The 133,930-nt window shown below is 47.5% G+C and overlaps 33 protein-coding genes and 1 non-coding gene across 34 annotated transcripts; 23 read left to right on the top strand and 11 right to left on the bottom strand.

The window, feature by feature from the left end:
• Positions 1-25,427: 25,427 nt before the first annotated feature.
• C8R40DRAFT_1038860 (general substrate transporter) lies at positions 25,428-27,698 on the top strand (the record flags this gene model as incomplete). The annotated part of the gene is made up of 12 exons (XM_046223783.1): positions 25,428-25,498; positions 25,554-25,705; positions 25,759-25,900; positions 25,958-26,055; positions 26,112-26,266; positions 26,329-26,624; positions 26,676-26,775; positions 26,831-26,932; positions 27,007-27,153; positions 27,221-27,336; positions 27,390-27,460; positions 27,514-27,698. The coding sequence occupies 12 exons, from the start codon at positions 25,428-25,430 to the stop codon at positions 27,696-27,698; spliced, it is 1,635 nt and encodes a 544-aa protein (XP_046089463.1).
• A 434-nt stretch (positions 27,699-28,132) lies between these two features.
• Positions 28,133-30,576, bottom strand: C8R40DRAFT_1167788 (long-chain-fatty-acid-CoA-ligase; the record flags this gene model as incomplete). The annotated part of the gene is made up of 6 exons (XM_046231090.1): positions 28,133-28,410; positions 28,519-28,669; positions 28,719-28,752; positions 28,806-29,112; positions 29,189-30,096; positions 30,152-30,576. The coding sequence occupies 6 exons, from the start codon at positions 30,574-30,576 to the stop codon at positions 28,133-28,135; spliced, it is 2,103 nt and encodes a 700-aa protein (XP_046089462.1).
• A 263-nt stretch (positions 30,577-30,839) lies between these two features.
• Positions 30,840-31,643, bottom strand: C8R40DRAFT_836137 (uncharacterized protein). Its single transcript, XM_046236383.1, has 2 exons — positions 31,608-31,643; positions 30,840-31,362 (listed from the first exon to the last, which is right to left on the bottom strand). Exon 2 carries the CDS (start codon positions 31,298-31,300, stop codon positions 30,938-30,940), a length of 363 nt encoding a protein of 120 aa, XP_046089461.1. The 5' UTR covers positions 31,301-31,362; positions 31,608-31,643; the 3' UTR covers positions 30,840-30,937.
• A 2,568-nt stretch (positions 31,644-34,211) lies between these two features.
• On the bottom strand, positions 34,212-35,061 carry C8R40DRAFT_1038399 (uncharacterized protein; the record flags this gene model as incomplete). Its single annotated transcript, XM_046223752.1, has 4 exons — positions 34,212-34,395; positions 34,450-34,525; positions 34,749-34,827; positions 34,969-35,061. Coding segments are annotated over 4 exons (432 nt in total), but the record flags the coding sequence as incomplete, so codon positions are not given.
• Positions 35,062-39,902: 4,841 nt separating this feature from the next.
• Positions 39,903-40,635, top strand: C8R40DRAFT_1092138 (uncharacterized protein). The gene is made up of 4 exons (XM_046227539.1): positions 39,903-39,934; positions 39,992-40,359; positions 40,413-40,550; positions 40,601-40,635. The coding sequence occupies exons 2-3, from the start codon at positions 40,091-40,093 to the stop codon at positions 40,450-40,452; spliced, it is 309 nt and encodes a 102-aa protein (XP_046089459.1). The 5' UTR covers positions 39,903-39,934; positions 39,992-40,090; the 3' UTR covers positions 40,453-40,550; positions 40,601-40,635.
• C8R40DRAFT_1092133 (uncharacterized protein) lies at positions 40,413-41,074 on the top strand. Its single transcript, XM_046227538.1, has 4 exons — positions 40,413-40,550; positions 40,601-40,641; positions 40,751-40,830; positions 40,951-41,074. The coding sequence occupies exons 1-4, from the start codon at positions 40,449-40,451 to the stop codon at positions 41,067-41,069; spliced, it is 342 nt and encodes a 113-aa protein (XP_046089458.1). The 5' UTR covers positions 40,413-40,448; the 3' UTR covers positions 41,070-41,074.
• Positions 41,075-43,144: 2,070 nt separating this feature from the next.
• C8R40DRAFT_1092124 (uncharacterized protein) lies at positions 43,145-43,537 on the top strand. The gene is made up of 3 exons (XM_046227537.1): positions 43,145-43,278; positions 43,335-43,386; positions 43,450-43,537. The coding sequence occupies exons 1-3, from the start codon at positions 43,183-43,185 to the stop codon at positions 43,515-43,517; spliced, it is 216 nt and encodes a 71-aa protein (XP_046089457.1). The 5' UTR covers positions 43,145-43,182; the 3' UTR covers positions 43,518-43,537.
• Position 43,538: 1 nt separating this feature from the next.
• On the top strand, positions 43,539-44,188 carry C8R40DRAFT_1092123 (uncharacterized protein). Its single transcript, XM_046227536.1, has 2 exons — positions 43,539-43,610; positions 43,679-44,188. The coding sequence occupies exon 2, from the start codon at positions 43,738-43,740 to the stop codon at positions 43,963-43,965; it is 228 nt and encodes a 75-aa protein (XP_046089456.1). The 5' UTR covers positions 43,539-43,610; positions 43,679-43,737; the 3' UTR covers positions 43,966-44,188.
• A 6,457-nt stretch (positions 44,189-50,645) lies between these two features.
• On the top strand, positions 50,646-51,029 carry C8R40DRAFT_999680 (uncharacterized protein; the record flags this gene model as incomplete). The annotated part of the gene is made up of 1 exon (XM_046236811.1): positions 50,646-51,029. A coding segment is annotated over one exon (384 nt), but the record flags the coding sequence as incomplete, so codon positions are not given.
• An 88-nt stretch (positions 51,030-51,117) lies between these two features.
• Positions 51,118-51,603, top strand: C8R40DRAFT_1038479 (uncharacterized protein; the record flags this gene model as incomplete). Its single annotated transcript, XM_046223760.1, has 1 exon — positions 51,118-51,603. The coding sequence occupies one exon, from the start codon at positions 51,118-51,120 to the stop codon at positions 51,601-51,603; it is 486 nt and encodes a 161-aa protein (XP_046089454.1).
• Positions 51,604-53,250: 1,647 nt separating this feature from the next.
• Positions 53,251-53,749, bottom strand: C8R40DRAFT_1038436 (uncharacterized protein; the record flags this gene model as incomplete). Its single annotated transcript, XM_046223757.1, has 2 exons — positions 53,251-53,317; positions 53,385-53,749. Coding segments are annotated over 2 exons (432 nt in total), but the record flags the coding sequence as incomplete, so codon positions are not given.
• A 2,015-nt stretch (positions 53,750-55,764) lies between these two features.
• Positions 55,765-57,335, bottom strand: C8R40DRAFT_1038418 (WD40-repeat-containing domain protein; the record flags this gene model as incomplete). Its single annotated transcript, XM_046223754.1, has 6 exons — positions 55,765-56,157; positions 56,203-56,482; positions 56,538-56,600; positions 56,651-56,925; positions 56,977-57,176; positions 57,230-57,335. 6 exons carry the CDS (start codon positions 57,333-57,335, stop codon positions 55,765-55,767), a joined length of 1,317 nt encoding a protein of 438 aa, XP_046089452.1.
• Positions 57,336-57,900: 565 nt separating this feature from the next.
• Positions 57,901-58,640, top strand: C8R40DRAFT_1067372 (uncharacterized protein; the record flags this gene model as incomplete). The annotated part of the gene is made up of 3 exons (XM_046225912.1): positions 57,901-57,939; positions 58,002-58,262; positions 58,317-58,640. 3 exons carry the CDS (start codon positions 57,901-57,903, stop codon positions 58,638-58,640), a joined length of 624 nt encoding a protein of 207 aa, XP_046089451.1.
• Positions 58,641-58,938: 298 nt separating this feature from the next.
• Positions 58,939-59,430, bottom strand: C8R40DRAFT_1038619 (uncharacterized protein; the record flags this gene model as incomplete). The annotated part of the gene is made up of 1 exon (XM_046223768.1): positions 58,939-59,430. The coding sequence occupies one exon, from the start codon at positions 59,428-59,430 to the stop codon at positions 58,939-58,941; it is 492 nt and encodes a 163-aa protein (XP_046089450.1).
• Positions 59,431-60,883: 1,453 nt separating this feature from the next.
• C8R40DRAFT_1167781 (uncharacterized protein) lies at positions 60,884-65,085 on the top strand (the record flags this gene model as incomplete). Its single annotated transcript, XM_046231089.1, has 6 exons — positions 60,884-60,988; positions 61,036-61,453; positions 61,515-63,316; positions 63,369-63,758; positions 63,815-64,352; positions 64,412-65,085. The coding sequence occupies 6 exons, from the start codon at positions 60,884-60,886 to the stop codon at positions 65,083-65,085; spliced, it is 3,927 nt and encodes a 1,308-aa protein (XP_046089449.1).
• Positions 65,086-65,678: 593 nt separating this feature from the next.
• Positions 65,679-66,811, top strand: C8R40DRAFT_1167780 (uncharacterized protein; the record flags this gene model as incomplete). The annotated part of the gene is made up of 5 exons (XM_046231088.1): positions 65,679-66,020; positions 66,081-66,137; positions 66,195-66,281; positions 66,341-66,432; positions 66,487-66,811. The coding sequence occupies 5 exons, from the start codon at positions 65,679-65,681 to the stop codon at positions 66,809-66,811; spliced, it is 903 nt and encodes a 300-aa protein (XP_046089448.1).
• A 676-nt stretch (positions 66,812-67,487) lies between these two features.
• Positions 67,488-68,729, top strand: C8R40DRAFT_1167779 (uncharacterized protein; the record flags this gene model as incomplete). Its single annotated transcript, XM_046231087.1, has 1 exon — positions 67,488-68,729. One exon carries the CDS (start codon positions 67,488-67,490, stop codon positions 68,727-68,729), a length of 1,242 nt encoding a protein of 413 aa, XP_046089447.1.
• Positions 68,730-87,681: 18,952 nt separating this feature from the next.
• C8R40DRAFT_1092120 (uncharacterized protein) lies at positions 87,682-88,685 on the top strand. Its single transcript, XM_046227535.1, has 3 exons — positions 87,682-87,791; positions 87,874-88,113; positions 88,189-88,685. The coding sequence occupies exons 2-3, from the start codon at positions 88,036-88,038 to the stop codon at positions 88,576-88,578; spliced, it is 468 nt and encodes a 155-aa protein (XP_046089446.1). The 5' UTR covers positions 87,682-87,791; positions 87,874-88,035; the 3' UTR covers positions 88,579-88,685.
• A 754-nt stretch (positions 88,686-89,439) lies between these two features.
• On the top strand, positions 89,440-91,792 carry C8R40DRAFT_1092113 (MFS general substrate transporter). The gene is made up of 11 exons (XM_046227534.1): positions 89,440-89,615; positions 89,672-89,912; positions 89,969-90,049; positions 90,109-90,117; positions 90,173-90,416; positions 90,474-90,605; positions 90,657-90,766; positions 90,837-90,989; positions 91,060-91,126; positions 91,193-91,270; positions 91,343-91,792. Exons 2-11 carry the CDS (start codon positions 89,750-89,752, stop codon positions 91,644-91,646), a joined length of 1,341 nt encoding a protein of 446 aa, XP_046089445.1. The 5' UTR covers positions 89,440-89,615; positions 89,672-89,749; the 3' UTR covers positions 91,647-91,792.
• A 1,582-nt stretch (positions 91,793-93,374) lies between these two features.
• Positions 93,375-94,233, top strand: C8R40DRAFT_835872 (velvet factor-domain-containing protein). The gene is made up of 2 exons (XM_046236382.1): positions 93,375-93,620; positions 93,682-94,233. Exons 1-2 carry the CDS (start codon positions 93,500-93,502, stop codon positions 94,140-94,142), a joined length of 582 nt encoding a protein of 193 aa, XP_046089444.1. The 5' UTR covers positions 93,375-93,499; the 3' UTR covers positions 94,143-94,233.
• A 47-nt stretch (positions 94,234-94,280) lies between these two features.
• C8R40DRAFT_835825 (uncharacterized protein) lies at positions 94,281-97,792 on the top strand. The gene is made up of 3 exons (XM_046236381.1): positions 94,281-94,481; positions 94,557-96,638; positions 96,699-97,792. Exons 1-3 carry the CDS (start codon positions 94,475-94,477, stop codon positions 97,568-97,570), a joined length of 2,961 nt encoding a protein of 986 aa, XP_046089443.1. The 5' UTR covers positions 94,281-94,474; the 3' UTR covers positions 97,571-97,792.
• Positions 97,793-97,810: 18 nt separating this feature from the next.
• On the top strand, positions 97,811-99,271 carry C8R40DRAFT_1235377 (uncharacterized protein). The gene is made up of 6 exons (XM_046233384.1): positions 97,811-98,116; positions 98,175-98,432; positions 98,486-98,669; positions 98,779-98,903; positions 98,964-99,086; positions 99,149-99,271. The coding sequence occupies exons 1-6, from the start codon at positions 97,949-97,951 to the stop codon at positions 99,212-99,214; spliced, it is 924 nt and encodes a 307-aa protein (XP_046089442.1). The 5' UTR covers positions 97,811-97,948; the 3' UTR covers positions 99,215-99,271.
• Positions 99,272-103,086: 3,815 nt separating this feature from the next.
• C8R40DRAFT_1020606 (uncharacterized protein) lies at positions 103,087-103,367 on the bottom strand (the record flags this gene model as incomplete). The annotated part of the gene is made up of 2 exons (XM_046222996.1): positions 103,087-103,203; positions 103,266-103,367. Coding segments are annotated over 2 exons (219 nt in total), but the record flags the coding sequence as incomplete, so codon positions are not given.
• Positions 103,111-105,678, bottom strand: C8R40DRAFT_835740 (salt tolerance down-regulator-domain-containing protein). The gene is made up of 3 exons (XM_046236380.1): positions 105,008-105,678; positions 104,217-104,941; positions 103,111-103,881 (listed from the first exon to the last, which is right to left on the bottom strand). The coding sequence occupies exons 1-3, from the start codon at positions 105,511-105,513 to the stop codon at positions 103,361-103,363; spliced, it is 1,752 nt and encodes a 583-aa protein (XP_046089440.1). The 5' UTR covers positions 105,514-105,678; the 3' UTR covers positions 103,111-103,360.
• A 129-nt stretch (positions 105,679-105,807) lies between these two features.
• Positions 105,808-105,897, top strand: C8R40DRAFT_t67. Its single transcript has one exon. It is a non-coding gene; the product is annotated as a tRNA-Ser (tRNA).
• A 97-nt stretch (positions 105,898-105,994) lies between these two features.
• On the bottom strand, positions 105,995-108,215 carry C8R40DRAFT_1038369 (MFS general substrate transporter; the record flags this gene model as incomplete). Its single annotated transcript, XM_046223751.1, has 10 exons — positions 105,995-106,298; positions 106,329-106,433; positions 106,482-106,548; positions 106,694-106,846; positions 106,897-107,006; positions 107,067-107,198; positions 107,242-107,491; positions 107,558-107,566; positions 107,627-107,707; positions 107,765-108,215. 10 exons carry the CDS (start codon positions 108,213-108,215, stop codon positions 105,995-105,997), a joined length of 1,662 nt encoding a protein of 553 aa, XP_046089439.1.
• A 1,050-nt stretch (positions 108,216-109,265) lies between these two features.
• C8R40DRAFT_1067365 (uncharacterized protein) lies at positions 109,266-110,816 on the top strand (the record flags this gene model as incomplete). The annotated part of the gene is made up of 4 exons (XM_046225911.1): positions 109,266-109,378; positions 109,447-109,534; positions 109,600-109,885; positions 109,936-110,816. The coding sequence occupies 4 exons, from the start codon at positions 109,266-109,268 to the stop codon at positions 110,814-110,816; spliced, it is 1,368 nt and encodes a 455-aa protein (XP_046089438.1).
• Positions 110,817-111,934: 1,118 nt separating this feature from the next.
• C8R40DRAFT_1067364 (uncharacterized protein) lies at positions 111,935-115,014 on the top strand (the record flags this gene model as incomplete). Its single annotated transcript, XM_046225910.1, has 20 exons — positions 111,935-112,002; positions 112,063-112,133; positions 112,223-112,322; positions 112,417-112,482; positions 112,543-112,613; positions 112,636-112,642; positions 112,737-112,802; positions 112,863-112,962; positions 113,057-113,121; positions 113,216-113,280; positions 113,331-113,439; positions 113,500-113,570; positions 113,660-113,759; positions 113,820-113,871; positions 113,980-114,079; positions 114,174-114,239; positions 114,334-114,399; positions 114,460-114,559; positions 114,708-114,875; positions 114,915-115,014. 20 exons carry the CDS (start codon positions 111,935-111,937, stop codon positions 115,012-115,014), a joined length of 1,611 nt encoding a protein of 536 aa, XP_046089437.1.
• A 257-nt stretch (positions 115,015-115,271) lies between these two features.
• C8R40DRAFT_835566 (uncharacterized protein) lies at positions 115,272-116,133 on the top strand. The gene is made up of 3 exons (XM_046236379.1): positions 115,272-115,490; positions 115,548-115,683; positions 115,741-116,133. The coding sequence occupies exons 2-3, from the start codon at positions 115,589-115,591 to the stop codon at positions 116,018-116,020; spliced, it is 375 nt and encodes a 124-aa protein (XP_046089436.1). The 5' UTR covers positions 115,272-115,490; positions 115,548-115,588; the 3' UTR covers positions 116,021-116,133.
• Positions 116,134-117,860: 1,727 nt separating this feature from the next.
• On the top strand, positions 117,861-120,390 carry C8R40DRAFT_1167766 (uncharacterized protein; the record flags this gene model as incomplete). The annotated part of the gene is made up of 6 exons (XM_046231086.1): positions 117,861-118,312; positions 118,365-118,868; positions 118,919-119,012; positions 119,063-119,735; positions 119,788-120,002; positions 120,037-120,390. The coding sequence occupies 6 exons, from the start codon at positions 117,861-117,863 to the stop codon at positions 120,388-120,390; spliced, it is 2,292 nt and encodes a 763-aa protein (XP_046089435.1).
• Positions 120,391-120,876: 486 nt separating this feature from the next.
• On the top strand, positions 120,877-121,358 carry C8R40DRAFT_1020129 (uncharacterized protein; the record flags this gene model as incomplete). The annotated part of the gene is made up of 2 exons (XM_046222990.1): positions 120,877-121,005; positions 121,131-121,358. Coding segments are annotated over 2 exons (357 nt in total), but the record flags the coding sequence as incomplete, so codon positions are not given.
• Positions 121,359-124,117: 2,759 nt separating this feature from the next.
• On the bottom strand, positions 124,118-125,238 carry C8R40DRAFT_1067361 (uncharacterized protein; the record flags this gene model as incomplete). The annotated part of the gene is made up of 4 exons (XM_046225909.1): positions 124,118-124,161; positions 124,202-124,246; positions 124,438-124,825; positions 124,879-125,238. The coding sequence occupies 4 exons, from the start codon at positions 125,236-125,238 to the stop codon at positions 124,118-124,120; spliced, it is 837 nt and encodes a 278-aa protein (XP_046089433.1).
• Positions 125,239-130,996: 5,758 nt separating this feature from the next.
• C8R40DRAFT_1067359 (uncharacterized protein) lies at positions 130,997-131,650 on the bottom strand (the record flags this gene model as incomplete). Its single annotated transcript, XM_046225908.1, has 2 exons — positions 130,997-131,231; positions 131,412-131,650. 2 exons carry the CDS (start codon positions 131,648-131,650, stop codon positions 130,997-130,999), a joined length of 474 nt encoding a protein of 157 aa, XP_046089432.1.
• Positions 131,651-132,262: 612 nt separating this feature from the next.
• Positions 132,263-133,500, top strand: C8R40DRAFT_1067358 (uncharacterized protein; the record flags this gene model as incomplete). The annotated part of the gene is made up of 7 exons (XM_046225907.1): positions 132,263-132,392; positions 132,546-132,621; positions 132,675-132,844; positions 132,907-133,103; positions 133,222-133,333; positions 133,357-133,373; positions 133,438-133,500. 7 exons carry the CDS (start codon positions 132,263-132,265, stop codon positions 133,498-133,500), a joined length of 765 nt encoding a protein of 254 aa, XP_046089431.1.
• Between the last annotated feature and the right edge of the window lie 430 nt (positions 133,501-133,930).

Raw genomic sequence — 133,930 nt, 5'->3', positions numbered from 1 at the left:
CAACTCCTACTATGCAATATCTTACGGTCCCGCACTCGTCCTGCACCTCCCTACGCATTAGGGACCTCCCTGGACCTCCTAGGAACCACTCAAGGGTCACCATCTCGTCGTTCCAACCACTACTAGGTCATTCCCGTCCTCGGTCGCGGTTCTCGTAGCTCCCTTCGAGCTCCAGCCTGCTCCTAGCACGCTACAACATAAACCTCCACATACCAAAACCTACCCTAAGACCCATTTTGACCCAGTTCTTACAGTAGCCAGCTGTTTGTTAATAAAGTCTTTAAGGGCGACTAGCTCCTTTTCAGACAAAGGATAAGTTCGACCAAGAGGCAGTGAAGCGCCTTCTTCCAAGTCAATCTTCAGATCATAAGGTCGGTGTTCAGATAAGGAATCTGCAGCAATCTTGTCGAAGACGTCTGCAAACTCAGCATACTCTTCTGGAATAGAATGATGAAGTGGAGGGACAGTAGGAGTGGTGAAGGAGCAGTTGGCGGCGCGGCCGCGACTTCTGAGTGGATAGCACGAAGAAGGATAGGCTCCATACCAGTGTCCTTGCAAGCCCTGTTAAAGACTGCAGCACTGATGAGTGCAATGTCGATCTCGGGAGTTTCCAGTTGAGCAGCGAATTGAGAGACCATAGGTTTAGACGAGAGGGGCTTGGCCTGTCACATCCGAGAGCGAGAGCGAGGTGAATCCCCAGGAGGGGTTTCCAGAATTGTCAGTGAGACCTTTGCATCAACGGTGTTGATGACAGAAGGCACAGACATCTGTGGAGAATCAGAATGTGAAGTGTTACGGATGTTTGGAGATGCCCAGTGATTCAATGGATTGTAGCGGGATAAGAAACTGTCACCTAATACTGCTTTACAAGATGGATCTAAATGTGTAACATAAAAGGGCAATAGAAGCAGCTCACCAGAAGGGAACTGAACAGTGATGTCCGCCATATTGGTAATGAGTTTAGAAGATAATGAACCATCAAAGAGACAAAGATTAACAGGAGAGATTTTGGTTGTAGGAATAGAATTTTGAGAAATATAACAAGTATTGATGAAAGAGTCAGTAGACCAGAATCAACAAGAGTAGGAAATTTGAGAAGAGCGGAAATAGGTTCAGCCGGTGCGGCCAAATCGGATAACGGAAATTCAGTAGTTAATGATATTACAAGAGATCATCCAATAGAAGAAAGAGCGGACACGTTGAGATATAACTCCCCAGGTGATGTAAGACCTGGGTCAGAATAGGTCTTAAGGTAGGGTTTGGTATACGGGGGTTTATGTTGTAGCATGCTAGGAGCAGGCTGGAGCTCGAAGGGAGCTACGGGAACCGCGACTGAGGACAGGAATGACCTAGTAGTGGCTGGGACGAAGAGGTGGTAACCCTTGAGGGGGTTCCTAGGAGATCCAGGGAGGTCCCTAAGGCGTAGGGAGGTTAGGTAGAAGTACGGAAGGTCCCGAAGCTTATGGAGTAGCTAGGGAGCTCAAGGAGGTTTGGGGAAGGGTGGCTCACCGCGTTGGGGAGCTTGAAGACTCACTCGGATGGCTTAGACTGGAAGTAAAAGCGTATATTCGATCGTATAGACGATCAGAGAGACAATAGACAGTAGTAGAGAGAAACAGAGGTAGAGAAACAGAGAGTAGAGAGAATTCCGTATAGGTAGCAGGTACAAAGGGACAGGGACTGGACCTATGTAAAGGGTGTGTGTTCAAAATATACCAAGCTGGGGCTTCGGGACGTGTCAGAGCTACTTAAATAGGTACGGGAAGTGGACAAGGGAACATCAGGGGATCTAGTGAACATGAGGCGGTAATCGAGATTGATACTTAATGGGGTTGCTATAGGGGGTCCTGTATGCGCGCCGGGGAATGTACGTGTGTCGGTGAAGAACGTTTGGGTAGGTATATGGTGGTACTTGTGTGGGAAGGTGCAGGATGGAGGTGCATGATGGTACTTGGGGAGGTGACTTGGGAGGTGTAGGGGAAGTGTAGGAGGTGTATAGAGTGTGTGACAACGTGTGGCGGGTACTGGGGCTGGTCTGGTTTTAGGCAGGGCATGACATTACCCCCCCTTGTAACTCCTTCGCGCCCTCGCGATGGGTAGGCGCGTTTCCTGGAAAGTCACCTGACATTCACGTGGTACCCGAAAATTTTCGTGAAGTCCGTCAGACACCTGTTTCTTCCATCGTCTACCACCTCAGTTCACGAGTCAAACTCCGTACTGTGATGCCTGTTAATCGTCGTTCCACCTCTCGTTCGTCTTCTCCTCTCTTGCCCGCTGTCACTTCCTTAGGGGAGGTAGTTTCTCCTGTTCCTCAGTCAGATGGGGAGGTCGAGCAGGATCAGCTCGCCTTCACTATCGAAGCTCCATCTCGTCCTCAGTTGCAACTTTTCGAGACTATATTCAACACTGGGAAGTCGTTGTCTGCCTATTGTGAGGACGATCCCTTATGGTCACTCCTGGCGGCAGTTGCTTCTCCTTGCACCAATTGTCTGAAAAGCCTGAGTAAATGCCAGGTTCCAGCGAACTCTCCTCGTTGTACGAACTGCTCCTCGAAGAAGACTTGCAGCCTCGGTAAGATCCTTCGGTACCGCTACTTCGCTCGTCGGTGTAGTCAGGACCTAGCATATAGCCGCAGGTTTCTGGAACTTCACGGTACTCCTGCACAGCGTGTTACTTGGGGTATCCCTTTGGACGTTTGGCGTCGGTACGATGCGGTCCTCCATGACCGCACTTCATCTACTTCGACTCTTCTAGAGTTGAACATGCTTGACGAGCAGGACGAGGTCACCGCTGATCAGCAAGAGCTCCAGAAGTTTCTTGCACTGCAACAAGACGAGGCCTCCGTCGCAGCTAAACGAAAGCGCGTCCGCTCTCCCTTGCCTGTGGCAGGTCCTTCTACCAAGAAGGTTCGTTTGGAGGTTTCCAAGAAGCGTTCCCGTCGCAGGGCTCCTGGGATAGAAGTAGACACAGAGCCTCCTCGTCGTGTCCTTCTTGTCGTTCCTCCCAGCCGCTTGTCGGTTACCTCAACCATTGCTCCTGTTCCTCCTCCTGCCCTTTCCTCCCCAATGGAGGTATCCATCAGGGACGTTCCTGTGCAGGGTTCGAGCGGTTTGGTTCAGTTGGCAACCATTGCCGAGGCGCATTCTGGTTTGGCTTGTCGACCTGCTTCCCCCCCGGTTCCTCAAGTGCCTATAAAGGGAGGTGAATCAGATCTTTTATCTTCCAACATGCCTCCCCTTCCTCGTTCTACGTTGGTCCCTCGCGTCCTCACTGCTCATCCTTACCGCGCTGAGAACCAGCGTCTCGCTGCCCAGGTTCGACTGCTTGAGTCCCAGCTTGCCGACTCAAGGAGAGAAAATTCCTCCCTTACCACCGCCCTTCGTGATACCTCACATGCCCTTGAGGCTAGGCAACGGGAGGTGGAGCAGCTGCGGAGCTCCAGTCAGGAGTTCGTTCGGAACAAGGCGGAGTATCGCCATATCATTGACCAGTTCCTTGCTTTGGACAGGGCCCTCCACGGTTCCCCTGATCAAGTGAGTTGCCGTGTAACGTTCCCCTTGCTCCCTCTTGTCTGACCTCCTTGTTTCAGAGTCTTCTAGATCGCTTCAAAATGGTGGAAGAAGAACTTAGAATTGCTAAGAAAGACCGGGATGCTGCTGCGGAGCAGTTATCCACCTCCTCCCGCAAGATTGCAGAGTTGACTACTACTTTGCTGTATCAACAGGGTATTGTGGACGAGTCTAATGCCCTGGCCACTCGTCAACGCGTTCGTCTGGAGGAGCTTCAGGAGGAGGTTCACCGTTCTCGTGGTCGCGCCGCCTTTGTGGAGCAGATGATCCAGGAGTATCCTGACGAGGGTTTTTACGAGGTGGTCCTCCCTCCCCTTTCCGAGCTCGAAGGGGAGCTTGTTAATATTCGAGCGGACCTTCGTCGTGTTGCCACTCTCGCCCATCGTCTTTATCGTTCCGACCCTGCTACCGTGCTTCATCACCACGATCGTTACATTGGTGCGATTATTGAAGCTGTAGTAGCTTTCCTTCGTCGTGGCCTAGACTCCGACGACCCCGATGTGGCAGCGCATAACTTCCGGCTGGCCTTGGACTACATGCAATCAGTGCGAGGTATTCATGGAGACCTCTATATGCGATCCATCAGCAGCATCCAGTGGTTCTTCCATAATGCTGTCGACCAGGACGAGGGCCTCTACCGTTTGGTGTTAGAAAATTCTCGGTTTGACAATGATGGCTCTTTTCTAACGGCTTCTCAACACGCCGGTTTCGTTGCTCCTCCTCCCGACTCATTGGAGCCTCCTCTTCACCGCCGCATGCTAGCTTTGTCGACCGCCCTTCCTCATCGTGAAGGTGCTGGGCGGTGGGACGATATCGTTCCCGCAATCCCTAGTGACGACCAGTTGACGATTGACTGGGAGCAGTTGATGTTGAGGTACATTCACCATATCACTGATACTCCACTGCCTGCCCCAGCCGTCCCCGTCCCCATGGTGGTTGAACCCGAGGTCAATTCATCGGACGCGGTTGTTGAACGACCTCTCGAGGAAACTGGGCCTCTCTCCTCTGTTGGCTCCTCCCTTCAAGTTCCGTTGTTCCTGCCTGAGCAGGAATCCCCTACCTCTCCCTCTCCTCCCCCCCCTTCTCCGAGTCTACCTCCCCTTTTTGGTTCCGTCGCCTCCTTATCCATAGATCTTACTGGCGACGACGACGAGTTGTATGAGACGGGGGTGGCTCCTATGGGTCCTGAGGCGAGGGAGGTGGAGGCTTCTGCCAGTGAGGGTCTTGTTAAGGAAGAACAATTGTAGACTGTTCGTATTCGAGTAGGTTGTAGTATGTCGTGTAATTTTGTACTTCTGCTTCCTGTTTTTCTTGTTTGTCGAAGAATAAATATCTTTTATTGTTTTTCTTATTGCTCTTTTTAGTGTGTGACTGTCGAATTTGCGAGACTATAGTGTATTGCGGGTGCGTTGTTGTTAACTTGTTGTTAGTATCATGGGGTTGTTGGCCCCGTCGTGCTTTTGCTTCCTTCCCCTTTTAGCCCTGTACCCCCTTCCTTCCTCTAACGTGTCTTCCTCATCCTCCTGTGCTTCCCGTTCCAGAAGGTCCCAGTGTGTCTGTAGTGGCCGTCGTTTCCTTGAGTGCGTCTTATGCCAGCTCCGCAGTAGATCTGTCGAACCTGCCATACCTTCCCATTCTACCCAGGAGTTGAATTCGTCACCGTACCCCTCCCATTTGACCAGGTACTCTATCTCTTCCGGTCGTCCCTGTATTGGTTTTGAATCTAGGATGCTTTCAACGAAGTGTTCCGTCTTCCCTTTTATGAATACTGGGGGAGGCGGGGAGGTCTGTCGTTTGAACTTGTCGTGGAAGTGAGGTTTCAGTCTGTCTACATGGAACACATTGTGAATTTTGTGGAGGTTCCCGGGGAGGTCCAATCGGTAAGCATGACTCCCTACTTTCGACAAGATTGTATAGGGGCCCGTCCACTTGTGGTCTAGCTTCTTCATAGGTCGTCTAGTCCTGACATTTTCCATATTCAGCCAGACTTGATCACCCTCCTTCCAGTCCGGGGCCTCCTGGCGTTTTTGGTTCGCGTACTTCGCATAGACCTCGTTGGCTACCCTGATTCGTTCCTGGAGGTACGCATGTAGCCCCTTGAGGTTGGACGCGTACTCGTTGACCTCCGCTCCTTGCACCTGCTCCAGCGTAATGGACAACCTTGGATGATAACCCTTGTTGGCGAAGAATGGCGAGACACCTGTCGTCGTGTTTGGGGTATTGTTGTATACAAATTCGGCCATTGGTAGGAGGAGGTCCCAGTCGTCTTGGTCATAGGAGCAATAGATTCGAAGGTACGCTTCCACGGATTGGTTTACTCGTTCCGTTTGTCCATCTGTTTGTGGGTGATACGCAGTTGATAGTCGGGACTCGATTCCTAATGCTCTACAGAGCTCCCTCCAGAATTGGGACACAAAGAGGGAGCCCCGGTCTGAAGTTATGTCGGAGGGCATCCCATGCTTTGAGAAGACGTATGTGATGAATAGATTGGCAAAGTCCTCCGCATTATCTGTCATATGACAAGGAACATATATGGCCTGTTTGGTGAGTCGGCAGACTACTACGAGGATGGCGTCGTATTTCTCTGGGCCCGCCGTGGCTGGGAGCTGGGTGATGTGATCTAGGGAGATTGAGGACCAAGGTCATTGACCAATTGGTAATGGATGGAGGTTCCCGTAAGGTTTGGAGCGACTGGCTTTGGCTCTCAGACACGAGTGGCAGCTCCGCACGTAGTAGTTCACGTCTTTGGACAGTCCTTTCCAGAAAAACAGCTGGTTTACGAGCTTCTTGGTGCGTTTCTCCCCCGGATGTCCCCTTAGTTTATGGTCGTGGTACGACTGTAGGACCTCCCTTTGTAGGGTCCCAACGTCTGGGACGTATATACGACCTCCCCTCTTTATCAGCCCATCCTCCCAAACGAAAGATTCCTCCTCGTTGCGTGCGCAATCCTTTTTAGTGCTTCAATTATAGTCGTGTCCTTTGGAGCTTCCCTTACTCGATTCACTAGGAGGTCCTCGTTCATAAGGATGGTAGCGTTCAGTCGTTCTGGAGGTATGAGTACCCGTTCCCTCCCTGCTAAGACCTGGTCCCTTGAAGCTCCCCTCTTCGGGTACACGTCTGATCTGCGGGTGAGCGCGTCCGGCTTGGCTCCCAACCTCCCTGGACGATAGTTGATGACAAAATCGTATCCTGAAAGGAGCTCTGCCCACCGGCTTGTCGTGCTGTTAACTGCTTCGTAGTGGTGAAGTACTGAAGATTGTTATGGTCTGAGTATACTTGGATCTGATGTCGGGATCCTTTGCAGTACGCCCTCCATTGTTTGAAGCAGTCCACGATAGCTAGGAGCTCCTTATCGTATATGTCGTAGTTTAGTTCTGCAGAGATCATTGATCGTGCATGGAAGGCGATAGGATGTATCTCCCCCGTTTCAGGATCCAGCTGTGATAGGATCCCTGCTATAGCCAAGTCGGAGGCATCGCATTCGAGGACTACCGGTAGGTCCGGATTGTAATGTCCCAGAACCGGGGCTTCGGAGAATGCTGACTTCAGAAGTTCGAAGGCACTACTACACTGTGGGGTCCAGTTCCACACTGAATCTTTTCGGAGGAGCTTTGTGAACACCTTGGTGATTCCCGAGTAGTTGTCTATGAACCTCCTATAGAAGTTTGCGAATCCGAGGAACGCCTGGAGTTCCTTCACCGTCCTTGGTTTTGGCCAGTCCATTACTGCCTTCACTTTCTCTGGGTCCATGGACACTCCCAATGGTGATATGATCACCCCCAAGTACTCGACAGTGTCGACGTGGAACGCGCATTTTTCCGGCTTTGCATGGAGGTGGTTCGCCCGTAGTTGTTCAAGGACCTTCCTGACGTGTCCGACATGGGATGCTTCATCGTCTGAGTAGATCAGAATGTCGTCCAAGTAAATTACCACGCAAACGTCCACCATGTCGTGAAAGATCTCGTTCATGAAGAATTGAAACGCGGAGGGAGCATTCGTTAGCCCAAAGGGCATTACCAAGTATTCGAAGGACCCATACCGAGTTCGGAATGCAGTCTTCCACTCGTGTCCCTGGGCTACCCTGACGTTGTTGTATCCTGCGCGGAGGTCAATCTCTGTGAAGATCTTCGCCTTCCGTAGTTGATCCACTAAGGTTCCTATCAGCGGTAGAGGGTACCTATTCTTCTTCGTAATCTTGTTCAGAGCTCGATAGTCCACGCAGAGTCGCAGGGTACCATCCTTTTTCTTGGCAAACAAGACAGGAGCTCCCGCAGGGGAGCTGGAGGATTGTATGAAACCCTTGCCTAACATCTCATCGATGTACTCCTTGAGGGATTTCAGCTCCTTCTCGGACATGTTGTAGAGCTTCCCTATGGGAGGTATCGCATCCCCTTCTGTCTCGATTTTGATATCGTAGGGTCGGTGAGGAGGTAGCGTTCTTGCTTCTCCAGGTGAGAACACGTCCAGGTAGTCCTGGTATTCTGCTATCACTTGCCCGGAGCATTTCTTCAGTAGGGGACTCCTCCTTCGTCGGCGATATATGAAGGAAGTACGCTGGGGTTCCCTCCCTCAGTAGACGATCCATCCCAGCAGCTCCTATTAAGCTGATGGGTTTCCCTTGTATAGTTGGGTCCGATTTTCGTTCCACCACATGGGTACCCGCTATGAGCTGCTTTCTCCGGAAGTTGTTGCGCCGTATTGAACCCTTGGGAGTCAGACCAGACCTTGAAGGAATCTTGGGTATGTTCAGGCTTTCGATGTCTAAGGTGGGGAGGTCGGGATAAGGTCCATGTTCCCTCCTTTTCTTCCTCCACCGGACTTTTTGCTTAGCTCCCGGCCAGGAGGAGGATCGTTCCGTGTCCCTACTCTTCCACTTTTGATAGGCCTCCTCTGAGTCCTTTGCTGGATTCGGGGTTACGTTCTCCATGGTGGATCGTCCAGTCTCGAGGATCTCCTCCACCTCTTCTTCCGTGCTTTCGTCCGCGAAAGCTAACCATTCGTTGATTCCCATAAGGATTGGGTCGTCTGGCCCTAGATCTTTGTCCGAGCGGAATAACTTGTGTGAACCTGGTTGACTCGCTTCGTACTCTTCGTCCTTTACTTCCTCTAGTTTCACCCTCGTCTTTGGAGCTCTAAGGGGAGCTTCCGGAGTTTGTTGAGGAACTTCTGGAGGTGGTTGTGGAGCTTCAGGAGGTTGTTGAGGAGCTTCAGGAGGTGATTGGAGAGTTCCTGCGTGTATTTCGTCGCCGTTTACCCCCCTCCCTAGCTCCTCAGTACCTCCCTCGGCGCCTGGTTGGACAATTTCCGACGCAAGGGCTGCTGAGATTCGAACGTTTCGGTCCTGGAATGTCAGGCAAAGTTCCTTCCAGTCAATGACTGGGTTGTGCATGCGTAGCCACGGCAGTCCTAGCACAATTGGAGCCGTGGGGTGTAATCGAGTTACTAGGAACTCCACCTTGTGAATTGTTCCATCCGCAAAACTGATCTGGTCAGTGTAGGTCTGAGTTATCAATCCTGCGGAGGTAGGTTTCCCGTCGAACAGCTCCAAAGGGATACTGTTTGTGAGGTCAACCAAATTTTCTGGGTGTCGCATAGCGACGGTTTTGTCTATGAAGCATCTAGTTGCTCCACTATCCACTAGTGTGGCGTATTCTTTGTCTTCATCGAGGTCGGAGAACGGAAAGCGTGTAAGGATGATGAAGGAGTTGTAGGATCGGGAGGTGAGACGAGCTGGCTGACTCCCCGCGAGTGCCGCTCTTATTGTGGTAGGCGAAGGTGTTGCGAGGCTTCGCAGTTCGCCCTGATCTACCTCGAAGCCCCCTGCCCATTTCCCACTTCGTCCAACAGTTGTTGCTCACCTTCCTTTGGTGAGTCTAAGATGTGAACGTTCCAGAGATCGTCCATTCCTTCCCGTTCTTCCACCACGATCCCGGCGCGAATCCGTTCTAAAGGACGAGTTGAATCGTCCTTACGACCTCCCCCTTGGTTGGCCGTCCCTCTTCCTCGAGTTGAATCGGCCTTGGAAGCTCTCTCTGAGCTCCCTTGATCCTCCGCTGGGCAGTTCTAACGATTCTGGGTTAGGGCAGTCCTTTGCCCAGTGCTCCTTTTGTCCACAACGCATGCAGAGTTCCTGCCTTCGTCTTCTCCACTTCTCCGCTCTTTCCTCAGGAGTCCATTTTCTCCCGGTATCGGTAACTCCTGCTCGGAGGACCGCTTCAGTCCATTCTCCTCCATCCTTGCAGTGACAGCAGTCTTCGTCCTCCTCTCGGCTTTCGCTATCGTAACTTTCTCCTTCCCCCCAAGCTGCGGACGCCCTCTGTCGTCCCTCTTTCCAGTTGGGCCTGCTTTGGAACCTTCCCGTCACAACTGGTTTCGGATTGGAGGTCCAGACATCAGCTGGATCTCGTTCCCGACGCAAGGGGGACTTGTAAGGAGCTTCAGGTGCTAACTCTAACCCGGGGAAGCGACTCAACCATCCTTGCAGCACTTTTTCACCGTGGAGATTCCTCAAACTCTCCGCTTGCGCACGTACGGCTCCGTCCAACTTCGTGAACACTCGGGTCCACTCGTCGTAGGATCGAGGTTCCTCCCTTCCTGTAACAACCTGTAGAGGCAACCAGGGAGCTACCCCTTTCTTGAGGTATGTTACCAGAGCCTCGTCGTTAAACCCGGTCAGAGGAGCGTATTCGTTGAAGCGAATGAAGAAGTTGGCGAAGCTTTCCTCCGGCATCTGCTTCATCCAGGCTAACCTCCTCCTTGCCTCGTCCGCCTTGTCGATGGGTCCGAATTTGGAGCCGAACTCTCGTTTGAATTCTGTCCAGTCTTCGAGACAAGTGTACTCCCCCCTCAGTCGTTGCCGATTCAACGTGTCGAAGTGGGAGAGTGCTGCACCAGTGAGATGACTAGCTGCGGAAGCGCACTTGTCCTTTTCCCGAGCATAGATGGTAGGTCGTACTCCAAACATCCTTTCCAAACTGAGGACCCACGTCTTCCATGCAGACCGGTCGTCACCTGCGAAGCTTTCGATCTTACCGACGTCGAGCTTCGACTCAATGGTAATCCGATTTTTTTCTTCGTTGCTCTCCCACGTACTTCGTCCCTCGTTGGGAGGTCTAGGAGCTGCCTTACGGTGCCAACCTTGTCTTGGATCGTAGTACCAGGGTTGGTCCGGGTCATAGCGTGTTGGAGGTACGTCAGGAGCTCCAGTGGGGAGCTCTCCTCTGTCCTCCTCTCTCCTTCCACCATTCCTACTCGATTGGTTCTGTTCCCCCTCGTCGGAACCTTCCGAATTACTATCACCCGGTCCCCCGGAAGGTGGTGGAGGAGGAGGAGGCGGAGGTGGTGCCCCTCCCCCGCTCCTTCCTCCCTGTTCTCTTTGACCCTGTCCCCCTTGACTCAGAGGTCGTTCTCGATCTCTCGATTGACTAGAAAAATGTGGGGGAGGTACTCTAGGAGGGGGGTTAAAACCGCCTTTGCCTCCTCCCTCGTTTTCCAACGCGTACGCTCCTCCTTCTGGTCTCCCATACTCCCCTAGTTCAGCTCTTTGCACTCGGGCTCCCCACTCGTGAATACGTCGTCGGTCCACACTCGGAGTATCCGGGATCTGTCCTGCTTGTTCTACCTGGGGGTTTCCGTCCTTAGCTCCTGTAGGAGTGTTTCGGTTAAAGGATATTGGTTCCGTAGCTTGCCAGCTCCTTGGCTGGGGAACTACAGGAGAAGGACCCCCCCTCGTATATTCTCTCATTACCCTAGGTGCTCGCCCGGATAATCCCGCCGTGTTTCCTGTTTTGGAAAGGGGTCCTCCAGTCGGTACTTCCCCCGCTGTGAATCCTTTCTTTACCTCACGGAGTTGTTCCTGGAGCGTCTCAATGACCCGAGCCTGTTGTTGGATCATTGCTACCGATTCCTGAGAATGTGCCGAGTCGACAGCCATGCCAGGTCGGTTCGTCTGAGCTCCAGTTACAAAGGGAGTCCCTAAAGGGCTCCCTGCGGGGGTACCGCCTCCTCGTGAACTACCAACGTCCTTCGTTGGTTCGGATCCCTTTGACTCTCCGCTCCCACCGCGTGGGATTGCATCGATACCGACCCTTGATAGGGTATGACTGATGGATTGCTCAGTCTTGGAGGAACGTGTACAGGGTTGGGAACCAGCCGAGCTGTCAGATCTTGTCCGTAGATCCGTGATGAATGTTGCGCACCATCCATCCTTACCTCCCCAAACTGGTACCGCTGTGTCGAGACTGGCGTTACCGGTTTCGTTTGCAGGTTAACTCTGGGGGGAGGAGTCGAATTTTGAGCCAAGGCATGTACCGTGGGGGAGGTCCCAGAGCGTAACTGGGGGCTCCTCGTGGCCGTGTTACCGGGGTTAAAGAATTCAGGAACCTCGGTACTCCTGGGCGATGAATGTTTCGGTGCCAGGAAACGACCATCAGATCCATGGAGCTGCCTTTTCTGGTCAAATTGCTCCGGAGGGAACTCCCCTACGCTCTCGGGTTCGCATTGAACCATATACGAGGTTCCCCGATTATCCGCGACCAGTCTGCGACGGAATTCCAAAGCTCTTTCTAGATTCGATCCAGAAAGTTCCTCCGACAGCATCAGAGTGTCTGATTCCGCTAGTAGCGTCCGGTGTCGGGTCTCCTGCGAACACAACATCGCTTCAGACTCCTCACTCCTGACCAGAAGCTGGTGCATATGCCTCATGGGCGTGTACGTGTATACCGTCTGCCCGTTATGGACCCGGACGGGACTATCCTGATCAGGCATTGACTCCACTGGGGCCAGGAGGTGAGCCGTGGTGTATCTCCTGCGTCTACGATTTTTTGCAGCGATTGCGTTAGCATCCTCGTTACTTTCCTCATCGATTTTAGCTGCTGCTTCTGCTAGGTTTGCGTTCCGAAGTATTTGGATCGCCTGGTAGTTCGGTATGTTAACCCTCGAAGGGGGAGGTTCAAACCGTACGGCTCCTGATCTGTAGTTAGAGGCTCGGTACAATATACGTAGCCCTGCTTCGCCACAGAATTCCTTCTCCCTTCCATGGGTATGAGGGAGGAGGGGAAGTATTCCCCTCGAGTTTCGGAACGATCGCCCGTAACGTGCCTCTGCCTCTAACAGTTCCAACATCCTCTCTGGGTCCAATAGGACGTTGTACAGCCAGAGAAAATCTGATCGGTTCGCGGGGGTCATCAGCCACTGCTGGGCCTTCTCTGGGAGGTCTATCTCCAGTTGAGTTCCCACTGTTAGGAACTGTACTCGTAGGTCTGAGAATTCGAGACCGTCTCCCAATATTTCGATCCCCATTGACTCCAATACCTCCCTTAGGACCATAGCTACATCCTCCGGGATACACTCCTGAATTCGAATGACGTCTTCCAGACGCAATGTCATTTCGGACAAGGGTTGTACTGGGAAGTTGGTCCTGCTATGGTGTATTGCGTGTGTACGCTCCCAGTTGGGCGTATTCATAGCTGGGCTTTTCAGGAGACTGGAGAGTGAACTTCCTCGTCTCGGGGGAGGAAGGTTAAGGGACTGTACTGGAGGTGTTGGTAACCTCCGGGATGACGTCCGAGATTGTTCGGATACGGCAGGGGATACCCTCCTCTCTGGAAGTTTCTCCTGTTGTCGTACTGTGAGAGGGTCAGTACTCCCCCCTTGTATCCTTTCGATAGCGGCTACTTGACCGCTGACTCTTCCACCCGCGTTCGAAGCTGACTCCATGTCTAGCTGCGGTATCGGTCCAGGGGGAGGTCCTCTCGTTCCCCAGGTAGGGGAGTATGCGAAACCTCCCATGGGACTACTGGCAGGTTGGGCGTAACCCATGGAGGTAAACCTCCGTTGTGGTGGTCCCATCCCAGGTTCCACTGGAGGGGGCCCCTGAACCTCCGGTTGACGTCCCTCTGGGGTCCGGATGTTACTGGTGGTTTCATCCCCGAACGACTGTTCTGGGATGGACATCAGGCGTTGACCAGCTGCCACCGTGATGACAGTGGAGCTAGCAGCCTGGTTCGATTTTTGAGCTTGTGTCGTGTTTCCACGAGATAAGGCGCTCTTTTGTTTCTTTGATTCGGTTTTGGAACTAGAAGGTCGTTCCGTTGACGTCGCCGACATTTCGTCGCGACGAGTCCGTTCGGTGACGGGAGAGCTTGGTATAATGTAAGACCTGGGTCAAAATGGGTCTTAGGGTAGGTTTTGGTATGCGGAGGTTTATGTTGTAGCGTGCTAGGAGCAGGCTGGAGCTCGAAGGGAGCTACGAGAACCGCGACCGAGGACGGGAATGACCTAGTAGTGGTTGGAACGACGAGATGGTGACCCTTGTGGGGTTCCTAGGAGGTCCAGGGAGGTCCCTAATGCGTAGGGAGGTTCAGGAAGAGTGCGGGACCGTACGATATTGCGTAGTAGGAGTTGTACTCGCTAGAACGTCAATATAGGATCGAGTAGGTAGTTTATGCAACTGGGGCTCGAGGGTGTAAGCTCCCGAGAAGGGATACGCCAGGGAGGGTAGGTCCCTGGGGGCTGGGGGTTGAGGATGGTCGTCCTCGAGTGTGGGAGGTGGTAACGGAGAAGCAATACGTAGTTCGACGTGAGGGGTAGCTTCGACGTTACCTAGACTGAGGTCCCGAAGCTTACGAAGTAGCTAGGGAGCTCTGGGAGGTTTGGGGAAGGGTAGCTCACCAAGCGGGTAGGCGTTGGGGAGCTTTAGTAATGTTCGAGGGAGCTCGGAGACTCACTCGGAAGGCTTAGACTTGAAGTAAAAGCGTATATTCGATCGTATAGACGATCAGAGAGACGATAGACAGTAGTAGAGAGAAACAGAAGTAGAGAGACAGAGAGTAGAGAGAATTCCGTATAGGTAGCAGGTACAAAGGGACAGGGACTGGACCTATGTAAAGGGTGTGTGTTCAAAATATACCAAGCTGGGGATCCTTAGGATGTACGAGTACTTATATAGACAGGAGGAAAGGATCAGGGGAACATTGTGTGAAGTGGACATCTAAAGGGGATGATCTAAGATATATGAGAATAGGCTGATGGGTGCGTGGACGAGTTCCCGGGTCTGTCAAGCGGTGGCGGTTGTGTAGGTATCGGGTTCTTGGATACGGTTTGAGGAGGTTTCGAGATGGCGTCTAGGGAGGGAGGGGAGGTTTCCATGAGGCAAAAGGGAGGTTCGGGGTGTTACTGGGGATACGAAGGGAGGAGTACTGCGTTGTGGCTTGGAGCCAGCGCATGACATCCCCTCGGAGCTCCCCAGCGTGTTATTGTCAAATCTTACCTGGAAACTCTTCCTACCTGGCTTGGTCCCTTTAGTACAGTCTACTAGTACTTGCTAACAGGGCCTGACACGTCTCAACAGTCATATATTTCCTCATTATCTGTTTCCTTTATCTCTGTCTCACCTCAACTCTGTTTCTCCTCTCTGTTTCCTATCTCTGGCCTCTTTCTGTCAATCCTCGTATTGTCTACGCCTCTACTTCGACTCACCATCTACGTCGAGGCTCTACAATTCGTCCTTCATCCTTTGGAACCTCCCATTAGGTTCCCAATTCCGCTTCATTGCTCCCTAAGCTCCCCACAGCTTCCCACTCGTATCGGCTACACCTCCCCTCCACATCGAGGCGGTGGTTACGCGTTACGTTCTACACCTCCAGGACCCTCTATTAGGTCCACCCAAGCTCCACAACCACCACTGGTCAGGCTCCCTACACCAGTAGCGGCACTTATCCCACCTCCCCTTGTACGGCCTAGGCAGCTGTCCTGCTTGCTTAGGCCCAGTCCAGATAGGACGAGAGCAGGCCTTTTGTGCCAGGCCTCACATAATAACACGCTCAAAGGGAGCTCTTTCTAGTGGTGCTAGAGGTTTCTGGAAGGTGATAGAGGAGTGAAAGGAAAGAAGGAGTTGTAGCTTGGCCAGGGGGTCATTTTGCCTGGTGAGGTATTTACCTCCATTGGATTGATCTCTCCATTCCAGAAACAAATCCTACCATTCGAGAGCCTCAATTCCAGGCTCCAGAACGCATCCTTGACTGTCCCATTCCGACTTGGGGTTCCAGAGATATGCTCCCCTCCATCTCACTTACCTCTCCTCGGAGGTGGGACTATCATATCTCCTCCAATTCTGTTCGCATTTCGGACGTGTTTGGACCAGTTTCAAGCTCTATTTCACAGCTTTCGAATGCTCCCCTGACCGCCCTATGGAGCTCCTCCGTTCCAGAGCAATGTTCCCCTCACTGTCAGCCAGTACTACGAGGAGAGGAGGTATCATAACTTCTTCGATTCTCCTTGCATTTGGGACGTGTTCAGGGCGTTTGGAAGCTCTACATCATAGCTTCCTAACGTTGCCTTGAACGCTTCATGGAGATCCCCTGTCCCAGAGGAATGTTACCCTCACTGTCAGCCAGTACTATGAGGAGAGGAGGTATCATAACTTCTTTGATTCTCCTCGCATTTGGGACGTGTTCAGGGCGTTTGGAAGCTCTACATCATAGCTTCCTAACGTTGCCTTGAACGCTTCATGGAGATCCCCTGTCCCAGAGGAATGTTCCCCTCACTGTCAGCCAGTACTACGAGGAGAGGAGGTATCATAACTTCTTCGATTCTCCTCGCATTTGGGACGTGTTCAGGGCGTTTGGAAGCTCTATTTCATAGCTTCCTAACGTTGCCTTGAACGCTTCATGGAGATCCCCTGTCCCAGAGGAATGTTCCCCTCACTGTCAGCCAGTACTACAAGGAGAGGAGGTATCATAACTTCTTCGATTCTCCTCGCATTTGGGACGTGTTCAGGGCGTTTGGAAGCTCTATTTTATAGCTTCCTAACGTTGCCTTGAACGCTCTATGGAGATCCCCTGTCCCAGAGGAATGTTCCCCTCACTGTCAGCCAGTACTACGAGGAGAGGAGGTCTCATAACTTCTTCGATTCTCCTCGCATTTGGGACGTGTTCAGGGCGTTTGGAAGCTCTATTTCATAGCTTCCTAACGTTGCCTTGATCGCTCTATGGAGATCCCCTGTCCCAGAGGAATGTCCCCCTCACTGTCAGCCAGTACTATGAGGAGAGGAGGTATGATAACTCCTTCAGCTCTGCTCGCATATGGGACGTTCTTGGACCGTCTGGAAGCTCTGCTCTCTACCTTTTCAATGCCTCTTTGACCGTCCCATGGAGCTCCTTTGTTCCGGAGTGGTGTCCTCCTCATTGTCAGCCAGTACTGTGAGAAGGGCAGGTACCACCACTCCTTTACTTCTGCTTTCATTTGGGACATTCTGGGAGCGTCAGGAAGTGCTTCTGGACCTCTTTCCAATGCCCTATCTGGTGCTCAGGTCAATTCCTGCATTCTGAGCTATGCTCCTGTCACTGTCACCGAAACCTGTTCTATGGGACCTTCTACCATTATGGGGGAGTTTTCTGTAACTGTTATTTCTATGTGGACCTTGAGGAAGCCTATGACTGCTATGTGGGGATTTCTGCTGATAGGACCTCCCTGCTATAGCTCCGGTATGGTGACCCTTGCTAATGTTGAGTTTCTGTTCAACAAGTATGCTGGGCACTCCTCCAGCTTCTCACTATAGCTCCGGTTGGCAACCCTTGCTGAACGTCACAAATTTTGTTTGACAACTATGCTGGGCAAGTATATATCTGTTACATGGAACTCAACTGTGCATGATTACTCCTGGAACCTTCGAGGGCTCAGGTGTTAAAGAGGGGGGTAATGTCATGCCTTGCCTGATTTTGCTTCCTTACCTATCATATTCCTCCTTACTACCTCCCTATATCTCCCCACTGTATACCCAGAGCTCCCCTTGTCCGCTTTTACCATTATGTAATATGCCACATGGCTGTCACATGTATAGTATTTAGGCTGGGGACTCCCCTCGGAGCTCCCCAGCGTGTTATTGTCAAATCTTACCTGGAAACTCTTCCTACCTGGCTTGGTCCCTTTAGTACAGTCTACTAGTACTTGCTAACAGGGCCTGACACGTCTCAACAGTCATATATTTCCTCATTATCTGTTTCCTTTATCTCTGTCTCACCTCAACTCTGTTTCTCCTCTCTGTTTCCTATCTCTGGCCTCTTTCTGTCAATCCTCGTATTGTCTACGCCTCTACTTCGACTCACCATCTACGTCGAGGCTCTACAATTCGTCCTTCATCCTTTGGAACCTCCCATTAGGTTCCCAATTCCGCTTCATTGCTCCCTAAGCTCCCCACAGCTTCCCACTCGTATCGGCTACACCTCCCCTCCACATCGAGGCGGTGGTTACGCGTTACGTTCTACACCTCCAGGACCCTCTATTAGGTCCACCCAAGCTCCACAACCACCACTGGTCAGGCTCCCTACACCAGTAGCGGCACTTATCCCACCTCCCCTTGTACGGCCTAGGCAGCTGTCCTGCTTGCTTAGGCCCAGTCCAGATAGGACGAGAGCAGGCCTTTTGTGCCAGGCCTCACAATAAGTTGAGAGGACACCCGGGGGAGAAATGCACCAGGAAGCTCGTAAGCCAACTGTTCTTCTGGAAAGGGTTGTCCAAGGACGTGAACTACTATGTGCGGAGCTGCCACTCATGTCTGAGAGCAAAAGCCAGTCGATCCAAGCCATACGGGAACCTCCGCCCACTGCCAATCGGTCAACGACCTTGGTCGTCAATCTCCCTTGATCATATCACCCAGCTCCCAGTCACAGCAGGTCCGGAAAAGTACGATGCTATCCTGGTAGTAGTGTGCCGACTGACCAAACAGGCCATATACGTCCCTTGTCATACTACGGATAAGGCGGAAGACTTCGCTAATCTCTTCATAACACATGTCTTCTCAAAGCACGGGATGCCCTCCGATATAGTTTCAGATCGAGGTTCCCTATTCGTGTCCCAATTTTGGAGGGAGCTCTGTAGAGCACTAGGGATCGAATCCCGCCTATCTACTGCGTATCATCCCCAGACAGACGGACAAACGGAACGAGTAAACCAATCAGTGGAGGCTTACCTTCGGATCTATTGCTCTTACAACCAGGACGACTGGGACCTTCTCCTACCAATGGCGGAATTCGTATACAACAACACCCCAAATACAACGACGGGCGTCTCACCGTTCTTTGCCAATAAAGGGTACCACCCAAAGCTGTCCATTACATTGGAGCAGGTACAAGGAGCGGAGGTCAACGAATACGCATCCAACCTCCAGGAGTTACATGCTTACCTGCAGGAGCGAATTCGAGTAGCCAACGAGGTCTATGCGCAGTACGCGAATCAAAAACGCCAGGAGGCCCCAGACTGGAAGGAGGGTGATCACGTCTGGTTGAATATGGAAAACGTCAGGACGAGAAGACCTATGAAGAAGTTAGACCACAAGTGGACGGGTCCCTACTCAATCTTGGCAAAAATAGGGAGCCATGCGTACCGATTGGACCTCCCTGGGGACCTCCACAAAATTCACAACGTGTTCCATGTAGACAGGCTGAAACCTCACTTCCACGACAAATTCAAACGCCAGACCTCCCCGCCTCCCCCAATCTTCATAAAAGGGGAGACGGAGCATTTTGTCGAGGATATCCTTGACTCCAAACCCAAGAAGGGACAACCGGAGGAAGTGGAATATCTGGTAAAATGGGAAGGTTATAGTGAAGAATTCAACTCTTGGGTAGGATGGGAAGGTATGGCAGGATCCCTGGAGCTCCTGCGGAGCTGGCACGAGAAACATCCAAGGAAGCGACAGCCATCGCAGAGACATTGGGCTCGCCTCGTAAAGGATGCACAGGAAGATGAGGAGGACGAAAGGGAGGATAGGAGATAGGGCCGGAGCTGACAATGACACAAAGGGACGATGGGAACGATATCCGCATGACATCCACGACGAACTAACGACTATGTGCATCGGAGGGTTCAAGCAACCTGAAGGCACCATGATTTCAGTCCTATCGATTTTCACACTCATATAAATTATAAAAGGGATTTTTCGCATAAAACAAAGGTACAAAAAGAGAGGACAGGACGACAAGAAGACTATGCAAGAAAGGAACACTACAACGACTCGTCCTTAACGACATCCTGACCGGCCGCCAAATCAATAACTTCCCTCACCATAGAAAAGCGACCAGCACTAACCTCCTCCGTCTCATACAGCTCGTCGTCATCACCCGTAAGGTCGATGACTAGATTGGCAACGGACCCGAACAGAGGGGGCAGAGTGGGGGAAGGGGAGGTTAATGACTCCTGCTCGGGCAGGAATAGAGGGACCAGGGGGTGGGGACCGACAGAGGAGGTAGATTCCAGGGCAGCCGGAGCTTCAGGAGACTGCTGAACAAGTACTTCGGGCAACGACTCAGTAGCAGACTCCACCGACGACATGGGACCTTGGGGATCTGTACCAGGCAAAGGAGTATCAGTGATGTGATGAATGTATTGTAACATCATCTGCTCCCAGTCAGCAGTCAGCTGGTCGATACTGGGGAGGGCAGGAACGATGTCTTCCCACCTCCCAACGCCTTCGCTATGAGGAAGAGCGGTAGACAGCGCTAACATCCGCCGATGAAGAGGAGGCTCCACAGAATCATCAGGAGGAGGAACAAAACCGGCATGGTGAGCAGCCGTCAAGAAGGGACTATCACTGTCGAATCGAGAGTGTTCCAAAATCATACGATAAAGACCCTCATCCTCGTCGACAGTGTTGTTAAAAAACCACTAGATACTGCTTATGGATCGCATATACATGTCTCCATGGACGCCTCGAGCTGCCTGTACATAATCCAATGCCAATTGGAAGTTGTGAACGATAACGTCGAGATCATCAGAATCAAGACCACGACGAAGGAAAGCAACCACGGCCTCAATAATCGCCCCAAAGTAACGATGGTGATGATGAAGGACGGTGGCGGGATCACAACGATAAAGGCGATGAGCGAAGGTAGCTACACGGCGGAGGTCCTCACGAGCCTGGTTAAGGTCCCCTTCAAGTTGCGAAAGAGGAGGCAAAACGACCTCGTAGTAACCCTCGTCAGGGTACTCCTTGAGCATTTGCTCGACGAAGACGGCACGACCGCGGACCCGATGGACCTCCTCCTGCAACTCCTCCACAAAACGACGTTGACGTGTTGCCAAAGCATTCGATTCATCCACAAGACCTTGTTGGTACAGTAGGGTGGTCGTCAACCGTGAATTCTTGCGAGTAGAGGCGATTAGTTTCTCCACAGCGACTCTCCGCTCCCTGGTGGCATTTTGAAGGTCTTCCTGCACCTTCCGGAAACTTTCCGAGAGGCTCTGAAAGGAAGGACTAAACAGGGGAGGAAAACGGGGGAAAACCAAAGTACTCACTTGATCCAGAGCCCCTGATAGGGCCTCATCCAAGGCAGGGAACTGATCCAAAACTCGGCGGTCCTCCATTTCACGCTCTACTACTTCATGACCAGAGGACCGGAGCTGCTCCACCTCCCGTTGTCGAGATTCGAGAGCAAGCGAGGTATTCCGAAGGGCGGAGGTAAGGGAGGAATTCTCCCGCTGCGAGGTAGCGAGCTGAGACTCCAACAAACGAATCCGAGCAACGAGGCGCTGATTTTCAGCACGATAAGGGTGATCATTGAAAGTGCAAGGTACCAAGGGGGGACGGGGAGAGGGAGGCATAGTGAAGGAAAGGAGGGCCTGCCCGGCACCCTTTTATAGAAGGGGAAGAAACGACTGGTGAACCAAACCAAAGTGTGCTCCCGCAACAGTTTCCAAGACCCTGCATCGACAAACCACCCTTGTCAGGTACCTCCATTTGGGAAAGGGAGGCACGAGGGGGTACAATTCTACTTAGTTGCGCCACTTTTCCTCATACCCGACAGTTCCCCAAGACCTCAGACCTAAACGGAAGTAACGAAATCAACAATCTTACATTGGGTGTACATACATACAACAATCGAGGGGGTCTACACTACTTCAGACTCGGTATTCTCCTGCTTAACTGTCACTGCCCCACCGGTCCTCGCCAGGAACTCCTCCTGCGACTCGTACAAATCCTCGGCGTCATCCAGCTTCTGTTCCTTGTCGACTTGTTCTCGAAGCTCCGAAAGCTCCTGCTTCTGCCTTATGGCCACTTCCCTATAGGAATCTACTTGCGCAACCGCAAGATGAAACTGTGTAAGCGTGTCCTGGGGTCAAGAGTTACCAGTCAGTAGAAAATAAGAGAGAAGAAGGGGAACAACTTCTACCTCCAAGGGAGCTTCCGGCAGTTCAGCTTCAATGGCCCTAAACTGAGCCAGAACACGGGAGTACTCCAGACGATCCGCTGCGACATGGTGCAGGGCACGACGACTCGCCTCTAGGTCCTTGTTACGATCGTCCAAAGAAGTTGTAGTGTCCCGAAGGAGGGAGGTGAGCGTCGAGGTCTCAGCCCGGGAAGTCTCCAGAAGCTTGCGGAGGTCGGCTACCTCGGCTCGTAAAGTTTCATTTTCAGCCCTTAAAGCAGCAGTGGCTCGAGCTCGGGGAAATGGGTGGAGAACATCGGGGGAACGCTGGGGTACAGGCATAAGACATAAGTTACGAGAGTAGAAAGGAAGAAAACTCACTTGAGAAGGAGGGGGAGTTTGTTTGGTCACCACTGGCCGACGTTCCGACAGCACCGGGGGAATAAACTGGTTAGACGAACCAGGCGAATTGGCTCTTTGACAAACAGGAAGACCGGAAGAGCGATCCTGAGATAATGAAGGAGGAACCCCTGTACTCCCTGTTTTCCCCAAAGGAGGAGAAGAGGGCACGTCCTCCTCGGCATGACCACCAGACAAAGGGGCCGAACCAGAGGTATCGACAAGGGGGGGGCGAAGAACCAGCACCACCCTACGGTAGTCTGGGACCTCAGCATCCCGACTCTCCCCAGCAGAACGCTTACGTTTGCGGTCGTGAACCTCGGGAGATACCTCAGAACCCGGAGCTGCTCCAACGGCACGCTTGTGAGAGGAAGGACCTCCCTCCTCCTGCCGGACAGACCTTTTTCTCTTTTTCGCCAATGTGCGTGGAGACGGCACAACGGAAGGAAGTGGAGAAGGCAAGGAGCTGGTGGTTAAAGGTCGGGGAAGCTGAGGCTGCTGGCGACGGAACTCTCCGAGCTCTAAACGGTCCAGCTCCCGCTGATCTTGCTCGTCCAAGGCATTTAGCTCCATCAAGGCGACAGTGGAGTTGGTACTGGCCTCGACCTTCGCCGCAATGTCCCTCCACTGCTCGGAAGGGAGAGCGAAACGGGTTCGCTGACCCGGGTCCCCATGCACCTCCAAAAACCTTCGAGCAAACGCTAAATCGCGAGAACACTTACGCGAAAAGTAACGGAAACGGGCAAGCCTACCCAGAACGCAAGGTTTCTTATCGTCGCAGTTACTGCAACGAGCAAGGTGGGGAACTACAGAACAGTTGGCCTCCTTCTTGCCTCTAACACAGAAGGAGCAAGGGAGACCGGCAGCCGCTAGCAATGGCCAAAGGGGATCGTCGACGATATACCTTGCCAATGACACACCTACGCCGAAAACGGACTTAAACAGGGCCAGCTGACCTAGAGGAGGCTCCTCAAGGGTACTAGCCAGTTCATCGATAGCGGCATCTATGACTCTTTCCGCGAGATCGGGGTGGGGCGGAGAAGATACTGGTGGCAAGACAGGGTTGGGAGCTCCAGTAATGGCGTTGGAAGAAGAAGAGCTCATAGTAATCGAGTTCAACCTGGAGAACGATGAAGAAATGCGGAAAGGGATAAGGAACAACGGGAAACGAACTTATAAACAGAAAAAGTCGAGTCACGTGGAAAGCACATGACGGCAACAGGAACCTCCTCGGAGGCTCGGAGGAGTAGAGGGGGGGGTAATGTCATGCCTCACCCCGAATTCCTTAGCCCATAAGCTCTCTAGCATAGCTCCCGATCTCCTCAGACCCCTTCCATGAATCCCTGAGAACACTTCAAACGTCCCACAGACCTCCTTACCGCTAGAACCACCTCCGCGACCCTTAGCTCCCCTCCATTCAACCGAATCATTCCACGACAGGGTCCTGGAACCCCGTACATGCGTCCATCATTCCATCCTCATGTACTTAGAATCCCCATTAAGTGCTCGCTTCATACCATGTCTCCTTGTTAACTTCCCCATACGTATTTAATCAGTCCAGGAGCGTTCAGAAGCCCAGCTTGGTATATTTTGAACACACACCCTTTTGCATAGGTCCAGTCCCTGTCCCTTTGTACCTGCTAACCATACGGATTTCTCTTTACTCTCTGTTTCTCTACCTCTGTTTCTCTCTACTTCTGTCTATTGTCTCTCTGATCATCTATACGATCGAATATACGCTTTCACTTCAAGTCTAAGCCTTCCGAGTGAGTCCCCGAGCTCCCTCGAACATTACTAAAGCTCCCCAACGCCTACCCGCCTTGGTGAGCTACCCTTCCCCAAACCTCCCAGAGCTCCCTAGCTACTTCGTAAGCTTCAGGACCTCGATCCAGGTAACGTCGAAGCTACCCCTCACATCGGACTACGTATTGCTTCTCCGTTACCACCTCCCACACTCGAGGACAACCATCCTCAAGCTCAGCCCCCAGGGACCTACCCTCCCTGACATATCCCTTCTCGGGAGCTTACACTCTCGAGACCCAGTTGCATATACGACCTACTCGATCCTATATTGACGTTCTAGCGAGTACAACTCCTACTACGCAATACTGTACGGTCCCGCACTCTTCCTTAACCTCCCTACGCCTTAGGGACCTCCCTGGACCTCCTAGGAACCCCCTCAAGGGTCATCATCTCGTCGTTCCAGGCACTACTAGGTCATTCCCGTCCTCGGTCGCGGTTCTCGTAGCTCCCTTCGAGCTCCAGCCTGCTCCTAGCACGCTACAACATAAAACTTCATATACCAAACCTACCCTAAGACCCATTTTGACCCAGGTCTTACACCAACTGGTTGTTGAGCCTGCCATCACATGCGACATCACCATACAGGTTTACAATTGACATGTTATTCCATTTTCCTTTGTTTCTTTCAATCATTTTCACTTCTTATTTCTGCTACCTTTAGCTAGTGGGTGTTGTAGCACTTTGATTCAGGAACTAGGATTTCTTGCACAATCATCCATTATGAACCACATAAGGAGATTATTATATAATACCACATGTTAACGTTCATCTGCAGTCACACATAGTGCACTTTCTCTTCCTCATGTTTCTTACAATTGCAGACTAACCTTGCCTCACAAACAAAGACAATACCGTCCAGTTATTCCGCACAGACATTGTTTGAAAGGGTATCTTCAGTCAAAAAGTAATGTCTAGAGTGGAAAAGTCTGCCTAAAAATCCTGTGAGTATTCTTAATGGGTCTTTTTAGGTCTTTTTAAAATCTTACATTCACTCAAAATGAACTTTAAACTGCATTTCATTAGCAACAGTGCTTTTGTTTGGTCATGGGTTTTTGGTTCAATGTCCAGACATTTCTATAGTTAATGTTGGACAATACACATGGATTTTTTCGATGCTTGGAAAATGGCATGAATCATGATTTGATAGTTTGCGCAGTTGATTGTATATTTGAGTTGAGATATGTTTGTATTATATTCTGTTTTATTCTTAAGTCTTGTAGAAGTGATTGTAGAAAATGACGACTTACATTTCATCTTGACAGCAGCTGGCAATGCCGCTTGCCGCCGCTACCTCGGTTATTGTTCTCTAGGTCAGGACTCAAAGCGGCCCGAATCCTCAAAAAAGATCTTCGGGCCGTTCCCGCATTTCGTTCTTCAGTGCTTTCTACTGAGTCGAGCTCTCATGACCACCGCGTAGCCGAGAATCTGTATAAAGGGAAGCTTATCGATGCCTTAAAAACCCCACCAAAAACTTCTTTCGACGCTCATAGCTGAAGTCCGCGAAGATTCAGTCATGTCCAACTTCCTTTCTGGAAGGAGACTGTATCGATGGATAAACTTTTCCGCTGGCCTTGCTATATTCTTGTCAGGGTCATCTTTCTACTAAACTACAACTGTGGTCAATTTAACTTGCTCACAGCTTCGGTTATGATCAAGGGATGATGGGAGGAGTGAACACCTCTCCAGACTATGTTCGTGTCATGGGTTTGGGAACTTCTTCGTACGAAGGACCTTCTGAAGGATATGTTGTTAACATTACTGAACCCACCAAGCAAGGTGGAATCGTTAGCAGTATGCTTTTCTTCTTAGACCTGTCTCACTTTCTTTGATCATTGTTTTCTCAGTCTACTACTTTGGTACCCTCATCGGATGTGTTCTAGCGGGCAGTCTAGGTGATAGGATGGGGCGCATCAAAACAATGTACATTGGTTGCCTTTGGATCATGTTTGGCGCTGCGCTTCAGTGTTCTGCGCAGAATATAGCATGGTAAGTTCTTGTGGCATTCTCACACAGGACAGGGTAAATTTTGACCAATATTATCAGGATGCTCTGTGCACGAGTGATAAACGGTATCGGAACAGGATTTCTCAATGCTATCGTTCCCGTCTGGAGTGCGGAGGTGGCCACTCACACATCAAGAGGTCCGTGCCATATCATCATTGACATGCTGAGCTTCCCTCATTTTCTACATCCACAGGCGCCTTCATATCCTTAGAATTTACCCTCAATATTTTGGGTGTCGTTGTGGCTTACTGGTTAGAGTTCGGCCTTGGCTTTGTCGGCGACGGTCGTTCGCAGGTCAGATGGAGATTTCCTATCGCCTTTCAGATCATACCTGTGATAATGTTTATGGTACGTCTCCACACCATGTTTGCCGCATTTACAAGCAGTGCTGAATAAGCTTTTACTGATAGGTCTCTTTGCTCTGGATGCCTGAGTCCCCGAGATATCTCGCCAAAATCGGTCGTGTTGAAGATGCTAGAAAAATATTGCACCGCTTACGATCAACAGACGATCACGACAATTCGTCAGATGAGAAGCTTCACCACGTCGCGGATCAGGAGCTGAACGATATCCTGCAAGTTATCTCGCTCGAGAAGAAACACGCGAAGATGAACAATTATTGGAATATGTTCTGGGGTATTGGTTCAGGGGATTTACATATCGCTAGGAGAGTTCAGCTATCGATCTGGTTGCAAATTGTTCAGGAGTACGTGTTCAGAAGCGTTTACTCGCAAGTTACCACTGATACATGTATTAGATGGGTAGGTATAGCTGCTATCACTGTATATGCACCTACTATCTTTGCCGAAGCTGGATATGGTGCTAGGAAAGCACAGTGGTTATCCGGGTTGAATGACGTATGCAGTCTCAGCTCACCTCCTACCGCTCTTCAAGCTTATCCATCCCTAACAGGTCACCTACATGATTGCTACATTATGGAATGTTCTCCTTATTGATAAGTGGGGCCGTCGAGTTGGATTATGGTGGGGAGCCATTGGGCAAGGTATAGCCTTGGTACGTGGAATTTTTCATCCTCTGTGACCCTTCCTCTGTGACCTGTATTATGCTGAAAAAGTCTCTACTCGCAGATCCTTGCCGGAGCCTTCGCTCGTCTGTTAAAAGATAATCCTGAAAAAGCGGCGCAGTATGGTGGCGCGGCCGCCTTCTTTGTCTTTCTGTATACAGCAATATTTGGCGCTACCTGGCTTGCTATTCCCTGGGTATATCCTACCGAGGTACGTAGTTCTCACTTCATTGATCATTCGCAACTCCCCCACGGCTTAACCTGCTACGTTCCTCCAGATTTATCCACTTGAAGTGCGTGCTAAAGGCAATGCTTGGGGCGTCGTTGGTTGGAGCATCGGAAACGGCTGGCTCACGCTCCTGAACCCCATCATGTTCAACAAGATCGGGGAAAAGTGTGTTTCTATTGGTTCAGTGACCTGTGTTCCCTAGGCTCAGTTTACAATAGCACTCTACATATATTTGGAGCCGTTAACTTCTTGACAATTCCTATGGTATGGGCACTGTACCCAGAAACTGGTATGTCAATTTCTGTATGTCGATAGGACAGTCTGTTGACAATTCCCCTCTAGCTAATCGAACACTGGAAGAGATGGACTTATTATTTGCCAGCAAAAGTCCCTTTGTTTGGGCCGAGGAAAAGAACTTTCGCAGGCTCAAAGCTGAGATGGAGGCAAGTGGAAAAGGAATCGAAGAAGTTGTCGAGGGTGCAGAAGTTACTGAAGTTTTGAATGAGGATTTAGATGCGAAAGCCTAAACTTAGGTGTCATCAATAGAAGAGGGATGTTAAGTCACGATAATACAGTGATAGTAGTGGTCGGGCCATTCCGCGGTCAGTCATTTCAACCTTCGCTCCCAGGATCGAGTGCATCGACAATGGGCAGGTGCACTAACCTGCACATCCGGCCAGTGATACACTCACAAGTTATATTCCTCATGGCTATATCATTGTGGGTGGAAAAGAGACGCACCCGTTGCAAAGGTTTATATATTATACAAGTGATACAGGTATGACAATAATAAAGGTTTAAGCCATACCCTCATTGAGATAGTTGAGAAGAAGGTCCAACGTTGAAAAATCGGAAACCAAGGGAGTTGACCTGATATAAGCACGTCTAGAATATCACCAAACCTTGAATCACTACTCCTTGTAAACTTGCTGTATAACCACGAAACGTAGGAGGGAATCAGTTAGCCTGGAAGTGGGAGGTAAGGAGGAAAGATAGGAGCCAAACACACCTCGATCTCCTGAGCAAACTCTTTCGCGATCTTGTTCCTCTGAATCTTCTGCGCAGCCGTCACCAATCCGTTCTCCGGTGTCCATTCTTCTGGCGTGAGAATGACAGCCTGAAGAATTTCCATAGGCTTAAATCCATTCTTCTTCCCAATAGCATTACACTCTTTCAGTACAAGCTCAGCCACTTTGGGATCGTGACAAAGCTCAGGGAGTGATCGTGAAGAGTCGACACCTAGAATGGTGAGGAAACAGAGAAGACAAGGACAAAGAAAACGTGAGGGAAGAAACCAAGAGGAGTTAATTAAAGCCCAATTGTCGTAGCAAGAAATAAAGGACGTACCAGATATGTTCTGTAGTGCGTGTCGCAGGTGTACTTCGTGCGGGATGATGATAGCGATAGGTTGCTTGGCATCAGGAGTCGCGTGTACACAAATGTTGCCGACGTAATTGCATGCTTTATACGTCGATTCTAGTCGTTCGAGGGCAATATACTGGATCACAGTGAGAATGAGCGAAACAATATCAGATTGCGGAACGCACCTCGCCACCTTGAAGCTTGATTAGGTTCTTCACCCTGTAAAGATCATGAGGCCCTCGTTACCAAGGTGAAATTCAAACAGAACTCACCGGTCAATCAAGCTCAACGTTCCATCTTCATTCCACTGACCAACATCACCTGTCCTTAACCAGCCGTCTTTCGTGAAAATTGTCTCGTCATTATTCAGATCCGGTCGCTTATAATATCCCTTGGTAACCGAAGGACCCCGAATGCAAACTTCACCCTGGGGAGGTTTGTTTGTTGATAAATATCCAGCCTCCTTGACGTCCAGTAACTTGATCTCTATCGAAGGAACCGGAAGACCGACACTGCTGTAACGCATCATTTCCGGAGGTAGGATCGCACACATTCCACAGGATTCAGTCATCCCGTACCCTTTTTGGGACAGAAACAAACGAACGCCAATGAGTGAAAGAGTGCGGACGAAGAGAAAGAGTTACATGAGCATTACCTTGTAAGATCATTACCAATGCAGTATCTAGGAACTTCTGCGTCTCGTGGCTGAGAGCAGCACCACCAGATAAAGTGATTCGTAGTCTGCCTCCTGTCGCCGCCCGCACATTTTTGAGCACAACACTGTCCGCCACTTGTGACAATACAGGAACACCGTTCTTCTTCAATGACATCGCACCATTGAAGACGCTTTTTCTGACCGTTCCTCCAGCATTAACTTTGGCGACAATTCCCTTCCGGATCGTCTCCCAGACAGCAGGGACACCGACCATGATACTCGGCTGGAATGCGGCCAGGTCTCCTTTACACTGGCGCACAGAGGCGTCGGTAAGGGTCTTGACGCGACCGTAGCCAGAGGTCATGCCAACAAAGAGCATGATGAGCTCTACGATGTACTCGAGAACATGAGCGAGAGGGAGATAAGCGAGATACGTGTCGTCGTAGGTGAGGTGGTGGCCAAGGAGCTTATATACAGCACCGATAGATGCCACCAGGTTGGCATGAGTGATACAAACACCCTTCGGTGGTCCAGTAGAGCCACTAGTGTACATTATACAAGCCATCGTCTCTGGTTTTGGAAGGCGAGCTCTAAGAGGTTCCGTGGGTTTTGATTTGCCCAGTTCTCGAATTTCGTCGATGGAAAAGACCTGGATGGATTCGCGAACCGCGTTGATGTCTCCAACGAGGTTTTCGGAGGGTTCGCCGTCGTAAACGACGAATTTGATTGACGGTGTATTGGCGAGAACTTTGTAGAGCGTCGGGAGAAGTTCTGCGTTGGTAAAGAGACCTACACACTCTGGTTCATTTAATGAATGCGTCAACCCAGATTCACCAAGGGTATCGTAGGCTGTAGCTATGGTCGTTGAGATTGAACCACAAGCATTAGCCATTAGTTGCCAGTTGACACTGTAAAAGATTGATTGATGGAAGGCACAGCGCATAGAACGTTTGCTCGACCGACCTCGTTTGGGAGAATATGTTGAATACATCATCTGAAGTAACGCCAATTTCAACTAAACCCCTCGCGATTTCTGAAACAGCATCCTTGAGCTCGATAAAGTTGATATACTTGTAGTCGCTGAGCTGAAAGTATTTCCACTTCTTCTTCTCTGTGACTTCTTTTCCACCTACAACTTTCTTGACTTCCTTCTCCTCTTCATGAATATCCACAATATCACGCCAGCCAAGAGCTCTCCGTGTTCCATGTGTACGGGCAGCATATTCGAGGACGTCGTATACAGTCTTGATACCTTCAAACGGCTGTGTTATAAGGCTTTCTGAAGATATTGCTATACGTCGAATTGGACCTTCCCCGGGTCCCGCTGCTGGCCCAATTTCAACGGAGCCTTTACCAAAGTAGCCTGGTTTATTCGTATGGACGGGCATAATAGTAGATGGTAGAAGTTTGGGGTTATTATTTATGACGCGTTGTGATAATTTATCGGCTCTTCGCGCACGTGGATTACGCAAGACTACTACTAGGCTATAGCGTTCCCGTTCAGTGAGTTTCAAACGCAGAGATTGTTTGGACGGCGAGATAATAGCTAACATTCATTGTGGGGCTCAAGAAGCGGATGCCCTTCGCTATGTATATAGTATATGTAGTAAAGACAGATGAAGGATAGAGTAATCAATACTCGTATATGTAAAATCGCAAATTGTAGGGATTTTGAGGACGACGACGCGACAAGGAGATGAGGAGGAGAGCGCGGGTGTACAATGAAGAATGTGAGAATGATTTCAGTATTCATAGTTTGTTCTTTGTGGTTAGAAAAACGTCGGAATGTGCGTTTGGGGTAAAGATAGATACAACAACAACAGAAAAACGGTCATGACTAGATGCAATTGAGTTCTTTTGGGGGTTATGAAGAACGATGACTGGATATATCAATGTGAACAGGAAATATGGATGGTTGAACGTCCATGGAGCATGTAGAGAGCAAGCATTGCCCAGTTCAGCAAGACAGAGTAGATTCTGAAGGGGCATGGAAACATGTAAAAATGGGGGTATTAAGTGAGCGGGAAAAGACAATGTATGAGGCGATCCAATGAGGAATGTCACTGTACAAACAAGAGACAAGAGAGCAATGCAATGAGGAAGCATCGGCATGAACACGGAGGAACGAGATGGGCTATGTGCATGCTAGATGATGGATGACAGAAGAACCGCATCTAAAATTGAAAGTAAAAATGCGAGAACGTGAAGCGGTGAGATGAAAAGATGTAAAAGCATGAAGAATGTTGAGACCAGATGCTGTAACAGAACATACAACAAGACAAGGTACCTATATGTTATTGACCCATGAAAGGAGGTATTTTGATCAGACAGCAAGCAAAGATAGCAAGGAAGAGGGACAACGCGAGGGAGGAAAAGTCAGTATATCGGATAAATATTAAACACAATTCGACCAACGCACCACATCACTGAGGGACCCCGGACCGAAGTCGAGAGATAGAAGGAACGACTGAGGAAGATCCGTAAAACCGAAATACGAGCTTTGGGACAGTGGAATTACAGGCTTGAAAAACAAGATCCGGGACGAGAATAGGTTTAACCGTGATGGATGAGAATACGATACTGCCTCCTTGCAACTGACAGTTGCGGGCATAGGGCATAAGGTGAACCTCGAAGCGATTCCGACAGGCAAAGAAGATTATAATAGGGTCCGAAGAAATTGAGGATCGAGATGGTGGCTTCTGATGTATACATTCGAATGGAAGGGGGTGTGTCGAAGAGTTATCATGACGATGCGTTGAATAGAATGAGTAGAAAAGATAGATAGAACACTTGAACCAATGCGATGGCGAACAAGACAGCAATGCAGAACATGAGGTCGAGGAAGAGCGGGAAGTTGACGAATACCGGTCCGTATCCATAATCAACGCCCAGTTCCCCAGAGTAAGCACACTCAATAAATCCGCATGTCCATCCCGTAGTAGCGATTATTGTTGGCGTTAGTCTTGCCTGAATCCAAGTCCGAACCCTCAACTTTTACTGCTTTCGAGTTCATATCAGAAACCGATACGCCCTTTGCGGAAGCGTCGTTAGCCCCGAGATCGTTACTGCTCCTATTTCCATTCGCGTTCCCTTCACTGTTTACATTCCCAGACCCAGTTGTCTCCCGATTTGCGCGAATCCCCGATGATAGAGAACCAGAGTCCTCAGGTAAACTCATCGGCGGATGCAAATACGTCGAGAACAATGTCGCTTCATCTACGTCATCCGCGAGCATCATCGGAGGGTGAAGGTAGTCCATTGGGGAATCCTCTGTACTAGTCACGGTACTGGGAAGAAGCATAGGCGGGTGGAACGCATGATGATTGCTACTGAATGCATTGTAGTTGTTGAACGCGTTCGTGAAGCTGCTCATGGGGGTGTGCTGGTTCAGGCCGTTCTGAGAGTGCGATGAGTGCCCGTTATGTCCAGAATGCCCTGAGTGTCCAGAATGAGAACGCCCAGAGTGCGAACCATGTCCATTATAATTCTGACCATTCTGGGAGTTGAGGGCATGGTATTGATGCTCCTGCAACAACATCGGCGGATGCCAAAAGGCGTTCTGGGTCGAATTACCGTTCCCGTTACCACTACTCCCAGGATTCTCGCTGTTGTTGTTTTCATTATACCCCCCATTTGTCGTTGATCCACGCGATCCGTTATTATGTATACCTTTATTTCCGGTATACGCATTACCGCTGAAAGAAAAATCGTTCATCGAACTCATCGAACTCAATGAGCTCAATGAGCTTATCGACGAACGATGAGAGTGTGAGTGCGACGCGCTAGAAGAATACCCTCCATTCTCAATTTCGAACGCTGACGAATACGAGCTCGAAAGAGAGGAAATGGCAGAAGATGGTGGTTCACTCGCCGAGTCACTGGACATTCGCCGACGTTTGTTCATTCGTCGTGGTGATGGTGGTGATGGTGGTGGAGAGGTGGTGGAGGAGTTCGATCTGGCGGAGGAGTTCGAAGTGGATGAAGTGGAATTATTGGAGGTGATGGATGGTCCCAAGGAAGGAGAGAAGGTCAAAGACGACGTAGACGAGTCATATTCACCTGATAAATAAATGTATGAGCAAACCGTTTGGTCAGTGACCAGAACTTGTAAAATGGCTCACCAGATGGGAAGGGTAACGCATCCAGCGAATTATTGAACGACCCGAATCCATTCAATCCACTAAAGTTATTTAACCCGCTGTAATGGTTCAACCCACTATAATTGTTCATCCCATTTATTCCATTCATACCAAAACCGCCAAACCCATTCAGCCCACCCACCGTATCATAATACGAACTATACTGCGACAAATGATCTGGATGATACGGACCAGGGAATGGGAGGGTGAATGTGTTTTGATAATCAGCGTTTGGATCGTCCGTGTGCTCATGATCAGCGTTATCCTCCCCGTTGTGCTGATGGTCGGAATTGGCATTGTTGCGGTCGTCAGTGTGTCCGGAATTGGAGCTGTTAAAGCTGTTCGAGTTATTCGAGTTGTTGATGCTATCGTTATCCGAATGTTCCATATGGTCTAAATGCCCATCCTCGGAATGACTCGACCTATGATTCTTCGAACTGTTCGAACCATCAGTTTTAGCATTCCCAAAAGCATCAAGTGCCGTCAATGCATTCAACGACCCCGCACGTCCTCGAGCACGAGCACGTCCACGCGAAACCTCTATTGTCGTATTCGTCGTCGTCGTCGACTTTTGATTATGGTTATGGTTACGTGGGGAGCCAAAAACTCCCATCAACTCACTCTGTCCATACCCCATCCCAGACAACTCAGGAACATCAGCAGCGGTAGACGAATCCGGTACGAAGGTTGGCGAATGTACAGAATGAGTCGAGTGGGTGGAGGACGTGGCTGAGGTAACAGAATGAACAGAGTTCACTGGGGAAGGCTCCCGAACGGGTGATGGGGATTCATTATCCCTTCCCAATGCCTGGTCTTGAGTGTCAGTAGTGGTAGGGATATTATCTGGTGTTTGTCATTAGATAACAAAAAAACAGGAAAAATGATCAAGAGTGCATACCACCATAGCCATAACCTCCGCCAGAAAGACTTCCTCTCCTGTTAGCCGGGATTGCCGCCGAATGAGCCGCGTGTGGAGCATGCGCATCGTGTCTAGATCTCTTCCTTATCACGTCGGATTTCATGCTGATGGGACGCGCGGATCCGTGTAGTTTGTAGTAGAGACCACAACTATAACGCAAACATCAGCATGAAAAGAGAAATAAGAATATCAAAGAAACGTACGCATTACAAACTGTCTTCCCCTCGTCATCCTTTCTCCACAAAGGCGTTGCCGTTGTATGACAATTGTAGCATTGGGCTGTAGCGCATAAAAAAAAGTTGAAAATGGTCAGGAAGAAACAATTGGAAAGCATGGAGACGATAAGTTGAGACTCCCCAAACCAGAAAAAAATAATATCCTCCGGCCAAGGAGAACTCTCAAACCCAAGAAAACTCCTGCAACAAATCGGGAGAAAATCTCTACTCACCCATAACCTCAACAGTCTCCCTACCTCCACCCCCAATACCGCTTCCAAAACTACCTCCACCTCCAGCACCACCACCTCGTCCACCTTCTCCACCATGCTGATTTCGCATCGTTTTGGGACGGGGACGTTTATGCTGTTGCAAGGGAGACAAATCAGTTTTCAAAGTTGAAAGATTGCACTTCGAGAAATTAAGAATGGTTCTTGAAGTAAAAACCCAACGAAAGGGAATACAGGAGAGAAAAAGGTTTATGTTTTTCATCAAGAAGTAACCCACCAATTTACAATACAGTCCACACGCATTACAGTTCAACTCATCGTTCAACCCTCTTCTCCATAACGGTGTATGTGTTGCTCCGCAGTTGGAGCATTCAGCTTTCTGACCGGCAGGTGCACCAGGGGTGGACGTAGTGGTCGTCGTGGTCGGAGGCGTGGTCCTCGGGGTAGTACTTGATAATGGAGGTGGAGGGGCTGGAGTGGCGCCGGCAGTTGTAATAGAAGCAGGAGGAGTAGAAGTTGTAGAGGAAAAAGTGCTGTTAGTGACGTTGTTCCCAACGTGACTGTTCTGTCCCTGTCCCTCATCCTCGACTTTGAACGCACTAACCGGAGCCGAGTCCAAGAACCCAAATCCAACGGAGCCAGAGCCAGAGCCGCTCCCGCTAGCACTGAACGACGACGAAATCGACGAAACAAGCGAACTCGGGGGTGCAGTCGCACTCGGCAAACTTGACCTCGTCGACACACCACTCGAAGACGTTCGCACCGTAAGCGCAGGCCTTGAAGAAGCAGCTCTTGAAGCAGCTGCACTAGATCTGGGAGTAGTGTTATTGCTATTATGAGTATTCCGTACACCAGCTCTCGGGGTCTGACGTGCAGAAGGTCTCGGCGTAGCTCGTGCGTTCGCCCGAGGTGTAGGCCGGTTGTATGGTCTAGATGAAGCACTGGGTTTACTAGAGACAGAAAGACCACCAGCAGCAACTCTTCCTCCTCCTCCAGTAGAAGAGGAAGGACGAGGAGTTGTGGACCTCCTCTGGCTCAGAGACTTGCTCTTGTTGGGGTTCAGAGTAAGCTTGATACCACTGAGTTTCTTTTTCACCCCCCCTATGGATCCAGCACCGGAATAAACGAACTCAGTACTGCGTTGAGCACTGCTTGACGTCGTCATGGTCGTGGAAGACATCAACTCGACAGACTCGCTAGAGTCGGACTCTGAGTCTGAGTTGTCCGATTCAACATCGACGTCCACACTGGACTCTGCGTCATCTTCGTGGTTGGAAAGATGGGTGTGATGGCTCCTGCTGCTGGTGTGACTGTTATGGCGACTCAAATGACCATGCTGACCACTGAAACTCAGAGTCTCCTCGAATGGAGTTAACAAACGACCATCCGAACGACCACCGGGAGAGTCCCCAAACAGCGCATGCAACGAGTTTCCGGATACAGTTGTGATGGGAATTTGGATAGGTTCAGCGGAGTTGAGGTCGTAATCAAATGAAGAGATATGTTCGTTATTGGGATTGTCATCATAGAGATGATTCAAGTGGTCATAGGCGGAAGAGGAATGATCAAACATCTCTACGTCTTGGCTTTCATCTTCCCCATAGAAATCGTTAGCGTTGTTGTTTTTGGACGGTGGAACCAAGGAGGTGGTACTGAACAACGGGGGAGTTGACGACGACGCTGTTGTTGTACTTTGAGTAGCATTGGTTGAACGACTCGAGGTATCCGTGGAATTCGTCGTGGTGCCACTTGACCCCTTCTGGGATAGAGTTGCGAAAAAAGCCGGAGACCAAGGTCTCCAGGACCTCTCTCCACCTGCAGCACCAGGGGCAAATTGATTGAGGAGGCCATCCATGTCGTCTCCGCCATCCAAGCCCTCCATACCTTCCATACCATCAAACCCATCCATCCCTCTCAATAACTCATCAAGCGGAAGCTCAATCGTTGGTCGAGGAATGTTAAATGCGCTATAGGTATTATCAGAATGGCTACCACCATTGTTGACTTGAGAATTGGGATTTGAGTTTGAATGCAAATCGTTCCGGTCATTGGAGTCGTAGGAATGAGGATACGTAAGACCGAGATCTTCGCCGTAATTCATATGTGTCGTGAGAGTAGGAGAAGGATATAACAGCGCAGCTGGACCAAAGTCTGAAGAGAAGAGAGGCGGGAAACGGATTGTTGTTGGGAGGGTACCTGCGTCCCGAGTGTTCGTGAAGGTGTTATTCCTGGAGGCATTAGAGGACGAGGTAGAGCTCGTCTTCCTCCCGCGCTGAGTCAGCGTCAGTTGAGCATCACCAGAAACATCCATTTGTTCGTGCGCATGATCGTTAGGTTTGGCAGCAACAGTAGCAGCATCAGTCGAGGTAGAAGAAACAGAAGAGGCAGCATTGGTAGAGTGTTTGACGGAAGCGGTGCCAGCACCGAACCCAGCACCCCTCGCCCTTTTACCAACGCTAAACTCGGCGGAAGGTTTCAAATCGGGTTTGTCAACATGCATCGGCTGAGCAGTATAGCCGGCACTTCCACTATCCGAATTATGATACGATCCTGTCCCGTTCCCGGGTTGAAACCCAGTCGAAGAGGACGCAGAGTGTTGATCCTCATTGACACTGAAAGTAAACTGCATCCTTTTGATCGTCCTGGTTCCCGGCCCTCCTACACCGCCGACGCCCGTGCCATTCGCGACAGCAGCAGCGTCCTCCTGTGCAGCTTCCTCCCTGCTTCTCTCCCTCTCCACTGCCTTCTGTCGAATGAGATCCGTGGAATGCGAATGTTTGAAGTCCGGAGCAGATAACTCGGAGATATTCCTCCCTTTCTCTCTGTCGAGCCTATCACCCATGTTCTTGGAGAGCTTCTTGAACTCTCGTTTAGACTTGGCATTATCTGTGTCGACCATGAGGTTTTGGAGGTGCCAGAGACGCCAGGAGAGGTTCTCGAGACGTTGGCCTTGTTCGAGGTACGACGCGACTTTCGTACATACCTGTAACGAGATGTTAGCCGTATTCAACGAAAGGTTCAGTCAATGTTAGTGAGCTCACTTTCCAAGTCCTGGTCAACGCATCCACATCACTCAGATTGCTAAACGCAACGAACGATTTGTTTCCCTAACAAAAGAAAGAGCAGTAAACGTTAATACTAGACCAACCACGAATTGGTTGCAAGATAACATACTTTAAACTTGAGATTCAAAATTGGTGCCATCGATAAAAATCAACTTGCTGCGCGTCGCCTACCAGGGTTTCTTTCGCGCTGTAACACGATCGACGACAAAAAAAAACCAAGATTCGTAGAGCCGTATAGGGCAGAGGGTTTTGCTGCGACCCCGAATATTGCAAACTATTTTGCTCTGGTCTTTCCGTCGATGTTTGAAGGTGTATTGAGCGCGAATTTCGTTGGACAAAAGACCTCCCCTCTCAAAACAACTTGGTAGTGAGGATTATTAGTAGAGAGAGAGAGAAAACAAAGAGGAATCAAAAGCACAGCGTGGTTGTATGTAAGAGACAGTTCAAATTAATTTCGGAGACTCGGAGTCCTCTTCCCGGGCGCATCTTCCGAATATTCCGAAGCTAAAAACCGGCACCTGCCGTAGTTAGCCGAAATGCACTCACTGACTCTATTCAGCTCTATTCTCGATTCCGATTCGCTTATCCATTTCTGATATTCCCCTCAACCAACCCTGACTGACGACTTGAACATGAGGGAACTAAACCCTTGACCGCAAGCCTCGAGGCGTTCCTTCCAAGAGTCGACGTTGAACGACGTATACCCCCCACAAAGTTGCTGTTGATTTCTTCCAATTTTTGAACTCCTTCGAACTATTCCAAGAACGGTCCTGATCGACCTTAATAATATCTATTCGCTATCTGGTGGCATCCAATCACCCAACAGCACATGCGAAAACGCTTTTTCAGGCTGCTATTTCCAAATAAAATCATCTCTATCGAAATTCACTGTCCGCAAAAAAAAATCAACCGCTATTATTGCACCGTTCATTGCCAGCAAAGTAGTTCACAGCACGTTCTGATTCGGAAATGTCGTTCCTCTCCACATACTTAACTTCTATATTCTATCAAACCGCTCTGTTTCTCACATGATACTTCCTTCGAATTTCGTATGATAACTATCGTCTACAAGATGATATACTAAGTACCTATGATACTCCTGATAAAGAAACTACGCAAGTTTATCTCCTTCAGTAAAAAAGCCTCGAACACTGAACGAAGGAACGAGCGAAGAACACGTTGCAAAACATTCCATTCGGCGCCCCCTTCCCTCGACATCATCAATCAATCAAAGAATAAAGTCCTCATGTTTCTCATGTTTCCGCCTCGATAGGCTCTCATGATGTCTCCTTGCATATGCTCTCATGGTTTCTCCTCCGAGACAGTGCTTTAATATTCTCTATCTCTTCTGTCTCTCTCCACCGCCGCTACTAGAGTCTACTCTACGCCGACAGTGGTATATTTATCTACGTTCTTTCTCCGCTGATTCGTTATGCTGGCTAGCGAAAATTGAGTTTCAATCTCACTTCAAGTCCTGGAAGTCAAATCTCAAGAATTTCCGAGTCTTCCAGGTCACCGAGTTTCTGAGTTTTTCATGTCGTCGCTTGAGTATATGTAAAGCAAGTTTAAGTCCGAGTTCCCAAGTCCCCTTCTTCTCACCAATCCATCCGCCTTCTTCTTAATTTCGCTTCCCTTCAATACTCAACATTGAATGATCCTTGACCAAGACGTGGAAGAGCTCATAACCAGTTATGTTATTCCAAGGATCGTCATAGTAAACCAATTCCTACTGAGTTTCATATTCCCATGAATCCCCACATCTCCCGCATTGCATATTGCGCAAAGTCGACTTCTCAAGTCGATAATTCTCGACCCTTCACTCGGGGATAAGGTATTTTACATCCATCCTCAAGAACCCCGGGCCCTTCGAAGACACGATCTGCCGCGACATATGAACTCATATGAATACGTCCACACTGTATGGATCAACAGCATGACACACCCGGTCAACTCAAGGCGAGGTAAGAGGTCAAAGCGGTTCCAAAGATCAACATTTTACCGAGAACAACACGATTGACATTGTCCGAAACGTGCAAGGGAGGGGACTCGAGTAAGAATTTCTCAGTTATCGCTCTTCTGTCATGATACTCAACTGACCATACTGCGTACTCTTCTTCTCTTAATCTCTTAATTTCCTCAAAGAAAGAGCGAGAAAAATTCAAGCGATCCCGCATTCAGGTTGGTGGCGATCGAATATCGCGGAATTTGCGCGTATGGTTATTCTTGTTGTTCTAGATCGCAACTTCGCAAAGCCATGTTCTTGTCATTTCCATGAGATTAATATCCATTCTTCCAGTATTCAAAGGCTCATTGTTAATTATTCTCTCGTAAAACATGTCCCCCCATTTCCTGCAGCGTTATTTCGACTATGTTTTCGTACGTTCTTTTGTCCTTTCATTTATTTATTCATTGCTCCTTCCCCCTTCCTCTCTCCTTCCATTTTCCACACATAACAACATTCAATTTCCGCCTCCTTCGGCGGCCTCCCCAGATGATCCTCCGATTCCTGGACTCTCAAGCGGCTTAGGTCTCGCGTACGGATACCCCTTCGAACTCACTATCCTACTACCTGGGACGGAAGTCTCGAAATCTGTGAATCTACGGTAACAGACTTGATGTCACGGCGGCTGATAAGAAGTTCAATTGATGGTCATAGGCGCCAAATGTCTCGCTTAGTCCAAGACAAGGTGGGATGACCTTGCGTTCCTTGTGCTCTCTCTTGTGGTGGTCATCTTGCGCCTTGTTGCGCTCGCTGTTCAAAACTGTCGAAATTATCAGAAACGCTATCAGAAAGGCATGTTCAATGTTCGAAAGTCTCCAAACAAGTTCAAAGTGTTGGTACAGATCTTTGGTACGAATCGACGTGTGATTAGTATGGGGCGAGTGTGAGGTACGTGCTCCCAGTGGCGTCGTACTCAGGTCGTACTTATCGATGCCAACTGCGAAGCCAGTGCGGACTCTCGTTTTTTACTAATCACCCAGTGCTACTTGTAGTGAACTCGTGTCGGCTCGTACTCGTCCTTGCTCAGTTTATTCATTCTCTTTGTCTGGAAAGCTATACTGTCCTTCTGTACGTATCCTTGAGATTTTTCCATCGTGCTTATTAACTGGAACATGCGCATATGCATGAATGTCAGCAATGTACGTATTCAGGAGTCTGAAAGATTGTATTCATTATCGACTATGAAGTGTAGATTCTGAAAGGATGTCCTGTCTTATGAAGGCTCTTTTTGAGCACCAAAGGGCGGCTCACGGCCCCACTCATCTCCAAGTCTTATTATTACGTCGTCGGAACCCCAGTGATATCAGATAGTGTTGATTCTTGGAGTTTTACACGCAGTCTTACCCCAAGTTTAACGCCAACCACAGATTTGAACCAAAGTAACCCGTGGAGTGTAAGTCGGTTGAGGATACATCTTCCATTCAAGAACTAGGAAAACTTTAGTATTCTTAGACGTTTCGAGTCCAGCGTCATTTGCCAGTGGTGCCAGTGGTCGATCATCGATAGGTACATTCTGCCGAAATTAAAACAACGAGGCAACAAAGGCACGAAAGGGATGGATAATGGTACGAGACCCGTATAAGACTATGAAAATGCGATGATTCGGAGACTCGAAGACACGGAAACGCGGAGACCCCGTGAAATCAGGCAGCCTTCGCTGTAACCGAAGATACAAAGATGGCCCTAGAAGAACGTCATGGTATGAGGCCTCACGCACCAACAACACGTTTGAAAAATGTGCATCAGTGAGTATTCGGATTTAAGTATTGAGTAGCAGATAGTAGTGCATGTGCCAAGTATCTGCTAGTATATGGCATAGCATGGTGTATATGCTATCGATGTACTATGGGTTTGGATGCATATAACGATTTAGAGTCTGTTAGCCTGAGTGCTGACTACTACTAGAGCTAATTAGTTGTACATATACAGCGCTGGAACATAGATGCTGTGAATCACGTTGGAACGCATCCCTTGAAGTTCCAAGATCCACACACTACCTATCAAGGAGTGGCGAGAAACCTCATCCCGGTCCCCGTTTCCGCTCCTCCCCCTGTGCGCACCTATTCATTCCCGCACTGCACCTTCTGCCCACCGTCGTCCTCAAGAATAAGAATCCCCCCTTCTAGTAGGCACAATTCGCAATTGTATTAATGATCCGGAAATCCTTCAAGCCACTGAGAGTTACGAGTTCCCCGCCATCGAATTTAAGACCGGATTCATTTCGTAAATTCCGGACATCAATACTAGTTCATAGGTTGCGCGTTTTCCTCCGTAGGAGGAATGTACGAGTATTTCTGAATTCAATTTATATTTTGGGTGTGTCGGGTTCAATGATTTTGGGGGTTCCCTGGAAAAGATATTGTGCTCGATCATGGTCGGATGACGACTGTAAGTGGTCGGTCCACAGCCCGGAATGAAAAAGGCGAGGCGATAGAGGTACAGAATTGCAGAAGACACAGAAGACGTAGAAGACAGTGGGGAGATCTGAAGAAGCACAGACGAAAACGTCTGATCATTCAATGTCGTTCGGTGGAGCTCTAGAACATGAAAATTCGGAACATGATAAGATACTTAATAGGCAGTATCATGATGGCTCGGAAAATTTTAGGGAAAACGTTCATACAGGGTACATACTGTGTTCAATTCGAACATCGAACGTGTATTATTGACGGCGCACAGAAGAGGCTATTGCGCTATCATATGCACCCCGAGAGCGAAGAAAACCCCAAGGGCGATTGTTATATCATGGACGGACGGTGATTCTGAACGCTCCTTCGAATAATCATGATTTAATTTTAGCCTGATGTGACAGGTCAATGGTGCTCTGTGTCTCTATTTGTCAGTCCGTACAAGAGTATAGCAGCAATATTTGATCTTTACCTTCATTCGTGGACTCCCTCGCATCTTCAGCGAGAGTGATAAGAGGTAACGTATCAGACAGATCGAAGTATCAAGGTGACTCTCCGTAGTCACCGTCGCATCATGATCGATATTTCGGGTATGGTTTCGAACCTAATTCAATGAACAAAATTAGTACTACCTGGAAGGTTGGTAGACTAGATCAATAGAGGATAGCTACAGCAGTAAGATCCTTCGTAAAAGACTAACTTACTACGTTCACGGAAGAAACAATGACCCTCGCGAGATACAACTAGGTTGAACAGGTCATTGCCTTGATTGATGATTCCGAAGACGAAGGGGCATAAAGCGCCGCTCTGAGATTATCTTCATGCTTTAAACCATGCTATGAAACTTTGAGCAACACTCAGAGACGCATCTGAGGCTGTATCGAAATTCGAATCCAGATAGGATGAATGGAAACTAGGTGAGAGCCATAACCATGCGCCGTGGGGAGTCCTGTTCATAGAGACTTCCTATACCCATGGAATCACCACGCCCAAATAAAACGCTAGATAAAATCTTGATGTTAGTGCGATTTTCGAATTTCGAGAAGGCATTCTGGAGAACTCGTCCACTTGAAGTTCTCCTTCTTCCCGCCGTATCTTGGGCCAAAATACCACTGATATCTCTGAGAGTGGATTGGGCAGCGTCGGCCGGGACCACTTAATTACTTACAACTATACTTTCACCCTCAATCTGAATGTGGATACTAAATGTCTATCAATTTCTGCCATGTACGTCCAGGTCAGATGAAGATTAGTAGTGCTGGTGTAGAAAGCGAGCCACTCACCTCGCAGTCAGACTCAACGTTGGATCCACTTGCATCCTCCACGTCGGAGTCACTGGATGCACTCATGATCATGGCTACGGAACAAGCTGTATCACTATTAGGCGCCCAAAACGCTATCTGTTCAATGCTATGATGATCATAAAGAAAATGCTGAATTGCAAGTAGGTTTTGATCCTTCAACGCATGCCAGCTGACTTCATCGGTTTTCCCCACTCAAACCCGCTTGCAGGAACTAGGGAAAATGATTTGTGTCCTGTACACCAGTGGCAAACCATCAAAGAGAGCTGGATGTATGTTGTGAGATCATTGTTCACCTCACTTACGATGACATATCTATTTCCCATATTTCAATCTACATGTGCTCTTTTCTGGAATGGATTACGGCCATATCATGTTGAAACATTTGACATTTCTGCCCGCCAGTGTTATGCAGGAGAAACTGTGCGGAAGGGTATCATCACACAAGCCGGGGCCCAAAGGAAGGAAGATAGGCTATCAGTAATCCATCCTCTGTAAATGATGCACTACACCTTCTAATAGGGTGGACTGACTATCTACCTCATATACTCTATTTACTCTCTCATGTAACTCTATCCACTTCCTATGGCCTTAATGTCCGGGTGACAGTCTATCTTCTCCTTGTGGGTTGCACTTGCTGTCATTCGGCCGTTGAGACTGGCTGTTCCAATTAGGGGACCACACCATTAATGTAATGGGGCCATGTAACAATCTATCTATCTATCACTGCGCCGGGATCAATAATTCCCGGCCGAGAAAGTGGCAGAGAAAGTTTATGGGAAAGATTTCCTTTTTAGGTAGATTTCCTCATCGAAAGAATACATAAATCACCAGCGCAAAATTTTATGCAAATTATTTACTTTGTCAGTAACTTTCCTGACATACAAATTTAGTGAAATCTGTTAACTTTTACGGTCAGGAACACAAATTTTTCCTAGTTTTAATCCAAAGATAGAAAGGAGCTGAGGTTAATTTCCTTTCTCAGAATAATTTCCTGGTGGTAAACGTCATTTTTCTCACCTGGAAAATGTTTTGGTAATTATTTTATTTTACTTTTGGGAATTATTGATTTTCCCAGACAAGAAACAAATTGGGCGAAAGGCGGAAGATTCTTACCCGGCATAAACCCGGTATACCTTCGCCAACCGCAAGCTTAGTGAGCGATTCCGACTTTGGGGCGAGGGTCAGGAGATTTCTACCCCGAGGGTCATGGGATTGTTGGGCACATATTCAGAGCGTTATGAAGAACATTGTGTATCAAGAATGATTTGAAGAGGTTCAGAATAGTGTGGAATAGAAGGGGAAAGACCTAGTATTCACGAATCAAACAGACCTACACCATTGATTTTCCCCCTAGTTCTCCTTCGAAAGAAAATGGCGTAGTCCGCAATTGCTCATTTATTAAGCTCAGACTTTCAGCTTTAAGCTTTCAGTCTCACTCTCGGGACATCTCCTGCCGTATATTACATGACCTTTGCTCCTCCTTGCTCTCTCCTTCTCAATAGGGTCGAATGCCCTCGCTAATCTCTCCCCGAGTTCATTGGTTTGCAATGCCTCTGCTCTAGGTACAGAAGATATACTGTCTCAAGAAGGAACTAAACAAAATGACGTCGTGTTAAAAACGAAGGCGCTTCGGATAACCGAAATTTGCCGCCATTTTAAACGCCCGATGTTTTCTTTGTTTCGATTCCTTTATGTGACTTGCTTTCATACTTCGAAGTTCGAGCTTCAATATGTCGAGGAATAAGCGCAGTCAAAGCGCAATGGATCTTGACGCGTCGCAAAGCACCATTACTGTGCGTGTCTGTACGGTAGTCTTCCCTCATTCTGGCTGACAATCCTCTACAGTCTGACGTATCGATGCAAGGATCTAGCTCAACAATCAGAGGTGGTTCGTTAATGCAGATTGATGTAAGCGGTCTTCTTGCTACGAGTCATCCATCACCTAAACAACCTTTGCAGCAAGAACCGAGGATTCACGTATGTTCTTTGAGTTCTAAATTTATTTCCAACGAACTCAAACCAAGTTGTAGACGGAGCCTAACTCGAGAGAAAGAAAGATATGGATCTTGACCGCCTTAGATATGGAACCCAAGGACCGTCAGAGGATACATGCTCTCGAGGACTTGGTTGCAGCTAAGAACACGGAGATAGAATCGGCTGCTTTGGAAATTAAATCAAGGGATACAATCATCACAGCTCTTGAACGCAAGGTTTCGAGTATGCGGACCACTATCGAAGAGGCACAGGAGCACCTTGCAACGCAAGAAGTTCTTAACCAAGGTGCATGGGCAAAAGCTAATGACTTGGATAAGACGCGTAAACAGGCTCGTATCTTCAACCCACATATCACCTGCGCATAACTCACACTATGCCATAGCTCTTGGACAAGAATGTAGAACTAATTGGTCGTGTCTATGATCTGGATCAAGAAGCGAAAGATCTGCAGGAGCGTTTGTCCACTCAGTGGGCTGAGTCCGAGAAGACACGGAGTGCCTCCGAAGTACGTCTTATTTACTTCTCTTGCGAATGTCATAAAGTACGCAGCCCCTATCATTTTCCTTTTCTCACCGTCTCGACGCCTTTACTTGTACGATACATCATCCCATCACTGTCAAACCCCCATCGATTACTGATCCATCGATTACTGATCCACCTGACCCATCTTCTCCTTCTATTGGTTTCCGCCACCTTCCTTGTTCCTAAACTGTACAGTATTACATCGTTGTTTCTCGCAGACCGGATTATGTATATATAGCCAACCCTCCACAGCCTGGTCCCTTATCTTGACCTCTCTGTCATTATCTGGGACCAGGTATGTGCTTACTTATTATTACCTATGACTACGATACTCAATATATCTCTGTCATTATCTGGGACCAGCCTGCCGCCGTTCTGCTTAGTCGCTCCGCCTTGTTGCCTTGTCCAGTTGCTCCGCCTCACCGTTCTGCTTAGTCGCTCCGCTTTCCCGCTCCGTTAGTCACTCCGCCTCTGCCGCTTCGTGACAGCGAAGACATGTCGACATGCAATGCCCTAGATCTTGACGCACACTCTGGAGGTGTGTGGAACTGTAGTTGAATATTATAACGCTCAGTGCGATTTTTCAGGTCGAATGTCATGATCTCAAGACTCAGATGACAGCTCTAATAGATTCGAACTCGAAGCTTTCCTCCGCAAATACACAGCTACAGGTATGGTATGACAAGATCCAATAAACTATATGACTGACATTGTTCTAGCAAACAACAAAATCCCTCGAGAAGTTGACAAAGAAATTGCAAGACGAAGATATCACTATACTCGAGGTAGATCTCATGTTCTCTGATATATCTCCATAGTCAAAAAAGCACCATTTTCAAGACGTCTCTCGCCGACAGTGTTGCCAAGTGCGATGACTTGAGAAATCTGGTAGAAACGACAAAGGTAAGACCCACATCTATACTTGAACATCATCATTGAGAATTTCTAGACCGAGGTCCTGTCGCTGCAAAATTCCATGAATGTTTCAAAGGTTAGTCAAAAGTCAGCATAGTCATCAATGGTTCTGTATAGTTTCGATGATCCAGGAACTTGCGAATGGTCTCCAGTCAGATAACAAACGCTTACGTGAAAGTATCACACTTCTGCAACAACAAAAGACCGTACTGGAGGATAAATTATCAACATCCTCCAAGGAAATGAACCGGTTTGTTAACGAGAATAATCAACTCCATACCAATATTTCCAATGCGCAGAGCAGACAATCTTCCCTTCAGTCGAAATATCAAGAGACCGAGGAAAAGTTACACCGAGCCGATCATGAAAAGATCCTTCTTGAGGAAGACAATCAACAGCTTTCGAATGATTTGGGTATATTGAAGGAGGATCATGAGGCTCTCAAGGTCAGTTGTGATGGCTCTGTACGATGAGATCCCTGATATTTGTTGCAGTTGGAACACAAGGACATGACCGACATCTATGATCTACTTCAAATCAAACTGGAAGATTTGAACGAGGTCTATACTTCATGTCAGAAAGCACTGGTAGGTGTTTGCCTTACGCCTGAGATTACCCATAACCTAACGCCTGCTGATCATGGAATAGCAAATCAAAGAGCACGAGACTGAAGATTTGAAGAAATTGCTCGATGAATCTACTGCTTTGCATGAATTACAGATGGTTAGTGAACCTTCTTCAGTTGTCGAGGCCGCTTTTTATGAGATTTAACTCAGCGGCAGAAGGATCAGGAGGTAAAATCGCTACAGGGATCATTGGGCGAGACTGTTGAATCAGATAAAATTGTTCTGGTAAGTTTGAATTCTTTTCGTTCATGCTCAAAGACTCATCGGTATATTTCTAGGAACGAAAAGAGCTCGAAATTCAAGACCTGCAAAATGCACTATGCGAGCAAAAATCTTCAAGCGATGTACTTGTTGTAAGTCACCCAACCTCTCTAGCTGTGATCCTTGACGTCACACTTGCATTCATTTGTTAGCAAGAGAAGATGCATGCAATCGAGGACTTACAAATTGCACTGCAGCAGTCAGAAGAGATGCGTGTGAGCAGACATCCCATCCCCCGCTCTCCCATCCATAACTTGAACTCGATTGGCTACAGGTTGCCAAGGATAGTGAAATTGAAGATCAACGCACTGAACTCCAAGATATGTCCGACAAATCCACAGTTGCGGAGGAGAGGATCAGCCTCCTAGTTGAACAGATTCAAGATCTCAAAGCTGCACTTAACGAGAAGGATGACCTGCAGGTGATTTTACTTGAATTCTACTTTCATGCAGCGATCATATGTGCTCACACTAGAAAAAACTTAAACTTTGCAGCAGTCAGCACTGGACACTCTTCATACCAATATTCTTGCTTTGAAACATGATTTGGGCGAAGCTTCCGCTCGGAACTCGGAACTCGAGAAGAAGCTAATGGAAAACAGTCAGATGCTTCGAACACTTGTGGAGGAGAAGGAAACTCTTATTCAGCGATTCAGGGAAGACACAACTGCTGTTAACCAAAAGGTCCAAGAGCTGAATGAACAGAATCGAGGATTGATTGCGCAGTCGGCAGATGATCGTCGAATGGTGGAAAGTCTAGTTTTAGAGAAGAAGGAGTTGGTCTGTCAATCAGAGGATCATGCAACCATAGTCCAGAAGTTGATCGATAAGAAGGCGGATGCTGATCAGCTATCAGCAGACAACGCAGCGGCAGCATCGCAGAAGATTTTGAAACTTACTGAAGCGAACGAAACACTGGCTCGCCAATCGGTGGACAATTCTCAGAAGGTCAAGAGTCTAGCTCTGGAGAAGCAAGAGCTTGTTCGTCGGTTGGATTTAAATTCAGCAACAGTCCAGAAACTGGCTAATGAGAAGGTGGAGGTGGAACAACAAGCCGCAGACAATGCAACTTCATTCTCGCAGACAGTCGAGAAACTAGTCCATGAAAAGGAGACTCTGGCTCAACAATTGACAGATGTTCGTCTCAAGGTGCAGAATGTCATGGCAACAGCTTTACAGAAAACACACGATCTCGATGCCGAACGAGCAAAGCTGGTCCATCAATTACAGCAGCAAGAACTAGAAATTCGACGTTTGCAGGTGAGCGTAGTTTTATTGCTGAGTACTGCAAGTGACGCTTCAAACCAGGAATCTGAGACACGCAACGAAGATGACTGGATTGCGAGGGTGAGTATATCATAGGGAGGGTATTCTTTTCCTGATATCGACCTCTATCAGCCCCGATTTGATGTCATATCTGGTCGATTGGATGCAACCAAGGTAGGTTCCATCTACGTTGCACACAAGCACATGCTTAAGTTTTTAGGCAATGTACGAGAAACAACAGGGTGAACTGCAGACAAAGAAACACGAACTCGCAGCGGCAGTCCAGCGGTGGAATGATTTCGCAACAGAATCTCAAGATTTACGAGGTCAGCTGAATACGAAAACCCAAGACGCTGACGCCCTCAAGAAAGAGAACACCTGGCTAGAGGTTGTCATCAAGGAGTTGAAGGGAAATGGCGCAAAGGTAACATCGGGATAGCTGTATAATATTGTATACTGATTTGTTCAAAGACCACGATACATACTGACGTTTCAGACGAAGTCATTGTTTTACAGCAAGAGAATTTGGCAAAGAGTCTCGAGATTCAGAAACTCCGAAAAGAACTTCAGGTGTGTCAATCTGTCAAAATGCCAATCCCGCCAATAACTTCTAATATTGTCCTAGGCATTGGCATCGGGCGGTCATCGGCTGTCATCTTCAGGCTTGAGCTCGAGTCCTCCAACCGGTATGCCAACCCCGCGTTCGACTCCGACCCGTACACCAACTCCCGCTATGCCTATGAACGGTCATATCATACATGACATTAGAGTAATGGGGGGGTTAGGGAAGACCCTTGCAAATGCTCCAGTCCAAGCAGAGCTGAATCGTGTCCAGGACAACTATCCACGCTGGGTACTACCTCAACCTTTGGTGAGCTTTATCACATTGGTATTTGAACGGAACTGACTGATGAATTTCTGTCTCGTTTTTTTCAGAGTTCAGTCAAGGATAGCGTCCCGCAGACCAACAATCCTTTCCCACTATTGAAGCCTTGGCATAAAGTGAATCCATCTCCTTATTTGAAGTCGGTGAGTTTGAGTTTCTTCTGTCGACAATGTGATACGAGATGCCTCTTACAGAAGCGGGCCAAGCAGAAGTCGGCCAACTACCTCGATGATGAAGAATATGAAGGTGATCATGAACAGCCAGCTAATAGCTCCAGTCAAAACCCAGGATCGGTATGTGAACATATTGTTAAACGAAGCTCTATCCTCACTTTCCATGCCTGCGCACTCAGTCAGATAAAGGCAAAGGAAGGCAGATGCCATCATTCCCCGGTGCTGCAGCTGCAGGAAGCAGAACTACTGCGAACACAAATGAGCGGAACCCTGCTGATGGGGATGACGAAGATGAATCGGATCAGGAAGAAAGACAACCTCTTGATAACGAAGATGCTCAGGAGACTGATGATAGCAGGGTGCAGGAGATGTGGGCAAAGAAGGGCGTTGTAGAGTATGATCCACGTAAAGTCAAGCACCATATCAACGTAAGTCCGAGAAACCTTACATGTATACAAACTCACGGACATATCAGGCACTCGCCCGAGATCTGCTGTATGAAGGCTTCAATGTACGGCGGATCTGGGCTATATTTGCAAGGGATGGTGTTTCTCAGGAAAGGCAGGAACTGTACATCAAAGACCCTGTAAAATACGGGCCCAAGCTTCGCAACACCCGTATCGATAAACTCGCCCCGGATACAAAGACAATGAAGAAGTCTGCCTGGAATCGGGCCCTAATTCACAAGTTTGCAGCCAAAGCACAGGACATTGTCGATAATTGTGAAGACAACCGCTTTGGGGTGGAAGCCATCGACTGGGTCGACCTATTCTCAGATCGTTTCTACGATATTTTCAAACAGGTTGTTAAAGCACGCCGTCAGCCCGGTGAAAGCCATGAAGATCGTGTTTTGCGCCTCGTTACTACTGACACTGAACGCAAAGTACGCAATGCACAAGTCAGCCTTCGCCATGCGGTTCGTGATGTTAATTATCTAATCGAACTTACTGATACTAATAGACTTCTAATAGAAACGAACAATCCGTTCCGACATTGCAACACTCATGAAGAAGACTTGCCGAAAGCGCGGTGACCAGGCGGGTCTTGCATTCTGGTCCCATGCACTCAATCTCACAGAAATCCTTGGGGATCACGGCCAGTCCGACGAGGAAGATGCAACTATTGAGGTGGAAATTGAGGGTGTAATGATGAAGCAAAGTGTGAAGAAGGTCTCCAGACTGTATTGGCGGGAACCTGGCATCGAGGAATGTTACAAGATCGTGGACTGCGCTCCTGGAGTGGAGGCGGCGATATTTCACCGAGCAGGTGCCCCTCGTATGCAAAGGATTCGTACCGACAAAGTTTCCCATAGACTTCCACCTGCTGGCCTTCCACGATCCGTCTTCCGTCCAGAATATCTTTCTGCTCTGCTACCATTCGAGTTCGCTGAGCTCAAGCTCGCAGATTACACATTCCAGATGTATGATTTCAAAGGGTACAATGCTAATGCAGAAAGTGGAGACGACAGGAATGCTATGGACATAAATTGATCCTGGAGGATATATCTACACATAGTCGCATATTATGAGTATCCAATTGTGTAATGTACTAAGTCATACCAATCAGCTGTGTCCTTGATTAAACAGCGTTAGTGTGCTGTAATAAATACGCTTCTTGTGACGAAGCCAGTCGCTGAGAGAGGGCGGAGTGAATAGACCGTGAGTTCATATAATTTTCAAGATAACGTGCTGTCATGAGCGTTCTGGGAAGACCCGGCTTTCAAGTGATCACCGATTATTACCGGATACCGATGCAACTATCTTCCTGACAGTGACTAATACGCCAGGAAACCGCAGAGAGCCCAAGAATGAACAAAGTCAATCTTATAAAATGACCAATGTGTGGATACTGATCAACATCTAGTGTTGCTCTGATATCTTGGATGAAATCGCCCGGCTTTCTGTGGACGACTAAGAACAAACGACCCGCCCTCTACTCGTCAGCTTAAGCAAATACACCAAAGATGGACTCTCAAAGTAACTGAGTTTGCTCTCCTGTTTCAGCTCATGCTAATTTGACTCATTTCAAGTGGGATTCTTTTTTTCGTCATACTGGTGCCGCAAAAGCGCTCATCGACGATGTTGAAACCAACCGAGTGTCAGGAGAAGGACATATATACTATGCGCAGTGGAGGTCGCAATCGAAACCTGTGTCATGCTAGTGGAAAAGTCATTTGGTGCGTAAACCTTTTGTGTGCATCGTTTCGTACTAACACTTAATACCGGGATAGATACTTGGTCTCAATTTCAGACCATACTCAGTCAGGATGGCTATAAAGCAACGAGTATCGTTGTACAATTTCTTTGGAGACCGCATGCATGAAGGGGCGAGGAAGAGGATGCGCTAATCATTGTGCGTGAACACGAAACAGTTCTATTCTATATTGGTGGTCAGTCTTCCCTTCCACTACTGCTGCACATCTGACAAGGTAACTCTGTGGCTAGATCCTGGAACTGAATTTGGAGAATTGCTTCGCGCGGCTGTCGCAAGGAATCCAGTGCCAATATCGACATTGAACTCACCGACGTCCGATTCATATTTTCCGATCTGGCGGAGACTGCCTTATCTCAATTGCTGCTGACGAAGATCGTCGCAGGAGGCTTAGGAGTTCAGGCTTGCCAGAGGAAAAGGCATGCGCAAGTGGGATTCAAAGAAGCGGACTTTGGTATGGCTCTAATTCTACTAGGTGAGGTGAATTCTCCTTCCCTCGTCCTCTTCTCAATTCCTCAGATTTTAATTGACTCTAATGTAGACCTCACCCCCATATACCTCCCCAATCAAGTCACATTCATTGTCTCGTATGTCAAACTCACAACTCGTTGCTGGCATTACATTTTTTCGGCTTCGAAAACAAGAAAAAGTTGAATACCCCTCGAATAGAGTCTGAGAAGACCACGTACATTCACGGCCATTTAGCGGTGGACGTTGCCGCCAATGTGGTAATTGCACATCAAGGAGACAAATCACCGCTTCCGTTTTTTGTATCATAGGTTGAGTGAGCGGATGAAGCTGAGATTTAAAAGTACTTATATGATATAACAGACAAATCATACATCATACACAAAGAACACAGACCAGACTATAATATCTACTGTAGAAATCGAAGTAAAAATGTAAAATGCTGAAAGGCCGACAATTTATTCGAACGAGATAGATGCGGGAAAACGACGCCGGATTCTGATCGGATCCAAAGATTCTGAAAGCCTGTGATAAGGATAACCGGCCCGTCAGACCAAAAATCGTGGAAAATGCACAGAACCGCAATTCGCACCTTCTAATGGCTATATCTGCTACTCTATCCTCCAATCCACTGCGCAAATTCCTAATTGATACCCTTTTACCGCAAGCGACCAGGAGAACATCTCCATCGATATGGCGCCCTCCCAAATTCTGAATGGATTGATTCGGCGGAAGCATCTTGTGTCTTTTGAAGAACACAAGAAACTTGTACAACGTCCCGCGGTAACGGATGCTCAGCATGATATCATGAATATATGGCTGACGCCGGGGGTTCGAAAGGATGTCCGCTGCGAAGACAAAGCGATCCTTTGGCCGTCCTCTGTTTTCTCTATAGCGGGCTGTAACGGGTTTGGGAGACGGGCTATGGGTGCTATACAATCGGGCGCGGATACTCTTCACAGTGGTCTACGGGACATCATCATAAATGTGAGTACTCCATCCTCTGAACACTCAGCAAAGAAAGGTTTTGACTCACATGTTGGTCAGGAATACAAGTTGCGACGTGGTGCATGCCCATCTTGGCGTACGAATAAAGGTGTGGAAATTAGGGTATATGGGAAAGTGTGCTTGAAAGCTCTATCGCAAAGATCCCTGTTTTATATGCCTGGTCAGAATCCTACCCTTTGTCCCTTTGTCCGATTGAATCAAATATTCTTTGTATTGACACGCAACCCATTCTTGTCTTTGCTCAGCTATGACAAAACGAAGAGCCCCCAGTACATCGAGTGAACGTTGTCCGGTGCGTGATTCACAGCTCTCTAGGTTTAAGTTTGCTAATCTGACCTAACCCAGAAAGTACGAGTGGTATCGCAACCATCCAGAGAGGCTCGGGAACTCAGAGAACAGCTTCTCGTGAAAGATGACCTGCTCAAAGAGGCAGAAATTGAGTTAGACGACTTGATGGCAAGTGTTCCCATCCTTCTATTGCTCCGCAACTTCTCATATGTATAATTTTCAGAACTGTGATTCCGAACGCATAGATTTCCTAGAGGCCGAACGGAAAGAGGTGTTTCAACAAAAGACCATCGCGGAAATAAAGGCGGAGAGGTTGGAGCGCCGCGTGAATCAACTAGAGGTTGAATTACTCAAACTTCGACTCGCAAACGAGAAGATCGGTGTAGGTTCCAACACTGGCGCCGATGTCCCTGACCTTCAGAGTCCTCAAGCCAGCCCCCCAGAGCATATTCATGCTTCCGACCATGAACCACTGTCTAGACAAGGAACACATAATCATCTGGTCCGTGTTTTGCAATCGTAATCGCGTCAATCTGATCTAGTTTGTTTTGTGCTTCAAGGTCCAGGTAGCTTCGAGTGCTTTACCTAAGCAAGCGGAAAGTGTAATCTTTTCCACCCTAGAGATTGAGGATCAATCCTCTCGAACGGCTGATCAGCTTTCAGAAAGTATTCCCATGAAGGTACGATAGCATACAATCAGTGATTGTTCGTGTGTCTCTGTACTCAATCGATGGCTTTTCGCAGCTTCCTTCTTATCCCATAGAAGCTTTGAAGTCGGAGGATGCTTGAAAATGGTTTCCGGCCGCATTCGAATATCTTAATCAAGATCTAGGCGAAGAATATTGCAATCTCTTCAAGGAATGGGTGGAGTACGAGTGCTCCAGAGGCTGGGCATCTTCAACTAAGGGACTGGCACCCCATGGCAGGCCCAAAGAACTCAGCAAGTGGATACTCAACTGCAGGTACGATAGGCGTGGCAATGAACCCGAACTCAAGACGGACGATGCTCTTGTTCAATTCAGTGAGTGCTTTATGGCCTGGTGGAAACAACTTCGGTCCCCTGGTACCGGGGAGTCGATAGGTGAACTGCATAAGGAATGGGGATCCCTCGACAGGAATGGGAAGAATGGTTGGCTCAGTTTGCTCGCTTGCCTCAAATGGTGGGGAATGGCATTGGGAGGCCAAAATGATAGGGAGGGCACAAAGGGTCAACAATGGCGGAGCATGGTAAAAGATGCTTCATTCGTGTTGGCCAGTCTTACTACAACTCGAAAGGAGAATGAGTAGTAGTTTTCATATGTATCCTATCAAACCTACTTTGTGAGTTCCGATTTCATTGTAGCAAGCTGTAAGACAGGCGATTCGCCAATAATTATTTACAAAGCAGTATGTTCAGCCTTCTCGTATGTTGCTACAGTCCCTGAGAAGAGATCTTGTGTTGAAGCTGCACAAGAGTGTTTCACGCCCGGTGCTTGGGATGCATTGATATCTCTACCTCAATTTAGTGAGGGAAGGCAAAAAAATTCGATATTGTAGCAAGCAAACTCGGCATACTACATACCACTGACTAGATATTATTCATTCTATTACTATCACATCCTTTTTGAGAACAACAGCAGTATCACGATGACGCCCTTCAGCCTGATTGCTGGCAAATTTCGCCCTAAAACTGCGACCTAATTTATCCTTCGTACCGCTTTGCCAGTTAACATTTGGGTGTAATTGCGTATTGACATTGTCGAAATGAGAAGGAACCTGCAGATGAAATTGATCAAGGATTCAAAATGATCCAAACTATTGCAAACCTGATAGACGATGGGTAGAATGTAGTACCCGACGAAGGTAACACATACTACCACTGCGCCAAGAATCCGTATCCATTTCCAGAGCCTCTTGGGAAGATAGAAGCCTATGAGCACAGCATCTTGAGTTGGAGCTCTGCCATTCCGAATATCTGTCGTGGAATCGTATTCCGCAGGAATACATTTCTCAAAAAGGATGACGTCCGCCGGCTGCTGAGCAGTTGATCCCGCAACCACAATCAAATGGCGCTCAGGAAGTGAGATAGTCTACAGCCTTGGTCAGCAGATCTGAGAGAGCAATAAATGTGTAACACTCGCCGAGACCGGCTGAACAAGCCCCCCACTTGGGTAACTTAATTTCTGAAGCACCTCTTCACTATTGACATCGTATACCAGAGCACAGCCGCGATCGCTTCCGCCTACAACGATGTTCTCTAATTCTCCGAATGCAACCTGTTTGGGAAACAAGACGAGTGGCAGTTCTGTTTTGAATGTTTTGACCAGTTCAAGACTACCGAGGCGGTAGAGCTGGAAACTCTTCCCGGTATAGGCGACAAATTTATTTGTTGTTGAGTTCATAGCAACCGATCCCCTGTAAAAGAATAGTCATCAATGCGGAATGGGAAATAAGAATTCCTTTTCCCTACATGATTCCAGGAGCATGCGATTTACGATGCTTCACCGCTCCGGTCTTATAGTCTAGACAGTGTCTGCAAGACTAAGAAACACTTCATGAAATGAAAGATCGAAATAAACGCACATTTCACCTCCATAGAACGGAAACACGAAGATGTCTCGAGTAATTTTGCACATGCATACCGTTTTTGGATTGACTCCTTCATCAAGAACAGTGGAAAATATTTTCGAAAACTCCCCCGAAGACGTTAAAGTCCAGACACTGATGCATCGGTTGGCCGTAGATGCGACAACCCTGCCAATTCTGCCGGATGCGATGTCGTGCTCGTAAACATCCATGGAAAGAATCTCATCTTCTTTGTTCTCCATTGGGGGAACACGATAGAGCAGCTGGAAAGACTAAACCTATATTAGCCATACTGAATGGATAGATACAGGTATGTAACTCACTTTGGTCTCATTATTCCAATCCCACAATATGATATCTCCGCGCATAGAGCCTAAGAGCAAAATATGGCGTTTGTTCTTTTGGAAATAGACCCAAACGGACGCCATTATGACATATTTCGGATTTTGGGGAGCAAAGAGCATATGAGGAAGCGGAGCGGACGTAAAAGTCGAGAGATCCCAAACGTAGACACCACTATATCCTTGACAATTCTAAGTACGAAAAAGAACTGAGAGTCAAAGAACATGAAGTCACCGGCAGCTGAAAGGAATTTAGCTTTCACTGAGAAGGCCAGAGATACCACAGCGTCTCGCGGTCCTTGTAAGGTGGCGATTGCTTGATATTGAGAGTCCGTGACCATGACAAAACGACCAATTCTTTGCGAAGGCTTAGATGGGCAGGAGCGGGGGAGAGCTGGGGGAGAGACAAATACAAGGGCATTTGCCTAATAAGGAAAAGCCTATGTTTCTCTTTGTTCCGATCCTCATTCACGCCTTCCAAAGCCACTTCAAACAACCGTCTTAATCAATGGTTATCTTATGCTTTATCCGCTTCAAATCTTTCCGTGCTTAAAAGGAAGGGCCACTGCTACATAAATTCACTCTTCACCTTTTCCAATCCAGTAACTCATTCGACGCAATCTATGAATCCCTATCGCAACTTCGACCACCGCCCTCTATGTGCTAATCACAGAGAGATATGTTTACCCTCCGATGCAGTGAATACCTTCAACTGCGCTGCTATCACTCCGTCTACTGGGCCAGTACGCACACAGAAAGAGTCACCCAGAGCTTCTCCGTACAGTAGCCCTTCTCCGGAACCGCAGCCCAGACCTTCTGTATTGCTCTCGTCGTCATCATCATCCATTGGGTCTCCTAGTGAGCTCGAATATGATTCCGACCGAGAGCAGCTTGCACGTTTGCGAAATGCCCCACGAAGAACATCCATATGTCGCAGTGACCACGGTGTGCCCAGCGTTTCTCAAGGTGCTAAAAGTGCCCCGATTTCTGGAATGGATAATGTACAGGCTTCTGCCCCAATCACACGGACTCCCGTTCTCGGAGTCGACAGAGTTCAAGAGAAAGAATATACTCGGTCTCGCAAAACTGTCACATTCTCTACGGAACCTGAGAAGAAGCGGAATCCACCGGCTATGGTTTTCGAAGACGATTCTGATGATGATTTTTTGATTCCCAAACCACCTGGTGAGGTCGGAAGGCCCGGTCGCGGTGGCTACTCCCTCTTTGAAGTTCTATCGTGGCCAAGGAAGAAGTATGATAAAGTTAAGGTATGCTTATCCTTCTGTAAGAAATTCAGCATGTATCTTACCGACGTCCAACAGAAATTCATTAACAACCTTGTTGAAGACCATCTGAATTGTGATCTTCCTATGAGCGAGCAAGGGGCGGCGAATGTCAAAAAAGTTCGACAACTGGTGAGAGCAATAGTTTTTCGACACAAATCTATTCTGAGTCAAAGTCAGGCCGTCGAAAAGTACATATTCTTGAAGGAGTACAGTGGGCTGTGGGCTGTTGATGATTTCATTCGGAATCACTTGAAATACCAGAAAGCTGTTCTTAGAAAAGAGAGATTAGAGAAAATCGCGGCGGAGGCTCGCCCAACCTTAGTTGAGAAGGGAACGAGACGGGCTAGCAGCGGCAAATAAAGTAATTGGGTTCCCTAATATGTCCGCCTCCCTCGTATGATAAATTTTGTTTACTATGAATGCTCCATCGATTATAATCTATATTGTCTTCCTGTTTAGCATAATACATATGCAACGAAATGACAACAAAAGGAAAGTAAAGATACGATTCAAGTCCCTCCCTCTGCCACTTAGCATTCGAAGTAGGAGCACACGGGGAGCACATTAGATGGGTGGCTGATAGTTCAATAGTGTCGGCAAACTAATTGGGAAGCATACAAAGTTAGATATCTTATCAAAGGATGCAATATAGAAATGCCTACGGAGGAAGAGCAGTTTCTTCTAAAGCAATTGGAACCTTCTCAACAAGACCCTTATCCATGGCAATCAGATAATCAGCTTGGTAGTATGACGAAGGAAGGTTTGCTGGTGGTGAGCGCTCAATACGCTCACGTCCACAAATTCTAGGAAGCCGATATCGTCCTACGCGAACGAACAGATGTTTTTCAAGCCCGTGCGTGGAATCGATTTTGCTGAAGAGTTCATTGAAGTAGGGATTACGGAAGACAGGTGCATAGACAGTGATTCCATGCTGCCCCTGGGGGTCTGATATCTGTTCATCGTCGGACATCCCCGCAGTACCAAGTCGGCTTATAGAGTCAAATATTTCAGACCAGCAACCATATTGTTCTCTGTTATTCAAAGCCTGTGCGATGCGCATCATGGCTGTTGCAATCTGGAGACGACGTTCCACTTTCTGAGTACAGGGCCTTAGCACACGATACGAGCAGAGAAGAAATAAGATGAACATACATATTCCCGCGACCTTCTTCTTCGACTTTCAGCCTTTTTCCTCTCATAGTCGTGATCCTTAGTGCCGGCTCTAGCTTTGACAACCTCGAGGAAAATCCGATAGATCCGTTCGTTAAAGAGAGCACACCAATCAATTACATTCTTATCAGTTCCAAAGTACCCAGGGGTTGGAGAAGCACGTTCTGATGCCTGAGCTGCAAGGAGACTGACGACCATCTGATTCCACGGGGCGTCTCGCATTTTGGCAGCAGTGTCTGCAGAGGTGTCGAGCATCATAGGAGAAGTAGAAACAGGGCAAGCATCGGGATTAGCCAGATATGATCCCAGCTCGTCAGCAGGGACAGTAAAGGTTTGCCAGTCAGCTGGGTCATCTATGCTGAGAAATTCATTGAGGATCTTCCTTGCAAGTTTCTGTTGGATCGATTAACCAAAAGTTGAGAGACAGTTTATGACAAACAGACATTGATGTGACGGCGTATTTCATTCTCTGAGTATGGCCTGCAGATGTAGTTCGTATGAAGACATGTGAATAATGTTAAGATCATGTACACCGTGTAACCGTGCCAAGGCCACAGGGTGTCTAAGTGCGGAAGACGAGTGGGACAGTAGTGAAGCTATTAACAACACCGCCGTTACGCCGTTAGTCCCCGGAGAGCGAGAGTAGAGAGAGAGGAGCTAAGTAGCAGCCAGGTCGGAGCGGCGGTATCGCCGATGACGAGGAGCGGACCAGAGGACGTTAAAGTCCTAAGGTCAAGGAGGACGTACTTCAAGGCGTTGAGCCAGAAGACTTAGAGAAGAGCTCAGTTGAGAAGGGAGATCTAAGTTGATCTAAGTTGATAATTAAACTGAGGAACTACAGTAGCGTACAGGCAGTATTTATATCTACGGAACGGCGCATCGGTGCGGAGCGCCAGACTAACTACTAGGAGCTATACGAGTAGTACCTGCAGGGTAGAGTAAAAGACAATAAGGAGAGACTAGAACGAAAGAGTAAAAGACAATAATGAGAGACTAGGACGAAAGGATATGTGTAGCGAGAAAGAACAATAGGGAGAGATTACAATAAGAGCAGATCTTCGGAGTACCGAGCGGCGGAATGGAGGCCCGCGGCATGGACTTGACAAATAACAATTATTGTTTAGGACTTACATTCGTGCTGAGCATAGAACGTTGAGCGCTGAGGCCTAGTTGGCGGTTTTCAATACGATCAGATTGATCACAGCCACTATTTTCCTTACTTGCATGTGATTACATCGATCCAATCATTATTGCTACTACTAGTGATGTCCAAGTACAGGGAGCTCCTGGCTGGTTTAAAGGATGTCGATGAGCCCTTGCCTTCTAAACTACGACATACCCCAGTCTCTTCATCAGATACGCGCGCTCGGGAATCCGCTCGAAAGTATCAAAACCTCACCCCAACTGATGATTTGGAATATGGGATGAGAGTTATGGCAGTTGGAGTATCTTCAAATACTTCCCAAGGCCGTCTTGGGCAGCCACTGTCTTTAGACTCTACGTTCACCAAATTCCAGGCTGAAGTTGCGAGAGAATCTGTAGGTACCTGGTATGATCTCAAATTTTATGCGCTAATTTCCTCCAGGTCAACAATATGATCAAAAAGAACACGTCGCGGGTCAGTTCATTTGCTGAAGAAGACTCATTGGAATCACTTCTGGCCCCCGATTCACGAGGTCGTCTACAATTTGGGGATCCGAAGAAAAATAGCAAGCGCACGACCCGAGCTTTGTTTGCTATATCGAACTTGGTTGAGGCAGCCCGCAGGCTAGAGACTAAAATACAGTCAATCTCGACGTCTCATACTCCAGAAGAAATCCAGGCTACATTGTGCGCCGTAGAGGATGGTTCGGAGACTCTCAATCTTCAAATTGCTTCTATTACCCGAACTGCCGTTTCCGAAGAAGTTAAGGAAGCGAGAGAGATACTGGAGTCTTTGAATCAGATGGTCTGTGCATGGAGATTAGAGTATCCTGACTCTTCTCCTGTGAAAATCAACAATCGTATGTGTCTCGTTCCGTCTAATCTGCCGAGTGTTGACTGTCCTCATTCTACCAATTTTAGGTAAACACTTCTTTGATCCTGGTGAAGGCAAGAACACCCCTACCATCATTGCATACTGTATTGCCCTTGTCTCCCGGGTTTTCGAAGGGACAGCACAGCGCGGTGCCAGCTTGATCCTGAAACTTTTGAAGATTTTTGGTTTCTCGTTCGCTACCTTAGGTGGCCAAGAGCTCAATCCTGACCAGGAAGCAGTCCTTGCCATGGTTCCTGAATCCATCGAGACTCTAGAGCAGAAGTTCAATCTGAACATAAAGTGTATTTCATATGCTGTGTGCCCGAAATGCAGTTTTACGCATCCCCCTTCTTACCCAAATGACGCTACACATCCCGTTTATCCTACTGTTTGTTCGGAGAGGAGGGCTCCCTTGGAGGAGCCTTGCGGCGCATTATTGCTGTCATATGGAAAGCCTCTGAAAAGATACGAATATTATCCCTTCTTCGATTGGTTTGGGAGATTTCTCGCTCTTCCAGGCATAGAAGAATATGGAAATAAGTTTTGTGACACTGTCTCTAGCCACCAATCCATACCCTCCGACAAAGTCGACCAAACAGATGGTCGATTTGTTCATGAATTTCGAGCACAGGATGGCAAGCTATTTGTTGCAGATCGTGGAAATGAGGGCCGTTGGTTCTTCACTCTTAATGCCGACTTCTTCAATGTCGAAGGCAATCGTATTCGCGGAAAAAAGTCTTCGACTGGCATGATAGCCATGAGTTGTTTGAACCTTCCCCTGGAAATTCGAAATGATCATGCATTCCTCTACATCCCGGGCATAATTCGGGGCCCACATGAGCCTAATGCAAGCAACGCAGAACATCGCCATTATCTGAAGCCCCTGGTTGATGACTTGGTTAAGGGTTACACCAGAGGTGTCCGGCCTTTCGCTACATTTCGGACCCGTGATTCCAACACTCCTTACAGTCAGGTCTCTCGTATCGCTCTCGTCTTAGCCCTCATGGACTTCAAAGCTGCCCGACCATTCTGTGGTCTCTTGGATGTCACCTCACATCATTTTTGCTTTCTATGTGATTGTTGGCATACGGCCCACTTGGGGCGAACAGATTACGAGAATTGGACAACGCTAGATGATGAACGTCTTAGGAAAGGTGCTGAAATGTGGCGTGAGGCGATGCTCAAGGATCGCAAGGCCATCGAAGAACTTTTTGGCACCCGATTTTCAGAGCTATGGCGTCTTCCTTATTGGCGTCTTTGTCAAATTGGTATCGACCCTATGCACGCATTTTTTCTTATTCTCCTTCAAAGAATGTTTCGGGATATACTCGGCCTGGACAATCCCGAAGATCCCAGTCGGAAGCCTAGCAAACCCAGGTTCAAGATTGCCTTCTACTACGACTTCACACCACCTCCATCTCTATCATCACTAGTACAGGAGATGGCAGAGGTGCCGTTACGCCGGTGGAGCAGCATGATTGGATATGTATCACAACCTTTGGATGAACACCGACTCTCATTGCTGGATTGGGATCACCTCTCTTCCGAGCATCGTACTCATCGACGGTTGAGACTGGAGTCTCTGAAAGTTGAGATTTTGAATGACAGCCGGGCATACCAGGGCGTTTTAGAAATTTTGACCGATCTGTGTGAAAGGGCACCGGAAGTTGAATCGAAGAAGAAAGCATTATATGGGAGAATCCAGAAGCAAAAGTGGAATGCGATTCTCTATGTGTGCGATAATCTCGCCATCTTTCCTGATCATCGATGTCCGCAATTTCAGACGTCTTCGAAGATCCTGAAAACCAACGCAAAGAAGGAATTTCTAACCAACATACTGATCAACTGGGTAGCTATAACCTTTGCTGACTTTCTCTATGTGCCCTCATACATGTCCATAGCGCACCAATGACATCCGTGAAATGCAAGGATTTGTATGGCCTTATTTTACACCAATCGATATGCCACCTCCCATCACCCCGTGGGCCCCTACTCATCCTTCAAATGGGACAGGAAACACCCATATGGGTACCCGGGCATTAGCTCCTGGGGAGCGGCTAGAACTTCTCAAAGAACTTGGCAAGTCCATGAATTATTCCTCTGCATCCGGTGTTGGTAATATTCATCGACTTCTTCAACAACCGCTGTCTCGAGGCGAGCAAGAAGACGAGCTCCGAAAAGTCTTGCGGAAGCTCCCTGGTAATTCTTTGGCTTATGTATGTACAGACATCGAACGACTCCCTACTGGAAAATTTGCGAAAGACGATATGGTCAAGCAACTGATGGACTGGGTGCGCATTGCTTTTGTCTATCACTTCCAAATTGTTGTCAATCTCTTTTTCCCCAGAGGATGATGAAGCCACTTGACCAAATGAAATCGGCAATAATAGACTCACCAGGGTTATTGAGGAGGGTTCAACAAGTTGTTCGTGAGGTTGTTACACCAGCTTGGGTGACAAATCCACCTTCAAATGTTGGATTGTATGAAGCAGGGACCTTGAAGGCAGATAACTGGAGGACCCTATTTTCGATACACATGCCTTTGGCTATATTAAGCTTATGGAAAGAGTCATCGCCTCTAGCTGCCGCAAATGCTAGTGATATGACTTCTGTTATGGACACCGTGATGCATTTGGCCTGCGCGTCCTTGATCATGACAAAGCGCAAGCTGAGTTTGACCCGCCGCGACGACTTTCGTCGCCTATTACGACTACATATATTGGGGCTGAAGGAAAACTTTCCTGGATGGATTTTCCCCACTCACCACCTTGCATTTCATATTCACGAGTTCATGGATCTCTTCAGTGGAGTTCGCCACTGGTGGCTCTTCCCTTTTGAAAAATTAATCGGAAAACTTCAGCGTACTCCAACGAACCACAAACCAGGTGACTGAACAATCCGAACCCCTTCATCGTAGCACTAATTTGTCATTTATGTGGTACAGGTGAATTTGAACATACGCTCCTGCATTCATTTTGCACTGGAGCTTTTTTTCGTCAGTGGATGATGCGACCCAATGCTCCGCCTTTTCTTCGGTATTGCCAAAAATTGATAGACAAAGCTTACAACTATGACCACAGACCCTCTGACCACTCCGCTAGTAATGCTCCCGACCAGTCTTCTGTGACACCAGAACTCATTGCAAGTAACTTTACCCTAACTCCTAAAACGACCATTGCTAGTGTTCCGGAGCTCACAAATTTACTGGGGACAGAGCCTTTTGAGTCTTTCTCTCGTATTCCTGCATCTAAGGGTGACTACACCATCCCAATCGAAGGTGCCTTAGGCAACAGCTATATCTGTTTCCACCCGGAGGGCGACCATCACCCCGGACAACAGTGGTCGGCTGGTCAGATCCAGCATATCTTCAGGCGGAAGAACAATGGTCCAATCCAACTAGCAGTTCTTCAGAGTCAATCTGTTCATGTAGAGGATCCATTCTCCGACTTCTGGGGAAATGGTTTTGAGGCGAAGTTAGTTTCTTCGAAGTTTGTGGACATCCTCAAAGTCATAGAAATGAAACAAGTCGCAGCGCACACTGCTAGATGGGCTATATCTAATGAATTGGTGGTGGTTGTTAACCTTTGCTCGGTACGTCGAACTGTGGAACCTTGTTGACTTCGTTAACTTGCCCACAGGATTGATTTCTGTTTACTCGTGGATACAGGTCATCCACTTCTACGTTCATTTTTTACACACACTCAATAATGCGAATGTATAACTTTTCTAGGCGAGATGTCCAAACATTGACAACACGATAAGGCGGTGAGCCCTCAGGAAATTAGAGGACGCTTGAGTTAAGGCACAGTTGGTGAACTCGCCACCGGTTCAGCGGGATGAATTCAGCTTTGTCTCGTAGAAGATACCCATTATGTCTTGTCTTTAGAATGTGTATTCGTCCATTGTGAATTGAATGCTTCGAATGATGAAGTCAAACAGATAAAGCAACGAATAAAGCATGCCGGCAAATAGCCGGAAATTCATGGATCCTCATTCACTATCACCTTGTTCTACCATATACACGATGCGCAATGCAAGCCTTTGAACCAAGCTTTCAAAGGCCTTTGTCCCTAGAGGTTAATGGCTACGGACTCAAGAGATGGGGCAGCTATTTTAAGTGAGTTCTGTCGTTCAACTATTCCTCAAACATTCTCTTGCCATCGCACTTCTTTCCTTGCTCCATCTCACGCGCACCGAATTCGAGATCCAGGATGCGTACGAACACTCCAGCAGTTGCCAGAAGATCCCGATCGCCAACTCCTGACCGATCCTCAAGGTCTCATATCTTCGGACGGCCTTCTCCTCGTCCTGTTCGAACTTATGGAAGGAAATCACAAAGCCGTCTTGGTCCAAATACCCCCTCTTCACGCCGCGCTGTATCGACTCCGAGCATTCCCTCACACCGCAATCATCCGCTCGCATCTTCTTCGGTGCCCTCAACCTATCATCTCCTCAGCTTAACACTGGATTATGAAGAACCAGTAATCCTTCCGGCTACACCTCCCCGCGATTCTACTCCGACCCCATGCCCTCCAAATACAAGCACACGCGAGGTTTGAGTGCTTTTCCTGTTATGACCCTAGGCCTGCCTATAACAACATTCTTTTACATAGGTGAATAACTTGAACCTGGAATCCGACGATGATGACGAGCCGGTGTTTATTTCGATGGTACGCGATCAGTTTACTTTTTCTTCGTGACTCTCAATTGTGAAGTTGCCATTGTAGAATCCTCCAGTTGAACCGAAGCCTTTGCAGGATGTCAGACTGAATGGAGAACTTCAAACCAACCCCGCTCCTGAAAATGCGCTCCAGGTATTTCGCTCTTGTAAATTTTCCAAGCACGCAATCCATTTGGCTGAATTGATACACAGAATGCTCAGACCCGCATTCAAGCTTTGAATGATGTCATAAAAGAGCGGAATGACTGCCCATGTTGCCTGGAACTAATGCTGCAGCCTTTTATGTGCGTATTGCCAGAGTTCATTGACATTTGACACTCACGCCTTGTTTCAAATAGTCTCTCCTGTGGGCATACCTTCTGCAAGGATTGCCTTCTCACGATGTCTCGCATCCATCTCAGGGCCAAATACAACCTTGCTTGCCCCAGTTGCCGCACAATCCAAGGTCATTTTACCCCCATCCCCAACTATTCCATCCAGAAAAGTGTCGACGACATGTTGGAGATCAAAGGTATCCCCACTCCTACCCGTCAGCCACTTCAGTGGCCGCATGCATTCCGATCAGGACCTGTGACATTCCCCTTTCCCCGCCGCAATGGAACTTATCCCACCGCAGCCTCTGCTGCTGCACCTGCCCCGTTTCCCATTTCAATTGATGATTAGATTAGGCAGACTTATTATATACGTATGCTGTATGCTCAATCTTCTTCTTTCTGATGTTACGGTCCCTCTATGTTTACATTGTACCTTACTGCTGGATTTAATATATGACTGTTGTACAGTGTATGTCCGTGTATATTCAGAACCAGCCCAGCACAGGTATGGGCATTATGATGACCTCGACGTAGCATTCTTGGTGCAACTGAAGAGATGAGAAGCCAGGGGACTTGCAATAGACTGGGCGTTGGCGCCAGCGGTTTCTCGGCGCTTATCTCCATTTATTAGTTGCTTCGTTGTCGACTCGTCGCCCTGAAAAAACCGGGAGATTTTATCTTTCTGGCAATTGGTTAGTCCCAACATCTCTATTGTAAGGTCTCATCTGATCCAACCTTATGTATTTTGTGTGTTCCCTCATCCCAGTCCTTTTCCCAACACTCCTCATTTTTAACACCTCCAATCGCCAAATTCCCGATGAATAGGAATGCCCAGAGAGGATATGTATCTCCTTTGAGTATCATAATTCCTTATAATCACTTCGTGGCTTACCTCGTGGAAAATGGGTGGCATGAAATCATCAGCTCTCTTTGTTGCTCGGATATGCATGATCGCTTTTTTAAAAGGGGCTCCCTTCGTTCAACCCAGGTTTTCCCTTTGTGCTGTATCCACCTCGGAAGACCTAATGCCTCTTTCCTCTACCTGTGTCGAATTGGTCAGTGAATGCCTGTCTCATATGAAAGAGGCGGAACTTTTGGCCTGCATGCAGGTCTGTAGTTCATGGAGGGAGGAAGCTAAATCGTTCATTTTCGAGACGTTGGACCTCAGGAAAGATCAAAAAAAACTTGTGGAATTGCAGGATTATCCCCATCGTATACGCTATGTTCGGCATATCATCGGTGACCCGTACTATCCCTTCACTCACTTTCGTGCTGCACCAACGAATGTAAGGACTCTCGAGTTTTATGGAACCTCTACTCTGGGTCCACCAATGTCTTCGGAATACACGAATCAACTCATATTCACTTTTCGTCTCAATCTCGAGATTTTCATCTTCCGCGATTTTGTCGTGTTGCCATATCCTTCCTTCTGTACCATCCTGAAATCCCTTGGCAATTGCAAACGGCTTCGCCAGTTGTCGCTACCCCCTGTTCACTGGTCGGGCAGTGAGTTGCGCCAGAACCACGCCGATGATGCCGACGATGCCTTTCGCCGATTGGCTCTTGAATTGCCCAATGTCGAGGATCGGCCGCAGCTTCAATTCCTGCAGCTTGTTCCTTCGAGTGAACGAGAGTCCCCCCAGGTGTCAACTACAGCTTGCACAAAGGGCCCTCGGGATTCTGAATACAGATGGTTGGAGGACCACAACTGTCCTTTTGATCTTCATGCTCTTCGGGTTCTTGTAGTCGGATGTCCTGCCGCCGCCCAGATTATTCTCCCTATCGTGTCGCATAGTCTTTTAAGGCTTGAATTTTGTCAGGCGTTTGACCCGCGTTCGTCCTGGACACAGTTTGGTAGGTTAACTTCACCCTATGATGTTTTGAATTCGAGACTAACATCCACTATAGAACATTTCCAGACAGCCCCCATTCAGCTATCTTCTTTGAAACATCTTGTGTTGACGTTCCTCCTTTGTCCTTCGAAATGGCTCCTGGATACAATTCGCGCGCCAGAAATTGAAACTATCACTTTCAAATGGGCGACCGACATGTCTCATTCTTTTTACGAGGCTCGATTTCGACTTATAGACGGTCAGATAGCAAGATTGGATCCCACTCGTGTGTTTCCTCATCGCATGGCACAAATCATTTTTGTCACCAATTGTCATTTGCGCCCTAGCACGCAATGGGACTTGAGCGTCTTTCCGATATCTTCTCATTTTGGTGTTGTAGTCTCTCATCAGCCTTTCACATTCTATGATGAATAATGATGTATTGTACACGGTATGATGAGAAACTGCTGTACTAGTCTAATGCTATCTCTTGTGCCAAAATATTCAGACTGATCAAAGACCGATTATACACCAACGCACGATGACTACGAATACGAACACCTGCTGGGTCAGAGTTGGTTGGATTGTGGCAGTATTTACATGTTCTAGATATTTATCTCACTCTTCCCACTTTGATATGTACCCTTTCCCATTCCTCGGGGTAGAAATCTCCTGACCCTCGCCCCAAAGTCGGAATCGCTCACTAAGCTTGCGGTTGGCGAAGGTATACCGGGTTTATGCCGGGTAAGAATCTTCCGCCTTTCGCCCAATTTGTTTCTTGTCTGGGAAAATCAATAATTCCCAAAAGTAAAATAAAATAATTACCAAAACATTTTCCAGGTGAGAAAAATGACGTTTACCACCAGGAAATTATTCTGAGAAAGGAAATTAACCTCAGCTCCTTTCTATCTTTGGATTAAAACTAGGAAAAATTTGTGTTCCTGACCGTAAAAGTTAACAGATTTCACTAAATTTGTATGTCAGGAAAGTTACTGACAAAGTAAATAATTTGCATAAAATTTTGCGCTGGTGATTTATGTATTCTTTCGATGAGGAAATCTACCTAAAAAGGAAATCTTTCCCATAAACTTTCTCTGCCACTTTCTCGGCCGGGAATTATTGATCCCGGCGCAGTGTATCCAGCATCTGTCTTTTGCTTCTTTCATCTGAGGTGAAAAATTTTTGTGTTGTGTTTCTAATTTAGCAAGGGACCAAGAGGAACTATACACCAGTGCCACTGCAAGATTTCCTGCCTGTGAAAATGAGTGGGAAACTTTTGGCAAAAAAAGCCATCTACATCTGCAAAACCTGGATATTCGGCTAAGGGCTGAAAGCAGATCCCAGTGCTGAAAGCACCAAAAGCAACATGCTTTGGGTGCTTTCACTGCTGGGAAGTGCTCTCAACCGCTTTCAGACCCTTAGCCGAAAATACAGGTTTTGCAGATGTAATCAACAGAGGCATTGTTTTTGTTGCTACTTGAGAAATGCATGAGGTTTTTTAGGTGGACACAAGTACAACCCTGAATACAGTGGTTGTACCCTGCAGAAGAAAATAGATTGACAAGCAACAGTATGGGTAAAAGGCTAAATGATGAAAGGTTGATGATGAGGAGGAGTGATATCAAGAAGTGGATGGTTGTTGTGAGAAAAGTAAGGCAGTGAGTAGTACCGGGTGTGTTCTGATGTACTTTGAAGGATTCAGATGCCCATCTCCCAATAGCTTGAATTAACTCAACCATGTCATGCTCCAACCCACTTTGCATTATCCCCAAGCTCCTCAGCAGCTCCCCAGCAACCTCCCTCAACCACACTACCTGTTCATACCTCCATTCCTCACACTACCTCCTTATACCCCCACTCTCTGGTACCCACAGAAGCTCCCAGGATGCAGCGTTACCATCTTCTTAGAGACTAGTGACCTCCCCGGCTATGTACAACACCCTAGCCCCATTAGTAACCAATCTCAATTGCCTAGTGTTAAGATCATGTACACCGTGAAGCCATGCCGGAAGCCACAAGGTGTCTAAGGGTGGAAGGTCGAGTGGGACAGTAGTGAAGTTATTAACAACACCGCCATTATGCTGTTAGTCCCTGGAGATCGAGAGTAGAGAAGGAAGAGAGCCAGGAGCAGCCAAGTCGGAGAGACAGTAACGCCCATGATGAGGAGCAAACCAAAAGACTTGTGAGTCCTGAGGATAGAGTAGAGAGTACTTCAAGGCAATGAGCCTGAAGACTAGAGAGAGACAAGAGATCAGAGGTAGTCTCAAGTCAAGGACGTTAAGAGGATAATCTAAATTGATGAGGAGAATCTAAGTTGATAATTAAACTGAGGAACTACGATACAGTACTGGAGTATTTATATCTATGGATCGGTGCATCGGAGCGGAGCACCAGACTAACTACTAGGAGCTATACATATAGTACCTGCAGGGTAGAGAATAAGACAATAAAGGAGAGCATAAAACAATAAGGAAGAGCCTAGGTAGAAAGGGAATGTGTAGTGAGAAAGAACAATAAGAATGAGATTACAATAAACAGTGGATCTCAGGATACCAAGTGGCAAAGTGGGGCACCAAGGCATGGACTTGACAGTATCCCCCTCTTAGGCTTAAGCCCTTGAAAGCCGATAAGACCATAAGACTGAAAAGACTGAAATTGATCCCATCAATAATTATTAGTCAAGGAAAAATTTTCTGTCACCATAAACTGAACACAATTCGAAGGAAAATTTTAGCTGGTCTGTGCACCGTTTTGTCCCTATAAAAGGGCCAGGGTTTTACCGCTGTGGGCCTAACTTTTCCAAAACTTCTAAGTCCAACATGTCCGCCAACCGTACTCAAACCACTACCACCACTTCCACCGCCGGCCCTTCAATGTCTCGCCCTATTCCACCAGCTCCCGCCAATCCTGCCAACCATGAGGACAACGAAGAAGAGATCCTGCGGAGGGTGCAAGAATGGGTTCGAAGAGTGAAAGCGAGGAAGGCAGCGGAGGCAGCAAAGAGGAAGGCCAAGGAAGAGGCTGCAAGGGCAGCAGAAGTGAGAAAGAAGGCGGCGCAGAAGTGGGCCCTCAGGGCACAACAACAAGAGGAGGAGGCTGTTGGCCACCGCGGTGACAGCAAGGAGTCAGAGGGGTACCTCTCCTAGTGAGGTATCCGTTTCTCCGAGGAGGCCCGTGGTGGAGATCCCGAAGGGTAAGGGTAAGGCAAAGGCCCAGGTATGTCCTGTGTTCCTTACCAATAGCCAGTTCATTATTGACTTCTACTTTTTTAGCCCGTGGGTGAGGACCCCAATGACGGCAGCAATGGGGACAATGACAATGATGATAAAGAAGAGCAGGCACCCTGCGAGCAGTGCAAGAGCAAGAAAATCCCTTGTCAGATGCAGGCTGGCAAGAGGAGCTCTGTGATTTGTAAACCCTGTCACGACGCTAAGGTACAATGCATGTACTCCGGCCGTCCATCGATAGTGAAAAAGGAGGGGAGCTCCCACCCTATTGGTGAGCGTTTGGCTGTCCTGGAGAGCCAAATGGCTCAGGTACCCGCTGATAACCGGCAGCTTCAGAGGGTCAGGTGAAGGCAAACACCTACCATTGCCACTTCAATAGGAAGCTTGACTGGTTGATGACGGACACAGCCAGATGGAGGAGATTGCCTCCCAAAATGCCAGCGACTGGTCCATCAGAATTGCTGAGGAAGCAGAGAAGGGTGGTAGACAGCGAGGAGGAGGAGGAAGAGGAGAGAGAGAAGGGAAGGGAAGAAGAAGAGGAAGTAGACGAGGAGCCGGCGCAGTTGGAGAGGGAAGAGTAGAGTAGATTACGGACATCGAACTTTGGCTCTCGGCCTTTTCTTGTAGCCTTCTTGCTTTCTTGCCACCTTGTTGTATTTTTTGGTTTTTTGTATATATAATAATGTCATCTCGCTAGAAACTGAAAATGAACAGGCCATGCGGTGGCAAAAAGAAAAATTAGTTCGAAGTTGTCACAAAGCGGCAGAGGCGGAGTGACTAAGCAAGGCAGTGAGGCGGAGCGACTAAGTGGAGCGGAGGCAAACTGGTCCCAGATAATGACAGAGATATATTGAGTATCATAGTCATAGGTAATAATAAGTAAGCACATACCTGGTCCCAGATAATGACAGAGAGGTCAAGATGAGGGACCAGGCTGTGAGGGACTGGCTTTATATACATAATCCGATCTGTGAGAAATGACAATGTAATACTGTACAGTTTAGGAACAAGGAAGGTGGTGGAAGCCAGTAGAAGGAGAAGGGTAACAGGTGGATCAGTAATCAATGGGATTTGACAGTGATGTAATTGTACAAGTAAGGGCATCAAGACGGTGAGAAAAGGAAAATGATAGGGGCTATGTACTTCATGACAAGATCCTCAACTCAGAGCCGCCATCACTTCATGACATGCTCTTGGAGGTTTATGGTCATGCTCACCACTCATCACACTCTTCTCCTCTGAAGGTATACACTGATGGCTCCTGCATCAACAGCAACACACCCTCTGCACGTGCAGGCCTTGGAATCTACTACCACCCCAACCACCCTCTCAATCTTACTGCTCATGTCCCCAGTCCTCAATGCAATAATTGTGTGGAGCTGTACGTTATCCTTGCCACTATTCAATGCTCTCTGCCAAAGTGTTCACTCAATATCCTCACTGACTCCACCTATTCAATTCAATTGCTAACTCACAATGCAAGTGAAAATGCACAATGCAGATGGGATTGCAAGAACAGTGACATCCTTAAGGTCATTGCCCAATGGGTCGCATCCCGTTCTGCACCCATCCACTTCTCCCATGTTTGAGCTCACTCAGGCAATGCTCACAATGATGCAGCTGATTGTCTGGCCAAGTGTGGCACCTCTTTACCTCTGCCTCCCCCATTCTCTGTCTTGAACTTCTCCACATTGGCCACTCCCCCACTTTTCCTCCCCTCAACTCTCACCAACATACACAAAGTATCCACCTCTCTTCCCGACCCACATCTCATTGTGCCAATGCACAACTCTTCTCAGCAACCACCTCCTGCGGACTCTTCCAGTTCTCATCACCGTCAATCCTTCCAGCATCACCTTCAAGACACTTCTCTTAAACACCTTTGTGATGCTGCCTTCTGGAAACATTGCAGGAGCCCCAGTTGCTCCTCCACTAAGGTTTCCATCGACCAGCTCACAGACTGCTTCATTCCCCACATGAACCCACCTGACTGTTGCCTCCATCTTCTCATCCTGACTTCAACCTGAACATCACAGTACAGAATATTGCTGCAGTCAAAGCCTACCTCAAATGCACAGCCCATTCCGATGCCACAGGCACTGACTCTGTGACATACTCTCAATTAATGTGCATTCTGAATGACCACCTGGCTCTCCTGTTCAGTTGCGCCTTTCATGACAATTAACTGCCTTCGTCCTGGCTCACCTCTGTCATCATTGCAGTTGCAAAGCCTGGTAAGGACCTCACCAATCCCACTAGCTACCAGGCTATTGCACTTGAGAGCTGCACCCTCAAGTTTGTATCTTTGCTGCTGCACCAAAAACTGTGCCACACTTTATCCAACGCCAACATCATTCCTCCCTCTGTTAAGATCATGTACACCATGTAACTGTGCCAGAGGCCACAAGGTGTCTAAGAGCGGGAGGTCGAATGGGACAGTGGTGAAGTTATTAACAACACCGCCGTTACGCTGTTAGTCCCTGGAGATTGAGAGTATAGAAGAGAGGAGCCAGAAGCAGCCAAGTCGGAGCGGCGGTAGCGCCAGTGACAAGGAGCAAACCAAAGAACTTATAAGTCCTAAGGTTAGAGTAGAGAGTTCTTCAAGGTGATGAGCCTGAAGACTTAGAGGAGGACTAAGTTGGAGAGGAGATCTAAGTTGATAATTAAACTGAGGAACTACAGTAGCGTACAGGCAGTATTTATATCTACGGATCGGCACATCAGTGCGGAGCACTAGACTAACTACTAGGAGCTATACGTGTAGTACCTGCAGGGTAGAGTAAAAGACAATAAGGAGAGACTAGAATGAAAGGGTATGTGTAGTGAGAAAGAACAATAAGGATGAGATTACAATAAAAGGTAAATCTTCGGAATACCGAGTGGCAGAATGGGGTACTGAGGCATGGACTTGACAGTATCCCCCTCTTAGGCTTGAGCCCTCAAAAGCCATTAGCATCAGGAATTACTATTAGTCACCAGAGAAAAAATTTTAAAACCCGTCAGCATCGGCATTTCTCCCTTTAGTCATCAAGAAAATTTTGTTGGTCCACTGTAAGCCGAGTACAATTCAATGGAAAATTTTAGTTGGTCCGTGCGCGGTTTTCCCCTATAAAAGGGCCGGGGTTTTACCGTTATGGGCCTAACTTTTCCTCGAAAGTTTTCTAAGTCCAACATGTCTGGTAGCCGCACTCAAGCCACAACCACTATTCCCACTGGCAATCCAACTGCCAGTACTTACTCTCGCCCCGCCAATCCCCCGGGTCCCGGCGCCTCTATGCCAGGGTAGAACAGGTGAAGGCGCGGAAGGCGCAAGAAGCAGCTAAAAAGAAGGCAGTGGAGGAGGTGGCTGCTAGGAAGGTGGCAGAGGAGGAGGAGCAGAGGAAGCAAGCAGCAGCACAGGCGGCGGCAACGAGATGCCAAGCAGCCCAGGATGCGTGTGATTGGGCCACCTGGGCTCAACAACAGGAAGCGGAGGTCGTGGAGTGGCGTCGGCTGTTAGCCAGGAGCCAATGGGGCACTTCGCTCAGCGAAATGTCAGTATCTCCTCGAAGGCCAGTGGTGGAGATTAGGAAAGGAAAAGGGAAAGCAAGGATGCCGGCACAGGTATGCAGCTTGCTCATGACTTTCCCTTCCTCCAGGACTAATGACTTACGTCTGTTTTTTCAGCCAGTTGGTGGGGATCCGGATGATGGCAACGAAGAAGATCGGGCACCCTGCGAGCAGTGCAAGAACAAAAAACTCCCTTGCCAGATGCAGGCTGGCAAGAGGAGTTCTATAATCTGTAAACCCTGCCATGACCCGAAGGTGAGGTGTTCATACTCAGGATGGCCCACAGTGTCCAAGCAGCGGGAAGGCGGGTCCGGCGAGCGTATCGCCGTAATGGAGAGTCAAATGGCACAGGAACCCGCCGACCTCCGGGCCTTACAAGAGGCTCACTCAAGGTCTCAGCAGTATCTCCGTCAGCTGCTGAGGAGACAGGAGGACGACCACGCCTGGCTCATCTCTATGGATACCAGGATGGCGATGATGGGTATGGGCGAGGGACCATCGAGAAGGACCACTGAGCGGCGGCGACTGCTGAAGTGGAGAAGAATCGTGGAGGAGAGTGAAGAAGGAGAGGAAGAAGAAGAAGAAGTGGGGAAGGAGAAGGAAGTAGAGAAGGATGGAGAGGGAGAGAAGGAGACGGCGCCGACGGAGGCACACTCGGAGGAGGGAAAGGAGAGAGCAGAGTAGAGTAGCAAACAGACATCGGACCTCGGCCCCTCGGCCCTTTCTTGTAGTCTTTCTTGCCTTCTTGTCCCTTTCTACATATATCTTTTTTCTTGCTTTTGTATATAAAAATGTTATTGCATCTTGAAATCGGAATGCGAATGGGCCACGAAGCAGCGCAAGAACTAATTAGTTGAAGTATACGTAGTTTAAGTGTGAGTGAAAAATAAGTGAAACAGTAATTGAAGAAAAGGATAAGCAAGTAAGAGAGAGGAGTAAACACTCAATTTGCTATCATCGTGTTTACCCTCTCGACGCAACGAAGTAATCTTCGGCAGAGAACAGAATTTCGGGGAACGGAATAAAATGATTTTTTGTGATCAAGGTCCAGGTTTCTGAGGGTAATGAGCATGGAATGCGGGTACCAGCTCATCAGCAGCAACCCAGGAAAATTCATCGTCGGTACCTTTGTAACCGGCCCACCGAATATAATAATGCAGAAGACAACACTTATACCTTCTGTCCAGCTTGGAGTCCAGAATTTTGGCAACATTGTACTCCTCTTCACCATCAACTTCAATTGAAGGTGGAGGAGATTGAGTACGATTCAGGAACAGGTTCGGCGTAACCGGCTGTCATGCCTTGCCTGATTTTGCTTCCTTACCTATCATATTCCTCCTTACTACCTTCCTATATCTCCCCACTGTATACCCAGAGCTCCCCTTGTCCGCTTTTACCATTATGTAATATGCCACATGGCTGTCACATGTATAGTATATAGGCTGGGGACTCCCCTCGGAGCTCCCCAGTGTGTTATTGTCAAATCTTATCTGGAAACTCTTCCAACTTGGCTTGGTCCCTGTTAGTACAGTCTACTTGTACTTGCTAACAGGGCCTGACACATCTCACCTGTCATACATTTCCTCTTTATCTGTTTCCCTCAACTCTGTTTCCTTCACCTCTGTTTCACTCAACTCTGTTTCTCTTCTGTGAACACCTCTCTCAACTTCCTAAGCCCAACCACCTCCATCCTCACCAACTACACCTCCTTCCCCCACTCCAGGACCTTTGGCTAGGTCCACCCAAGCTCCACAACCACCACTGTGTTGAACGCGGCTATGCTGTTCACATGCCACTATTATGATCATGTGTTATAATATGTCATATGTAGTCATATCTAGTTATTTACTATATGCGGATTCCTCAGTACTTCCTTATGTAATACTGTCATACAGTTATGTATATAAACAGGCCATATCCTGTACTGGAATCCAACTCGCTTCTCTCTTACTTTTATTGCCTCACTGAGACACTAAGCTCTACTACCAGGTATGGTACTGGAGAGTGTTCCCACTACGCACTCCTTGCCTGCTCAACACACTGGTCAGGCTCCCTACACCAGTAGCGGCACTTATCCCATCTCCCTTTGTACGGCCTAGGCAGCTGTCCTGCTTGCTTAGGCCCAGTCCAGATAGGACGAGAGCAGGCCTCACACCGGCTCCAGCGGTGAGACGTGGAAAACCGGGTGAATTCGGTGAAGATAGTCCGGGAGCTTGAGCTCGTAAGACAAAGTACCAGGTCGACTGATGACCTTGTAAGGACCAAGATATTTTTCAGAGAATTTTTCAGTAGGACGAGTAGATCGAATGTGCTTAGTAAGAACAAAAACTTCGGAGCCGATCGGGAACTCCAGGTGCGAGATTCTTTTCCTGTTAGCTTGTTCCTTGTAACGAGATTGAGCTAGGAGAATTTCCTCTCAAAGGAAGACATGGAGTTCATCGAGGTTGACGACAAAGTCTCTGGCTAGGTCAGACTTCATGTTGACCTCGGGCCGAATGGTGATATTTGGATGGTATCCTTTGTTAGCGAAGAATGGAGTAGGGGTTCATTAGGAGCATTGTTATAGGCAAATTCGGCGATCGGAAGTAAGTGAGACCAGTCATCTTGTTGATAGGAGCAATATATCCTGATGTACTGCTCGAGAGTCTGATTGACATGCTCAGTCTGCCCATCGGCTTCCAGATGATATCCAGAGGTATAGTGAAGTTCCATGGAGAGCGCTTTGCTGAGAGCCCGGAAAAACGCCGAAACAAATTTGGAACCACGATTGGAAGTAACATGATTAGGAACACCGTGCTTAGAGAAAACATGAATAATGAAAAGCTCAGCTAGTTGTTCAGAAGTGATAGTATCGAAAGTTGGAATAAAGATAGCTTGCTTGGAAGATCGATCCACAACGACTAGGATAGCTGTATAACCATTCAACATTGGCAGTTGCTCAATGAAGTCCATGGCTGGACTGGAACCGGCAGAGGTTTCAATAAGCCGTAAGGCCGATGGTGCCGAGGCTTATTGCGACCACAAGTAGTGCAGGAGGTCCCATAGTCATGGTGAAGTCTCTGACCTTAGGCCAGGTGTATTGACAATGTACTGCCTCTAGAGCTTGGTTCTGGCCAAAATGGCCTGAGAGTGGATGATCATGAAAGTAGCAGAGGACTTGAAGGCAAAGATTGCCGTGATTCGGAACATAAAGATGGTCATCAAGGCGTAGTAACCCATCACTACCTAAGCTCCAATGTGGAAGGATCTTTTGCAAGTTCCAAACCAACAATGGAGCTCGGGTCCTTCGGAACAGCGAGAATGATAGCTTGATGCAATGCCTCGATATCCATGACAATAGAAGCTCGGAGCATCCGTCCTTCTAAGAAGGTAGCTCGAAGAGATGTAGTCAGTTGCTCGTTAGTGAAGATAGGTCGGAAGTTGTGAGGGTTGACTTGCATGTAGCCGATATCCCCCTCTTTGGAATAGACGTCCCAGCATCTAGTTATCAAATCTGGTTTTTCGCTGAGCTTCCCCGGTCAGAAGCGAATCACCATATTGAATTGATGCAGGTATTCTGACCAACGGACCTGTCGACGTGTGAGAATCTTAATAGTAGAGAAGTACTCAAGATTCTTGTGATCGGTGATGACATCCACCGGATCGCCAGAACCTTCCAGATAATGGCGCCAAGCTTTAAAAGTTTCGAAGATGGCAAGGAGCTCCTTGTCGTGAGTGTTGTAGTTGAGCTCCGCAGCGTGAAGAGTTCTGGAAAGGAAAGCTAAAGGATGAATTTCACCATCAACAGTCTGGATGGAGAGAATTGCCGCAATGGCATAGTCGGAAGTGTCGGTTTCCATGATGATAGGGCAGTTGGGTTCCCAGTGAGCGAGAATAGGCGCAGAAGTGAAAGCAATTTTGAGGTTTTCAAAAACCTCTTGACAGTCGTTGTCCCAGATCCAGGGGGCACCCTTCCAGGTAAGCCGAGTCATTGGCACAACAATATCACTATAATTATAAATAAAACGATGATAGAAGTTTGCAAAACCCAAAAAGGACTGAATGTCCTTAACCTTCCTAGGGACAGGCCATTCCAGAATGGTCTGTACTTTCTCTTTGGACATGGTCAATCCGTCAGGAGAAAGAATGTAACCCAAATACTCAACGGTATCCATATTGAACTTGCATTTGTCAGGATTGGCATAAAGCCGATGTTTCCGTAAACGCTGAAGAACTTCCTTGACGTGTTCTCGGTGTTCCTCCGGCATGTCAGAGTAAATCAGAATGTCGTCGAGATAGACAATGACACAAACATCTAGCATGTCAGAGAAGATGTCATTAACAAAACGTTGGAAAGCAGCAGGTGCGTTCATAAGGTCGAACGGCATAACCTTCCATTCATAAGAGCTGTAGCAGGTCTGAAAGGTGGTTTTCCATTCGTCACCTTCTGCTATTCTGACTAGATGATAAGCGTGAGCAAGGTCCACTTTAGTGTAGATTTTAGCTTGTTTCAGAGCGTCGAGGAGGTCCAAGATCAACAGCAGAGAATAGCGGTCCTTCTTGATGATACGGTTAAGACCGCGGAAGTCCACGCAAAGCCGAAGTTTCCCGTCCTTCTTGGGAACAAAGAGTACCGGAGCGCCGTGAGGCAAGGAAGATGGGGTGATGGCACCAGTGGCCAGCTGTTTGTCAATGAAGTCTTTAAGGGCGACTAACTCCTTTTCAGACAAAGGATAAATTCGACCGAGAGGCGGCGAAGCACCTTCTTCCAAGTCAATCTTCAAGTTGTAGGGTCTGTGTTCAGGTAATGAATCTGCAGCAATCTCGTCGAAGACGTCTGCAAACTCAGCATACTCTTCTGGGATAGAATGATGAAGTGGAGGAGCGGTCAGCGGTGCGGGCCGTGACCTCTGAGTGAATAGCACAAAGAAGGATGGGTTCCATACCAGCATCCTTGCAAGCCCTATTAAAGACTGCAGCACTGACAAGTGCGATGTCAACCTCAGGAGCTTCCAGTTGAGCAGCAAATTGAGAGACCATAGGGTAAGAATAGATGGGTTCAAAGGGGAATTTAGACAAGAGGGGCTTGGCCCGTAACGTCCGAGAGTGGGAGCGAGAGCAAGGTGAATCCCCAGGAGGGGTTTCCAGAATTGTTGGTGAAACCGACGGCAAAGGTTCTGGTAACGGAACAGTGACCTTTGCATCAACAGTGTTGGTGGCAGAAGGCACAGACGTCTGTGGAGAATCAAAGTGTGAAGTGTTACAGAACGTAATGTTTCAAGATGCCCAGTCAATCAACAGATTGTAGCGGGATAAGAAACTGTAACCTAATACTGCTTTACAAGATGAATCTAAATGAGTAACGTAACAGGGCAATAGAAGCAGCTTGCCAGAAGGGAACCGAACGGCAATATTTGCCATATCGGTAATGGGTTTAGAAGATAATGAACCATCAAAGAGACAAAGATTAACAGCAGAGATTTTGGTCGTAGGAATAGAATTTTGAGAAACATAACAAGTATCAATAAAAGAGTCAGTAGAACCAGAATCAACAAGAGTAGGAAATTTAAGAAGAGCAGAGATAGGTTCAGCCGGCATGGCTGAATCGGATAGCGGAAATTCAGTAGTTAATGATATTATAAGAGATCGTTCAATGGAAGAAAGAGCGGACATGTTGAGATATAACTCCCCAGGTGAGGTACGAACCTGATCAATGCAGCTCCCGTTTTGTACCAGGGAACAAGAGCTGCAGACTAGTTTTCTAACTCCTCTTCAACAATGATCAGCATTGCTTCAGGGGTTTCTTCAACTTCAGCAGCACAACCCTTCGACTCTGGGGCCTTTCGCTTATTGCAGTCAGCAATCTGATGCTTACCACCGCAGAAGAGACAAAGGTTGTTCTTCATCCTTCTTTCCCTTTCGGAGGGAAGGACCTTCCCATCTGCACCGAGATGGCTGAACGCAGGGCGCTGACCACCGGATTGGCTGGAATCCGAAGAGTTCTGAAGCTTACCATTGTTAGGTTTATTTCCAGAGAAAGGTTTAGGCTTTGGCGTGAACGGCGCTGAAGAGCCAGATGGCTGAGAGTTATTTTGCTGGTTAGTAGAACCAGCTTTGAAGTCCGGGGAACCCTTCTTTGGGTTCCGAGCAATAAAAGGCTTACCAGCCTCACACTTTCTAGTTTCTTCGCGCTTCCAATAACAGTTGTCAATACGAAGAACCTCTTGACAATAATTGGCGAGCATCGCCGGTTTGGGCAAATGCGCCATTTTGTCCTTAATGCGTTCTGCTAAACCTCGTCCATAAGCCCATTTCAGGGTGGCAGAATCCCAGTTGGTGCTAGCAGCCAGGGTGTTGAACCGGATGTTTTCGGTTTCCTTCATCTTCAGGTTACTGAGAGAATCTTTGGCCTCGCCTTGCGCGTCGTAAATGCTGAAATTGTCCTGTAACCCTTTTACAAGAGCTTTAAAGGAGAACGTCCAGGCCAGCAGCGAGTCAAGATCCAGATCAAGGATATCAGGACAAACTACTCTTTGGCTGATCCACTGAGATAGGAAAGAGTATAATTCACCTTCCGTTGGTCAGTGAAGTACTTTGGATGGTCATTAAAGACCAGGGCGAGATTGACGAAGAACGTCTTGAGTTTCCGGGGGTCCGGACTGTCGAATACCTCTGGCTCCTTGACCTTGCTCTTAGATTCAGAGCTGTCAGAAGGTCGGTTGAGAGCAGCTAAAATGGTACCGAGGGTTTCAATGGAACCCTTGAAACCCGAGAGGAGTTCCAACATAGCATGTTGCTTGTTGGGAATGTCAGAAGGGATTGGGGAACAGGGTCCACTAGGGTCACCAGGCTCACCACGCGGTAAACCACCGGAGTCGTCATCCAGATCATCGTTGTTGGCACCCAGATCGTTGGGTTCGACAGGAGGGTCTTGATCATCGTGATCACCAGCGTCCAGATCGAAGTGAGGAGGCGGGTCATGAGGAAATTGTGAAGTGGCACAACGCTGAGGTTGTTTTCCAGTACGACAAGCTATAGCTTGAAGGATTGGAGATTCAATTCGAGTAATGGATTGGCCCCAAGCCGGAGCGACCACAGGGGATTGTCCACAGCAAGGGGTCAAAACTTGGACAGGTTGTCCATCACCAGTATACAAAGTGCTGTACTTGAATTGTTGATCTTCTTCCATAGCTTCAGGAAGAGTCGACGTAGTAAAAACTGTAGCTGGACCGAAACCGCGATTACGGTGACGTGGTTGACCGATAGCAGAAATGGATTCGGAGAAAGGGGCAAAGGATTGGGCTGTGGTGAAGAAAGTATTTTCTTCAAAGTTAGCTCTAGATTGAGCTCGAGTTCTCGGAGGCATAAAAAATGATATGTCAGTACAACGTTAATGGATTGAGTTTAATTATACTGTTAAGATCATGTACACCGTGTAACTGTGCCAGAGGCCACAAGGTGTCTAAGAGCGGGAGGTCAAATGGGACAGTGGTGAAGTTATTAACAACACCGCCATTATGCCGTTAGTCCCCGGAGATCAAGAGTATAAAAGAGAGGAGCCAGAAGCAGCCAAGTCGGAGCGGCGGTAGCGCCAGTGACGAGGAGCAAACCAAAGAACTTATAAGTCCTAAGGTTAGAGTGGAGAGTACTTCAAGGCGATGAGCCTGAAGACTTAGAGGAGGACTAAGTTGGAGAGGAGATCTAAGTTGATAATTAAACTGAGGAACTACAGTAGCGTACAGGCAGTATTTATATCTACGGATCAGCACATCGGTGCGGAGCACTAGACTAACTACTAGGAGCTATACGTGTAGTACCTGCAGGGTAGAGTAAAAGACAATAAGGAGAGACTAGAATGAAAGGGTATGTGTAGCGAGAAAGAACAATAAGGATGAGATTACAATAAAAGGTAGATCTTCGGAATACTGAGCGGCGGAATGGGGTACCGAGGCATGGACTTGACACCCTCTCAGAACAGATTCCGATCTGGCTATCATACAAACAACAACACATTTATTCTCCACACTTTGGTCAACAAATCTTGCTCCACAGGGGACTCGGTCTATCTTGCTTTTTTTGACATCTCCAATGCATTTCCCTCCACCAACCAGAACTCCCTATGGCTCAAGCTGGAGGCATATGTGTTGGACGAATATGGACATTAGGCCAAAGCAGGAAATATGAGTCCGGCCAGGTACACTTCGATAAAATATTTCATCTGTGTTTTCTTATCTTGCGTTTTGTATTTGTTCCTCCGTCGGTCAATATTACTTATATTCAGTAGATACGAGACGTCCCCGCCCTCAGCTTTCTACGAAACGCTGAGGGTGAGTCCATTACTTATATTTCTCTTATTTATTCTGACTTTATTTATTCTTATATTAGTTAACTTGTTTTATAGGTATATATTATATATAACGAGCTTTCTACGAAACGCTGAGGTTAACTTGTTTTATAATATGGACTGACAGGTCAATATTCCGACTGGCTGCACTCACTCTACAGCTGGATGAACTATATTATCTCTCATGAGGGCCACCTATCCACAAAGTTCCAGGCCATGTGCAGTGTCCTAATGGGTGACCCTTTGTCACCAACCCTTTGGAATATCTTCCTATTCACCTTCTGCCTCTGGCATGATCCTGGGGACACTGAACTTATGGGGATTATTGTTTCCCACTTAAAGCATGCTGACGACATTGTCCTTGGTTCTCGCACGGCCCATGGTTTTCAACAACACCTTGCTGCTTTTCAAACTTACTGCCTTCACAACAATCTCACCATGAGTGCAGACAAGTCGTGGCTCATGCTATTTGGTCACATCTCCACCACTCTTTCTATCCTGCTTCTTGCCGGTACTGCTTTACTGTCATGCCCTGTCCCTAAAAGCTCCCCTCGTTACCCTCCTAGACATCCCAGAACCGCGTATCAGCTCCTTCACACCTCCCAAATAACCTCCCATGGAACCCCCATGAACCACGGAACCCTAGCCAACCTCCCGACCAATGCTAACCTCTATCTGAAGCGACAGCTCCGCGACTCGCGTATGCCGCCGGACAATCCCCTATCAATTTAGCCTCATGGGTTCCGCACTTCACGCCAGCCCCATTAGATACTCATTTATTACAATGTCCCGTTACCTATTCAGCCCACATATATAAGTATCCTCTGTAACATAAGCATCCCTAGCTTGGTATATTTTGAACACACACCCTTTTGCATAGGTCCAGTCCCTGTCCCTTTGTACCTGCTAACCATACGGATTGCTCTTTACTCTCTGTTTCTCTACCTCTGTTTCTCTTTACTCTCGTCTACTGTCTCTCTGATCGTCTATATGATCAAATATACACTTTTACTTCAAGTCTAAGCCATCCGAGTGAGTCTCCGAGCTCCCTCGAACATTACTAAAGCTCCCCAACGCCTAAACGCTTTGGTGAGCTACCCTTCCCTAGACCTCCCAGACCTCCCTAGCTACTTTGTAAGCTTCGGGACCTCGATCTAAGTAATGTCGAAGCTACCCCTCACGTCAAACCACATATCGCTTCTCCGTTACCACCTCCAACACTCAAGGACGTCCATCCTCAAGCCCAGTCCCCGGGAACCTACCTTCCGGGGCATATACCTTCTCGGGAGCTTATCACCTCGAGACCCATTTCCATCTATGACCTATTCGAACCCTATATTGATGTTCTAGTGAGTACAACTCCTACTACGCGATATTACAAGGTTCCATACTTCTACCTAACCTCCCTGGACCTCCTAGGAACCCCCTCAAGGGTCACCATCTCTTCGCCCCAGCCACTACTAGGTCATTCCTGTCCTCAGTTGCGGTTCCCGTAGCTCCCTTCGAGCTCCAGCCTGCTCCTAGCACGCTACAACATAAACCTTCATATACCAAACCCTACCTTAAGACCTATTCTGACCCAGGTCTTACATTTATCCTATCATGACATGGTTTATTATATTGGAATCTACTTCCAGTCAACCCACCGCCACATATCCGCAGCTCACTACACTGCCAAATGTGACTCCGCAATCACCGCTGCTGGGGGTATCATTGGGTGTGAGCTGATTATTGGCTGAAATTTCCTGAATCCATCCATTTCCCTTCAGCTTTACTCAGCACTTGTGGACTGTCACCTCATTCATGGCTGTGAGCTGGTCATTGACACAGATAAATTCCTGCTGTCTATGCTGGAAAAAGTTCAACTCTTGTGCCTACAATGGCTTTTGGGTCTCTCACATTGTTTCATAGTTGCACCTCTATTCACTGAGACTGGAATTATGCTGATCTATTTTTGCTGTGTCATCCTTGTGCTACACTACCTCATTTGCCTCCTTAACCTGCCGCTTGACCGCTATGCCAGCCTCACTCTCCAAGCCAACCATGTCCTACACTCCTCTGGGAACTCTTGTTGGCTCTCTGACCTCGATTGGGCCATCCAGCATCTTCCCAGCTGCTGTAAGACCTGGGTCAAAATAGGTCTTAAGGTAGGTTTTGGTATGAAGAGTTTATGTTGTAGCGTGCTAGGAGCAGGCTGGAGCTCGAAGGGAGCTACGGAAACCGCGACCGAGGACGGGAGTGACCTAGTAGTAGCTGGGATCGAGAGATGTGACCCTTGAAGGGGTTCCTGTAAGGTCCAGGGAGGTCCCTATGGCGTAGGTAGAGGAAGTGGAGGTATGAAACCTAGTAGCGTTGCGTAGGAGGAGTTGTACTTGCTAGAACGTCAACGTAAGATTGAATAGGTCTTAGAGAGAATAGGTTTTGAGTGTGTAAGTTCCTAGGGAGGTGGACGCTCGGGAGGGGAGGTCCCGGGAACTGGGGGTTAGAGGTGGACGTCCTCGAGTGTTGGAGGTAGTAAGGGAGAAGCGGCACGTAGTTCGACGTTACCTAGATTGAGGTCCCAGAACTTGTGGGACAAGTGGGGAGCTCAAGGAGGTTTTGGGGAGGTTAGCTCACCAAGGTTGGATAGGTTTAGTATTGTTCGAGGGAGCTCGGAGACTCACTCGGATTGCTTAAACATGCAAGTAAAAGCATGTATTGGATCGTAGATACGAGAGACAAGAGTTGAGAGAAACAGAGATAAAGAAACAAAGTGTAAAGAGAAATCCGTATGGTTAGCAGGTACAAAGGGACAGGGACTGGACCTATGCAAAAGGGTGTGTGTTCAAAATATACCAAGCTGGGGCTTCTGGACGTTGCGGCGCTACTTAAGTAGGTACAGGAAGAGAACAAGAGAACATCTGGAACATGAGGCAGCTAATCTAGGGAGGAAGGTAATCGAGATTTAGTACTTAAAGGGGTTGGCTATTAGGAGGGTGTTGTATGTGTATTGGGGTGAGAGTCGGGACGTTTGGGTAGGTATGTCAGGGGAATGGTGATAGTTGGGGAGGTGCATGGTGGTGTTTGGGGATTGGGGAGGTGTATAGGAAGGTGTAGGGGTAAATAGGAGGTGATGGCTGGTACTGGGCAGGTCTGGTTGTAGCCAGGGCATGACAGCTGCACCCTTGTCCTTCCTTCCACTACCCAGCTCTCTGAGCAAGCCGTTCTGTCATTAATCAAATCTGTTTCTCACCAATGCAACCTATTTCTCCAAAGTGAAGTCAGCAACAGCAATTGCCTCACCCTGCTTCAATGCTGTTGTGAACCTTGTGTGACAGGTCCATCCAAATACCAGGCACGAACCCTCCATCATTACCTCACCAGAGTATCAACTTCCAACCATTGCCTTACCCTTATGCATTTACTGTGTGGCGACATGGTCCCGCTAACATTCTGTGCCTCACCCATTCGCATTCACCCTCTGGAACCCGTGGACTGTCCATCGAAACAGTGTCGCACTTGCAAATTTCCTGGTCAACCTGAGTCTCCACAACATGTACTTCTCCAGTGCATGTCTGTCCCTGGTGTGTGCATGGTTCGCAAACATTTTGTCACAGAGATTGAGGGCCTCATTGCCCTTCCCAATTCTCGCTCCTTCACAAACTCACAAACTCTGAATCCCTCTCTTACCTCAAGTCCTTCATTTTTGGTTGTGATTCAGTCTGTCCAGCAGCTTGCTTCATCAACGAGGCTATCATTCTGTGGAAACACTTCATATTGCAAAATTTAGATGGTGATGAGGAGGCATAAAGGTCATTTCATAATAGTTATTGATTGTCTGTACCATTACTCTTACTCTATTCTCTCATCTCTGTACTATGTTCCTCTGCCTTGTTGACCTGGCGGTAGTCTACCTTCTCCTTGCAGATTGAGCTCGCTGCCGCCAGTGCCTTGAGACCGGCTGTTCCGTGTTTGGGACCACATCTTCGGATGGCGCCAAGTATCTATCTATCTATCTATCTTATTGGTTATTGCTTTTTCTTTCAATTGGCCACAGTAGTAGATGCAAATATGACAACAGTGGGGAGACTCAGATGTTCCACTTGATCCTTTCAGAGTACTGGGTAGTTATGACTCCTCTGACTTGTGAGTAGTCCTCTATCACTGATATTTAATTTATACAGGCTGGAACAGGTTGGGGCTGTACCTGTATGCTGTATGTGGCATCACTGATAAACATTGTCAGTGGGGTGGATGCTCAATCAAGCTGATCATCATTGATAGACAAGGCAATTACGCCTGCTACATCCTTATCATAAACTAGGGAAGCAAAAATTTTCCATCCAGGCCCACAAAAAAACACTTTTTACTCTTTGCTGGCCAAAGAGAAAGCATTTCGAGCTATATCTATCTTCAATTGTACGTTTTGTTCTTCCCTATCTCCAGTGTGATGATGAATGAACATTGATGTTTCTCTTGAATGACTTTTTTATCATTTCAGTCCCAATTCCAACATTCTTCTTGGACAACAATACCAAACATTGATGTTTTCTGTGTCTACTTATAGTTTTTAATCTTTGCTTGTAGACTTTCTCGCTCCCAGGTCTACCACTCAACCTTCTCTCCATATATACTCCGAAGGATCCTTATTTAAATACTCATCATGTGTTTGACTCCTGGTCACTCTCTTCTGGCCGTTGTTCTAGGGCTATTTTGTTTCGTGCATGCTGTCCCTCTTTCTGTGAGTTATATTTAAGCCTGAATCTGCTATCTCATGTCATTAAAGCTCTTCCCTGCTACCTTCTTTGCTCTGTAGGTTCTCAATAGCGACCTGGTTCCACGCATGGACGTGGGGCATGATAATGCCCCCGATCCCATACAATTTAACTTCAGAGTTATTTTTACTACAGACCCACATGCTGTGCTCAAAGGGGGAAGCTTTGATTCTGCGCCTTCCACAGAGACAAATAGTCCAGTTGATACAAGGGCGAGGGATTTGATAAAAGATGTCTTAAAGATTGAACACGGGGTTGCAAAAGTAGAATTCATGCATCCCTACCCATATCCCTCGCTGGCTGCTCATACTACTTATCTCGCGCGCATGAATTGGGTGATTTACGGACAAGTACACCAACAATATTACTATAGGGGGATTGTGAATTCGGAGACAGGTCATGGGTTGAAAGTGGGAATTGAAGGTTGCTGAAGTTGTCCTGTAAATCTTTATATCTATGATTTTTAATATTATCTTTTTGTGGCGTGAAAGTATGTAAATGCATGTACACGCAGGTACAAGCCCTGGGTGCGGCGGGCGACCTGGGGTGTAAACTTACTCACATGCTGTGAAAACACAATCTTTCGGCGCTCGCCGCCGCTATTCGACCGAATCTTGCCCAAGATGATTGACACTGATCTTTTCGCATAGCTACACACTTATCCATTCATTACGAATTCCTCTATATTACTCTTATAATACCGCTCCGATCATGCCCTCGAACTCGCTCGAACTCCTCTATATTCAGCGTAACTCTCGTAATCGTAGATGCCAGTCACTTTATGCAGTCGCCGTCCAATGTTCACATTGAAGGTTCTGACACACCGACAAATGTCGAATGGCATGCGGTAATAAAATCTCGTTGGTCAGTCGACGTAACTTCTATTTTTTATTATGTCGTGGGCCTTTTGAATTTATACTCAAAGACGTTATCCAACATGCCCTATTGTGCCATAGTTGCTCGCGTCTGGGAAATTCAGCCATGACAGTATACCCTGTCTCCCGAAGAAGAGAAGCAAAATAACCAATCTGGCAAAATTTTGGCTGGTGCGAATGTATCTCACTTCTCGGGTGAATATCAATAGGCGAGGCATTGAAGGTGCTACTTATCCCTACTAGAAAACCAATGGTTCACTAAAGGAACACATAGAGAATTTTACATAGAAAGTCTATGGACACGAACAGCGGGAGTCTATTGCGCGATTTCATCATCAAACGACGACACTTGAGGCTCAAAAAACATAGATAAGTGGATGTGGATTCGTATGCTACTCAAGCCAAAATTTCGAGCACGCATCAGCCTCTCAGAGACATGACACAGCAATCGTTGCCTCTAGGAGGAGAGCAGGATTCGGCGCAGTCAGAAGAACATGATGCGCTCGAGAAGGTAAATCATATCGGAGACAGCTTAAACGAGTTCAACAGCCTTCCCGAGCGATCTTACTACTTCGGACACCACACCCAATCAAGTATCTCAGTCCTCTCTGACAATCTGTTCTTCATCCCCACACTAACCTACACAAAGTCCGAAGAATCTAAAGTCGTTCGAATCCTTGATACGCGATTGTTTCCTTGGGTTCTTCTCACTACCTTTGTGCTAAATATGGACCGGACGAACTTGTCCAATGCGGTTTCGGACAATTTGCCCGAAGACTTGGGGTTTACGACGGATACTGTGAACCTTGGGACGGCAATCTATTCGTTCCTATTTAGTCTTGCGTGTTTGGGTGGAGCGGTGGCGTGTAAGATCGTTCATCCTTCAAGATGTAAGTGACTTGTGGTTTTCAATTCATCTTGCCAATATTGATTTCATATTCCACAGGGATCCCGCTTTCGATGTTCTGCTGGGGCCTCGTGACTATGTCGCATGCATTGATTAAGGATAAAGGTGGATACTTGGCCGGTGAGGATATTGTACCCCATCCTGGATTTGGTTGTTATTTTACCCTTCCCTCAATCTAGTTCGTTGCAGTGAGTAGCTTATTTCTCCTTCAACGGTCCTGACCCTCATTTACTCGTTTCGCAGTGATAGCCGTTACCGAGGGTGGCGTTATTCCCGCTACACTCATCTACCTGGGCTCTTTCTATCGAAGTACTGAGCTTGCTACACGACTTGCATGGTTCTGGGGTGTTCAGACTATCGCTAGTGCTGTCAGTGGGCTTATGGCTAGTGGACTGTTACAATTACGGGGCGTGTCGGGGTTGGAAGGTTGGAAGTGGCTTTTCCTTGTCGATGGCATTATTACGGTGGTTGTTGCAATCCTGACTTGGTACGTGAATTTTGCTTTGTCAAAATATCTTTGATTTGACTCTCGAACCGATTTGAGGTTCTACCTTCCACGAAACACGACGCTCACCAAAGGCGGTATTCGTGGATGGAAACCCTGGTTTGATGAACGACAGGTACGAATTACGGTTACACGAATTGTGCGGGATGATCCTTCGAAGCGACTTTACGAGTGAGCTATGTACACTTCGATCGTTCCTTGTTTGATTGTTCAGCTATACAGGCAACGCGTGCACTGGGCCGATGTCAAAGACACTGCAACTGATCTTGGTCTATGGGGACATCTCATCATTACTGCTGTCGGGCTTACACCTACGAATCCTTTGAACGTATGTAAGTCGGGTTGTGTTCGTGATTTATACACTACTACTACGTGCTCATCCGGTTCCAAACCGCTTCGAAGACCTTCCGTCTGTAATCAAAACGTTCGACTTCTCTGTCTTTGCAGCCAACGCTTTAACGGCGCCACCGTACATTTTGCAGTGTTGTACCATGGTTCTGTGCATCTGGCATTCAGATAGAATCCGAGAGAGGGGATTTCATGGTGCCTTCGGAGGTAAATATGACCGAGCCGATAAAGAAGTTCACGTTGATTAATGCTGAGTCTCACCGTCCATTTTATTTAGCAACCTGGCAACTTGTTGGATGGATCCTACTCCGCTGTTTACCGTCTGATACGAGTAAAGGGGTCAAGTTAGTGTCTTCTACATAATCACTGGATAATCTATGATTGCTTTACCGCAATCGTGTTATTTCCAGATACTTTGCTGCACTCCTCGTTGCATGCTGGCCAAGTACACATCCTTTGAATATAGCATGGATGACAGAAAACACAGGGCAAGCCGTGTAAACTGTACCTACTTGATGTTTACTGAAAATAACTGGACGTTGTCATTTTGTGAATTACAGGAGCATCGGCAAACGAACTCTGGCTTCTGGCTGTGTCATTTTCGCAGCCAACATCTACGGGGTATGGGGATCGCAAATCTACCGAGCCAAAGACGCTCCAGATTATCATACAGGAAATATTATCAACATCGTCTTTGCTGCTACTGCGGTATGTTTGTGGTTCATTCAAAAATCCTACTATAGGTATAGGAATGCTAAGAATGAGCGTATTCGGGCAAAGCTTAGTGAGGCCGGAAGGAAGAGAGCAGAGATGGCTGCGGAGGTGGAGGGGAATAAGAGCGTTTTGTTCAGATTTACGACGTGACAACCTCATTAGGTTTTTGCGAGCGCTGAATGCCCTCTGCCGTGCACTTTATTTTACAGAGTATGCTTCGGAATATGCATCACGTTCCTCAATGACTGCAAGTAAGCATTTTGTATACTGTAGACAGTAAGTGAATTGCAGCATCACGTCGTAATGGTCAAATGGCAGGAATTATTTGAATTTCCTGAAGTGCATACAGGTCCTGCCCACATCTGGTGATCTATGGAATGTCTTGTACTCGGTCAACTCGTCATCGGTATACTCAACGATGATACTGCCATAAAAATATCAGAATCCATTCTAGACTAGTACTATATATGGTTGTCTGACTACGAAAATTACTTTGGAGGTCTGAAAAATCAGAATTGAGGGATTTCAGGGGATTTCATTTCCTTTTCTTCCATGTGGAAAGGATAAAGTATTTAGTGAAAGGTTAACGACAGATGTGACCAGAACAAAAATAGGTATATCACCAGCAACAGAACCAAAGCACACCCATGGAATCTAACGGTCTTGCAGGAAGCAAGGAAGCATAGAAGGAGAGAGAAGCACTGGTCCCACCCGCTTGGTTCAAAAATCATTGTTTGCAGATAGTGTGCACAGAAAGAGCGCTGACCATGGGCCCGAAAGGTTTGTCAGTCACTGGCAGCAATATTATACTATGAGGAAATCAAATATTATTCAGTCACCTCGTCCAGTCAATTGTAAATGATCGTTTGTTTCCACCGACCAAAACTGTATTCTGCAGAGCAATAAGCACGTTTTAGGTTTTTCGCCATGCTTGCACATTGCAGATGATCAATATGCATATCAACGAACATTAGAACAGATCATAACATAACTGTCAAGTCTCCGTGAGCCTAGCCTTGGGGACAAAGTTTGGGTCCAAGTTGTCAAAACTATCTATCCTCGAACAACCTCCACCAATGAGCGTTCAGAGCTGTAATAACACGAGACTCTCGATAAATGACACGAGCGTGTTCCTACCTGGTATGATGATCTGCCAGAGTAAATTTATCGTGATTTGAAGAACCCCAGAACGGAAATACATATCCTGCATCTGAGAACGAGTTGGTTCCATGAATTGCGTCCAATTCTGATTCGTGGATGACGTTCGTAATGAATCGCGATTGCTATGACTGACGCGCTTCCGCATCGCAGTTAAAATGTGGCTGGTTCATACAGAATATAGCAAGCATCAACAGCAAGTGGATGTTTAGAACTTAGCTAGCTGAGGGTACACCGAGAACAACCGAATGTATTAGATAGACCTGAAACTTGACTATCTCGAAAGTGTGGGATATGTTGAAGAGTAGGTTCATAGAGGTTCAGAGTCTATATGTAGGTCGAGTAGAACAAACCGAGAAGCAAACTAGATAAAGAAAGTTAGCACCGACTTGTCGTTCAATAACCCAGCAAAATGGAACTCTGATGGCCGTGGGTGAGTGTGGGAAGATTAACACGAGAAAGGCAAGTAGGTGCCGTGAGAGGAACACCTTTTTTCCATACACTTCACATTGTTCTACAGCTTATCAGAAACTCACCCACATACGACTTCTATTGCTGGAACCTTGACCAAGGTTGCTCGCTGGAAGCAGGATGAGCTCGTCGTCAGCGTCTGCTGTGGGTGTAATACCGAATGCGCCGCCTGTACCTTATCCTTTCGACAGTTATCGGGACAGACTGTAAGTGTTTTTTCCTTCTGGTCGTAACTTTCTTTTTGCTTTGGGAATATTTCCGGGTCCTTGTCTTTGGGTCCATCCAATGATGTCTTTTGCCGGAGTTGTATTTTTTTCTCGTTTACTGACGATTTCTCTTCAATGCAACCTCCCTTACCCGTGTAATTGAATATCATGTCGATTCATAATGACAATCCTTATACTGAATTCATCGGTTTGCACAATCGCAGAGAGTACGAGCTTACTGTCAGACAGGAGCCTAAGCAGGCGCGGATGTGTGGTGTTGGAGGAAAAGGTTCGTTGCGTTGCTCACTTGTCCGTTGCCGACCAGTAACCTGGATCTCTCCCGTTCACAGCCGATCGTCGACCAATTGACCCACCTCCAATTGTTCAACTACGAGTCGTAGACCCTCTGCAGCGGTCTAATTCCTCTAGTAATCCCGGCGGACGTCAGATCGCAAGAGCCAGTTCCCCTAACGCCGCGAGCCCTTCCACGATAGCTAGCTCCCCCGCACCCAGTGTGTCTACTGTATCCCGAGATGGCTCTTCCGCCTCTGATACTGGCAATGTCGACCGTGAAGGCGATTCGGCTACACCCACGCCATCTGCAGCTGCAACTTCGTATGCACAATCGTATTTACAAAATCCGTACTACTTTATGTTTGCATGCCTTGCAAAACCTGATGACGATACTGAACTCCATTGGCTGAAGGTAAATTTCTACTCATTACTCATTGATATATGGGAATTGATTTTTTGTAGGACGGTCGCACACGATGTACAACTGGTTCCGTCGTTTCTTCCCTTTATCACCTGAAAGACCCGCAACACGGCAACGAAGATGCTGGCTTTTTCGTCTTCCCCGATCTTAGCGTCAGGACGGAAGGAAGTTATAGGCTGAAATTGAGCCTGTATGAGGTCGTTGGGTACGTTTCATTGGGGCTCCCTACTTCATCTTTCTTCCTATTGTGGCAGTCAACGTCGCCCTCTGATGATGATAATGATAACGATCCTGGATATGTTTGCCCTAAAGTTACTGGTGACAATGATTGACGATGGCATTTTCTACTATGTAGGATCAACGTCCGCCACTGTAGATCGATATTCTCTGCTCCATTTTATGTCTACACAGCCAAAAAGTTCCCCGGGATGGAAGGTGAGTTGTCAACTGTTTGTTTTACACTTTTTTACATTGATACATGCTACATTTACTAACTATTGTTATCCTCAGAGTCTACTCCCCTCTCCTGCTCCTTAGCAGACCAAGGGATAAAAATACGCATTCGCAAAGACATCCGTGTTCGAAAACGACCTGTTGCAGCCTTATTGGATCCCCAACCAATGTCTGGTAGGGGTAACAACGCCAACGTGTCCAATGCGTTGGCTGCTAGTCAACATACTTTTGGTGCTCAAGGTCAATATAACAGTACACCTGGCGTTACTGCCAGTCACTTCAATGGATCGTCGTCAGCAATTACATCGGCTCCGGGGCTCAATGACATGGGTTATCTCACTCATCCTCCTTCTCAGCTACAGCAGCATACTTATGCATCGTTCCCGCTTCCGCATCCACCTCAAACACCTTACCAGCAACAGTATAATCCCCTTGCACCTCCACCAGGGAGCATACCTGCTAGCGGACCCTTGCAGCCGTTGCCGCCAGAAGCTCAGCCCGCATGGCCTGGTTCCAGGATTGTTGGAACCAGTACTACCGGTGTTATTGAGGCTCCCAGTAGTGTTGGAGGTCGAAGGAGTGAGAGCCCGACTGGGACTAGAAGTGATGATGACGATCCGAGGAGCGATCTTGCCCGTCCTTCTGATCCCGCCACCGTTGGGGGTGAAGACGTCCATGAAGGGAATGAGCTTGGAATGAGGATGGATATCGATGATCCGCTCCGCAATAATGAGAATGCCAGTGATAATGATGAGGAACTAGACGAAGGTCGGCCAAGTTCGTCCTCCGGTGGTCGTTTGACTCGTATTGGACGAAGGCGCAGTGGTAGCACCCGAGAGAGCCCCTCGAAGGACAAAGATAGGGAAGAAAGACGGAAAAGCAAAGATTCGCCGAAACTTCGTTCAAAACCTTCGTCTGTATCCAATATTAACTCTTCCTCCACCCGCCGGGAGCTCAAACGCGCTCGGACTGATAGCTATCAGCAACCCCAATATCACCAGCCTATAGCTCCTGCCCCGTGGGCCCCTGCGCCTCATCCTCCTTTTTCGACATCGACATCTTCCTCTATTTCCACCTCCAATAATGTTTCGTCTGCCCCTGCGGCATCTGGATCGAATTCGTCCATAATAGGAGGCTCTGGTGTCCCGACCACAGTTATCGATCCATCACTCAACGGAGCTTCCATAGGAGGTCTACCTCCAGGAGTGAGAATTCCTCCGCCTCCAGGAGCGATTATTGCGCCAGGAGCACCAAACAACGTTACTGGTGGTTCACGTAGTTCAACCCCAGTTCCCTTGGGAGTGAATTCTTCGATCGCAAGTGTAAGTCGGATCGCACCTCCTCCAGGAGCTACGATTGAGTCATCAAGCACGAGTTTGACAACGGCCGGAAAGGCCTCTGGCTCGTCTAATGCTACTAACGCATCCGGGTCGACTGGTATCACTCAGATAGACACAAATATTGTGGATCCACCTGTTCAACGTTCAGGATCGCCTGGAGGTCCAAGTGCTAGTTCTTCATACCACCATCAACAATTGCCCTTCGAACAATCGCACGCACAACCTCCTATGTCGGGACCACCTCCACCAGCTTATAGTGTACAAGTTCAGCCACCTCAGTTGGCACCCTTGCATCAAGGAAATTCATCCCAATATCCTTCTCACATATCACATCCCTCGCAGCAACAAACAGCGCCTCATCAGCACCCATTACCTCTTCCTCTTCCTCATTCGCATTCACTCCCCGGCCCAACTCCTTACAGTCCTTATCGCCAGCCCCCTATACCATCGCATCCACAATACGGCTATTCAGCTCCACCCCATGCTACATACAATGCTGTACCACCACCACCACCACCTATGGCTCCGCCCACACCTCAGGGATATGCAGGATATCCCGCTTGGGGCGTAAACTCTGGTCAGCATCAACAGCATCAGCAGATCATTCCCCAGGAGCAATATCAGCAGCCAATGTCAATGCAACAGCTACAATATCAACAGCCAGGGTACGGTTACCCTCTTCCCCCACATACGCAGGTGCGACCTTACGATTATGGACAACCACAACCTCAAACTCAGCACATGTACACAACTTACGTTCCTCCATATGGTTATTATGATGCCGCGCAGCAGCAACCGGGTGCGCCTCCACAGCAATTGCAACAGAACCCATTCCATGCTGGTGCTTATGGAAGCACAGTAGGTACACCCTCTCCGAGTGCTATTACCGCCGCACCTATAGCTAGTGCTCCGCCTCTGCTTAGACCTGGTCAGCCTGGTCACCAATCAACGACGCCACCAAATGGAGCTGGTAGTGGATACGTCGATTATGGATCAAGCCCGTTCGCTTCCCAGCCGCCTGGACTTCCAAGACCTGGGAGTCCCCGTTCGTTTCAACAAGCTCAACCACAACAATATGGGTACCCGAGCCATCCACCTGGCCCGCCTCATCATCCTCATGCCCAATATTCGCAACCTCATCCTGGTCCTCCAGCTCCGTATCCCCCACCATACGGATATATGGCATACGGCAATGGAAATGGGAACGTCAACAGCAATGGACCATTACCCACTACTCCTGGTTTCGGAGGAAATAACGGGGCGCCTGGAACAGATGTGTGGGGGGGAGGCACTGGAGTACCGCCCTCATCTGGTGCACCTACCCCTTGGGATGCAACACCCTCATTGTCCGTGTATCCTGGCTCAGCCACTGCCTCTCAGTCCCATGTTGGCGTTCAGCCAGGAAATTCAGGAGACCGAATACAGCTTGCACCGATGAGACAGCCGAACAGTGGAAGCGAACCTTCCGGGATGTATCCAAATATCATACAGCTTCGTAGCAGCAGCCGGTCGTCTAGGGATGAGGGTAAAGAACGGTCGGGCTCCGGGGAGGGTGTAGCGAAAATCTCAACTACGGGAAGAGAGAGAGAGAGAGGACGAGACAAGGACAGAGATGTTAGTCAAAGCGGGAGAGACAGGGAGCGAGATAAAGAGAGGGATTCCAGGGACAATGAAAGAGGACCAAAAAAGAACCCTCTCGCTATCGGGAATATTATTGAAGGCGGACACTGAATACGTGTTTTTTCGCGCGATTTATATGCTGTGTTTTTTTTTGACTGTCTCTTGATTGATTTAGTTGTGATGAACTGCTGTTAATTTGTGTCGTCTTTCGTATTTTTGCTGTGTACTGTTTATATTTATCACTTTGTAGGTTTTCGTCTTAGAGGAGGTAATTCACATTTCTATAAGTATTCAATAGGAATGAATTCCATTTAGGTTTTACCGTACATCCGTGGTACATGTGCTTTTTTTGGTTCGTATTTAAGCTGACTTACAGCTAAAGCTTCCCCTAGCTTCCCACTCTGCAAAACTTCCTTCTGGGGTCTGGAAGTTACCGAAGCTTACATTTTCTGCATCCCTCCTTGATCAGTGATAACACAGTCTATATCTATGGTGACATTTTCGGGCTCACTCTTAGCACCCTTCTCGGCCACGAAAGGGGCTGAATGCTTCATAATACGTGAAGCTCGGCGGGATGAGCTCAAGACCATAGGATGGTTAGCCGCCGAGGCATTCATCCACGACGCGATAGCTCACTATTTCTCAGGCACTACGAAGGTTAGAGGCAAAATTCTTGAAAATGCGATTTTTTTCTCAACCCGTGTATACTTGCCAGCCAATGTCAGTAATAGGCAAAGCTGATCTCCGCGCACTATATGACCTTTATTATTTCGTGGTCAAAGCTTGCATGATTGGTGGTGGGAGGGTTGTAGTGGCCGTACCAACAGTAGAAGGAAGCTCTGGATCTAAGGCTGCTACTACAATTGCTGCGGTTGTATGCTGGTACCCGCCCAGGAAGCGAATCAGCGCACTGAATGCAATTAGGGGTGGCATTTTAAGGTGTTTAAAAAACTGGGGATTAAACGGATTGAAGGTATGTCAAGTCATTTTTCTTGATTCTTGGCTTGTCAATCCCTTCGTGGAAAGCGTATGTCGGAGGAGTACAGTCACACTACACACGGTGTATTCGAGCAGGCATTTTCTTCAAAGGCGATAGAAAAACCAAGCTCCGGGGTGGGAATAGGAAGACGAAACAAGAGGACAGTGTTGCTAGAATCCGATTCCTGGTACGTCCAGCTAGTGTTTAGCTCAAAACAGTATGAAGGACGAGGTGAGTACCCTTCTTCCATGCCAACCGGTCTATGTTTCGATGACTTGTACCTGGGTCTGTTGCCAGGCATTTCGCTGCAAGTTGGTTGATACTTCAATTTTTTATTTAGGTCTTATGTCTATCCTTATGCGTGAAGGATTCGCTTATGCACATAGTGTCACACCGGGAATTCCAGTTACGCTTGACGCGACATCATCCCGAGCACGGGATCGCTATATGCACCTGGGCTATGAGGTATTCCCTCCAATCCTATCTGTGGATGGAAAAGCTCGTTGTTCATAATTTGGCCGACAGTTAATAGAACCCCAAACGCTTATTGGAGTCGGAAAAGCTACTTCTCTAGGAATAGCACCTTCGAAGAACAACCCTGGGTATGGCAATGAGCTAACAGGTGTTCCATACTGGTGTATGGTTAATGTGAGTTTCGATAGTCTACTGGTGTTTTCAAGACATTTTTGAAACAAAGCTTGCTTGTACAGTGGGAGCCAGTGAACTCGTTGCGAGGGAACGAGGAGGATACTGTTCTTAAGCAGCCAGTAATTTAACACGTTCTATTTAAACGGATAAAATAAATCTGGCGTTGCCTACTCTTGCTCGGGATTCAAACCTCATTGTAAGAGCCATTTTTCAAATTGATTTGCAATTTTGTCGTGTCCTGAACAGTGAAGGAGAGGGATGCTGATTACTACATAGTAGAGCAACGGTTTGATTCCGAAGTCCGAAGGAAGACACATTCAATGCTGTAATTAATACTTACCAGCGTAAATACAAAAATTAGCTCATGAGTATAAGAAACTAGCATAAATCGAGCGAAGGTGAAAGACCCGGAGAAAGTTTGTATACACCTTCAATTTTTTTTTCATCTTCAAACACACGCCTCAATAGAAGCATGGGTGTGCACCTGAATGGATTTAACATCTGTAACATTTCGAGTAGCATTTGCTCTGGAATAAGTTAGTAAGTAAGGACACTCCGATAGGGAAAGTCAAAGCATGATATCACCTACCCGATATCGATTAAGACATGTGTTGCGGTAGATTGATTTCAAAATTCCACGGAGTGGTGAAGTAGTGTGAAAGTAACGTGTATGTTCGATCTACAGCCTTCCAAGTTCAATAAGTGTGAGTAGGTGGGGGAGCACGTCAGGCTACAAGATTTTTGCACTGAAAGACATCCCTCACTCAATTTTCGTAAAACACAATATCCTATAATTATCATGATAGAGTTAGCTAAATCTAGTTGGAGTATCAAATACATGAAGCTTGCAGACAAAGCTGCACCGGGTTGTGCATTTATATAATGCTCACCTTTCAAATTGTTCGCTCGTTAGAAAGGGCCAGGCCTGAATGACTCTCTCAGATAGTGGCCATACTCATTTTGATTAACACGAAAAGTTTGAAAAAGGTTTTTCTACTTACTGCTGATAGCGAGCTATAGCGAGTCACCGATGAACATATGTCAGAAGAGTTGCATCGTGTACAGTCAAGTTAGGTCATACTCAAGATTATAGATACAGGATGCAGGAGAAAGTGCACAGGATCCAGCAATATACTCTCAAGATGGATAGTCGATTCTAAACCGAAGATGCACGTAGCTTGAGCACCCAGCTTCGAGAAAGCGTTTCCAGGTTTTGGATATGCAGCTGAAAAGCATTCGAATTTTGAGTTCAGAAGAACCGATCGAATATCCCCCAGCTTCGTTCCATTTACCATGAAATAAACCGGAAGATCGCTATCATTGATTATTTAGATAGATAGATAGATTAGTATACGCTAGATACAGAAAGAGATGTTACAAGGATCGTGAGGTTGAAAATAACAGTGAACAATAGCAGCTTCAAAGTTTCCTGTAGTTTGTCCTAAGGATTCTTATACGCTCCCAAACGGTCAGCGGATCCCATAGGCTTGTAAGTAAGCCCATCTATTCGCCGAGAATTCTAATGTTGAAAACCAGCGACAAGAAATAGATTGGTAATCTTTTATATCATTCAGTTCATTGCAGACATGGAAAGGCAAACAGATATCATGATGGAAGCGATATAAGTAAGTAATGTGATGAGCAGTAGTATGCATGCATGAACTGACAAGAGCAACCAGGAAGCAAGTAGGTGGGTACTGAGAGCGTGAGACAGAAATGCAAAAAAGCATTAGTGAGGGTGACTGACAAGAGGAAAAAGGGAAAAAAAAACGTAGATATTGCACGGATCGAAGGAAATATGGGATGCAGCAAAGACGGCAGCGTAACTTGTAAGCGATAGAAAGAATGGGAACTTGAATTCCGTCTGACTTTCGATTACCAACACTGCCCAAAGGATTAATGTCCAGGATAAAGCGAAACTCCCGTCAATTCCTAGATTGAGGAGGAGGAGTAGTATTTGAGGCACCGGTATGGACCTGTGCTTGAGCCTGGCCTATGAATGAGTTTGGATAAGGCTGATGCCACTCAGGAGCACTTGGGGGAACGAGCCCAGATCCCCACAAACCCGCCGAACGAGGGGCATTGACAAAGCCCCCAATGGGAGAGACGAGAGGATTGTGTATGTTCATTCCAACATTCACAGGCGCAGGTGGTCCCCAGAGACCCCTGTCAATTGCTCCACCCCCAATCGCACCTGCCCTTGACGGACTGGTGGGGCCCCATCCTTGTCCAACGTTGACATTTCCCGGTCTACGTCCTTTGTTCACCGGGACCACCTCGTCATCGTCTGCAGCGAGCGCACTAGAGCCTAACACTCCTTTGGGGCTCGAGGTTCGACGCGGATGTGGGCTGTTACGAACAGGAGAGCCAGAACCAGAGGAGGGCAGGGAATTGCTTGGCCCTGCAATAGCACTTTCCGATGTCGATGTTGAGGACGTATTGATGATCGCTGATGGACGAGCTATAGGTGCAATCGGCGTGACAGGCGCACCAGAACCAATTGGTGCAATGGAACCCATAGGTCGAGTTATCGGTCCGGGACCAGATAATTCAGGATGATTCAGAGACATCCGTCGAGGTTGGGCTGCTTGAATCGGAGATGAACCTGGGGCAAGGGCGCTAGATGGACCAGCGGATGCAGAGCCGGGAAGTGTATTGAGTTTCAATGGTGGACCAATCGGAGCTGGAGGGGGAGCACCAGGCACTCCTCTAGTGAACGAGGTCGGGGGATCAAAAGAACTGGCTCCATTGGTATGCACACCAGGACCGGAACCTGTGAAACCTCTGGGAAGAGCCGATGGAGCGAGACCATGACCAGGAGGAGGACCTGATGGACCACTATGAGGCGGCGGCGGTTGTTGCTGCTGTTGCATCGGAGCAAAAGAACCAAACGGAGCAGGAGAATAAGGCCCGTGTTGAACCCGTGGTGAAAGACCGGGTTGATGAGGGATACTACCCATGTTAAGCGGTTGCCCGAATACTGGAGTTTGCGTGGGAGGTCCCATATGCATATGTGCATGGAGGGAAGCAATGGGAGTCGACGGACCCGAAGTCATGGAAGAAGACATATTTGCAACCAGGGGACGTGGTTGAGAAAGATGATTCGTAGGACCTCCGAGACCAGGCTGCTGCTGATGTTGGAACTGTTGTTGTCCTGGATGGAGAGATCGTCCAGGAATTGACACAGGAGCAGACGAAAGAGATGGAATGAGAGTAGAGAGAGACGGGGCAGAGACTGAGAGGACAACTGGAGAGGCTTTCCCGGTGGCGTTCAGGTTCTTCTTCAAAACCCCGTTAAGGTTGGATCTTGAAGGAGAAGTTGAGCCTGAACCTGAGCCTGAAGCCCGCGGGGATTGAGGTCCGGAACCCGATATGGAGCGTTTGGGGTTGACCACCGCAGCCGCTGCCGCAGCTTTCTTCTCCCTCAGCTCGCGTTCACGATCCTCTTTCTCTTTCTTCTCTCGAGCCTCCTTCTCTTTCCGTTCGCGTTCCTTCTCCAGTCTTTCTCTTTCCGCTGTCTTTTCCTTCTCCTCCCTAGCTTTTCTCTCTTTCTCCTCCTTTTCCCTCTTTTCCCGTTCCTCCTTATCCTTCTTCTCCTTTTCGATAGCCAGTGCAGCCGATCTCTCTTTAGCTTCCTTAGCTTCTTTCGCCTCCCTCTCCTTCGCTTCCTTCCTCTTTCTCTCCCGTTCCTTCTCTCGTTCCTTCTCGACCTCCATCCGTTTCTTCCTCTCCTCCTCCTTTCTCTTCCGCTTCTCCTCCTCTTTCTTTGCCTTTTCGAGTTCCTGAGCTTTTCGAAAGGCTTCGCGCTTCACGCGTTCTTCTTCGCGCTTCTTACGTTGTTCTTCCTCGAGAGCAGCTTGTTGGGCTTTCGCGGCGTTTTCGGAAGCAATCTTCTCAGCGTCCCGACGAGCCTTTTCAGATTCTTTGGCAAGCTTTTGTTGCCTAGAAAATCGAGAATGGTGAGTGTTGAAATAAAGAAGGTGAAAAGAACGAAAACGGACTTTTTCTTATCCTTTTTCTTCTGGTTCGCATTCTGCTTCTTAGCCTCACGTTCCTTGATCGATTTATTTTCGTCCTCGAGCTCCCGCAAGAATTGTAACTGACGTTCTTGGGCGACCTGTAAAACGATGCCATAAGAATATCAGGATGGAATTCCAGAAAGGAGGAGAACAACGAGACCTTTTCACGATAGGCTTTTAAAACCCTCTGCTCGAACATACGTGCGGCGAAGATACTGAACATGCGTTTGCCTTCCTCCATTTTCTGCTCTTCCGTCATAACCTGTGAGTGAAAAAGGTAAAATTGAAAGCAGTCAGCGAGCGCGATGGGTGGAATAACATAGGTGGCATCGCGTGAGCACAAAAATCTAACACCGCTTCCTCAAAGCCCGCAAGAGGAGCGAGTGAATGGGAACGATCATAAATGACACCACCGACAGAAGGAACCGCACTTACCTCCTCTTCCTCATCTTCTTCATCTTCTTCGTCCTCTTCCTCTTCCTCATCCTCCTCATCTTCTTCGTCATCGCTACCTTCATCCTCCACATCTCTCTGTCTCCTCCGTCGCCTTCTTCTATCCAGATCCTCATCATCATCCTCTGATCCCAGACCCTCCTCATCCTCACCGCCATCCTCATCGTCCTCGTCTTCCTCATCTTCCGAGTCGTCTTCGAGGTCACCCACAGCTTCCTCCTCGCGCTGCATCCTTCGTTCAGCGAGCTGTTCCATCATCTCAAGGAATTTTTGACCATCATTCTTCAGAAGATCGTCGGCGACAGTGAGGATGTTGCCAGGACCTGTGAAGAGAGTTTGTGTGATATGAGCAAATTGAGCAAATTGGATGGAGGTGGAAGATGAGCATGACGACGAGGGAGTAATGAATATGCAGGGAAAGAATGGGAAAAAGAAGTAGGAATGATAGCAGGAGAATCGTCGAGATATAGAGTAAGTGAGAATGAACATGTACAACGACGACGCTATTTGAAAAAAAGATAAAGGAAGGAAAAGTGCTGTTGGGAACGTGCACACGACCCTTCCATCAAAAAAGTTCATCGATCATCTGATATTGATCAGAAACGAAAACGCAGGAGTTGTGGATAGAAAAAATGAAAGAAAGGCAAACGATACACACCTGTAACAGTAAGACTACTGCCCAGATTGAATAGACCGTTTCTTCCTTGGTTTTTCCCATTCTCAGTTCCATTCAATGGTGACTCAGCACCACGACCTCTCCCCCTCCCGCCTCCTGCACCACCCCTTACACCTAATTGTGGCGTTGTTCCAGGCCGTACGGGAGTTCCTCGTCCACGACCAATTCCAACACCATTCACCCCGGGATGCGCAGGTAGATTTGGATTAGGACTGAGTTCTTCGTCGTCAGGATCAGGATCAGGATCTTCTTCCTCGTCCTCTTCGTCCTCTTCCTCATAATCCTCACCGTCGTCGTCCTCTTCCTCATACTCGTCGTCATCGAGATCGGCGTCTGGGTCGACGTTTGGATCATCGTCTGCGTCATCAAATTCAGATTCCGGCGGTGGATGTTTTCCTGGCTTTCCTCGACCGTTAACAGGAATATTGGTACGCTGCGGTTGAGCTTGTGCTTTTCCACCTCTGACGGCTTTGGCGTTGGCGTTGTTGGGTCGATGATTATGAGGAGCTACGTGTTGTGGATGCCCGGGATGCCCGACAACTGCCCCATTTTTATCGAGCTCGACGGAACCAGGGAAAGGTCCTGGTCCGGGCGGAGGAGGAATTGTACCACCAGAAGAAACATATCGTTGTTGGTAGTTAGCGTATTGCTCTAATTCTTCATAGTAGGCATCGTATAGCACTTCTAGTTCTTCTTCGATAGCGTTACTAATAATCAATAATCAGTTTCTCTCTTTCTTTGTAAAACCAAAAAAGAAAGAAAAAAGACTCAACCGTTTCCTGCCACAAACAGCACAACTGCAAGAATGCTTTTGTTGTTCCTTCATCTTCCTCAACACCGTATCCTTCTCAATCTTGACCAGATTTCGTCGTTCCTCTTCCCCTAGACCCAACCAAAACTCTTTGATTCGTTCGCGTTCTTCAACAGAGCTAGTCGACCAGATCTTGCTGTTATGAGCACTGGTATTCTTCGTGCCATTGGCCGACGTCGCTGGTGGCCGACCTTTGGAATTGGTACTGGAACTATTCGAATTACCGCCACTCGGATGATGATTATTCGAATAAGACTGGTTCTGATTGGGATTCATCGGCGCTTTGGACGCCGCCCGTGCTGAACGAGGCTGTCCCGGTTGTCCTGGTTGTCCTGGTTGTCCCTGTGCCGCCTGTTGCTGAGCTTGTTGAGTCTGATTGTATGTCATCGGCTTTTTCCCAATAGATACTTGACTGGGTTGTGGTGTTTGTGTGGCCGGTGTGGTAGTTGTAGTACGACTAACGGGCATTTCTGAGCCTCTCCACTCGTATTTACCGGTGTTGAAGGCGGAAGAGGTGGTCAGACGAAAATTGATGACAAAGAAATTAGAAAAGCAGCGGCGAAAGACCCTCGGAGGCCCTCGGCCAAATACACATCCCACGCCCCCGGGAAGCGGTACTGCGCTCCTTTTTCTGTGGAAATCGCCGCATTTCTCTCGTTGTTCCTATCTACGATTAAATACAGGATCATATTTACAAAATTTCACCACTAGTGACTAGAAAGTCAAAAAGAATCTATATGTTAAGGAACAACATGACCCAATGGCGCTATAGCCAAGTGGTTACGGCGACAGATTCGAACTGTCGGTATCTGTTCCTCTTTGAGGGCGCAGGTTCAAATCCTGCTGGCGTCGATGCAACACTTTGAGTATGGGTTTTTTTTTCACTTTCCAAAGCGTGGTCTTCATTTCCCCACTCATAGTAATTTACACCTTAGTTCTACTTAAACTGTCACGTCGTAAATCTAAACAACACACTTCTATTCCCTTCCACTTCCTGCGATATCTCCTCCCTCTTCCGTGCATCCTCACCAAGTTCCGCCCAGACCTTCGCGTTTCTGGCGTTCCGATACTTGTAATACCCCTTCTGCACAAACCACAAACACACTGCGGTACCAGCAAATACGATATTGATAGTGTTTCCGGTACGGTAATCTGGAGCGTCTTTGGCTTGATAGATTTGCGAACCCCAGACTCCGTAGATGTTGGCGGCGAAGATGACACAGCCAGAGGCGAGAGTTCGTTTTCCGATGCTCCTGTTTACATTTCACGATATGAGTACACACAGAGAAGGTAGAAGTAGTACGACTTGCCCTGTATTCTCAGACATCCATGCAATATTCAAGGGATGGGTGTATGGCCAGCAAGCAACGAGAAGCGCAGCAAAATATCTGAGTAGTCACATAAGTACAGGGTATTTGGCGAAGGAGAATTCTCACTTGACGCCTTTACTCGCATCCGAAGGCAAACAACGAAGTAAGATCCATCCAACGAGTTGCCAGGTTGCTAGATGAAAAAAAGGCAGTCAGATACAATCGGAATTGACATGGGACGATTCGTAACAATATGGAGATGGTTGCGTGCTCGGGATCTCAAGCAGGGGTCAAGAAGGTCAAGAGGGCATAAAAAAGTTTGTGGAATTCCCATTCACCTCCAAAAGCCCCATGAAACCCTCTCTCTCCAATTCTGTCGGAATGCCAAATGAACAAAACCGTCGTACAGCACTGTAATATGTACGGCGGCGCTGTCAGGGCGTTTGCAACGAATATCGAAAAGTTGAAGGTTTTGATAACGGATGGAAGGTCTGTGAGATGGTTCATTAATGCAAAAGTTGATTGTGACTCGATGACTTACATACGCCCAGAGGAGTCGTCGGTGTGAGTCCAACAGCAGTGATAAGGAGATGTCCCCATAAACCAAGATCGGTTGCAGCGTCTTTGACGTCTTCCCAGTGCACGCGTTGCCTGAATAATTGTACGATTAGAAAGCGAGCACACGACTCAACTGCTATCAAGTACACATACTCATAAAGCCGTTTGGAAGGATCATCCTGTACAATTCGCGTAACCGCAATCCGAACCTGTCTTTCATCGAACCACGGTTTCCATCCACGGATACCGCCTTTAGTGAGCGTGGCATTTCGCGGAAGGTAGAACCTAGATTCGGTTCGTTCCAAAACTCGAATCCAAGAATCCCGACACGTACCAAGTCAACACCGCAACGACCACTGTAATAATCCCGTCGACCAGGAAGAGCCATTTCCATCCTTCTAGTCCTGAGACACCTTGCAATTGCAACAATCCACTAGCCATAAGCCCACTGACAGCGCTGGCGATAGTTTGTACACCCCAGAACCATGCCAGACGTGTAGCGAGCTCGGTGCTGCGGTAGAAGGAGCCGAGGTAGATAAGAGTGGCGGGGATTACGCCACCTTCTGTAACAGCTATCACTACATGTATTGAGAGTAAGTAGGTCAATAACAAGGACAAGACGAGAGAAGGAAGTGGAAGCTCACTGCAACGAACTGACATGAGTGGAGAAAGATTTAGATTAAGAGGGGTGAAAAGCGATACGAAAGCCTTACCAGTCAGGTATCCACCTTTATCTCTGATTAATGCATGTGACATTGTAACCAAGCCCCAGCAGAACATAGAAAACGGTATCCCTACGAAACTGAGATTAGCATTGAATCGCCCACAGCCTAGAGTAAAATTAGACTCACATCTTGCAGGATGGACAATCTTACACACCACCGCTCCGCCCAAACATGCCAGGCTAAACAGCACTGAATAAATCGCCGTTCCAAGGTTCACCGTATTTGTCGTGAACCCCAAGTCTTTCGGAAGATTGTCTGAAATTGCGTTTGACAAATTCGTCCGATCCATGTTCAGCACGAACGTAGTGAGGAGAACCCATGGAAATAAACGCTTGTCGAGGATGCGGATAACTTTGGATTCTTCGGAGGGGGTGAAGGTAAGATTCGGGATGAAGAATGGGTTACTTTCGGCTTCGGAGAGGGCTGAGATTGTGGTTTTGGTTGTTTCGTCGATTGAGTTTGGAAGAGTGCTGAGGCCGTGTGGGAGTTCGATTTCAACGTTGGAATCAGTTTTCTCGTTCACATTGTCCTCATTTAAACCAGCTCGTTTTTGTTCGCCTCTCTCGAGTTGTGACATGACTCCAAGAGATTGGTGCAAGCTTGGGAAATTGGAAGCCAGAATTGAATATAATAAACCAAGACGTTATATACTTATTACAGACTCCAGCGTGTCGTCGTTTGGTGATGAAATTGCGCAATGACATTTCAATGTTTTCTTCCACCCGCTTTCCGATCTCTCTGTAGTATTGGTGTATATCCGCCAGCAAAATGTCAGCTGTGTCTGGAAGCAATTGGGGAATAATGGTCTCAGCGCCTCTGGATTGTACAAGTCTGTTCAAACCGAACATGCCACCGTGAATCGTGTAGTGTTTATGCCATTATCGCGATATAAATGACACTTGATGGTGAGCCCAGAATTGACGTCGTCTGCAATCATTGGTCTGTGAAACTAAGCACGGTGCAAATTCTCTGTCATTATTGCGGCATGCTCATGAACATTGGGTTAGTCAATGTTATCGCAACAAGGAGGACCCTGAACTGCACGAAAATGAAAATAATCATGAACATTGAACTCACATTATTCAGGTGGAATTTCCATCTCCAGACTATACACAGCAGGCATTCCATGGTCACAATCGTACCCGTGTACCTTTGTCGAGGTGGTTCTGAGCAGAGAGCTGAGCGCCTAAGCGGGTCGGCAGCTACTATATACTTACCAGAGCTATCACACTAGCGAAAAAAAGAAAAAGTAGAGGTAGAGGTAGAGGTAGAGGTAGAGGTTTAAGTAGAGTTTATTCCAAAAGTAGAGCCTTCGAGTACCTCTACTTATTCCTGTGAGTAAATGGTAGAGCCGATGAGCTCTACTTTCCCGGCACATGTTATCCTCTTCAGCTCCGGAGGCTGGAGGACGCGTCCACTTGTGATTATGACCAATATAGATATTCATTTTTGACCCATTGTTGATCTCTTTGTTGTTCATGAAGTCCTATTTTGGACAGTAGTTATGCCACTCGATGTTCTGCTTATATGAATAGTATCTCAAAAGTGTTAATCACCTATTTTTTGCCAATTCTTCATCTATTCTTAATGGCTCGTTATACTACCAGTTATCGTCGGAAGCCCTCCAATGTCCTACCCAGATTTGTTGAGTGCAACAGAATGGGATGCTCAAACCCTGTTAAGGTCTGGCTATGCACTGGCTCAAACTATGCTCATCACCGAGGACATTGGTACGAGTCAGTAAGTCCTAATCTTCTGTCTCTTTCGAAGGTGATAATTTTGACCTGTATATATAGTGCGTGAACAAGGATAACCCTCAAGACACTCATTTTGTATCCTGGAGGCCTGATCTTCCACCACAGCACATATCTGACCTGGTCCGGCATGAAGTTCGAGGTGTTTTGCCTAAGTTCAGCCCCAAAAAGCTTTCACAGATGTCAATGCATGATATCCTCACACAGACTACTGAAGCACATCCATTTTCGGCTTTCCCCCCATCTCCATCACGTATGTTAGACCGTCCCAATCAAGGAAGTTCACCAGTAAAACGATCCACTGCATCTATGGAGAATCTCTTTGATTTTAGTGAAGCAATGGAAATAGAGATTCCAGATCGGGTTTTTACTGAGGAAGAAGCTCGAGAGTTTGCTCGAAGTGTGGATCTAGCCGAAGAAGAGCAAGGAATAGAAGGTAGCGTTGTCCTCGGGATTCAACTACTACATGAACAATTGACCCAACATCTTTCTGGTCAGTCTTTCATTTCAAAGATGGTAAAACATCTCACGATTTTTGTATAGCTTCTGCAAATTCTAATATTTCCAATCCTGTGACAGCCGATAGCGCTCTTGTAACAGATGAACCTCCGAGCCAGGATACTTTGATAATATCAGCATCCTTGAGTACACAATCTCATTCAAAGGAACCTATTTCATCATTCCTCCACAATTCTAATGATTCCGATTTTCCACCTCCCCAACCCCCTTATCCTTCATCTACCACTCCACCATTTATCTGGAACCCCGGAAAGACTGAAACTCGTCTTGTGAATGGCTCCATGCGTGCATGTTGCCTTGGTCGTGGTTGCGCAGGGAAGGCCGGAGCTACAATCAATACAAACTGTAGTTTCAAGCTTTGCAAACCATGTTGTGGAAAATATCAGGCCGAGATGAATATCACCTGTAAAGAAGCATCTCACAAACCCCAGGCAAAGACTTCGACATCAGGTACAGATCAATTGCCTATGTATCTTCACACCCGGCCCCTTCTACCTCAGCATTACCAGCGGAGAGAGCAGGCCCGAATTGACCATCAGGAACGATCCACTATACTGGAAAATCGACAGTCATATGCAGATGATATCCGACAAAAAGTCTACATCAAATTCTGGGATGAGAATGGAACATCCGATATACTTACAACTGAATGTAAGACCTACCCATTCTTTTGTCTTGCTGATTGCTCTGTTGCTGTACGTGAGGCTATCGGAGCTACTGAAGGAAGGATGGTGAAGACTTTTGATCCTCGACTAAGGACTTGGATACTCCAGGAAAGCACTAACAAACAGCTTCTTCAGGATGGGGAAATACTGCTCATCCGTTCTCGTGTCTTAGAGGGGTGGGCGGGGGGGGATATGGGCCATTTCCCTTTTTTTCCCACGCCCAACTCCTTGACCCCTTAACCCCTACGCCCAAATCTCTTCTATTTTATTTCAAACAAAAAAAACTCTAAAGCAAGCCAAAAAATAATATATATTATGATGGTTTGAAACAAAAAATAAAGTTCGAATCGTAATATGTTCTAATCGAAAACCAAATCGTTCATCCGACACCTTTGAATTCCCTTCCAAGCCAACGAGAGGACTCAAGTAGAGGGGAAATTGAGGATGGGGGAGAACGGGAGGGACACATCATTGTCGTAAGTTCTAATCTGCTTTTTCTTCAACGCAGCACATGAATTTCTCCATGCACAGAACGAGCCCAAGCAGAGGAGATTCTGTGTCTCGGAAATCTCGCTGAAGCATCTCACATTCTCAGATTGGAAGAATGCCTTGCAAAACTCCGGCCCTGCTTCATTCTCCGCCGCCTTCCCTTCTTCACGCGCGAACGGGGTCAGTCCTCCGAGCTTGAATATTAGTGTGCGATCCACGGTCCCAGATCGCCTGGCAGGAGTGCTGTCTACTTTAACGAGCTTGACTACCCCTTCGACCGTTCCAGGATCGCCAACTACCAATTCTACTCATTTCTCTTCCTCGACATCATCAATCAACATCAACATCGAACACGGTGTCCTGCTTCACAATTTGCACCTGTATCGACCTCATCCATCTCCTCGCATGCTCTCGTTTCACTATCTACATTGGTTCACTGTCACCGGGGTCTTCTTCATCTTATTGCCCTACTCCTTGATCCTCCACTTCATCCGAATACAATGCGCACTCAATGCATGACTTCCAAGCATCAATGAGCTAGACAAATCCGATGGACCACCACTGTTGACATTTCCTGGTGTCCCTACTTCAAACCAGTTGAAACCAAAGACTTCTCAACTGTCATCCTCATCGACGCTTCGGCCACTCGAAGCGCCTGAATCACCATCAATCTCATGGTCCACTCCACTCGTATTCACTCTCGCTACCCGGGTATATAAGCTGCAGAGGCTACGGCTGCCATTCGATGGTGTGCACACTGAGCCCTGCAACCTCAAAGTAGGTTTCGGGGTTTTCTGTTTATCTTGCTCGTTTCTCATCGCGTTGTGCTCTAAATAGGCTTGTTGAACTCGTGTTCACACTCGCTACCCATGTACATAAGGCGCGGAAGCTACGGTGGCCATTTGATTGCTCGCTCACTGTCCCCTGCATCCTCAAAGTAAGTTTTGCAATTTTTGTGATATCTTGTTCGTTCCTCATCGCGTTTTGCTCTAAATAGGCTTGTTGAACTCGTATTCACCTTCGCTACCCAAGTATATAAGCTACAGATGGTACGGTGGCCATTTGAGTGTGCGCTCACCGTCCCCTGCATCCTCAAAGCAAGTTAAAGAACTTTTTGTATATCTTGCTCGTTTCTCATCGCATTTGGCTCTAAACAGGCTCGTTCGACTCGTATTTACCCTCGCTACCCGGGCATATAAACTGCAGAAACTGCGGTGGCCATTCGATTGTTTGCTCGCTCTCCCCTGCAGTCTCAAGGTAAGTTTTGCAATTTTTGGTGTATCTTTTTCGTTCCTCATCGCGTTTAGCTTTAAATGGGCTCGTTGGACTCGTATTCACCCTCACTACCCAGGTATACAAGCTGGAGAAACTACGGTGCCCATTTGATGGTTCGCTCACTGTCCCCTGCAGTCTCAAGGTAAGTTTTGCAATTTTCTGCATATCTTTTTCGTTCCTCATCGTGTTTAGCTCTAAATAGGCTCGTTGGACTCGTATTCACCCTCGCTACCTGGGTATACAAGCTGGAGAAACTACGGTGCCCATTTGATGGTTCGCTCACTGTCCCCTGCAGTCTCAAGGTAAGTTTTGCAATTTTCTGCATATCTTTTTCGTTCCTCATCGTGTTTAGCTCTAAATAGGCTCGTTGGACTCGTATTCACTCTCACTACCCAGGTATATCAGCTGCAAAAACTACGGTGGCCGTTTGTTTGTTCGCTCACTGTCCCCTGCAGTCTCAAAGTAAGTTTTGCAATTTTTGGTGTATCTTTTTCGTTCCTCATCGCGTTTAGCTTTAAATAGGCTCGTTGGACTCGTATTTACCCTCGCTACTTGGGTATATAAGCTACAGAGGGTACGGTCGCCGTTTGTTTGTTCGCTCACTGTCCCCTGCAGTCTCAAAGTAAGTTTTGCAATTTTTGGTGTATCTTTTTCGTTCCTCATCGCGTTTAGCTTTAAATGGCCTCGTTGGACTCGTATTCACCTTCACTACCCAGGTATACAAGCTACAAAAACTACGGTGCCCATTTGATGGTTCGCCACTGTCTCCTGCAGTCTCAAAGTAAGTTTTGCAATTTTTGGTGTATCTTTTTCGTTCCTCATCGCGTTTAGCTTTAAATGGCCTCGTTGGACTCGTATTCACCTTCACTACCCAGGTATACAAGCTACAAAAACTACGGTGCCCATTTGATGGTTCGCCACTGTCTCCTGCAGTCTCAAAGTAAGTTTTGCAATTTTTGGTGTATCTTTTTCGTTCCTCATCGCGTTTAGCTTTAAATGGCCTCGTTGGACTCGTATTCACCTTCACTACCCAGGTATACAAGCTACAAAAACTACGGTGCCCATTTGATGGTTCGCCACTGTCTCCTGCAGTCTCAAAGTAAGTTTTGCAATTTTTGGTGTATCTTTTTCGTTCCTCATCGCGTTTAGCTTTAAATAGGCTCGTTGGACTCGTATTCACCCTCGCTACCTGGGTATATAAGCTACAGATGGTACGGTGGCCATTTGAGTGTGCGCTCACTGTCCCCTGCATCCTCAAAGCAAGTTAAAGAACTTTTTGTATATCTTGCTCGTTTCTCATCGCATTTGGCTCTAAATAGGCTCGTTCGACTCGTATTTACCCTCGCTACTTGGGTATATCAGCTGCAGAAACTACGGTGGCCGTTTGTTTGTTCGCTCACTGTCCCCTGCAGTCTCAAGGTAAGTTTTGCAATTTTCTGCATATCTTTTTCGTTCCTCATCGTGTTTAGCTCTAAATAGGCTCGTTGGACTCGTATTCACCCTCGCTACCTGGGTATATAAGCTACAGAGGGTACGGTGGCCATTTGAGTGTGCGCTCACCATCCCCTGCATCCTCAAAGCAAGTTAAAGAACTTTTTGTATATCTTGCTCGTTTCTCATCGCATTTGGCTCTAAATAGGCTCGTTCGACTCGTATTTACCCTCGCTACTTGGGTATATCAGCTGCAAAAACTACGGTGGCCGTTTGTTTGTTCGCTCACTGTCCCCTGCAGTCTCAAGGTAAGTTTTGCAATTTTCTGCATATCTTTTTCGTTCCTCATCGTGTTTAGCTCTAAATAGGCTCGTTGGACTCGTATTCACTCTCACTGCCCAGGTATACAAGCTGCAGAAACTACGGTGGCCGTTTGTTTGTTCGCTCACTGTCCCCTGCAGTCTCAAGGTAAGTTTTGCAATTTTCTGCGTATCTTTTTCGTTCCTCATCGTGTTTAGCTCTAAATAGGCTCGTTGGACTCGTATTCACTCTCACTGCCCAGGTATACAAGCTGCAGAAACTACGGTGGCCGTTTGTTTGTTCGCTCACTGTCCCCTGCAGTCTCAAAGTAAGTTTTGTAATTTTTGGTGTATCTTTTTCGTTTCTCATCGCGCTTTGCTTTAAATAGGCTCGTTGGACTCGTATTCACCCTCGCTACCTGGGTATATAAGCTACAGATGGTACGGTGGCCATTTGAGTGTGCGCTCACTGTCCCCTGCATCCTCAAGGTAAGTTTTGCAATTTTTGGTGTATCTTTTTCGTTCCTCATCGGGTTTTGCTCTAAATAGGCTTGCTGGACTCGTGCTCACACTCGCTACCCGGGTATAAGCTGCAGACCATTTCCTTGCGTCCCTACTGGTCTATAGTTATCCCTAGGCTCATTATTACCCTCAGCAGCAACAATAACAACAGCCCCCGCTCAGCGGGCCTCCTCCTGGTGCAAGACCACCATCTGCTGGCATTAAAGCACCACCAGCGTACGCCCAAGAACCTCTGCGTCCTCAAACAGGTCCTTATGAGCAACTGCAACCTGGCGCATAACCAGTGTGTGAAGTTTTTTTTCTCGTACTCGCTGCCAAATAGGTTTGGCAACTCAGGGTACTCGTCCGCCTGGACCTCCATCCCTGGTGCAAACAAAGATAGGCCTTCCTTTATCGCCGATGCAGCAACAACGACCGCCTGATGGTTCCAGCACAGTTTTACGGACGGCGCAAACACCACCTCAACAGCCGCAGGTTCAAATACAACAACAACAGCAGCAGCGTTAGCCTGTCCGACAATAAGCTCAGAGGCCCAAGGTCAGCTTGGCGATTTCAATTTCTTAGCTGTACTTGGTAAAGTCATGCTGGCAGAAGAAAAGAAAACGAATGGCCTTTATGCAATCAAGGGAACTTATCATTGATAACGATGAGGTTGAGAGGTTAGCTAACTTTCATGCATGGCAGCTTGCACTAACGGTTGCATAGCACCCGGTTAGAGAAGCGTGTATGCTAAAGAACGACACCGTTCTTGCTTGGGCTGCATCCGTATTTCCAGACCGAGACACGAGTGTACTTTGTCATGGAATATGTTAACGGTGGTGATCTCATGTTGCACATTCAACAAAAGCAATTTTCGCCACGACAAGCTAAGTTTTACACATCAGAGGTGCTTCTATAGGTCTGTTTCAGCCGTTATCAAACCTCCCGCAGCTGACCTTCGTGTTGCACTCAACAGGGATCTGAAGCTGGACAACATCTTACTTACATTGGACGGGCATGTTAAAGTTGCTGATTACGGTCTTTGCAGGGAGGGAATGTGGTTTGGTCAGACTACGAGTACTTTTTGTGGAATGGAGTCTATGGCTCCGGGGGTGTGTAATTGAAAATCTACAATATGATGCATGGGTTTCTAATTCTTCAACCCATAGATTTTACTTGAGCAACGCTACAGTCGTGCCGTGGATTAGTGGGCGTTTGAGGTCCTTACTTATGAGATGTATGAGATGTTACTGGGATAGTTGCCTTCCCGTGGTGACAATGAGGATGAAATCTTCGATGTTATACTTTACTATCTTTTCCCAAAATCGTTCCTACAAACTCTTTCAGCATAGATCCTCATCTGATTATTCTATTGCTTTGTTCCACATTCATTCATTCAAATGTGTTACATCCCACCAACTGATTATCCTATTGCTAGTGTACATATAGAAATTGCTGAGCCAGTTGTATGAGAAATGAAAGGAAACGAAGCAGTATGTACTTCGCGGTGCTGAACTGCAGAGGCAGAAGTAAGAAGAAAACCCTGGGCCCTTACAAGAAACGATCAGCGCTTGATAGCGTGAGAAGATTTCCGCGGGCGCGCCTATGTTGATTTAGGCCAGGCATTAATATCTCAATCCCGACTCAGTGTCACTCCTTATTGAGCACGAGCAGTGCGACGTAGAGTGCCTCGATTTTATTCTTCTTCCTCTCTCACCTTACCCGTTATGAAGCATGAACAGTGCGCGATAACGCGGTTGCATACTCTCAGTCAATTACTCTCAAATCTAAACCTTTCTATATAAGGGCCCTCCACTGCGTCCGATGCTGAACTTACTTACACTCATACATGATACGCTCTTCTATACAAATCCGGGCTGCGTTGGCCTTTCGCAATCATTCAAATTGGTGTGCACCCAGCCTCGAATGGTAAATGTGGATCAGTGCTCCGAATTGGTCGGATATAGGTGTGTGCACAATCTTATAGATTCACTCTCAAAAAGTTGTGAAGTTCTTCTCACTTCAGATCATATTCGCTCTCAAGTGTTGAAATCAAGCTGAACTCAACAATAGTGCTGACATGGGGCTGCTGGCTGGGTGCCAACGTGGTAGAAGAGCCAGAAGGAGATTGCAGAGTTGAACGGAGGGGTGGTCAGTAGCGACTCGCACGCCGCGAACGGTGATGTCTTCGTCATGAAAGCGGGGTATTTTGATAATGCGCTTCGGAGGGTCGAAGGAGCAGCTGTCGCGTTGAGATCAGTATGGTCAATCTCGACTTTCTCCTCGACCCTCTTGCTTCTTCCTGCTTCGCTGTTATCGTCGCAGTCTTCCCTCCTACTCCTCCCAGGTCAAACCTTCTTCCCCATCGAAATTCGGTGAACCGTCGAACCGCAACAACATACGCAGCCAGTGGTTGAAAAAGGACAACAAAATGTCATTGAGGAGCTACGCTATCAGCTGGATTGTCTGGCGGTCGCTTCATATGGGCACGAAGAGTAGACGGTGGCAGAGGTCTGCCTCAAACAACCAAATCGCAAAGACCTGGGCGCTTATTTCTTGACCTCCTTTTGACGGTAGAAGTGTTTACCAAGTTGTGTCGGGTGGAGTCCCGTCTTTACTTCAACTGTAAACCCGCTTTAGCGTCTGGCTAATTCGGGTTCAACTTGGTATTCTAATTCTTGTCAATTAGTTTAAGTTATGGCGTCTGCTTATCTTCCAGTTACGTGATGGGTCTACTTATCTTCCGTGCTTCCGTGGTGCGTTACTTGTCTTAATACTTCTCTCCTCTATCTTTACATTTTCCGACAGCCCTTTACTATGAATAAGGTCTTAATTGATGTTTTCTGTGGGATTTTGCCTCTGGATCACCTCCGTATGCCCAAGCGTACAGGCAGAACTGCTTATGAATGACAAAGAGGACTAGGATGGTGGACATCCTCACGCTCAAGGCTTCAAGTGATTATGTAGCCTGGCTCTCCGTGGATCATCCGAACGTGAAGCCGATGCTTCCGGGAAATGGCTCGGTCCACCGAAACCGCTGTCAAAAGACTCTAGGTGCTAGACGTTAGGGATCGTTGGGTCGTTGGAAACGAACGCCCCAAGGGCCCGACTCCATAACTGACATAGTACCTTTCATTTTCAGTGTGAAGGTGCGCTCCGACCGAAAATGAGACCAGATGCGGTTTTAATATACAGGGTCCTTGCGTAGATACGTCTTGGGGCTATCCGCCAACTCTGAACTAAAGCTGGTACTGTCGCTGCCAAACCTATCGATCAGGCGCATGACCAAATGGATGTTTGTGGTGATGCCCAACTGACGGCGACTCAGTGCGGGAGGACGACGAGCTCTACCTCGCCCTCTAACACCCCCAGGAATAACACCTTTATGAACACTTGGGACGCAGGCACCTTCTCAACCACTATTCTCTCCTCTTCAGACTTGGGTCCACCTGTGCTGTTATACCCTTCTCCTACTCTCACGACGCGTATGAATTACGTCGAAGATCTCAGTCTTTCGTATCCTCATTTGCATTCAAACTCGAATTCAAATTCTCAAGATAACGATGGTGCTAGCCATTCCGATGATACCTCTAGCGCACTCAGCGTTCCTCAACCGACGATTGAGATTCCGCTTGATGAGTTATTGAGAGGGATGGATGGGTTTGACGGTATGAAAGGTATGAAGGGCTTGGACGGCGGAGACGACATGGATGGCCTCCTTAATCATTTGCACCTGGTGCGGTAGGTGGAGTGCGGTCCTGGAGACCTTGGTCTCCGGCTTTCTCTATCCCAGAAGGGGTCAAGTGACACCACGACAAATACCACGGATACCTCGAGTTGTTCAACCAATTTACTCAAACTACGACAACGGCGTCGTCGTCGACTCCCCCGTTGTTCGGTACCACCTCCTTAGTTCCACCGTCCAAAAATCCCAACGCGAACGATTTCATGGGGAAGATGAAAGCCAAGACGTAGAGATGTTCGATCATTCCTCTTCCGCTTATCACCCCTTGATCTTTGACGACAATCCCAATAACGAACATATCTTTTCGTTTGATCGTGACCTCAACTCCGCTGAACCTATCCAAATTCCCATCCCAACTGTATCCAGAGACTCGTTGCGTGTGCTGTTTGGGGACTCTCCCAGTGGTCGTTCGGATAGCCGTTCATTAACTCCATTGGAGGAGGCTCTGAGTTTCAGTGGCCAGCAAGGTCGTTTGAGTCGGCTTAGCAGTCCCACTAGCCGCAGTAGCCATCACACCCATCTTTCCAACCACAAAGATGACGCAGACTTAGTGTGGACGTCGATGTTGAATCGGACAACTCAGACTCCGAGTCCGACTCTAGGGAGTCTGTCGAGTTGATGATGTCTTCCACGACCACGATGACGTTAAGCAGTGCTCAACACAGTACTGAGTTCGTTTATTCCGGTGCTGGCTCCGTAGGGGGGAGTGAAAAAGAAACTCTGTTGCTTATTTGGCCCCCAACTAGAGCAAGTCTCTCAGCCAGAGGAGGTCTACAACTCCTCGTCCTTCCTCTCCTACTGGAGGAGGAGGAGGAGTTGCTGGTGGTCTTTCTGTCTCTAGTAAACCCAGGGCTTCATCTAAACCACACAACCGGCCTAAACCTCGGGCGAACGCACGACCTATGCCGAGACCTTCTGCCCGCCAGACTTCCAGATCTGGTGTACGGAATATTCATACTAGCAATAACACTACTCCCAGATCTAGTGCAGCTGCTTCTTCAAGGCCTGCGCTTACGGTGCAAACGTCTTCGAGTGGACGAGATCAAGTTTGCCGAGTGCGACTGCACATCCGAGTTCGCTTGTTCCGTCGATTTCGTCGTCGTTCAGTGTCAGCGGGAGCGGAGAGCACCGTAACCATCTGGAGTGTCACACGTCCATCTTCTCTGAATCCGAAGCAGGAAACGCTCCCTCAGCTCCTCGCGCTTTCTTTGCCCTCTAGGTTCGTGTTTGAAGCTGAAATGGACCAGGATTCGGAAATAGTTCTGGATATGGATGATTACTTGGATGTCCTGCCGCATGCTGCACCTCAGGTTGTCCCACGTCCCCCTCAACACATCTTGGAACACGAAACTGAGGTTCTGGACATTGATTCGGACGTTGACGCTGGCTGGCCCACTGTGCCCCTTACACCACTCCGGCGTTTTGGACATTGACTCGGGTAGTGAACCATGTGCTAGTCAAAAAGGTGTAGACCACCTGCTATCGGACGACGACATGAAAGGAATGGATATATGTGCTGCTAATCCATCTTTCTCCCCAGTTCCTTTTGCTCATCGCATTGCCTCGCATTCTGAACCTGGGTCTGATCGCTTCAAGGGGCCACCATCTCTCGATTTTGGGTCCGACAACTCTGACAAAGAAGAACAAGACCATATCCTCATCTCTTTTCGTCCCATTCACGAAGCTGTCAAAAATACGTCATTGATCCTGAAGTGTTCAGAAGCGACATTCTCACTGTCCTCGTACACCCCATGGACTGGATTCTGCATTCAAGTTTTTCAATTATCACAAAGCGCACACACCAATCTTCATGGACTCAGACAACGTGGCTTCAAATACCTTTTTGGACGCAGACATGCTTACGAACGCCCTGGATGTCAAGTTTGACTTTGACTTGGAAGCTGACGTTGACGCAGATGCTTTACCTCTTCACCCGCAACTTCACAGTTCGTCCGGTTTCAATATGGTCACGTCTCAATGTAATCAATATCGTGCGGAAGACGATGGGACAATAGGAAAATCTGACTGGGAGCTCGATTTCACGGAAGATATTACGAGGCTGAATAAAATGTAGACTTGAGGAAATCACGAAAATGAGTCGCGCGCGGTGCTCACTGCGCGCCCCAAAATATGTTTGATTTTCAATACATACTATCATTTAATCTTGAAGCCGAGTGAATGCCATGCACGGATGTGCAGTGGCCCACAATCGCATGTGGTGTGTCCCATGCATTACCCCAATCGAGCTTTGGAACTAATGTTTGTCCTCTACGAGTTGGATTTGCAAGTTAGGTGAGTAAACCCGACTTTTTGAATCATAAATCAATCACCAAGTGCCACAAGCTACGCGGCACTGGCAACCGTTCGCATGCCCGAGGACATATCCTCTGTCAAGATAATTTTCTGAACATATCTCGGTCTCAATGTTCCACCCACCCTCGTGGAAATTTTCGGTGCAGCAGCGATGTCTACCTTCAACCAGAAGACGACTTGGGCAGACGCGTACGCAGAAAATTCGGTTGGTGGTCTTCTCGGTGCCGGCCTTGCTGAACCAATGGGCGGATTCGGTTCGTTTCCTCTCGTAATCATGGCACTAAGTATTATCGCGACCAATATTCCGACTATCTATTCTTTGGCTTTGACTTTCCAGGTTCGTTCAACTACACATCAACATTATTCCTCTCTAACGGTGTGTTAAAGAATATAAACCCATCTGTGCAAGCCATACCCTGAATCTTCATCGTGATCATTGGTAGTGTGGTCTGTATCATCCTCGCAATCGCAGGTGCAAGCCATTTTGTCGGGTGATTGGAGACTATACTCGACATGCTCGCCTATTGGTTTGCCATCTTCTCCGCTATCTTCATCGAGGAACATCTCATTCTCTGTCGCGGAAAATGGTCGAATTACAATGCTGAGGATTACAACAACTGGCGTAAACTTCTGTTGGGGGCGGCCAGCTTCATTGCGTTGTCTTGCGGGGTTGCGGGAGCTGAAGTTGGGATGGCACAGTCGTGGTATATTGGTATCATTGGAGGAATGATCAGGAATCCTGAGTTCGGGTTTCTGAGACGCATCTGTTCTGGATAAATCCTCATGTTTGATTACTTTTAAATTTGGAATTTTCTGGCTTTCGAATGCCGTATACACACCAATACGTGAATATTCTGGGACGGAGTTCTTCTCAGAGTGGGACTACTATAAGTGAGTCGTTGTGCTTATTTTGTTTGTCGCAGAATACTCTTTTTCACTCAGGGAACGTTAAAGTGGATAATACGAGGAACATTGCTGCTGCTACAACGCTTAACAAGAATCCAGTAGGTCAATTATTCTATCACTCTTTCATATCAGTACTCATTGTAGTTCTTGCAGGTTACAACTTGAATCACCTCAAAGGACGCTATCCCATGGGTAGTCGCGTCGTAATTGACGTGTCGCACATTCCGTATGGTTGCTCAGTTCTCACCTACCCTTATATCATTCCTTCTAAGGATACCCAGGTCTGGCCTTCGTCCTGGATGCTCAACACCGACCTTCTTTGACCCCTCGCCAGTGAAATTGACATCATCGAGGCTATAAACAACCTCGGTTCTAACCAATAAGCCCTCCATACTACTCCCGAATGTTATCTGGCCGAAAACTCGGTCCAAACTGGGAATACTATCGAAACAGATTGCTCGATGGGTCAAGGATGCTTGGTACAAGAAACAAAATCAAACAGCTTCAGAAGCGGGTTCGCACAAGCGGGTGGAGGGGTTTTCGCTACGCAGCTAGATGCTAGTGGGATATATATGTGGTTTTGCTCGGTGCTCATGAGCATCATACTCTTCTTCTACAATACTCCAGATTGAACTAATCCGCATCAACGTTAGCTAACGATCTCAGCGCTCGAGTCTTCCTGCTTCGATATTACAAGCTGACAGCGCTTCCCATGAACCTGACGGATTGGGGTACACCTACCGCTTCGTATCCCGCTAGTGCGTGTAATATCACGCAGTACGTCCAGCCCCAACAGCTCGTGCTTGATATATGTTGACGAGTACAGGGCAGGCGTGCCGTCTATCTACAACTCGACAGGATGTTCAGGTCAATGTGTGAGTCTTCTATACGGTATCCTCTTTTGTCCGTTCTTGTCATTGCCCCGGCACTTCAATTCATCTGTTCTTTGTCGTATCCCAGTTCCTTTCGCATTTCGAATTCATACATCCTCCAATTATTAATGTCCCTTGTTCTCACACCGTATATTTACAGTAGATAATGTCAGTTTCTACGGAACAAAAAGACAGTATGAGAAGGGTTAAAAACTAAGCACCGGACGACCGTTTGCCCAGAAATCACATGCCTGGTGTCCAACCCTCAACATGCTTGCTGGAGGTGTCACGAACTTTAGTAGTGAACCGGGTACGTTGTCGTATCGTTCTCTCGGCCTATGGTGAAAGAGATTTCGAAGGCAATGGCAAAATCTTCAATGTTAAAATCTTCAATGTCCCAAGTACGAAGTTTACATTGTCTATAGTAACAATTAAACGTACAATAAGATGCGACCCCAACATGCTTATCAATCTTTCTCCTTCAAGTATGGTTCAGTTTCGAAGATTGAAGGGGTAGATTGATAGCTGGCGCACGCAAACTAATCATCGGTAAAGGTGTATCATCCTTGTAACTGGAGGGAAGACATCGCTAATTCGGCATTTCTCGAGTTCATGCTCACGTCCTGCTTGAAGGATTTCGTCATATCGATAATTCTCAACTTGTGAGTCTCATCGACGGCGACACACTGGTTGGGGTCAAACAGACCCCAACCGGTAACGTTTTCAGCTATAGCAGGCAGTCGGCAATAATTACAGAACTCAAATTTTCTGGAAGCTTACTGCAAGGCTCGGAGCCAACAATGACATGGCGCCCTAAAAGAAGATCATTATGAACTTTTGCTTGAATGTTGATTAAGATACCATAGATACCTTGGTCAGTGGGGCCGATATCATTATCCTGTATGAGTTGGCTGATTGAATTAATCTTGACATCGGAATCGCAAATCTTTTCAGCCTTCCGGAATTTGGAATCAGGATATTTCCTATTCAGCTTCTCGCCAGCGGTGAGCGAAAGGTAAAGGGTAGGAGGAAAACGGTTCTTCAAGTCCCTCCAGCGACACGCAAGCAAGCATCTGGTTTCCGCTGTCCGCTATAATCATGCAGCGATGAGCTTGGGTATGTCAGCGGAAGAGGACAGTGGGAGACAAACTAATGCAGAGGTTGAATTCATCCCCAGCACGGTCCTTTCCAGGTTCGAAGGCCCCAACCTTGCGTTGATGCTGAATCCAGTGGATATCGTCAATGATTCTGATAAGAGCACATATCAGTGGGACAGTCGAGTCGGCGTCGACGGGAATTTGCCAGTCGCCGGCCAAGAACTGTCGGCGCTGGAACCTGATCCCTGCCCTGACGAGATCGAGGTGAACGAAGTAAAGGGTTGCCAGATGTTCGGTGTCAGTGTTGCCGCGTATATTAAACACATAGTTGAAGTTCGGGACGGACGAGGTTAACACGAAGGTTTGTACTCATTTGTAATTCGGATATTCTGCTCATAATGTCGGATAGCTATCGACCAGGAAACTTTTAGCTGGAGTCGTTGAAGAACAAAAAGACGCATACGAAGAGAGGAAAGTCAGCAACTTTCCCACTGTGCATGAACATGTATTTTCAGAATATGGATGGATGATTGTTCACTTCCACAGAGGGAGGGAAACTCTTCAATATCAGAGCCGCGGAGTCCGCTGAAGTAACCGATAAATCATTTTTTGTTCACAAGTATATCTCATCTTCCCGTTTCTTGTATAGTTTTTCCGCTTTGTTTTTGTTTGAGCATGCAGCGTCAGCATATCTTACATTCTACCATATAAGCGCTTTCACCTATTGGGGCTTGCTTTGTATCTATTGCAAACATCATAATGAATATCCTTCAGTCCAGAGACCTCTGATAGGTGGCAGAATCTGGCAGCAAGTAAAGATCTGACAGGAGGAAGAAACGTGCGGAAGTGGGCCATCGCGCTTCGCGCGTGGCATGTACGAGTCCTCATTGGAATATCTTAGCTGTACTGATAAAAGATATGTACTTGACTTACAATCTTGTGGGAGTTCCCCGAACCTGTCATCTGGGTATTTTTGAAAACGCGCCGTGAACCACACTCCGTGTTTCGCTAGTAATGTACGACGCAGTTTGAACTGTGTCAATCCGCTGCGGACGATGACACTGGCATCCAAGTACAGGAATGAATCGTAAAAGTTATATCTGAGAAAATCGGAGGATTTTCTCGAGCGAGAACACGATGAACTCCCATTTTCATCGTTTCCTGGGTCATGGAAGTACTTCAGTCGCTGTTTTGGCCTCGAAGTAGACGGAGAGGACGATATCGATTTGTCCCATTTGCGCTTCGTAAAGGCTAGTGTACCGGCCAGGGAACGGGACTGTTCACGCTGCTTCCCTTGGAACTTTGCGGACTTTGTAGAATCCTACATGAAAAGGACAATGAAAACACCAGCTTGATCCGTGGAAATAAGCTCACGTCGCTTTCTATATCATTGAGCATTTCAAATGGCGGATCCTCTCTATCAGTTGTATCCCTCTGCGTCTTTGGTTTCGGTTTCGGTGTTAGTCTCGTTGCTCGAACCATCTGTGTGAGCTGAGATAGATGTGGAAATTCGTCCTCGTCGGCAATACTAGTCATAGGAGAGGAATAATTTAAAGGGTGGATGCTCATCGGAAGGGTCGGGGGTGAAAGAAAAAATTTCTGGCTTCCGCATGGTGTAGATGCATCCAAAACCGCTGGCAAGGGTGACGAGGCAGCCCCACAGTTGGAAGGTTCTTTGTCATGCTGCTCTTTTTTGACGAGCCCTGCAGGAGCAGTCTTCCCTCTTGGTGGCATTCCTTTTTAGTCGTTGGACACAGAATCTGCAAGAGAAATGAATTGTCCAGATTGAGAAGAAGTATTAGAGCGTTGCCACTCATCAAGGTCCTCCAGTGGGATATTAATATCTGGATTGGAGTATCCTAAACGTATGCTCGGGGTCACGATCATTCGTATAGTCACCTAGACCATATGCTCGATTTGCACATCTGTGATAACTGACAATCACAAGGATGGAAGGAGTGATTCACATAGGAATAGAACTTCTTATGAGCCTCGAATTTTAAATTTTGAACCTGATATCCGCCGCACCTGCAGAAGAGTGCAGAAGCCAGACAAACGTGGCTGCCTTTCTGACGGTTCGAGGATGTTGTAGTTGCAGAACCTACTTCTTCTCTACACCGAGAACTACGACATTTTTGCCACGCAGAATCATATAAGGAGTTAGTAAGGATTAGAAACTTGGAAAAATTTCCGCTCGACGGAATATCCAAACAGCGCCGGCCAACGGTAAAGATAAGTACCACTTGTCATAAAGTATTATTTGTATGTAGCAGGCGAATGGGCGCCTAACTGATCGAGAAAATCTGTGAGCGCTTTTTATTTGATGACCCTCTAATGAGTAATATATCAAGGTAAGTATCGCTTTCGTTGATGCATGTACTTTATATGTCGCTAAGAAATCCTCAGTAGTGAAGTGACTTTAACTTATAGGTAGCAGGAACTGGCTAGTGTTGAAACAATTAATTTTTTCGATCGGTCAAATCAAGATACAAGTGAACGTTTTTCATCTCCGATACACCTCCCAAAGGAAGTATTGATATTTATAATATTAGAACCCATTTCTTTTTGGCCTCACTATACTCGCAGATATTTCACTCACACCGTCACAACTTCAACTTATACTTCCCCTAGGTTTAGCTCTGCGTGTTATTTTCAACGGTCATGCATACACATGGACTTGATTCAAATCCTATCCCCTGCAACGATTGCAAAACCGTGGAAGAAACTGGCCTTGACTACCCTGGACATAACTGTCTCTATCCAGCCTTCTGGAGTACATTCATCAGAAAAGAGTGGCTCAAATTGCATGACGGTCTGTAATCTGGTGTAACCGTTTGTTTCCGCACAGAAAGTATTCATTAAAGAAATGACTTATGCAGGAGAAGATTCTCTTTCACCATCGCAGCCATTGACACTACAGGATGCGGAGCTCGCCGGGTCCTCAAGATCCGAGTCACTCACTGTCTCATCCAGAAAGAACAAAAACAAAAAGATCATTAGAACCATGGTGGCCGTCGTAATTCACAAACCATCCAAGTCTTCGCGTGAGTGCTTTCAGTTCATGAACACCCTGATATTTGACTCAGTATTCCTTAGGCTCCAAGCTTCTGGAAAACTCTGTCATTAGCACTCGAGGCTCGTTGGATACCACAGAACCAGGTGTTGACTCAAAGGTAATTATCACCAGTGAGTAATGTCTCCTCCGATTCCAATAGCATTATACTCATAGCAATGGCTTGCTTGTATTTCCATAGGATCGGGAAGGAGAATTTGTCTCACTGGAGCAGCCATTGCAAACAGGGCCCATCGTCGCAACTTGAAAGGAAAAAAGAAGAATATTGGACCTTCTTGAGGAATGATCAATCATAGGAACGTATGCAGCACGTAGTACCCTTTCACATATCGAATGTATCAAACCAGAACATTGTTACTACCTTCAGGACTCAAAATGGTTTGGTAAGAAATTCTCGAAAGGTAAATTGTCCAAAACATTTGTCCAACAGACATGGGGCAAAATAATCAACCATAATCTTGACTCCGAGGACATTGGAGCAGCCGGGGTTTTAGTGAGTGTACGCATTAACAGAGGAGTGGGATGATATGTGTTAGAGCGAAGGGAAGATGTCGGAGGTTTTTTGGAAAGTCGATACGGGAGTCTCAAACAAACTTACCCTTAGGGTACCAGTGCAGAATGCATTTCCTCGGGGAGAAGGTGACAAGCTCGGCACGTCCTTGCACACCAGCGGCCGGAGGGAGGCGACTTCGTCCGTCCGCTCAATGGTACGAAACGCTCCAAAAAATGGTTTTGGTATCTATCTAGAAAGTTAACCTTCTTCTGAATCTGTAAATGTAAGGCTCAATCAATGCCAAGGATTTGAATTCAGAGTAAAGCACCTGTTGACTGGGAAAGACAAGTCATCTACTGATTGTTCAGTTAAGGGGATGTTAATGTCCGAACAGTTTACAAGGGTTTTGATGTATTCCTGAGTGCAAATTAGAACAGTATCTTGAATGATAGACCCTGAAATATTTCACTCTGACATTATCGTAATCTTTCTTAGACCATCTTGCGTTTCCAGATCGAAGTTGTCATCAGCCCACAAACCCTCACACTGAATGCCGGAAGATTCTCCCATTAGACAATTCGGGACACAGAGAGATGCTCGTGCAGCGAACAGGAATGGGACGCGAGGAATCTATAACATGTCAAACGCGGAGGCATTCACTCTTCTCTGTCCTCATCCTTGCGACAGAATCGCTCCAGACACTGAGCATAGTAAATCCGACACGGTTTTATTTTTGCTGAAGCTACTCCTAGATCCCCTGGTATCCGGTTATCACACTCGCTGTCTCAATTCACACGTCCTGAAGATATTTGGTCAAGGTGAAGCCCAGGGCTTCCGCTAACAGTCCAAGACATTGAAATATTACTGGTCCTCCAAACGCACTGTCTCTTCTATGAAAAGACTCACATGAGTAGGAAAATTGCAAGAATAAAATACTTACACGCAAGCCTCGAGACCACCCTTGATGTGTCTCATGATAGAGCTTAGAAATGGCTTCATATCGCTTCCAATTTGTCTTGCCGTATGTCCGATTGCAACGAGAGCTAGACCCTTCAAATGGACCATCGTTTGGTGCAAGAAATATTGCACAAACAGTCGGGTATCTACTTGAGCGAGGGTAGGAATGACAGTAATGACGAAATTTCGTAGGAGTTTATCCTTGTGTGACTTGTATCGCAAAATCTCCTCTGCGATTTCAAGGAAACGATCAATTTACTTACACTGACACGGGAAACAAGAAGAACGTTACCGTTCCTCATATAACATGAGTTCGCGAAATGATAACGAAAAACCGTGGATTATCTCTGGCTGGGATAGTTTTAAGCCGGCCTGCGCATCCTGCAGAATTTTGCTCTTGAAGAGGTTTTGATTTTTGGCGTTTGGTACAATATTAATTGGCTGATTGCTTTCGTATTAATTTGAAGGCAATCAGCCAACAGTTCTGCGCTCTTTAATCATCTTGCTATAATTGGACACCTCACCTCGCGGCGCGCCCTATGCGCGCCGCATTTTTGATCTCAAGCAAGGTGTGCAGTCCACAACAGTGGGGCCTAGTATTTACAGCCCTTTGCATAATTCCGTGAAAATGGGAATTTTTTTTTTACCGGACCGCCCATAAGCGACTTCGACCGTGATCTCTGGCCTGACAGCTGACTGCTTGGCGTCGTGCCCAGTAACAGCGCCATACCTCTGCACGCTGTCTCCTCACGATGTTCAGCGAATACTCCACTCCTAAAAAGGGAGATCAAACGTCGCCAAGTCATCGCTTCTAGGTTGGTTGATAGACGTCATTACTTCACTGTCATATTAGCCATACCACGCCCTACGCCAATCTCCTCATCCAGCTTGCTCATGTCCTTTTGCAACAAAGACAACAGACCATATCGTGAGTAGCTGTTCAATTTTTTCCTTTTTTTCTTTTTTTCCCTGACCTATCCTAGCTCACATTCTATTAATTTATCCTCGGAATGCCGTTTCATTCATTGTGTATTCACAGCAGACTATTTCTTACACCTCGTAAGCTTTAATTCGATATATTATATCTTTCGTTTCATACCTTTGTATATAGGTGCGCAATATTCTTCACGACGATCACCTGTTTATCATTCTTCCCTATCTTGAACTGCTCAAAGCTATGGTTCTTTATTTTGAAGCCGTAGTAAGGAGACGAACGGGGCGTGGCAAAGAGAGACAGAGTATGTGGGTGGAGGTGAGAAACGGAACTCTTCCAGGTGTCGAAAAATTTGTGTTCTTCTAGAGAGGCACATAAGTCGCGAAGGACAAACAAACGTGCGCTCACTCAGAGATCCTCCAAAACCAACGATATCCTGATATTCCACCGTATCATCCACTATGATATTCACGCTCGTCGGAACGTAAGTTCATGCTCGGATTGAAGTATATCGCTGTGGATGTAAATGGAGACGATCGATCCCAGGTAGTCTGCCACTGCGCAACCAGGTCTATCAGTAGAGAGACCTTGTTGTATTTGGGAGTTCACAACATCGTATATCTGTCGAGTCTCAGTGTGTCGAGGTATGAACGCCCACAGGAGGAGATAGAGCCTGTGCGTCTGCGCCATGGCATTCAAAGACCCCAAGGAAAGGCTACGATACAGCCACTAACGAAGACGAAAGCCCCAGCTATATTGCATTCACAATCCTCTCTTAAGTATTTTCTCTTCGTTTGCCCCAGGTCGAATGCATCCTTTAAACCGGGAGATTGAGCCGAATTTCCTCGTGTGCTTCCGAGCAGGATATGCCTTCGAGTATATTAGTTGAGAAAAGACCATAGGCTGCTCTGAAAGGAGGATGAGTGTTGGACAGACATCGGAATATGAACCCGACACTTACCGCAAAGCACGCAGGTGTTACATAGAAAGCACAACGAAAATCCGTTCTTGAGCAGGTCGTTTGGCGTAGATACTCCATAGTTATCCCATGACAACACGGAAAAAAGGACGAAGACAGCAGATGGCTTAAGCTAGGAGGCCAGCTAGTAGTCAGTTTCGGAGGGTTTTGAGAGGGATCACCTGGACCGGGACCACAGGTCGGAGAGCATAAGAGCACTGATATCGAGATCACAAGTTCGGTGCAAGGAACTGTTCCGTTGTACAATTATATGTTGTGCCTTCACATAAAAGAGGTTATTTAAGTAGCGCGTGAATTCCGCTTTGATGGATCAATTCGTTGTGCGAAGGTGACGGTGCTCCTCCTGTCCACCGATGGAAGAAATGAATGACGAATATCTCTTGTTGAAGTCTATCTAGTGACGTCGTATCCATAGTTGCAAGCGTGGTGGACAAGCCTCTGGCTTGAGCTCTATTGGACAACCGCTTATCTATCTTTTCTGCATTGCCGCCGTCTGAGACATACAGAATCGTTAACGGAGGCGCGTCGAAATTGGTAAGGAGATCATTATAGGACTGGAGTGCCTTTTTCGTATTCCCTTCACAGTTTCGCCGGGGCTGTAATAGTCTCAGGCCCTGGCTCGAAATCATCGATAATCATGAGCAACGCTTCGCTCATGCGGAAAGAGAGGGTCGTGTGGGGAATTCACGACCAAACGGGAATCAAGTACGACTGCCAGGTATCGAAGCCCTCCTTGCTGGACTGACTCGCAGTGCAACCCACGGGGGACCCAGGGAGGAGATGGCGAGGACTACATTCAGGGAGTGTCATCCCCCCACCACTGCCCAGGGAGTCTAGAGGCGAGGATGACACTAGGCAAACAAGCAGAGGGAGGCTTCAAGAGGAAGACCTTCAAGAGGAAGACCCTCGAAGAGAGCCTCAAGCCCAGTCGACAAGAAGATAAGAGCGACGAGGAAGGACAAAGGGGAAAACTAGCGGAGCTAAATTGCTGATGTGTTTATCAAACAGTCCGCAAATGAGCTTCAGGAGTAATACGCGCATCTATCACACGATCGTTCATAAAACCTCCCGCTCCTGTTGGAGAAGTGTCTTGACCATGAAAATTTCATGCTTCGCGTTATCCACTTTCGAAGTTAGATCATCCACGACTTGTCCAAGATTTTGCAGATGTGCTTGTGTATCCAACAAGGATGCGGGTCGACGTTGCAAGTTTGATTTGTTGACGGGAGCAAGTGGAGGCAGAGGGAGATTTGCCTTCGTCGGACTGGTCAGGACGTATTTCGGTAGAAATCTGTCCAGAGCACAGAAGAAGCAGAGGATCTTTGAGGATCATAAACGGAGAGAAAGAGATCGAGAAGATGAGGTAAATAACCGTCGACGACGAGCAAGCGAAGAGTTTTAACTATCGTCGGAGTAGGTAATATATCTAATATGTTTTTTTTTTGCGTTTCTGGTTCGCTGGACTGCGAACCTGTTAGGGCCTTCGAATTGAAGGACCGACGGCGCGAGTTTGCGCAAAGCGTCGTCGTCGAGTGTAAACGTCTGCGACCAAATCCCGAAACGAAGGAGGCACAGATTCCTGACCCGATTATTGACAGAACATATGTAGGCTTGCTTTAATGATGACGGGCAGAACTTCTCGGCGTGAGGAACTGACGACAATGAGCGGCAGATAGGCGGGACACAAATGGTCCGACAAAGCAGCTCCATGTCAACACCATTGTTGAGTTCAGCGTTATTTCTCTACCACGTTGGCACCCAGCCAGCAGCCCCATGTCAACACTATTGTTGAGTTCAGCTTGATTTCACCACTTGAGAGCGAATATGATCTGAAGTGAGAAGAACTTCGCAACTTTTTGAGAGTGAATCTATAAGATTGTGCACACACCTATATCCGACCGATTCGGAGCACTGATCCACATTTACCATTCGAGGCTGGGTGCACACCAATTTGAATGATTGAGAAAGGCCAACGCAGCCCGGATTTGTGCAGAAGAGCGTATCATGTATGAGTGTAAGTAAGTTCAGCATCGGACGCAGTGGAGGGCCCTTATATAGAAAGGTTTAGATTTGAGAGTAATTGACTGAGAGTATGCAACCGCGTTATCGCGCACTGTTCATGCTTCATAACGGGTAAGGTGAGAGAGGAAGAAGAATAAAATCGAGGCACTCTACGTCGCACTGCTCGTGCTCAATAAGGAGTGACACTGAGTCGGGATTGAGATATTAATGCCTGGCCTAAATCAACATAGGCGCGCCCGCGGAAATCTTCTCACGCTATCAAGCGCTGATCGTTTCTGCACCTAAGGGTTTTCTTCTTGCATGGTCTTTTGTGTTGGTTTCAATTGCACTTCCAATGTCGTTCTGTCATATTTAGATAGTGGCTCTCCCAGCTCCTCTGTATCGAGCTACAAAACTGTTTTCCTCATCCATGGTCATTCTTTCAGCAACGGTGGGTGATTTCTTCAATAGATATCAATAGCAGGTTCTTTTCTCACTCAAACGTCTCTCACCCCTGAACACACAATACAACATGGCGCCAGGCCGACGAGGTTTCTCTGGCTCAACCCCGCTCACTCAGGATGAGAAATCATTTTCATCGAAGACGATGGCCCTCAAGCTTCTGCTACCGACGAGGCCAAGACAAAAATCCTAGAGCTCCGAGGCCTGGAGATTTTACAGTTCATCGACGCTTTATTCAATGTTCTGGAATTCCTCCCATTCAAAACAACAGTCAGAAGGTGGATGGTGATGAGAAGACCCGGAAAGGTGGACTAGCTATCGTTGGCTGGTCTTTTGGGATCACATTTTCCCTTTCGGCAATCGCGAACATAGACTCCTCGTTGGTCTCTAACGGGATGCGAGATCGGGTCGGACAGTATCTACGTGCCCATATTATGTTAGGTGAGCCACAAATTTGCTCTAAAATTGTTTACTTGTTTTGACAAAAACCATGGTACATGCAGAGCCCGCGCTCACGGGTTTTGGTCTTTCCATTCCCCCAGAAACGCGGCTTGCGTTCCGCGATCCCAACATTCCTTACTCAGCTCGCGCACCGCTCTTCAGTCATCTCAACACAGGCTATCACGACTACAGACAAGAACTTTGGCTTTCCCGAACGCCTTCAATCTACACTTTCATCGCAGCGGAACATGACGAGAACGTCGTCCTAACGCCATAATCTAGCACCGATTTGTACTTTTCAAAGGTCCTCCAACATCAACTCCGAAAGACTTACTTGGAGGCGTGCTTTGATAACTACGGATCAATCTGCACTGTAGAATATGGTGACGGTATGGGCAGTTATCGGGGATCAAACTTACTCCTTCGTCTGGCCGACCTTTTGGGAGATCGAGGACGATGATATGAAGGCTGGGGGGGAGAGAAGGGAAAGTTCATACGATCTATGATTACAGATGGCGTGAACCATTCCGTGAGTGATTCTTGAGAATCGTTTCCATGTAAGGCTTACGCTGATATATCATACTATGTATCAGACGCATTGGGATGAGCCCGAGAAGACAATGGGAGTATTCAGACGGTTACCAGACACATCTTAAATCCTAGGCTCCCCAATCGTATGCTACGTTGTAACCCCGGTTAAACGGGAAATTCCACGTTAGGGCCTGTTAGGGCTATCTGAGCAAGCAGGCCGACATTGGCAGAATATCAAGTGTGATTACCCGAATTACAAGGAGGATTTTACGAAGTGCAAGGGTACTTTCAAGGATTTCTGGCCCACTCAAACTGGTAGGGCGGTCGGGTCCTTCGTTAACAGTCACGTTAGTGTGGATTTTACCGACTTGAATAAACTAGATCGAAGCTTGAAGACGAAAGACGAGCAGCTATATCAGGTGATTTCAGGAAGCATTCGAACAATCATCTGGCGCATTCACCCCCAGTTCCCAGCCTCGATCTCTCTCGCTTCTTGCCGCGCGTTTCAATGGTCCATCGAACATTTAAAACCGTTTGGATTAGAAAAGTCTTGCG

The sequence above is a fragment of the Lentinula edodes genome (assembly GCF_021015755.1).
Source record: "Lentinula edodes strain Le(Bin) 0899 ss11 chromosome Unknown C8R40scaffold_7, whole genome shotgun sequence".
Lineage (NCBI taxonomy): Eukaryota > Fungi > Basidiomycota > Agaricomycetes > Agaricales > Omphalotaceae > Lentinula > Lentinula edodes.
Note: the sequence above shows the minus strand (reverse complement) of the source record. Positions and strands in the feature narration are given on the sequence as shown.

Coding starts and splice junctions, on each gene's coding strand:
- C8R40DRAFT_836137 (XM_046236383.1), bottom strand. CDS start 31,300: ATGCCGATGCTTCCTCATTGCATTGCTCTCTTGTCTCTTGTTTGTACA.
- C8R40DRAFT_1092138 (XM_046227539.1), top strand. CDS start 40,091: ATGTCCCCCCATTTCCTGCAGCGTTATTTCGACTATGTTTTCGTACGT. Junction 40,360..40,412: donor TCGAAATCTGTGAATCTACG/GTAACAGACTTG, acceptor TGATGGTCATAG/GCGCCAAATGTCTCGCTTAG.
- C8R40DRAFT_1092133 (XM_046227538.1), top strand. CDS start 40,449: ATGACCTTGCGTTCCTTGTGCTCTCTCTTGTGGTGGTCATCTTGCGCC. Junction 40,551..40,600: donor TCAGAAACGCTATCAGAAAG/GCATGTTCAATG, acceptor GTGTTGGTACAG/ATCTTTGGTACGAATCGACG. Junction 40,831..40,950: donor GCTATACTGTCCTTCTGTAC/GTATCCTTGAGA, acceptor TATGAAGTGTAG/ATTCTGAAAGGATGTCCTGT.
- C8R40DRAFT_1092124 (XM_046227537.1), top strand. CDS start 43,183: ATGTTAGTGCGATTTTCGAATTTCGAGAAGGCATTCTGGAGAACTCGT. Junction 43,279..43,334: donor TATCTTGGGCCAAAATACCA/CTGATATCTCTG, acceptor TTAATTACTTAC/AACTATACTTTCACCCTCAA. Junction 43,387..43,449: donor TACTAAATGTCTATCAATTT/CTGCCATGTACG, acceptor CGAGCCACTCAC/CTCGCAGTCAGACTCAACGT.
- C8R40DRAFT_1092123 (XM_046227536.1), top strand. CDS start 43,738: ATGTATGTTGTGAGATCATTGTTCACCTCACTTACGATGACATATCTA.
- C8R40DRAFT_1092120 (XM_046227535.1), top strand. CDS start 88,036: ATGTGTTTGACTCCTGGTCACTCTCTTCTGGCCGTTGTTCTAGGGCTA. Junction 88,114..88,188: donor TGCATGCTGTCCCTCTTTCT/GTGAGTTATATT, acceptor TTTGCTCTGTAG/GTTCTCAATAGCGACCTGGT.
- C8R40DRAFT_1092113 (XM_046227534.1), top strand. CDS start 89,750: ATGGACCGGACGAACTTGTCCAATGCGGTTTCGGACAATTTGCCCGAA. Junction 90,990..91,059: donor ATTTCATGGTGCCTTCGGAG/GTAAATATGACC, acceptor CATTTTATTTAG/CAACCTGGCAACTTGTTGGA. Junction 91,271..91,342: donor TGGATGACAGAAAACACAGG/GCAAGCCGTGTA, acceptor TGTGAATTACAG/GAGCATCGGCAAACGAACTC.
- C8R40DRAFT_835872 (XM_046236382.1), top strand. CDS start 93,500: ATGTCGATTCATAATGACAATCCTTATACTGAATTCATCGGTTTGCAC. Junction 93,621..93,681: donor GTGTGGTGTTGGAGGAAAAG/GTTCGTTGCGTT, acceptor TCCCGTTCACAG/CCGATCGTCGACCAATTGAC.
- C8R40DRAFT_835825 (XM_046236381.1), top strand. Junction 96,639..96,698: donor TGCCGCGCAGCAGCAACCGG/GTGCGCCTCCAC, acceptor ATGGAAGCACAG/TAGGTACACCCTCTCCGAGT.
- C8R40DRAFT_1235377 (XM_046233384.1), top strand. CDS start 97,949: ATGGTGACATTTTCGGGCTCACTCTTAGCACCCTTCTCGGCCACGAAA. Junction 98,117..98,174: donor ATTTCTCAGGCACTACGAAG/GTTAGAGGCAAA, acceptor TATACTTGCCAG/CCAATGTCAGTAATAGGCAA. Junction 98,433..98,485: donor GGGGATTAAACGGATTGAAG/GTATGTCAAGTC, acceptor CTTCGTGGAAAG/CGTATGTCGGAGGAGTACAG.
- C8R40DRAFT_835740 (XM_046236380.1), bottom strand. CDS start 105,513: ATGCCCGTTAGTCGTACTACAACTACCACACCGGCCACACAAACACCA. Junction 104,942..105,007: donor GCTGTTTGTGGCAGGAAACG/GTTGAGTCTTTT, acceptor ATTGATTATTAG/TAACGCTATCGAAGAAGAAC. Junction 103,882..104,216: donor CAGTAGTCTTACTGTTACAG/GTGTGTATCGTT, acceptor CTCTCTTCACAG/GTCCTGGCAACATCCTCACT.
- C8R40DRAFT_835566 (XM_046236379.1), top strand. CDS start 115,589: ATGTTAAAGTTGCTGATTACGGTCTTTGCAGGGAGGGAATGTGGTTTG. Junction 115,684..115,740: donor TGGAGTCTATGGCTCCGGGG/GTGTGTAATTGA, acceptor TTCAACCCATAG/ATTTTACTTGAGCAACGCTA.